Below are 144,179 nucleotides of genomic sequence, written 5' to 3'. Positions count from 1 at the left end.
TCCAATGTAACTGTGAATTATTTGGTGCTCTTTGTTGGGGGTAACAGTGGAATGATGTGGTGTCACATCATAATACCAAGCTAATCGTATAGACATATCTTTATCTTTTAAAACTGCATAAATGGTATAGTTGTCTGATCATTATATTTTATTTTGTTTTCTAGGGAGGTATGCTTATTCTTGATGTATGTGAGCACATTCTGACATCTATATAGGTCATAAGCTAGAATTTTATCAACAGTTTCAATTATTTGTACACTAAAGCACTGCTGGAAGAAAAAGGACAGCAAAATGCTGGCACTGGCCACTGGAATCTATTTATCTGTGATGAAAGCAAGAAAAGAAAATATATTGTTCACATTGAATACAGCATACTAGCGTCTACAAATAAAAAAGCATAATTGATCAATTAAATGAAATCATCTCTGCTATAGAAAATTGCAAATGGTGGATGCTTTACTTTCATTCAGTTCAAACAACGTCAGGAATAAAAATTGGCTTTTTCCCACTAAAAGTATCCATTTGTTCACCCTTATAATAATATTAGAATGCATGAAAGTAACATTCATGACAAATACTGAATGTGATGCATAAATCAGCATCTTGTTTATAAATGAACACTTCAAGATGGAGCTAATCTGTTCCTGACAACCCCTTTCTTAAGCAAATTTTAATAACAAGAACATGTAATTACGATTAATTTAAATAAAAAAACATTTTACAAATTCACTGCCTCCAAAAATGACCCTCATTTTTGTTCAAATAACACTGAAATACATGAAAATTTACAGAATTAATTTAATAAAAGCATGAGCCATCAAAACAATCCCGAATAAGGGATTGACCTTAATGAAACAGTGTTTAATGAAGCTCTTTATCAAGACTTTTTATCACTTCTAGTTTCTAGTCTAAAGGAATGGCTTTTCAGTGTTTCTTGGGCTTTTCCAACTAATTCATGATCTGTTTCAGAGCCGTGAGGTCAATTGCAACGTACCTTAGACAGTACTGTACAAGCTGCGGAATAAGCCCAGACTATGCAGTACGGAACTAAGAAGAGGCAACCCTCAGATCGAAGTGCTGTCTCGGTGAACAGCAGAACAAGATCAATACCAAGTTTAACTAATACACAACCAATCTTGTTGCTATTTTGTGTTTTTCCAAGGTTTGCTCAGCTGGTCATCTGATTGCCCATTAACTGTAGTGCTTCTGCACTTAGCATCTCACCATCTTTCAATTAATGACACAGCACAGGAAAAAACCCCAGTTGTCATGTAAACTTGTTAAAAAATAATTGCTCTTCTAACCTAAGGTCACTTCCTTGAAAATTGTCTCATAAAATCAGGGATGCAATTGACTGGGTTGTCGTGTGGTTAAGACCACCAGTGACTACAATGACTGAGAACTGCAAAGAAGCTGTGTGTTAAAAATTAAGCAGTGCTGCCATCTGGAAGTTGATGAGCTCAATGTAATAATGCAGTAAAAAATTAGTTTTGGCTTTAAAAAAAGGGAAGTGTCTTCTATTAAAAGTAGATGGCAGCATTTAGAAGAACATTCTTCATACAGTTTAAAAGATCTACAGGAAATTTAAATTCATATTTTAAAATATGTTCCCAATATGCTGTAACAGGTACATAGGTAGTGGTCCTGCAGATGTACTCATAAATGAATGAAAACCAAAGAAGCACAACTTTTATAATACAAAGGTGACTCCGTAAGTTCTGTGAAGACACAAATATGAAACAAAAAACTTTAAAGTTTGACTGGGAATTGTAAAGAATTAATTTTAGTCATTAATGTGTGTGCACGACATCAGTATGCAGCTCTAATAGAAAATTAAATTCTGTTTTTCTACAAAATGAGAAATTTAAACAAAATCGTGAGAAATACCACTGCAATCGTAATAACTTATATCTCCAATTATTTCCAGGTGCCCTAACCACTGCCGGGATGTAAATTAATTGTAATAAAAGAAAGCATATGACAGGGTGCCTCGAGAGGAGTTGTGGTATTGTATGAGGAAGTCGGGAGTGGCAGAGAAGTACGTAAGAGTTGTACAGGATAAGAACGAGGGAAGTGTGACCATGGTGAGGTCTGCGGTAGGAGTGACGGATGCATTCAAGGTGGAGGTGGGATTACATCAGGGATCGGCTCTGAGTCCTTTCTTATTAGCAATAGTGATGGACAGGTTGACAGACAAGATTAGACAGGAGTCCCCGTGGACTATGATGTTTGCTGATGACATTGTGATCTGTAGCGATAGTATGGAGCAGGTCGAGGAGACCCTGGAGAGGTGGAGATATGGTCTAGAGAGGAGAGGAATGAAGGTCAGTAGGAACAAGGCAGAATACATGTGTGTAAATGAGAGGGAGGTCAGTGGAATGGTGAGGATGCAAGGAGTAGAGCTGGTGAAGGTGGATGAGTTTAAATATTTGGGATCAACAGTACAGAGTAAAGGGGATTGTGGAAGAGAGGTGAAAAAGAGAGTGCAGGCAGGGTGGAATGGGTGGAGAAGAGTGTCAGGAGTGATTTGTGACAGACGGGTATCAGCAAGAGTGAAAGGCAAGGTCTACAGGACGGTAGTGAGACCAGCTATGTTATATGGGTTGGAGACGGTGGCACTGACTAGAAAGCAGGAGACAGAGCTGGAGGTGTCAGTGTTAAAGATGCTAAGATTGTCATTGGGTGTGACGAGGATGGACAGGATTAGAAATGAGGACATTAGAGGGTCAGCTCAAGGTGGACAGTTGGAAGACAAAGTCAGAGAGGCGAGATTGCATTGGTTTGGACATGTGCAGAGGAGAGATGCTGGGTATATTTTGAGAGGGATGCTAAGGATAGAGCTGCCAGGAAAGAGGAAATGAGGAAGGCCTAAGAGAAGGTTTATGGATGTGGTAAGAGAGAACATGCAGGTGATGGGTGTAACAGAACAATATACAGAGGACAAAAACATATGTAATAAGATGATCCGCTGTGGCGACCCCTAAAAGAAACAGCCAAAAAAAAAAAAAAGAAAAAGAAAAGAAAAATGAGCAAACTTCCAAGTATGCAATGACACAAAACAACACATTGTTCAATCAAAAACCCTAAATAGTTCACAGCTCTCCAAAAATCAACAAGATCAAACTCAAAAGATTCAGATTTCATTAGGTGGCTTGAAATATATGATTTGTAGTAGGCACACTTTTCATTCATGAAAAGCTAAAGTGCTTCAAATGCTTTTAGTCACTCCAGCATGGGGTTCTTTTCTTTGGATAACAGATGCTACAACAGCACTCCCTAAAGGTCACACACAAGAGTTGAAGGTCTAAATAATGTATATAGTTTTTCACTCTTCTCACTTTCACTAGGTACCTTGGTTTCCTCTCAAAGTTCTTAGAGTTAAGTTCTTATTCTAACTTTTTTGGTTTTGAATGGTATATCCTGTGACAGAACTGGTACTGTGCCCAAAGATGTTTTCTTTATTGCATCCAGAGTTGCTAGGATACGCTCCAGCTCATCAAGATACTGCTCTAATATCTCCTATGACTTTCTATGGAGAACTTCTCTTCTGGTATTTTTACTAATATATATATAATCAATCTGTTAAAGAATATAATCAGTAAGCTGGATAAGTATGCAGATTATACCAAACTACATAAAAGGGCAGATAATGTAGATGTAGATAAATTGTTACAGAGGCACTTGGTCATCATACAGGCTCGGGAAGATTTGTGGAACATGCAATTTTATTATCAGTAAATGTAAAGTATTACATGTAGAAAATAAAAATCTTAGATTTGAATACACAATGGAAGGTCTGAAGCTTGAAAGTACACCTTATGAGAAGGGCCTTTGAGTCATAGTGGACTCATCCAGGCCATGTACAAAAGAGATCAAGAAAGTTAATAAGATGTTAGGTTATATATCAAGATGTGTAGCCTACAAGTCAAAGGAGGTTATTCTGAAGTTATATAACACACAAGTGAGGCCTCATCTGGAGTACTAGGTTCAGTTTTGATCACCATATTGCAAAAAGACATAGCAGCCTTAGAGAATTTTCTGAGCTGAGCAACTAGGATGACAACAGGACTGAGAAGTATGAGCTATGAGGAGAGATTGAAGGAGCTGAACTGTAAGCAAATGGACATTAAGAGAGGACATGAGTAAGGTGTTTAAAATTATGAACACAATTAGTTCAATTTATCCAGTTGTTTCCTTAAAATATACATTTATTCTGCAACAAAAACACGGGGATAGAGTTGGAAACCTGTTAAGGACAGATTTCACCCAAATGTTAGAAATTTTAACTCTGATATAACATGCTGTGAACAAACTTCTGGAGGGATGAGTAAGCCACCTGGGATGGTTGGTGGCACCTTTCCCAGGAGTAATGCCAATACAATGGATGGGATGACTCCTTGTTGGTGTAAGCATTCCACTGGTGCTGCTCCAGTATGGATTCCCACAGGGCAACATAGGAATTGTAGTTGGAACAGGCAGCCCTGTCGGGAACCAAGGTTTAATAGTGATGTACCAGAAATATTTTTAGGTCCTCAGCCATTGAGGTCAGAGTCAGGAGCAGAGTGACATGAAGCTCAACTGGACTGGAGGCAAAGAAAAGAGAAGGAAAAGAAAAGAAAAGGGGAAATGGATGATATGCATATTGTTATACTTTAGTAAAGAAGTCTGGAGAAAGAAATAATACAAAGAATAAAAGGCATATTTGAACCAGAGACTGTGTACAGTGTAGTTGTGTCTGGATTTTGGGGTTATGTAATGCCTTCTAATGGCCACACTTGGCATCAAACATGCCTTCAAATGATTCATGTGCATTGGCACCACTACAACATGAGGCTTCTGCAGAAGCTGAAATAGTGACAAGAATGCAAATAACACACACAAATACAAAGAAATAAAATAGTCAAGTACAACATCAATAACATGTATTTATATAGCGGCTTTCATACAAACAATGTACCTATAAGTGCTGTACTAAAAGAAGTTAATATAAAACATAAACAAACAAGATTAGGCAATAATATTATATAGTATGTAACAAAGAAATAGGAAAGGTCAGGTTCCAGGAGAACAAAACAAAAACTCCATTTAAGCTGGAGAAAAAAACAAAATGTGCAGGGGTTCCAAGGCCAAAAGACAGCCCAGCCCCTACTGGGCATTCTACCTAACAAAGAAGTTCTAAATCGGTCCTCATGGTTTTCAGGCTTCACATGGAAGAATTTGATGATGATGGTCATGTGGACACCTGCCATTCAATCATAAACATGCGGGCAGCACGGTACCTTGATCAGTTGGGAGAACCAGAAAATACAGTAGGGAATAGTACAGATAAGTAGGGAATTGCAGAACCCAGAGGAAAATGATAATTCAGTGCCCACATACAACCCCAATTCCAATGAAGATGGGACGTTGTGTAAAACGTAAATAAAAACAGAATACAATCCTTTGCAGATCCTTTTTAACCTATATTATGTACAGTATATTGAATATACTATGAAAAGAAGATATTTAATGTTCATACTGATAAACTTTATTGTTGTTTTGCAAATCTTCACTCATTTTGAATTTGATGCCTGCAACACATTCCAAAAAAGCTGGGACAGGGGCAGCAAAAGACTGGGAAAGTTGAGGAATGTTAAAAAAACACCTGTTTTGAACATTCCACAGGTGAACAGGTTAATTGGAAACAGGTGTTTGTCGTGATTGGGTATAAAAGGAGCATCCCCAAAAGGCTCAGTTGTTCACAAGCAAGGATGGGGCGAGGTTCACCACTTTGTGAACAACTGCGTGGGCAAATAGTCCAGCAGTTTAAGAACAACGTTTCTCAATGTACAGTTACAAGTAATCTAGGGATTTCATCATCTACTGTCCATAATATCATCAAAAGATTCAGAGAATCTGGAGAAATTTCTGCACGTAAGTGGCAAGGCCGAACCAACACTGGATGCCCATGACCTTCGATCTCTCAGGCGGCACTGCACTAAAAACCGACATCATTCTGTAAAGGATATTACCAAGTGGGCTCAGGAATACTTCAGAAAACCATTGTCAGTTAACAAAGTTTGCTGCTACATCTACAAGTGCAAGTTAAAACTCTACCATGAAAAGCGAAAGCCAAACAACACCCAGAAATGCCGCCGGCTTCTCTGGGCCCGAGCTCATCTGAGATAGACTGAGGCAAAGTAGAAAAGTCTGCTGTGGTCTGACGAGTCCACATTTCAAATTGTTTTTGGAAATCATGGACGTTGTGTTCTCCGGGCCGAAGAGTTAAAGGACCATCCGGATTGTTATCAGCGCAAAGTTCAAAAGCCAGCATCTGTGATGGTATGGGGGTGTGTTAGTGCCAATGGCATGGGTCACTTGCACATCTGTGAAGGCACCATTAATGCTGAAAGGTACATACAGGTTTCAGAGCAACATATGCTGCCATCCAAGCTCCGTCTTTTTTCCGAGACATCCCTGCTTATTTCAGCAGGACAATGCAAAGCCACATTCTGCATGTGTTACAACAGCATGGCTTCGTAGTAAAAGAGTGTGGGTACTCGACTGGCCTGCCTGCAGTCCAGACCTGTCTCCCATTGAAAATGTGTGGCGCATTATGAAGCGCAAAATATGACAACGGAGACCCCGGACTGTTGAGCAACTGAAGTTGTACATCAAGCAAGAATGGGAAAGAATTCCACCTACACAGCTTCAACAATTAGTGTCCTCAGTTCCCAAACGCTTATTGAGTGTTGTTAAAAGAAAAGGTGATATAACACAGTGGTAAACATGCCCCAGTCCCAGCTTTTTTGGAACGTGTTGCAGGCATCAAATTCAAAATGAGTGAAGATTTGCAAAACAACAATAAAGTTTATCAGTTTGAACATTCGATATCTTGTCTTTGTAGTGTATATAGGTTGAAAAGAATTTGCAAATCATTGTATTCTGTTTTTATTTACGTTTTACACAACGTCCCAACTTCATTAGAACTGGGGTTGTAGACTAATCGGATGTCACACACGTGTGATTGGGAGGCAGCTAGAGGGCCTGAATAATAGTAGTACCCACCAGACCAGGGGGTGGTGAACTGCACTAACTCTCTCTCTCAATCCTCTACAGACCATCCACGGAAAATCCTGTTAGGTTCCGGTGCCATTGATGATGTCACTTCCGGTACTGGTACCATTGATGACATCACTTCTGGTACTGGTGCCATTAAAGACATCACTTCCGGTCCCAAAGATGCCACTTCCAGGTCCGAAACTATTGAGGAACTCACTTCTGGTCCTGATGACATCACTTCTGGTTCTGGTCCCGATGACGTCACTTCCTGTACTGGCCTTTAAAGCCACCATGTTCTCACTATCAAATCAGCTCTGTTTTAGACGTTGTACCATTCACAACTCATCAAATTAACCATTTTGCAGCCAGAGGTATTATACGGGTGGCTGCCTCAAACCTTTGATGTTTCCTGTGTCTTATTGTGACACAGGATACAACTAAATTGTAGTTACGAATAAAGCATTATAAAATAATGGGTTTTACAGTTTTTTAAATTGTCCTAGAGTATTAGCCTGGTGAATTTCTATTGGTAAAGTGTTCTAAACTTTAGGTGCATAACAGGAAAAGGCCACCTCACCACTTCTTTTCAGGTTGACTCTTAGAATTATAAGCAGAACTTAATTTGAAGATCTGAGGTTACGACTTGGAGTGTAAGGTGAGAGGCATTCCAAAATATAGGATGATGTGAGATTATTTAAGGCTTTGTAAATCATTACAAGTATTTTAAATTCAATTCTAAGTGACATGGGTAACGAATGTAATGATGCTAAAACCGGCGACGTGCTCAGATTTTCTTTTTCTAATTAAGAATCTGGCTGCTGCATTCTGTACTAACTGTAACTGATTAATGTCTTTCTTAGGTTGTCCTGTAAGTGCATTACAGTAATCTAGTCAACTGAAAGCAAAAGCATGAACTAATTTTTCAGCATCTTGTAAAGTTATCAGAGGTCTAAATTTAGCTGCATTGCTTAAGTGAAAAATGCAGTCCTAGTAATCTGGTTAACATGTGATTTCAAATTTAGGTCTGAGTCAATGATTACCTCTAAATTCTTTACCTCCGACTTCACTTTTAAGCCTAAGGGATCAAGTTTATTTCTAATACCCTCGTTATATTCATTTTTGTCAATAACAAAGATTTCTGTTTTTTCCTTATTTAGTTTGAGAAAGTTACTGCTCATCCATTCAGAAAGTAAAAGGAAACACTCCAGAAAGTTTCAAAATGACCAAAGTTCAAGACAGTGAAAAAGCCACCTGGTGACTCCATTTCTGTAATTGTTAGGTCTATTAGTTTAGCTGGGATTTTGCTTTTCTGATTTTCATTGTACTGCTGTTCTTTCCTTAAATATGCTGACTGTTGTGAAGAAATGGATACTTCTGCTCAAAAAAGCAAAAGACCTTTCCCTTGATGGACATATTTTATGAGTGGCAGTGGCAGAAATGAAATACAGGATTAAGTCTTAGTTGAAGAGTGGCAAAGTCAGTCGGAAACAGTCATTAAGGCACCAAGAATTTAAGAGCAAGGCAAAGTGCAAAGAGAGGAGCGAGCGATAGCTTCCTTTCATTTTTAAATTTGTTTGGAATTCTGATTTGATTACTCCTCAAGGACACTTTCCTTTTTACTAATTATGCTGAGCAACGAAAGCAACCATCCTCCCTTCTGATTATATTTTGACAGTGACTGGCTTCACAGTCACATATCAGCCATGAGCCTGACAGGCAGCATAAGAGCAACATTGTATCTGATATAATTAGGATAAAGTCCAAAGGCCAAAAAAAATTTCAAAATAAACTGAAACAGAAACAACCAAACTACAGAAAAAAATATTATTGAATAACATAAACATCTCCAAAATTGGACATTTGTACTGTTGGTGTTATGTTTTTAAATATATTACAGAACCCATAGCTCACACAAAGTAGGGCTTATGATAAGCACATTAAGAACGTTAATTTTGAATTGAAGCTAGAACACAAAGTCAAGATATATGCAGTAATAGTCAATACCAAGAATGCAGAATTACAAAATCTGTACAAAAGTGCTGTTTTTAACATTTAGGACAAATACACATTTTCAATTGATTTTCCCCTCTGCTCCACAGTTTAAAATTACAAGTCAAACAAGTGAGATGTGACTGAAGTGCACATTGCAGACTTTCATTTAAGTGTATTTACATTCATTTCAGTCACAGCATACAGTAATCACAACACTTTTTTTACATGATGCCCCCATTTCAGGACGCCATAATGTTGGAAACAATTGTCGTCACAGGTGTTTGTGATTCCTCAGGTGTGTTTCATTGCTTCATGAGATACCTCAGCTTACTTTAGAGTCTGTAGTTGTCATTGTTTAACATGAGAACAAGAGTTGTGCTAATAAAAGTCAAAGAAGCCTTTCTGTTTGGGTGAAAAACAAGAATAAACCCCATTAGAGACATCAATAAAACCTTAGGATGACCTAAATCAACTGTCTGGAATATCAGAAGAAAGAACGCACTGGTGAGCTCAGTAATCACAGAAAGACTGGTAGGCCTAGGAAGACCTCAACTGATGAATCCTCAGTATGGAAAAGAAAAAGCCCCAAACACCTGCCCTACAGATCAGAAACAGGCATCAGGAGGTAGACATTGGACATGTCAGAGAAGAATCCACAGAAAACTTCAAGAACAGAAACACAGAGGCCACACTGCAAGATGCAAACCACTAGTTTGATACCAAAACAGGATGGACAGATTGCAGTTTGAAAAAAGTATTAAAAGAACCTGTAGAATTCTAGGACTTTGGACAGACAAGACAAAGATGAACCTAAGTGATGGCAAGAGAAAAGCGTGGAGACGAAATGAAACTGCCCAAAATACAAATCACAGCACCACACCCTATGGAAAATGGCATTGTGAGTTTTGAAGTCAGCAATTCAATGGTCAGATTCTTGCTGTAAATTCCCCAGTGGCCTTAACATACACTTGGAGGAACTTTTTTCAACTATGAACTTCAATAATTCAAAATATAAATCCAGACTATCTAATGGCCATGTCCAGGACCTTCTCAGGGTGTCCACTTCCCACAAAAAAAAAAACGCTACTCATCTCACTCAGCAGAAGCACTGCCAGGTTTCTGGTAACAAGCAAAAAACAAAAACCGACCTGGTCACCAGGATGTCCTGTACCTAGTTAATGACTGTTGTAACAAAATACACAAAAACAAAGTCAAAGGTTCAGGGACCGTCCCTGTACAGCTGAGAAAATCCATTGAGGTGCAACAATGATGTCTTTACAGACTTGGGTCCAGAATAGAACTGACATGATACAAAATGTCTGACACATATATAATGAAACAGCAGGAAGTGATGTAAAGAGCAAATGGCATTCTGGGACTGGCAATTACATCATCTGGAGGTGGGGTCTTGAAAGTTGGAACCAGAAGTAACATCATGAGTTGTTCTTTAGGTCCGGAAGTGATTATTCTGATGATGACTCTTCAGTTGCCCTGCAGGGAATAGGAGAAAGAATTAGAGTATAGCACCAACTCCCTGGTCTGGCGGGAGCATACAATTATATGAGACTGTAAACTGTCTCCCAATCACACATGTGTGACATATATTTAAAATGAAATATATTGTATATATTTACAATTTCAAGTTGAAAAAAATAGAAACTTTTCTTTTGTTCTGCGATTTTTAAAGTGGCCCCTTTCGGAAAACATCACATTACCAGTGGCCCCCCGATTATTTAAGTTTAAAACCCTTGCTGAAAACACACAAGCACAAGTTGCTTTTCCATAACTTTATGCCAACCAGGATACCGCCATCTAAAATTTTATATTCAGGATTACGTCTTGCTTGTTAAAGTGTTTCAGCATCTTGTCTTTTTATTCTTTCTCGTTATACTGTATGTTACTTAATTGCCTCCTGCGATTTGCTTGATATTCTGAGATTTCGCTGCTCTTGTTTGCTGTAATAAACACAGGACAGCATGTCACTATGCTGAAGTTGCTGCTACCTAAAATCTTTTGAATTTTCAGAACATATCAGGTTATAAGATTTAGATTAAGACCAAAATCAAATTCTAGCTCCATTAGTTGGTGAGTAATCACTTGACGTATGCAATATATTTTATATGTTTATTTATCACTCTTATATATATATTTTTTTTATTAATTTTATTACAATCCATACAAAGCAATCAAGTTTTTACAAAAAGAAAAATTGAATTAAGAACACTCTTATATTATATATTTTATTGCATTTTATGAAGTATTCGTTTATATCAGCAATTGCTCTTCAACAGGACTGTATCATTACATCAACTCTTCCACATGTGCGTGGACATCCACATTCCACTTGCACACTCTCCCCATGTTTACATGCATTTCTCTCCTAACCTTTATCACCAGCAACCCAATGACATGTAGGTTATGACACGTAGACTTTAACCTGGCATTGCTGGTGTGGAAATGAGTGGAACCTCTCCTGAAATAGTGGCCTGTTGAGATTTGGGTCCCCAAATAATGCCAGAACAGGCAAGCGTTTAGTTTAAATAGGTTTGAGAAATTGATATTACCTACGTCTGATGAAAATATCATACATCTATTATCTCGTGGTTCTGCTTCTTTCAATTTGTCATGAATTCATATAAAAATCTCAGGATTAGTTATTATTATTTTACTGATAATGGTTTTGGTTCTATATTTATTTTTGGATGATGTTATTTTTTGTTTATTTTGATTGTTATTTCTTGATGTCACCATTTTTCTCAGAGGTGTAGTCATTTTCTGCTTTACTTTTCATGGCAGTGTCCATATCATTGTTAGCAACAGTGTCGCTCACAGTACTGTCTGGTATCATAACATGTGATGTCACCACACCGTAATAATAAAACACTGAGTTTTAGGGAGTTTAGCAAGGGAAAGAATTACCACTAGGAGTAGAACCTTTGGCTTTGGGCTTAGGGTTTTGTTTAGAATAGAGGGCTTCATTTAAATGGAAACCTGACTTTTACTAGCAGGACTAAATTTGAGGGTTGTGAGAGTGCTTGGGGGCAGTTAGACTTAATTTATGTGGTCAGGGGTTGGCTATCACATAAATATATTCTTGAAAAGTAAATAAACTATCATCTATATTCAAATCAATACTGCATCACTGTAAAAGAGCTTTCAGTCAAGCAAGAAGAAAAATATAGTGTGTGCAAGACTGTAACAGAGTAGTGTCTCTTCTTTTTTTAAATGTATACTGTATATATATGCTGTAATTCTCAAAAAAAAAAAAATATATATATATATATACAAAAGGTAGGAGATAGAGAGATTTTAGGTAGAAGACACAGGACAGGTTCTCCCTCTTCTCAGTTCCTGGGAGATAGCACAAATATGCAACTAGCCAGTTTACATTTTCTAGTCAATGTAATGTGTATGCTTTTAGGGATGTATAAGTTAAACCTCTGTACCAGAGAAAAATTCACACTGTAACAAAAAGTGAAAAATAATTATGTGTTATTGTGATTCGTGACCATGTTCTTTTGTTACTTATATTTAGCATACATGCAGTTTATTTTTAAGCTGACGCAACAACAGTTCTTTCAGGTAGGGACCTTAAGTAATAAGCTGAGACCTGAGAGAAGATTCATTGTTCACATATAATGAAAGAATGTGCTGTATTGGGGTCTTAGATCTACTATATACATACAATATTAAAATAGTTCAATTGGGTGTTACCCATACCTGGAATTGTTCACAAATAGCTCACTGGATATGTTAAAAGTGTGGGTATTTAAGGCTTGTCAGGATATTTCAAAGCTAGAAGCCCATCGGCACAGTTATGACGTCGACTTTATGCCAAGAACCATGCCTCAGCTCTCCTACTGAAAAATGGAATTGCAATCATCAAAGACCCCCATTGAAGAAATAAATGACGATTGCACTGTTTCAGCGGCTTCTCTTCAGCTGTCTTTGTATGTAAAAATGATTATACTACAATGTACATTAAGAGTGAAAGCTGAATTTTAAAGTATGTTAAATATGTTGTTTTCTTTTGCACCATATTTCTCTTGTCTTAATATTTCCACCATGGTTACTGAAGAGGTGTATATACAGGTTTAAACTATGAGCCACATTTCTAAAAGGAATTCATTCCCAGGAAGTTTGCACCCCCTGCTGGAAACACACACACACACACACCCAAACACACACACACACACACACACACACACAGGCAGCACATGTAAGGCTCTGACCATGGTAGGTGTTGAATGTTTATGGATTTACTATGTGGTTTTGCTAATCTGAGTATAAGTGTACCTTGGAATGAGCTGGTAGCCCATTCAAGACTAGCTGAGACTAGCTTTGCATCTGATGCCAATAGGACAGGTACTGGTCCCCCTCAACACTCTATATTAGATTAGGCAGTTTGAGAATGAATTAGTAGATGGATGTATTTTGAAAAATACTACATTATAGCAAGTTGTTTGCATCTGTAACTTCTGGGTTGTTAGTTTTATCTTGATTTTTAAAGAATATCAAGTCAAAGAAGGCTTCCCCTATTGCTTTTTGGACATACTGGCCTAAAAAAAAAATATATTTTTTTTTTTTTGTGAATTCATTTTCTTGTGCGTCACATATTTTTGCATTTGCATAATTTATATAAGGTCACACACTACCATGGCAACACTTTGTAAACTGAGCTTTCTGATATTACTATAAAAATGCTGTTTCTTCTCACTATTCTATGTCATAATTACTGTCATATTTTCATTCTGTACATCAAATTTATCAATGCTATATCAACACTGTAAATATTATAAAAGGATGAAAAAGGCACAGGGCAGGAAATAATCCCAATGGGATTCTCTGGAAGAGACAGCTGCAAGCTGGTCACGAGAGAGCACCTCTACACAGCAACAAGGGAACACAATGGCTACCAAGAAGATGGCCTCCCTTTTTACTAATATGACAAATATTGCATATATAAACAAACAGAATGTGGTTCTCATATATATATATATATATATATATATATATATATATATATATATATATATATATATATATATATATATATATATATATACAGTATATATATATACTAGGGGGCTCTGCCCTCTGCTTGCTTCACTTCCCCACCCCTGGGTTTGGTTTACCGGATATACAATTTAAAGAGATTGTTGTTTTCATGAGAATTGTTACATATGCATTATTTTCACTTCAACTTCAAAAACTTTTACAAAAACAATGCTTGTCCTTTATTTACGGCTACAGGCGTGGTTACATCTCCTTCTCGCAGGACGTATAACGCTGCTTGTGTTGTGAAGGGGGCGGCTGAACACACGCTAAGGAAATGCCGTCGGACCATCTACTGTCTTTCTGCTGCTGGTGAGTTGCCTGTTCTGCTTGTCTCATGTCGTTGTTTTAAGAGCTGGGAGCACATGATGCGTGTCTGCTAAAAGCAATCCAACAACTGCTAGGTTAGTAAATGATGGCTCACTGCCTTGTCTCACGTGATGTTGTAAAAACAATACTTGTCCTTTATTTCCGGCCCCAAGCGTGGTTAAATGTCTTTCTTGCAGGACGTATAACACTGCTCGCGTTGTGGGGGGGGTGTGGGGGTTATGGCAGCGTTGATCATTTTAAAGCCTGTACTGCCGCTGTCCTTTTTGCCACTTCATGTCTCTGCTGCTCGCGTTGTGATCGCTTCTCCGTGATCATAAATATACACCTGACCGAATTGTGTTTTCTATGAAGTTAAACTTGTCATTGCTTTATCTGTTGTGGGACCACAGATTCTCATAGCAGATGGTCCATTATTGTGTAAATCTAGGTTCTGTGCATTGAATGATGCGAAGGCGAAAAGACTTTGTTTTCTGCTCTTTGCCTTTTATTTCTGACCTCGCTTTGTCCTGCTATTTTTTCAATTACACCTGGTCCTGATGATTAATTTCCTTTTGTTTGCGCTAATGCGATCTTTACTCTCTTTTTTTTGATACTGTAGCGACTAATGTAATAAAGTGTCACAAAAGTTTTACGTGAACAATCGCTGACCTTGTAACCCCAAACACAACTTTCTAGCAGCTTCTCCAACCCCTCATTCCCTGTGCCTTGCCCCCCACCCCACTGCATCAATCAATGCCCTGCTATCAGTCTTCCGTGCTTTACTCCTCCCTCCCTCAATCGAATCTAACAGTCACTTAAAACAAAAAAGGCTTTAACCTGGCTGGGATGCTACAATACTTTCGAATTTTACTGCTTTCATATTCTTTACCGTTCTCTGCATGTGTATTGCGCCATCGTTTGTTTAAACCTTTCGAATTCCACTGCTTTCATAATCTCTTATCTGCCTTTTTCTCTCTCCAACACTTTTGGGTCTCTTTTCTCCATGCTGCTCTTTCTTCTTTGCTTAGTCGTTGACGTTTCATTTAGAACGTATTGTCCTTACACGCTTTATATGTGCTGAGAGCACAGGATCTGTGTGTGCTACGTGCCTCTATATGACTGAGTGTTTGCTGGCTGTGCTCTCTTATTTGATACTGTTTGCATCTCGCAGGTCCTTTAAGCATCTTCCAAGAAAATCACGTCTCGTTGCCCTGCTTTTCCTTTCCAGGATTTTTTTTTATAATAGAGATATAGAGTAAAAGACGTCCAGGACCCAGCCAGGACGCCTTTGCAATGGAAGGATGAGGGAAGGCAGCTTTACAAGGACACTGCCTCCCCCAAAACGCTAGATAGCAGCTCCCTTGGACTGCAGTGGTGCCCCGGATTCTCGCAGTGCACTATGAGACATGAAGTGTAATACCACAGCCCTGCTTGGTACTGTGGGTGCCACCAGGGGATGCTGCAAGAGGACTGTAGGTGTTGTATTTCATCCATAGCCCTGAAGTACTCCCAAGTCATGAGGATGGAAGCTCCGAAGTGCTTCCAGGCTGAAGCAAACTCAAGTCCTCCATCTGACCCGGAAGTGCTGGCAAGTCACGTGGGAGGATGAACAAAAGCACTTCTGGGTCAAGGACTATATAAAGGACTGCTGTGAACCCAGTAAGCAAGCCGAAGTCAGGAGGTGGACAGAGCATGCTGGGAGGTGTGGAGGAGAGAATTGGAATTATTGGAGAGAATTCTGATTAATTATTTGCCTGTTAACTATGGATGTGGCACTTGAGGGCACTGTTACAGGAAGAAAAGAATGAAAATATAATCTTGTTGTTTTTATCCTGTGTCCTGCATTTCTGTCTGTTGGGTTGAAGGGGCAACAGTTCCATCTAGCATCCTCTCTCTCTCTCTCTCTCTCTCTCTATATATATATATATATATATATATATATATATATATATATATATATATAGTCACACGTGTGCATATGAGGCAGCTGAAGGGCTTGAATAAGGGCAGTTCCGAGTCATACCAGGATGTAGCAGAGTGCACTGACTCTTTTTCTCCCTTTCCTGCAGACCATACACGGGAGATCCCACCTGGCCCTCTTGACGTCACTTTAGGGTCCGAGCCTATGGAAGAAGACCTTGCCGGCTCCGGCCCCTGTGATGTCACGTCCGGGCTCGAACCGATAGTTGAAGACCCCTATGAGCCGGACCCCTTTGACCTCACTTCCTGTCTTCCCCTTTAAAAGCCACCACCTTTTACCTGTTCCCTCAGTTCTGTTTTGGACTCGATTTTGTGCACATCAGTGCTGTTTACATTTTTGCAACTTTGCAGCCAGGGTACTAAACATACAGGTGGCTGCCCCAAATCTTGCTATGACTCAGAGTGGAGTTTGTGACAATATACATACTCTTGAAGTGAGGCCAACATGCAGGAACACTGGTACCACTAGGGGGAGTTCTGCTCATATGATATCGGAGACTGTCAACCAGGACCACAAAAGTATTTATGGCAAGGTACCCGGAAGGAGTTTGTTTTACAATGTAAAAGGGCCTTGATTCCTTTTTTGTCTATTATTTTATGGGTTGTGATATTTTTAATTCAATTTTGTTCATCTATTGGCTTGATCTTATACTCATTTTGTGGGTATCATTCAGCATATCTCTGCCTGCTCACTTCAAAATCCAATCCGCTTTTCCTGTGTTTCAGGTGCAGCTGGTTCATTGCAGCTCAGATTAAGCTCCCAGTTCCCCACTCTTAGCAATATCAGTGGATTGGTCAAAGGAATATTAAGCCCAGTACGCAGTGATTTCAAAAAACTGTGGCTCATCAGTGGAGTATTTGTTTCATTGGAAGAGCTATAGACCTGACAATCATTTTTGGGTCCAGTTTGATGCCTTTCATGCTTCCACTAATTGACTCACTTTCATAATAAATTCCTGATAAAACCAGATGGATGCAGCCTAAGGTTGCATCCTTGACAGGGGGTCATGTTATGTTATGGATTCTATTATTAATTTTTTTATTCAATATTCAATGATCTTATACTCATTTGGGTCTTCTGAGATAAAGAATTCATTTCTGGAATTTATTTTTGGATACTCCAAATAGTTAAGGCATGTCACACATACATGTCAGAGGACATACTCACAGGCTCAGTCGAGGTATGTAATAATCTGCCGAGGCGAGAGGGGGTGCTGTTGCTAATGCTGTCTTCTCCTTCTTTCCCCATAATAACAAGAAGCTTCCTGGTGAAGGCATTTAGCCCCTCCCCTTTCTGGTCCCATCTCCATAATACCCAGGGTGCCACAGAAGGAGGCGTCACTTTTGGACAGAGCAACCTGCAAGATGGCACTCCGCTAAGAAAGACGAAACCTCATCCTTTTTTCTTTTGATTTCCTGTTGAAAGGACATACAGCAACAAGTGCTGTTTCCTTGCTATTCATTTGTTTTCTTTTGTCTTTGAATGAATAAAAGGGACAACCCGGTTGGCTCCCCAAAATTTATTTTCACAATCCTGAACTGTCATTCCCGCACCTGGCCACAGGAGTTATGTAATTTTGTCATTTATTTTGGTTGCCATTTTTATTTCCGATGGTCACCACCATTGTTTCTAACCTATCACTAGGTCTACATCCTATGCTGTCACACACGTGACTTATTGGTAATTGGCACAATAGGTTAAGAACTTAGCTGTAGGCACAATTCCTTATCCAATATGTTGATTCAAAACCTTAACAAACCTTTTGATAAATTCCTTCTCATTAATTCTTTTTCAGTACTGACATTTTGCTTCACCTTTTGACCTCGATTTTGCCTCACGTTCTGGCTTAGTTATATATAGTCCATTTGATCTCCTAGCTTTTAAACTTTTCTTTTTGACCAAACTTTTCTTTGTTTCTCATTAAAAATACCATGAGCAGTGTGCTGATAGTAAATGGTTGAGAGAGCTTATTGTTGGGAGGCAGATGTCGACGAGGGCTCAGTTACCCAATGGGAGGATGGATAGCGAAAATATTAGAAGGTGGGAAGGAAGAAGAAGCATCCAGGGGTTACTACTATTTAGATGTTAACAGAGGGCAGAGGTGTTTTCTATTTTCTGTATTGTTGTACTTTACTGTTCCCTTGTATTGTATATTCAGTCTTTCATTAATAAAGACATTTTGTACGTTTTGGAAAGCTTGTGCTGGTGCTTGTTGTTTCCTGTTTGGCTCAGGAGACCCCTACTGTCCACAATGCAAAGAATTTATTAGGGTTCAAAGTGTTGGCTCAGGTCACATCTGAAAGTAAGGAAGCTAAGTATTATGGCATTAGTTTCGATTCAATCCTAAATGTAAGTTAAACAGATCAGTTGTGAATCATTATTTGTTATGTGTGAAAAGAGGGTAAAGGAACTCCTTGTTTGTTCCCATTGAATAGCATTATGCAGAATATCTTTTCTGACACACTAGCATCTACAATTTACAAACAGTGAATAATTGAAACATCTTGTAGAGCTCAATTATATAGCAATATTAACAATTTCAGTGTGATATATTCTATAATCCAAGTCAGCTTTATGTGAGTCAACAAACAGGAAGCATGGGCTCCATGTGCTTCTCTTGGACTTTAATTTATTAGGGACTCATTTATAAACAGTATGTATGCTCAAAAATTTGTGTTTGCCACAAAGATTAGAATATATAAAAAATACACTTGACAGGAAAGTCTGTGTATTTCTACAGAAATGTTAACCCATAATTTGAATTATGTAGATAGGCTACAAAATTAAAAATCGGGAGTGGTCTCCCCTAGACTTTCTCGTATACTCAGATATGGGGATGGCTATTTGAGGAGTAAACCACAAGATAATGATTATAATTTTATATTATGTACATTAAAGAACCACCAAAAACAAATCAAATCAAATTAATAATATATTGAACAATTATTATAAAAGTAAAGTTGAATAAATAGAACTGGGCAGCTGCATGAATAAAAGGTAAAGTACTACTTCTGGTTAACGGAAATAGCCCAAAAGTTGATAGAAATTTATGTTTTGTACCTAATACTTATATGTAAAATTTGGTTGACCTACATGAAAAGCATACTCAAGTTATTGTGTTTACATACACACAAACAGACATAATTCCATAAATTGCATTTTCGGAATCGGGTAGGTCTAAAATGTCGAGATTCATCAAAATCTTGAAATGGAATTTTTGGAGGATTCCAATACTTTCCCTATACTTCATACACAAGAAAGTCAGGGAGGTGTAAAACGTCGAGATTCATCAAAATCTTGACATTGAATTTTTGGACGATTACAATACTTTCCCTATACTTCCAATACAAGAAAGTAAAAATGGAAAAGCCAATGACCACAGGATGAAAATGAAGAAAATGTTACCCTGATATAGGTAGACTGCCAAATGTATTTAACTACATATTGAAGTTTTAACAAAGTCTTTCAGATGTAAGGATACATTTCTCATGAAAAGTATTCACTCCCTTGAATGTTTTTACATTTTATTGTTAAACTAGCAAAATACCCGCGCTTTGCTGTGGCGAAGTACTGCCTTAAAATTTTTATTAAGAAGAAAATTAAACCTTTTTAAACTGAGGGAAAACATACCAATAATTATTTGTTAAGGATCTCCTTGTAAACCACATTGTCAGTTCAGCCCTCCGGTTGTAATATGATCAAGCTGTGCGCTGAGCTTACTCTTGAGCATGCAATGTACAGTTGGCCATATGAACAGCAATCTTGTCTCAAATCTCACAGCTTGGATTGCTGCTATCATAATCAGTTTGAGTTTCATGGTTTGTTTCAATTACGACAGTATTTGCAGGACTTGTGTTGAAGTGACATTCGGCATCTGTCAAGCGTTGTAAGCATACAACCGGTTTTATTGTCAACTTCACATCCAGCAATTGAGAGTTTAAACATTCATAAACATCAAAGTGTCCACTACTGAAATCGTCACCTGTCAATCTAAGATGTTTAAGAGGCATTGGCAGTTGTCGAAAGGTGTAAAATATTTGACCATTTCGGTACACTTGAAAACAACAACTGAACAATTTAGCGGCAGCCATCAACTCACATGCAGATGCATAGGTGAAGGGCTTAAGCATTTCACTCTTCTAGTGCTCCTGTGTAGTATAAGTATCTCCTGTACTGTCATTAGTGCACACCTTGAACCTGTCCCAGTCATTCAATACATAAGACACAATGTTCCTCCGGATATCAAGAGTGAGCCTGATATGGCCGTGTAATATGTAACAAAGAGAATGGAAAAGGTAGGTGCCATCTCCGGGCATGGAAACCACTCGGTAAGTGACAGTTCTTTGATCGATGGTGATCACCTTGATAGACATGCTAATGAGGGTACAGTTGGAACGATACAGGAAATGGGTACCTGAACAATGTAAAGTAAGTCTAAAATACCTACACAATAACTATAATCTTAATAAACAAACAATAAAACAGCGGAGAAGCCATGGATTAAATAAAAGAGCTGTAATTATCAGCAGGGAGACGTAAATCCCATTGCAAAGCAAGGAAGGGAATGTAGTAACCGGAGCGACGGACGGCCTTATATAGGCAGGTAGCCAACAACGTGGGAGACGTTGGGATGGGGGACCCAACGCTGCCTCACACGGTGACCGAGATGCAGGCTATGGACGTATATATGGACGTAAGTAGGATTCAGTTAGCATTGGGAACCCGCATACCAAATTTCTTGAAGATGGGCCCATAAGTAACAAAGTTACTTAAAGTTCAATATGGCGGCCAACAGTGGCATCATACTACCGAAATAAGTATGTACATTGGTTTCGGTTTGCGCAGGAAGCTGCCTACCAAATTTCGTGAAGATGGGGCCATAAATAAGAAAGTTCAACATGGCGAACGTTGTCGACCGTTATGACCGTTACGCGTAGAATTTCGAAATGAAACCTGATTAACTTTTGTAATTTAGCTGTAAGGAATGAGCCTGCCAAATTTCAGCCTTCTACCTACACGGGAAGTTGGAGAATTAGTGATGTTGGAAAGTTCAATATGGCGGCCGACAGTGGCGTCATACCATCGAAATAAGTACGTACATCAATTTCGGTTAGCGCAGGGAAGCCGTCTACCAAATTTCGTGAAGATGGGGTCAGCCTTCCACCTACATGGGAAGTTGGAGAATTAGTGACGTTGGAAAGTTCAATAAGGCAGCCGACAGTGGTGTCATACCACCGAAATAAGTACTGTATGTGCATTGGTTTTTGGTTAACGCAGGGAAGCCGCCTACCAAAAAATCTCGCCTAAAAACGCACTTCTTCACATTGGCTTTTAATTCTTAACCTGTTTCATTTTCCACTTGTCTTTTGCTATTTTCTCTATTTTATTTGGTCCCTTGACCTGTTTTTAGTATCTCTGTTTTAATTCTCTCTTAATGTTTATTTTTAATATTTTGCTTTTAGTCCTGCTTGTTGTAACTGTACAGCGCTTTGGTCAGTTGTAATGCTGTGTTTTTAAGCGCTCAACAAATAAATATGGTATGGTATGGTATGGTACCAACTTTCGTGAAGATGGGTCCATAAATAAGAAAGTTCAACATAGCAGACGTTGTTTACCGTTATGACCGTTACGTGTAGAATTTCGAAATGAAACCTGCTTAACTTTTGTAAGTAAGCTTTAAGGAATAAGCCTGCCAAATTTCAGCCTTCTACCTACACGGGAAGTTGGAGAATTAGTGATGAGTGAGTGAGTGAGTGAGTGAGTGAGTGAGTGAGTGAGTGAGTGAGTGAGTGAGTGAGTCAGTCAGTCAGTCAGTCAGTGTGAGCTTTGCCTTTTATTAGTATAGACAACAACTTTGAATCATATAATTAGTTGGGTTTTTTTGGCGTTAATCAGCAGAAAATCTCCTCAAAGTGATATAAATGAATTGAAAATATAAAACAAACTAGTTGATCACATAAGTGTTCACCCCCTTCAAGTAAATATTTAGTAGATGTGCCCTTGTCAGCCCGACAGCCTTGAGTCTGTGTTGTACTGGTCTCTGTTAGCTTTGTACATCTGGACATTTATTAGTTATTTATCAAGCATTTCAGAGTAGTAAAAGGTCCTAAGTCAACTCAAGTTGGGGAGCATGCACAGGTACAACACATTGCCGCACCCAATACATGACGAAACAACTCAGGATCCCAGTTTGCAACCCCCCAGGCAGACACGCGGTCCAGTCCAACCCTCCGGAAATGACCCTCTATCTGCCACTCAGGAACCGACAATTAGGATCTTACGAGCCGGGTCACCCTCAGGGAGATGCGCCACATGGACGTAGTGCTGTAACTGACGATGCCACACAATGCAGGTAATGTGCCTCATTCGGGACTCCACGAGCAACAGCTCATTTAACACAAAGTCAAACCAACGGTACCCAAGGATTTTCCGAAGAGACACAGTAACCAAAGGAGTCCAGTCTTCATCGCAGGTCACTGGATAGCATCCATGTCTTGCAACCATATAGCAAGACAGGATGCACCAGGACTCTAAAGACTTGCATCTTCTTCCTTTTGTATAGATATCGGGAGCACCACACATCCCTTTCCAGTGACCTCATGATCCCTCATGCTCTCCTAGTCCATCTACTGACTTCATAGGAAGAGTCACCAGAGACATGAATGTCACTGCCAAGGTAAGTAAACCTCTTGACAAGGTCAACACTTTCTCCGCAAACAGACACACTGCTAGTGGCGGTGCCCAAGAGGTCATTAAAAACTGGTTTAAAAATCTCTGAGTGATGCAAATTTGGTCCTACTCGTAGGAGTATGGTCCTGAGTATGACATTAATCTGCATCCGTCCCTGCATGTAGGCCCTCCAACCTGCCGGGAAAAACTTGGGGGTTGGTGGCAGAATTGGCACTCCAGCCACCATAATAAAAACTCACACTGTTCCGCTCCATCTGAACTAGTGTGGTACTGAGGTATCACCCATTGCATGGCTGCACTCGGGTTCTAATCTGGATCCTGAGTTGGTTTGTCGTGTGGTGGGTGCGGCAATGCACTATATGCACTGTATCAGTGCGTGCCCTTAACCTCTTAGGATTAGGAGTAATGGCACTGTGTCAATTTTCCTAATTTAGGAAACTACTAGTAACCTGAACAGATTTAGGATAGCTCATAAACTGTCCTAACCCACCAGGAGCTGCCAGAAGATGCAGTTCAGGCAGAGAATGACATACACATCCCAGGAAAGGTGGAATGTTTTAGAATTGCTTGACAACAATGAACTCATAAAAATATATGAATTAGGCAGAGATGGAATGATATTCGTAACAAATCTTGTACAGTACGTCGAGTGATTGCTGCATCTACCTGATGAAACCATGAGCTGTCAGCTGAAATGGAACTGTTCATAACTTAATGTATTTTGACCATGGGGAAAAATGCAGCTGTGCACTAGCAATGACTTAGGTATGTCACAACCAATCATTAATTGAATTTTGCACCAAACGTTGAACGCCCTTACAATGTGTGAGCTAATACACAAGTTTATTTCCCCACCACTCCACATTAAATAATGTTTAAGCAAGCTGCATCTATGCAATTTACTGGTTTTCCAGGAGTTGTTGGTATGACAGATGGCACATACATAAAGATTATTGACCCAAGTGTGGATGAGCATACTTTTGTGAATCTCAAGTGATATCAAAGCATCAAAACACAGGAAGTCACGGATGCAAACTACATTGTAGTAGCCAGCATAAAGATAGGCAAGGTAGTATAGGTGACTGACAGTGTAATGTAACAGAGGTACACTGAACTCCTGTAACATTTATGTTACACTTTACAAGCCCAATAAGGTTTAAGAAACCAGGGAGCAACTCCTGAGGCATTGGATTTTGCTTTGCACCCTTCACCACCATAAAATCTATGGAGTAGGAGTGAAACAATTAGATTCGTCAAAAAGGATATCGATGTGTTGCAGTCCATGATACCGAAAATATCAATATCTCGATGATGGGTGTGTGTCTGTTTGTCGTAGTTTCTTGAGGATGGTGTAGAGCTAAAACGGCTGGACAGAAAAATACCAAACTCAAAAGGTAAGCCTGTTATGAGATGACAATGTGCAGATTAGTTTTTGAGCCAAATGGTGCAAGAGAAAGGAGCACTCTAGAGGAACCCTCAAATACCATAATTCTGCACTTAAATATGAATTCTTCTCATCAATTACTTTCATATTAACCTATTTTATGATCAGAAAGATCAGTATCAGAGTGGTAAATAATTACTGAAATGTTATATGAATAGATCAGGTAACTTGGTTCGTAGGGCTCAAAACTTACTGACGCTCACATCCCAATTTTTTTTTTTTTTGCTTGTTTTTAACTTCACCGCTACTTTTGCAGTTTTTTTCTGGTGTCCCAGTTTTGTTAACATTTTTCTGGTTTTTAAACTTACAGCCTCCTAATAACAAACTTGCCCTTTTCTTTACATTTCATTCCATCTCTTAATTTTTTGCTAGCACTCAAAATAAAATTTTGAACATCTGGGGGGAATTCCACAAAACGCATTTAGGGAGTAAACCTTGCTTAATCTAAAATGCCAGGCTTATTTAAGCCAGTTATAGTTCCATCAAAGAGGATTAAGGTAAGTCTCGCTTAGTAACTGAGGCAACTAAATGTCATTTATTAGCCTGCTCCATAGCAGGCTAAAGATGAACCTTAATGCAGGGTTGTGGATAGAGAGTTCATGAAATTCTCACTTGATGAGAAACAAAATCTCAGAGAAAGGTTCCAAGGAATCTATTGGTTATATCTACTTTTAACTTTAAAGTGTTTATAACAGTGCTGAAAATGGATAAAATTCTCCCTAGGCATTTTCCATAGTTTTCCTTTAGGCGTCCCCATTTTTGCTGGCAGTTGCTATGCATTTACCAGGCAAGTCAATCAGGAGTGTATAATGTGTGATGTCATCAATGTAACTGTATAAAAGCCAGTGTGTGAATTCACTGATCATCTGACATTTCGGATTCAAAACACCTTTAGTGGTCATTCTTATTAGTATATTGCGATTATAAATTCCTCTGTTCTTTGACTTTGTTAAACGTCTGTTTTGTTTGACTCTGATCACATGTCACCAATTATTACAGAATGTCATTCTGACTCATATCTACTATTCAAGTCCTGAGCTTTGTTTATTTATTTCATGTCTTCAAGGTTTCAGCCTTTGGCTTGTTGTTTTAACTTTGCGATTTCTCCTAATTCCCTTTCTTTAAAAACTGCTCCTACTCAGTGTAGGCAGTAAACTTTCACATTTTTTCTTTTGTGTAGCATCATGTCCTTCAGCTATTTAAAACTACTGGAGGGTGGGATGATTGTGCCAAGTGTATTGTATTTATACTAAATGGCACTTGTGATGTTTGAAATGGTATGTGTGTGAATATGCACAGTAATAAATTGTGACAACATAAAGTATGTGGAGAAAATTTACACCAAGCCTAGAAACAAACAACAGGGTGTTAACATGTACTCTTAATTTTTCGTGCCAAAATTTAAATTCAGTTATACATTTTGTATTAATATTATTGGGAGTTGTAGAGCCATGAACTTAATCAAGCAGATAATTAGTTGTATAGCTATTTTTATCTAAACCATAATATTCTGTTCATAAAATAAGAAACCCATTTATTTTTTGTGAAAAATATATACCTACATTTTTTTTCAAAGGTAGATGATCTTATTATCCATTTAGTGTTTTCAGGGAAGAATCAAAGTCTTTATCAGTAAAATCAAAATGACAAAACTGAAACATCCCTGGCTGAGAGTATCGTTAGTTGGTTACTTGTACTTTGCTGTCATTTCTAGAAGCTACAATGTTATTTGTTTTTATTTATTAAATACATTAATTAATTAATCAATTATTTAATTAATTAATTTGTTTCTGTTTTGTCTTTTTGCATTTCCTTGGCAACGTTATGCTATGTTTTCACATTGCATTTCTCATCCAGGGACATTTCTGTGTTGTAGTATATCGCTTATAACAACTGATGATGTTTCAGATGTGTTTTAGTTTAGAATTGGGTTGGCAGCACAAACTTTGTCTTTACTGATATATTTCAAATATTTTTTTAGATGTTCATTATTTGACTATTATGTATCTATTCTGTTAATTTTTGTGTTTAGTTATGCGCCGTGTTCCCTTTATGTAGAGATTTCCTCTAAAATTCAGACAGAGGGTCAGATTTTCCATATTGTCATGGGAAGTTGTTTTGTAAACCTGTTTTTAAATATATACTTTCTTGGTGTATTTTCTGTTTCTATTGATTCAGTTGTTAGTTTTGGGTTGCCTTTTGGTAAAACGATTTTGATTTTGCTTTAATGTTTTTATTTATAATTGTTCTTCTCATATATTAAAAAGGGGCAACATTTGTAGGTTTTGTTTTACTGAAGATAAAGGATTGTTTTTGGTACTAGGCCTTCCCTTTTGTGTGCCAGTGTAAGCCAATGCCCACTTAAAGTTAGGGGAGAAGTAATTTAGGAGTCTGCATCTCGGTAAGCCTTTGGTGAGATTTGGGAAGCTAGTCCTCATTTTTGTGGTGTTTTGCAATAGAAAAACTTAACACCTTGAAACTGAGGATTGAAAAAGGATCAAGCAAGACCACTGTCTTTGTTATATTTTTGCCAGGGTTTCTCCAACGAATGGGGTCAAAACTCTTGTTTACTGTATGTTTATTTTTTATATGTTATCTTTGTTGATAGTTTCTGTATGTGAAAGCATCTTTTACTATGTGCCATGTGTTTTGTGGGGAATCCACTAAGAGGCTGAGGATAACCCACAGTCCCTTGCAGTTCATTATGAATGCCCTCATGGAGTTGATAAGTTTCCACTGTGGTTTACTGGATTGTTTTACCAATGTGCTCCGTTTTTGGACTATTCATTTGGATTTCTGTTTTAGGACACTGTTTGTCTTACGCTGCCTTTGCCGTGCAAGCAATTCTTTTTGCTTTTGCATCCTTTGGGACTTTTGAATATTACAGAGCATTTTTGTAAATGAAATCATTTCATTTATAAAGATTCTTTGTTGCCCTTTTTGTAACTAGCCAGGGTTGAAGGATCCCCTGTAATGGAAATTTAGAGTATTTGTTGGGACCTATGTGCTTGACAACTCTCCATTTCTTAACAGTGTTTAAAAAGAATAAGTTCAAAACTAAACAAACTAAAAGTCAGATCTAAAACACTAAATCAGAAACCATAAATCGGTCTGATTTAACATCTCCTAAGTACCACTAAGCTTTTTTGTCGGTTTAATATTTAATCCTTTGTAATGATGAAGTAATGCTGTGTGCTGCCATCTTATGAGGGATGACAAGATAGGATTACAAACTACATCTGTGTGACATCATGCATCACACCCATGAATAACGTGCCCACAGCGAAATCACAAAATGATAAATAAACAATTAAAAAAACACATAAATAATTTAAAATAAAATAAATAGCACTATATGCTATAACAAGGATTAATTAGTTGATAGACTTTTAGCTGTTCAAAGTCTGCACTCTTACCTTTGTCATCCACGAATGAAAAGAAATGAAAACCAGTTACAATGCTGTTTTTTTTTTAAATAGAAACACACTTTTGTTAAATAATGTATAGTGACCAGGTACGCAGAAGTTTTAGCAATTAAAAAAACTGCATTTTTGAATAAAGTGAGACAGATATGTGATGAAGATAATGAGGTCATAAAGAGAGTTTTCTACTTTTCCAGATACTGATTGGAAGCTATTATTTGGGATTAATAAAGTATCTAACTATCTATTATTAAAATTAAATACAATTTTTTATTTTCCTTATGGTGACTGATAGTAATGAACAAATTCAAGTTCGGCTCAAGTTCAGTAAAAATGCGGAAATGTTCATGATTTCAGAAAACTCAACGAAATGCAATTAAGTCACTTGAGAATGTGAAACTGAATTAGTTTTGAATGGAATATATTGCCACAATCATCTTCAATTTAGCATACGCTAACTAGAGCTGCTGATTAACTGTTGTGAGGGACGGTCGGCAGCTTAACCCAGCCGGGATGCCCAAAGGATGGAAGAATGGGGGAAGGCAGCTTTTTCAGGACACTGCCTCCCCCAAAACGCTAGATGGCAGCTCCCCTGGAGTATAGCGGTGCCTCGGATTCCCGCAGGGCATCCTGGGACTTGGAGTCTGGTTTCTCAGCCTTGTTGGGTGCCACCAGGAGGAGCTGTGAAAGAACTTGGGGAGTCATGCTTCCCTTGCAGCCTGAAAGGACTAGGAAGTCATGAAGATGGAAGCCCCAAAGTACTTCCAGACTGATTAAAGAATTGTGATTCTCCATCTGACCTGGAAGTGCTGGCAAGTCACGTGGGAGGAAGAACAGAAGCACTTCCAGGTCAAGGAGACCCAGCAAATGAGCCAGAGCTTGCTGGGAGGTATGGAGGACAAATTAGGAATTAGTATTACTTTATTGTTATGTTTATTGTGGCTCTGGTTCTTTGGAGGCACTTTTTCAGAAGAAGAAAAGATTAAAAGTCTTCCTAGTGCTTTTACCATGTCTACGTCTGTCTGTTGGGATTAACGGGGCAACAGCGCCCCCCAAGCATTTGACACTGTGCATACTACATCTCCGTTGTTAGTCATGAGTACTAAAATATAGTAAATACAATATTTATAAACTGTTACTAACCCTTCCCTATTCTGTTTCTCTTCTTGGTACCTCATGTGGCACTTGGTGCCATTACTCTACTGCTAAGTTGTTTTGCCTGCCTATATAAAAGTCATCTGGTAGTGAGTTGGTATAATCTATTCTTGCATTTTCCCTTGAGAGTTGTTGCGTCTCTCTATGCCTGCATTTGGTGAAGAGCACTGTGCAAGAACAAAGGATTTTGTACTCTTTTAATGTATTTCTGAGGTGGCAATGACAGATTAGCCAAGTAAATTTAAAAAATGAGATTACTTGTGTTCTGATTTAGGTGTTGTATTTACCCCGTTTTTTGACACCCATTGCATGCCCAACCTACCTAGAAGTGGGTCTTTCTCTGAATTACCCTTCCTAAGATTTCTTCCATTTATTTTCCCTTTTTAAGGGAGTTGTTTTATTGTCTTCTTAGGTAGTCAAGAATGAAAGAATATGGACTGTTAAAGAGGCATTCCTTGGGTGATTTTGGGCTCTACATGAAATAAATTATTGTTTTTATTTGCTTATTGTTTCTGTAGTCCAATACAAACTGCCTCCTGTGTAGACTTTTTTGTCTGAAATAACGGACACAGAGTAACAGAAACAGATATGTTTGATCTTCTAAGCAAAAGTCATTACACCATGGCTCAGTAGATTTAAAATAGGGTTTGAAAATAAACATATTCTAATGACAAACATACATAAAGTGTGAGAAAATAACTTTTTGTGAATAAAAAAATAAAGAAAAGAAAACAAAAAAAGCCTTTTGTGGTGTAAATAATAGATGGTGTCATTTCAAAGACATCTTGATTCATTACCAAAATGATAAAATTGCAAAACCAAACAAAAATGAAAGAGCATAAGAAATACCCTAGATACATTTATAAAGACACAATTAAAAAAAAAAAAAAACAGCTTTAAAAAGGACCATAAAATGAGAAACTGCAAAGAATAAAGGAAACTGTGCCTAGGGATCTCCGGTTGAGGACAGTGCTGTAGGACCACCTGCCCTACCTACCAGAGCTGACTGTGAAAGCAAAACTTGGGATCATACAATCCTTGATGTTATTGAATACTCACATAAGAGAGACGGACACTGCATAATTTTTGTGTTTTGACACTAATCAACAATATCAAACTTTGAAATTCAGAAAAGAAAGCAGTTTTTTTTGTGAGCACATACTGTATTCTTTGAATCAATAAACAAAGAATGGTTTAAAAATGAATGCAGAGAAAAAACAATCTACAGTATATATATATAATTCACTAAGGCAAGACAACCATGGAAAGCACGCCGGAAGGGGTGTGGATTCACTAAGCCGCCGACAAGTAAGACACCTATGGCCCATGCAGGAAGGAGCCACGCCCACTAACTCCAAGACCATTGGATACAACAACAACTCGCAGAGCCACTCCCACCAACTCAGATGCGACGACACAGAAAAAACGGCGTCGTTTATATTTGTCTGTCGTAGAGGCAACATGCAAATCCACGTTTACTGTTCATAGAGGCATGTTTCTCGCGGAGGTGAATCGCCATATGCAGCGTGTAAAACGGTTTGCGAGGGGTATCCCATGGGATCCTTCAAACAATTCTTTACAACTGAGGTTAAAACACAATGAAGTAAGCAGTCTTTAAAAACCGAGTTTTCGGTTACTACGCACGACCGCGTACACCATAGCAAACTGTTTTACACGCTACATACAGCAATTCGCGCTACTACCGTGGTCGGGTGTCTTGGTGGATTATACAGTACTAAATATTTAGCCCGTTACAATAACGGGCACTAGAAGAGTAGTGCATGAACATTAGTAGGAACAGTCTATATTAAATGGCATGGGACCATGACCTCATCCTGTTTCTTGTCTTATTTTTTTTTTGTCAAAAATATTTTTGCAAGAAGCCTAAAGTAAAATAATAATAAAAATAAAATTGAAACGTATATGACAATACAGTAAGTATAATTAATATTGCCTTAGTGTAAAACTTTGTAACAATCTGTAAGACACAATATCTGAAGAAGATATTTAGGTAAAAGTTTCTATTTTTTTACCTCATGAAATTTTTCTATACAATTTCATTATAGACATTTCTTGTAAATATCCTGTCTGAGTTTGGGAACAGTTTGCCTTGTTCAGGAATCTCTACAACCTTGACAACAACATCTGGAAAACGTCTAACTCTTGATAATGCAACATATAACTGACTGTGGCTGAATACTGGTTCTGGCAAGTAAATGCCAACTTTTTCTAAGGTTTGCTCTTCTGAGTCTTTCTCTTTTAGCGTTTTTCTGACGCTCATTTTCTTTTTCTTCAATCGATCTATTTGCTCGTATTTTTCTTTGTCTTTCAGCCTTTCTTTTGATGATGTTTACTTGTTGAGCTGACCGTTCTTGCAGGAGATGTTGCTTATATAGGATTTGATGGTCTGTGTCTTTTGTCCTACTTGACGTGTCCTGTTTTTTTGGTGGCATGTTATTAGTAGATACGTCCGTGATATTTTCTCTTACAGTAATACTGGCTTGTACGTGGCTGTAATATGCATCACTGTATTGTGTGTCATTAATTTTCTCTCGCAGTAATACTGGTTTGTATTTCCGTAAAATTCCTGTAGTTTTCTCTGATGGTAATACTGGCTCTGATGTCCGTAATATGACTTTAATTTTCTGTCACAACAGTGGGCAATCAGCAGATTGCCCCCAGCATCTGATGTAATGTGTTTTGTGTAGCTGATAATCGTGCCCATGGCGTCTCCCCAGCAAGTACTGTTTAGTTCCCCTGCAAGTATTTTAATCTGTGCTGGCGTGCAGCTGATTATTGTATGTGTGGCGTCTCCCCAGCAACGGATTTTATGTGCGCGTCCGCGACTACCCAATCAGCACTCTCCCCAGCAATGGTGTCCTTTATTTCTTATCATACGCGGCCGTGGCAAGGCCATTCACTGTGTGCCCAGCTTCCAGTGTGTGTGCTTTATTTGCTTATCTTGCGTGGCAGTGGCTAGGCCATTCACTGTGTGCCCGGCTTCCAATGTGTGTGCGTCCACGGAGCCATGCACATGGGCGGGGCATGGTGCAATGCGCTGCGCGGCCCGCACATGCGCACTTCACCAGAAGACACACACACACGGACACCTGGACGCACACAGGGGTTTTATTAAAGAGGATATAGAAAAGCAGCCAAAACCGCACAGAGCAATAAAAAGTCTACGTGAGTCATATTTGCATGTGGACTGTGCAAAGACGACAACGACTCAAGTGACGAGTTGGAGGTGGGCATATGAGCAGGCAGGGTGCGATGGCGGTCCGCCAATTTTCAGTCAAGGACGATTGTGTGTTGGTTCGTTCCGTGCATTATTACAATGTTGCTTTTCTTGCTGATTTATTACATTACCAATTTTTCAAATGTTAATTTTCTCCCTGTGCTTAACAATCATTAAAAAACCGACCTGATTATGCGGCGTATGGTACGCTGTGGGTTGGCTAGTAACATTATAATTTTTGTGTCCTCTAAGTGGCTCAGAAGAACACTAAGTTGTGGATCAAAGGAATAATAATAATAATGAGAAGATCTTTAAAGGTTTCACCTTTCTAAAGAAGGATTAATCAGCACAACTGTGTTATAACACAGGTCTACATAGGTCTAGGTCAAGGAAACTAAGATGATGATGATGAATCTTATGTACATACTATACATTCAAATAGCCAAATTCATAACATATTTTAAAGTAAGAGAGAGTAGTTTTTAAGGCTGCTAAATGAAAACACCAAACTACAGACTACTAAATATCAGGTAGCATCCTTGGTCATTTTCTATAATGCGTTATAAAAAGGGACAAGACAAAAAAAGAACGGTTGGGATTTTGTTGGAACACCCCATTTAATGCCCTAGATTTAGAAACAGAAAAAAAAGTCAAGAATTAAAAATCACAAATCATTACTCCAAAGAGCTTTTGAAAAGTATGTCTTTATTGTCAGAGCTAAACCATTTGTAAACAAGATCCAGCAATGAATGATAATTTTTGGTGGTGCAGACTGGAAGGGGAGGAGCTTACTGCACTTCCATCAGAAGTAAGTTCTGGAAGAGTCTTATCAATTCTGGAGGAAACAGAAATCGTGTTGACAATGGTGTTACACACTTCCTTGCTCATGTGAGAATCTGGGCCCAAACCCTTGAGACACTACACTGGCTTGTGTGTATGACAGCATACAGACTTTTGCATGGGTACTTAAACTCAACCACAATCCCACCTGTTCCCACTGCTATTTGTACCCAAACCTTTTTTTTTGTTCTCAATTCAATGGGATTACCAATGTGGAGCCTCAAGTGTTGAACCATTGTTGCTCTCTAAATGTTCTGCTTATTAAAAAAAAGCAAAGTCACATATAAAAATAATGACATGTTCTATGTTTCAAAGAATCTTAATTTACTAACCAAATAAAACTGTCCAGAAAGGCATCCATAAAATATGACCCATCTCTAGTTCATTCTGACACAGCATTGTAAATTCAGTTAATATAACTCTCCAGTCTTTTAAATATAACTAATTATTTGTTTATTATATTAAAAATTGTTAAGTTGTATTATACTTCCATTACATTTAGTGTTAATTTAAAAATGTCACCAAGACTGTTTCTCTTAAACCCGGAAGTACTCCAAAGTCATGCGGACGAAAGGGCAGAAGTACTTCTGGGCTGAAGAAAAATAAGAGTTTTTATCTGACATGGAAGTGCTATGGAAATCACATGGACAGAAGGACAGAAGCACTTCCGGGTCGAGCACTATTTAAAGGACTTTGGGAAATCCAGCAGACTGAGCCAGAGTTGGGAGGGAGTGTGACGGAGCTGCTGGGTGGAAAGGAGGATTGATTTATTGTTGATTAATATTTATTATTGATTTATTATTGTATATTGTGGAGGTGGAGGTGGAGGTGCTTTGTGCACATTATAGAAGAAATTAAAAATATTTCTGGGACTTTTACCTGGTGTCTAGATGCGTGTTGTCTACGGGTTTGGAGGAGCGACAGTGACCCCTAATGTCACACTATCTATCTATTGTAAGAAACAAGGCAAAGATTACATAAAGAGTTAGGGCACCCAAAGGCAAACCCCCATATAATTGATGAGAAAAACAAAATGCGTTTGATAGAGTTGAGAATGTCTTTTCATATGGGAGACTAAATGTCAACTTTATAAGATGGCAGATCTTCTGATCTTCTAGTTTTAGGCACGTCCATTAGGAAGAGACAGGCCAAGTTGGACAGACACTAGAAGTGATATCAGTGGTGTTAAAGATGTCACTCTTCCGTTCTGCAGAGGGAGGAATACAAAAGGTATTAAGACAAAGCACCAGCCTCTGGGGCAGCGGGATTCATATTACCTTCACCAAAGTGCTTAAGCTGTTCCCCTTGCACATGTGAGTGAAACTATTCAAGCCTATTCTGTTGGACGTATTCAGTGCTATGATGGATTATCTATTGAAATGTTTTTTCAAAGCATGTAATAATAAATTGTTTTACATTCTAACAGATGGCACATTGCAATTTTTAGCTCTACTGGTTAGAATTCTAAACCAAATGCTATTTAATTCAGGCTACAGACAAAATGACACTATAACTTATTAAAGGAAAATTTAAATAGAAAGAATATAAGAAGAAAAAGAGGATGATAAAGAGAATACTAATCACTTTAGAGTCCATTATACATTCTGGTGAATTGCCTTCATTAAAATTGCACAAAAAAAAAAAGAGCAGGAATAAATCACATAAATAAATAACAAATTCTATTAACAGATATAAAGAGGGCACACTGGCCTCACAGAATCCTAGTTTGTGACCACCAGGGTGAGACCATCAGCTGTTTCTCTGTGCAATAGTCAATGAGCTCCAAAGGGATTAGTATTTCCTCTATCAACTTTTCATTTGCTATCATTATTTTTCTGTTTAAAATTCGATTATTAGATTATTATGTTGGTTGTATATACTATCTGTTGGAATGAAAAATGCAATGCACTTTATTAGTGCATCGATAAATACCTTGGGGTAGGTGTGTTGAGAATGACATCCTCGAGTGAACTTGTCACAAGTGACATTCTAAGTATTGTAGAGAATACAGCAATTACACTTTGCTGAATTCTGAAGAAACATTAACTTGTAGTTTAACATGGATTGGGTCACATAGTTTGTTAATAATTTAAATTTTGGACTGGGATTTTGTAAAGTGTGGTCCAGCCCCACATGGGGAGGCAAAATAGGAGGGCAGGAGGACTAGGTGGGGAGAGAAAGAGAGCAACCTATCTCTAATCTATCCTTTTAATCCTTATAAGTGCCAACGTAACAATAGCCTTAATGGCAATAACTTCTGGGGAAACTGGAAATTAAGGTCAAAGCTGTCTTATCTTAAGTTAAGACTACAAAATGACAACAAAAGTTCAGAAGCAATGTCTCCATGACCGAACAGTTAACTTTGTGAACTGGAATGTTAAAGGTCTGAATCACAAATTAAAGAGAAAGAGAGTATTCTCTCACCTAACAGGTTTAAATACTAAAATATTATTTTCACATGACACCCACTTATTAAGCAAGGATCGGTTTCAGCTGCACAGAGACTGAACTGGCCGAATATTCCATTCCAGCTATATAAAGAAAAGTAGAGGTGTGGGAATTCTTACACAAAGAACAATCTCATTTGTAGTATCAGATGTAGTATCTGATCCTGAAGGGGGATATGTGATTGTCATGGTTAATTTATTTAACTGTAAAGTGATTTTGATAAATATCTATGCATCCAATGTGGATGATAGGGACTTCATCCAAAACATATTTGCATCCATTCCCAATGTGAATACTCATAAAATTATAATGGCTGGGGACTTTAATTGTGTTTTAAATCCAGACCTAGACCTAGTCTCCTGCCATGGGGCGATGACATCTAACACTGTAAAGACAATTACACAGTCTGTAACTGATCACAACTTATCAGGCCCGTGGAGATTTTTAAACCCAAACTCAAGAGCATATTCCTTCTACTCACCAGTATATTACTGCTATTCAAGAATTGATTTCTTCTTTGTAGATAATGATTTCTTGCCTACGATTAAATCTTGTAAGTACAACACTATTGTTATCCCCAACCTTGCCCCTTTAATATGGAGCTAAAATCATTATGGCCCACATACTCATCTCACAGCTGGCATCTTAACCCACTTTTATTAGCAGACGAGAACTGTACAGAATGTACTGTACATCCCTGCAAATCGATTTTTTAAGAGACATATACATCCTCAGACGTTTTGCATGAATACTCTGGGAAACCCTGAAGGCTTTCTTAAAAGGCCAGATTATCTCATATATTTCCCACAGAAGTAAATTGGAAACCAAGAAGGTATCAGAGCTAACATGCCAAGTGTCCAAATGAGGCACTTCATATGAAAAGACAGGCTCTGCATTCAGAACTCAACCTCTTGACAACTAAAGGAATGTTTTGTTAACATTTCCTTGATAGTCACAAAGTTACTAACATTATAGAGAAGGATTTAGAAGTCATAGTAGATTCTACACTATTAACCTCCTGAGAGTGTTCAGAAAACAATAAAGAAGGCAAACAGAATATGAGGTTATATAGCACCTTGATGTGTAGAGTACAATTCCAAGAAGGAGGTTATATTCAAGCTTTATAATGAATTGGTAAGGCCTCATCTGGAGTACTGGGTGCAGTTTTGTTCTCCGGGCTACAACAAGGACATTCAGGGCTAAAGGGGATGAATTATGAACAAAAATTAAAAGAGCTGAGCCTTTTCAGCTTAAGCAAAAGAAGATTAAGAGGCGACATGATTAAAGTATTTAAAATTGTGAAGGGAATTAGTACAGTGGATCGAGACTGTTATTTTAAAACAAGTTCATCAAGAACACAGCAAAACATTTGGAAACTTGTGAAGGGTAAATTTCACACACGCATTAACCAGTTTTTCTTCACACAGAGAAACATAGACACTTGAAATATGCTACCAAGTAGATTGGTAGACAGTAAACAGACAAGCCTTGATCCATTGAGCTTAGCCACTGATCTCTTTCTCGATTATATACATGATCAATAGTGGTAGGCCCCTGATCTTTTTGTCCATCATATGTAATATGATCCCTAATCAGTGTTACATCACTATAGTATATGAATATGTGTGAAAGACCAAAAGGATCTGCACCCAGTCTTTGACTGTATATGTAAGGCCGTGCATGACAATCACAGAGGGAGTTAAGTCCCTGACACCTACAAGCCCTAAACATGCCCCTGGACTGACAGAGGTATGCATAAACTTAATAGGCCCCGTACAAGCTACTCTATTGCAATATACATTTGACTCTGTGGACATTGAAAGTGGACCCCCACCACTGACCTCTGAAATGATTTCCATTTACATGGACATCTGCTTACTTTGTGTGGGGATACCCCACTACCCTGCTCTACAAAATTCTTTGCAAATACATTCACATCTATCTGCAGACTTCAAAGGAGGACCATATGCAACTGATGAAAACCATGAAAAGAAATACTTGACTGAACAATGTAAACAAATAAAAATCACAAACATCTAATTATAATAATATATACTCACATTTCACATTATTTATACTGACTACCAATTTCAATTCAAAAGAATATATTTTCCTATAAAACTGTGAACTTCAACAAAAGCCAATTGATTTAATGTGGGAATGTTTTACTCTTGGACAGTTTTGTAAAGTATGTTCTAGAGTAAGTAGCTCCAGTGAACTAATAATACTATTTATTATTATCTATTATTTGACTGACACATTTATTCACAGCAATTTGCAAGTTAAGAAATACAATTGCTTACATTTCTTTTGTTCTTCCAATTGGAGTGCAAGTAACTTGCTCATTGTCACACAGTGTTACTATCAGGATTTGAACCCGTAACCCACAACCCCCTGCGTCTTAAGTCTTAATCACTGCAACACACTCCCTATCAAAAATATTAGCTCTTAGTAATAAAAATTTTAAAAAACCCTACAAATATTATACACAAAAAAGTAATTATTAGCTACATAGTACTTCTGATACACCCGATTAACCGATGCTGCTATAACTGAGGCTCATTATCTTATGCAATTTCCTGGGAGAAGCCAAGTAACACAGCTAGTGAATTTTTATGTGCATAAATGAATTTGTAGCTACAGCTTTTTGCTATTTGACCATAATTTAATTGATTACAAATTAATATCAGCAATCAAGTACGCAAAATGAAATATTTATTTTTAAATATTTTTTAGCAAAGTTTGATTGTAACACAAAGCAATTCTTATTAGTAGATAGATATAGATAAAATTGATTTGTCCCCAAAGCAAATTAACCTTGAAAGTGTGCATAAATTTAAAATGGTTTACTTATACAAAGATTTGTTTTTCATGCTAATGTTGTAAATATTCACACAACTGCATCTGACTTTACAATATTACTGTTTTATAATATGCTTTGATAAATATATAGACTGATGCATGGGTGTTTTTTTTAATTATCACCTGTTGCAAAGGCAGGAATGGTGGATTTGTGGCCAAAGCACATGTCTTCAATCAAAAAGTTACTCACTATCTGACTGTGTGACTCTGTGTAGACAATCGTGCTAAAGAATGGTACTTTAAAAGCACCTTAGCATAGTGTTCACTATAAAAATGGGAGACAAAGTCAGAGAGGTGAGATTGCGCTGGTTTGGACTTGTGCAGAGGAGAGATGCTGGGTATATTGGGAGAAGGAAGTTAAAGACTGAGCTGCCAGGAAAAAGGAAAAGAGGAAGGCATAAGAGGAGGTTTATGGATGTGCTGAGAGAGGACATGCAGGTAATCGTTGTGACAGAACAAGATGATGAGGACAGGAAGAGATGGAACAAGATGATCTGCTGTGGCAACCCCTAACAGGAGCAGTTGAAGCAAGAAGAAGAAGATCTAAAATAAAAGATGCTATTTAAAAGAAGAGTTGCTGTTGAAAAACAATGCAGCATATTGTACATTTATTTTACTAGATTCACAACCTTGTATATATCGTGTGTATATTTTTCATTAATGTGTGTGTGTCTTTTGTTGGCACTGTATTACTCTCAAATGATAGGCAAGTAAGAATTTCATTGTACTCAGTACATATAACACTAAACTTATTATAACACTCGACTTATTTATAGAAATACAGGAAAGGGTCAAAATGGATCATCATTTTTGTTTGTGCCCATTGTTGTATGAGGTAAGCTCCCGCATCGTCCATTCAGGTATGTGACATGGGGATAGATGGATTATTATGATTCATGTGGCAACAATGTTGGAAATCATTGAGAAAGTGAATAGAAATAGAACCAATTCAATTAAGGATAAATCAGATACTTTTTATTATAATAATAATAATAATAATAATAATGTTGTTTAGAAAAAAATAATTAGAATATGTGATTGTCATGCCTCATTATAGCAAGACCCATAAAGTGCCTTTAAAGAATCATTATTTTTAAGAGCGTTGTTTGGTTCCAGCATGGTGCAAAATGGTGCCAAGTGTATATTTTCTGCCTCCCTATGACCCTGTAATTGAAAAGGTACTTTCAGAATTGAGTGATGGATTATAAAATAGATATATTTTTCCTTAAAAAAAAAAAAAACATTATACAGTACAGTGAAACCTAAGTATGGCATGTAGTGGGAATCGGAATAGAATAGTATAGTTTTCAGTTATTCCCTTTAAAGTTTTGAACAGGTTTGGCGCGGCAGTCAAATTGGTATATTGAAATTGCTACCCTCTTTCATCTGCCGACTGCATGTGAAAAATATTCTAGATGTATATGCACAGTTGCTGAAAACCCGCCTGAGTACACATGCTCTGGGACATGTGCAGCCAGCCTACATGTGCCGATTCACGTGAGACGAAGAGCGCAGGATCGTGGACGTCAACATGCAGTGGTTCTCTCTCAAGGGGGCGATCCATTATTATTTTATATAGACGGTGGCGGTGTCCAGCTCAAACATCACGATAAGTTGATGATTTAAGGGTACCAAAGGTAGAAGATGCGTAAAGTATTTCGAAGACATAAAAAAAAAATCCTTGGACCGCTTCTTACCAACCAAATAAGTTACAATGATTTTGTCGAAGCACGTATCATATACACACTCTTTACGAAATAAAAACCAATCACGAATTCACTTTTACTTTTCAAAGTGATAGTAATTATAATAAATTTATGTTTACTGTCTTAACCTGCTTTCTTCCTTCAGTAGAGCTCAAATACAATTTCTATAGGTTGGAGTTGCATTTTATAAATAGCAGGGGAGGTTAAAGATACATATATTTAAAAAAAACAAATAAATACACAAACGTTCGTCATAATTTATTTTCTCTGAAATAGTACATACATTTTATACACGTACTTTGAAAGAAAATCTACAATATAGCTTGCGGTTCTTAGAGTTTTATTTATTCTGTTAAATAAAAACTCCCCCTCTTTTACGTATGGTAGAAGCTCTGTAGTCCCACCCCTTTCATTCAATGGTCAGGACGATCGTGTTTATCTTGTTTAAACTACAGAGGGGGTCGAGGTCTGTAAGGATGTCCGTTTGGCATGGCGAACAACTTCGGCAAAGTCTTTACAACTTAACTCCTAGATGGTATCGCGTGTGACACGCCAACCAAACAGCGCATAAAGTGATGAGGAAAGAAACACCTAATGATTTGAAACGTTCACGTTTAACGAACGGAAAGCAATGGATACGGGTGACGGGGAGAGGAGACGGACAAAAAGCCTCCGCGCCTACCGAAGAAATGGAGTCCAAAATGCGAAGATGAAAAGCGAAGTGGAGGAAAAAGTTTTGAAAACGGTGGCCACGGAGGATATGAAGGTTTCGGTGCAGAAAAGCTGCTTTCCCGACGGTGTAACAAAGACCGGTACAGCTGGGCGGAGGCTGGGCCCACGCTATAGTCTGCTGCGGGAGGTGGGAAGGGGTAGCTATGGCGTGGTATATGAGGCCGTAGCCCGCAAGTCCGGAGCCAAGGTAGCAGTAAAGAAAATCCGCTGTGACGCCCCCGAAAACGTGGAACTAGCACTGGCAGAATTTTGGGCCCTGGCGAGTCTAGAACGGCGACACGAGAACGTGGTGCAGCTAGAGGAGTGCGTTCTGCAGAAAAACGGAATGGCCCAGAAAATGAGCCACGGCAATAAGCAGTCGGAGCAGTATCTGCGGCTTGTGGAGACGTCTCTCAAAGGTAACGTTAAGGGCGACGATGGCCTACATCCGAGTTGCCTTACCGGTGTGAACCAACGTGACCAGTTAATAGATTAACTTTTAAACTTTTCCACCATGTTTAGTTAACAAGTTGTTACATGATCGTATTCGTTTCCAGCTTCGACGCCATTGGAGGACGTATTTTTTTTGTTTGTTTAATTAGTCGTTATCTGGGGAGGTATGGTGTTAATAAAGGCCTACGATTAGAGTCTGGCCTAGGGAAGAGGAGTGTAGCGTCGTCGGCGTCATTTTAAATTAAAAAATTTTCGACGCTTAATTAATTTCAAGGCTTGCAGAGTGGTAATAGGATTCCTTCAACACAACTTATTTTACATATTTTTAAAAAAGCTTAATAGAAGTGTGCCTGGGGAAGGGGGGTCACTAGAATTCTAAAAGGGCCTCAGAGTAAAACGCGAAACGTTGTTTGCCTTGAAGTGTCAAATGTTTACTAATCGACAGTATCTCGGAAAAGCAGTGTTATTGGATATTTGTACCAACTCCTCCTTTTCACTTTACTCGATAAACTTATTTATTGATTGCTTTCACGCATGCGTGCCTGCAGCTGTGTGTTTTAGCACGTTAGTTGTGCGACAACATCTTCCCTCAGTGGGAGGTCACGGTGGACTGCGTCTCCATGCGTTAATGGTTTGATTCCAGTCATTTTGACAGAAAAAGTAGTGCCTCCCCGGAAGTACAGTTCAGGTTTAGTTAACGTTCAAGTGTATCGTTGATATTCGAGCCATTGTGTACGCAAATCCCGTGGTGCCTTTTATGTATGTATTTGAACTGTTCCTACAAGTCTTTACTGGTTAGGTAAGGATCAAGTTGGGGTAATCATCTGAATACCAATGTCAGTGTTTCACTGATGTACAGTATTGTCAGGGTGTCTTATAAATTACATCCAAACATTTACATTAACTGTCGGTCTTCGAAAACTAAATACATTTATTCTATACAAGTCGAGTTCATGGAGCTGCCACAGCGCATGTCATCAGTTGCCCGGGGGAGCAGTTTGGAATGTTTTCCTCATCGTCTTGCCCGAAGAATTGGGTTGAGAGCCTTTCCTGTCTGGAAGACACTAGAATAATTATTTATATAGATGCACCGCTTCAGGTGTGTGCGCGTGGGTAGATGTGGGACTGTCTTCATTACCTAGCGCTCCTAGCCCACAGTGGCAAGGGAAGTCACAGTGAAGCAAAAGAAGATAGTTACTGTGGAAACGAGAACTACTGAGTGGGCCATAAAATCCCCGCGGGAGTGTTCCAGTCCCTGATGCGACTATCCCAGTCAATTAAGTGAACCTGCCTTTTCTCTCTGTAGGAAATTAAGATGATTTTTTAATGGGGGTTGTGTGTATTGTTAGCTGCAGGCAATTACTACCACTCCTTTGTGCATTGTGCTATATTTGTTAGGAAAGTGCAAATTTAACCTTTTGGAACAGGTTTTTTTCTTAAGGTAACTATTGTAAGGTCAGCTTGCAAGTACCTGTTTGCAAATATTGTTAATTGGTGGATGCATGTACCCATGTTCCTTTCTGAAATGTATCTGCACGTCTGCTGATTCTGGTTAAAATTCAGTGTTCAAATTGAATCCAACTGTTTTTAGAAACTGATCATCTCACTCGATCAATTTCAGAATCCTGTTTTGGTAGCAGCAGATGCACGGAACTAAAGGACCCAGGACTTGGTACTAGTTCATCACAGAACACACTTTATCATTCATGTTTGATTCAGAGGTGTTGGTCCCCCTCACCTCTTTATAACTGCACAGACATTGAAGGAACACAAACATTCAATGCAAGCAGGGACCAGTTTGGGTATTGCATAAACTGTTTTTAGAACCTGATCATCTCACTCGATCAATTGCAGAATCCTGTTTTGGTAGCAGCAGATGCACGGAACTAAAGGACCCAGGACTTGGTACTAGTTCATCACAGAACACACTTTATCATTCATGTTTGATTCAGAGGTGTTGGTCCCCCTCACCTCTTTAAAACTGCACAGACATTGAAGGAACACAAACATTCAGTGCAAGCAGGGACCAGTTTGGGTATTGCATAGTATTTATGCCTGTGAAAAAATTCAGTGGCTTTTCAGTATCAGTAATTCCCTTGCTTTGCTTTGTTTATTTCATTTTTTAAGTTGGCCCAAGGGTGGGTGGGGGTGTGTGTATATGTCATTGCCCTCTGGTAGACTAGTCTCTTCTCCAGGGATTGTTTCTGTCTTGCGCCTGATGCTTGATGGGATAGGCTTCAGTTCCGGCAAGACCCTGCTCAGGATAAAGTGGTTTTAGATAACTGAGAGATTGATGGTATTCACTCATGTCATAATTTAATACTGTTTCACTGTTGAAAATATGCACATTAAAGCGTTATGAATGCTTTCATTTATTTGCCAGCATAATATCTTGTGACATGGCCTTGCTTCATTAGACCATTTTATTGTCTTGATAAACATGATTATTTCTGTATTGGTCTTTATTTTAATAGTGTCAGTGATTGTTTTGTAAAGTTCCTTTATAATATTCAAATAAGTTTCCAGTGTATTGTATACAGAAAATATTTGCCCAGTGATATCTGATCAAGTGTTATACCCATAAATAAACTATACAATGCTAGCAAATACCATTTCAAAAAAGAAAATCAAATTGTGAGCAAATGTATGATTGTGAAGTGGTTAGTGATGTTGCTTCCTGGGTCCTGTGTTTGAAACCCACTGGGAATTCTTGACTGAATGGAGTTTGCCCATTCTTCCTTTGTCTGATTGGATTGTTCTTTGGGTCCTCTGGTTATCCTTCCACTTGTTAATTCCTGGTTTGGTTCTTTGTTGGAGTGGCAACCTGCCCAGGGCTCTTCCTGTCTCGTATTCAGTGCTGCTGAGAGATGTTCTACCCAGACCCCTTGAACTGGATTATTAAGCAGGTTTTAAACTTTAACGATATCTTTATTTAGGCATGTACATTTAAAGTTTACCAATATAGGATATGTAAAGTTTACCTAAAGTAAAATGTAAGATGCTGTGACATTAGTGTATATAAACTTGTTGGTGCTTGGTGACAATCTTCTAGTGCAGCCTCTAATGTTCGGACAGATTTCATTAAATGTAGTCTGATCACATTACTTGCCCGATTGCATTTTGCCTTCATAAGCAATTTCTTTTTCAATTTTATTGCTTTTAATAGATTTTAAGTTTGTAAATTGTTTTGGCCTTCTTGACCTGTTAGGAGTCTAGTTATAAAGTGTTTGAAGGAACCTTCTTGACCTGTTAGGAGTCTAGTTATAAAGTGTTTGAAGGAATAGTTAATTTGTCATTCACATGCTTTGAAGCCCAGTTGCTAAAGTATTAAACAGTAAATCACAAGGGAGACTGACTGTTCAGTCCTTTCCCAAGGTTCATTGTGTAACTATGAGCAAGTTTCTCATGTGAGTGTGCTCCACTTGATGATTTGTTCTGTGGACCATCTCTGTTTAAATGATTGTTTTCAAGTTTATGTGGTCCTGATCATGACGTGTACACAGTAGGGTGAATTTGTATGTGGTAATCAACATGCAACTTTTCACCACTCTCCAGTGTCCTATTTAGCAGCAACTATACCTTGAAACAAATTAATCTTTTTATTACCAGAAAAATCTCATAACATACTACTTATACCATTACATTCCAAATTACTTCTGTATTCTCTTGAACACAGTAGTATGTACTAAATCAGTTATATAATGTAAAGAAAAAAGCAAGATGTATTCTTAAGTAAAATGTAATTGAACTTTGAAGGTGATGCACTAATAAAACAAGCAGTGAAGAATTAACTAGGTACAGAACAAGTCAGAAGATGGCACATTAGATAGTGTCATGTAGTTTTTCTTTGATTGTTGTGCAAACCAAGTCATTTTTAACTTTTGTTCCTTGAAGAGAGTCAGTCAGACTGGCATATATTCATAACACTTAAATGTGTAGTACTGACGAAGCACCATTCTGCTTGGCGTGCGCATGTTACATACCAAAGGGTTTAAATTATTTTGTCTGTTTATAATTTTCAAATAGATATGGCCATGTGTAATGTTGCTTTAACTTAAAATTAATTTTACATTAAACTTATTCTACTCTTGTTTCTCCCTTCATTTTAGGGGAACGAGTTTTGGGCTACCCAGAAGAACCGTGTTACCTGTGGTTTGTCATGGAGTTCTGCGAAGGAGGGGATCTAAATCAGTTTATTTTATCTAGGAGACCAGATCCAGTGACCAACACTAGTTTCATGTTACAGCTCACAAGTGCTGTTGCTTTCCTGCACAAGAACAATATTGTTCACAGAGACCTGAAACCAGACAATATTCTTATCTCTGAGAAGTCAGGGTTTCCTGTTCTTAAAGTTGCAGACTTTGGACTTAGTAAAGTTTGTGCAGGGTTTGGTGGTAGAGGCAAAGAAGGTGAAAATGGTAACAAAAATGTTAATGTGAACAAATTTTGGTTGTCATCAGCTTGTGGCTCTGATTTTTATATGGCTCCAGAAGTGTGGGAAGGCCACTACACTGCTAAAGCGGACATCTTTGCTCTTGGCATTATAATATGGGCCATGATCGAAAGAATAACTTTCATTGATGCTGAGTCAAAAAGGGAGCTCCTTGGCACATACATTAGACAAGGTACAGAGATTGTGCCAGTTGGAGAAGCGCTGCTAGAAAACCCAAAGATGGTACTGCACATCCCTCAGAAACGGAGGACTTCCATGTCAGATGGGATTAAACAGCTACTGAAGGACATGTTGGCTGTCAATCCTCAAGATCGACCAGATGCCTTTGAGCTGGAGACGCGAATGGACCAGATTACGTGTGCTGCTTGAATTCAGATGCTGAATGAGAAGACTTTAAACTTAATTCAGGTAGTCATTTATTGTGTTTACACAAGTCCTTTTTCATTTTAAACTAAAGGCCCTATTTTTCCAAACAACACTGCACATACACTAAGCAGAAAGATAATGATTAATTTCTGTGTTCCTATACTTGTTTTGTTCTTTGTAACATTTTTATAAGGAATATTGAAATTGAGCTATATAAATAAAATTAATGTTTGTTTAAAGTTTTCCCAATGTGTTTTTTAGCTCAATGATTTATTAACTGCGTGACTTGCAAGCATAGCAAGTCTTAATTGCCAGAGTTAGTATCTTGTTTTAATTGTATTTTTGAAAAGTAAGATTATTGTGAAATATTCAGAATCATTATATAGAACCAGAATCTAGCATAGATGTGTAAAAACAATTTACTGCATTTATTGTGGTAAAGACCAATTTTGGTAAGTTTTAAATGTTAAATTAATATAACAGAAGAACAGAATAATATATACAGAACACCTAATTAAATAGATAATGGAAGGTTGTACTTCATCCTCAAAACTCTATCGTTGAAAGGCGCTACTCTGTCTGTCTTAGTTCTGCCTTGCAGTTGGCCAGCAATTTGTACAGACAGTTTCAAACCATAACCTTTCTTTTGGTTTGGTTGTACGTGTGACCTACCTTGCCAACTTAGCTGTTTGAATTTGGGAAACCTGAAGAGATGTGGCTAACGATGTGTTTTAGTATTTGAAGGTTTTTTTTTTAACTGCAGGTTCTTATGGATAATCCCGTATATGTCAAGGACTGTCCAAGTTTTACATTAATTTGAATGCCACAGTATTCATATTCATCTTTTAAATAACAATGCATAAATCTTAAAAGATTTAATGGGCCGCAGACACACTGTAAGGAAAACCATTAAAATAAACATCACAAGCAAGTGCAAATGCGTACAGAACATCCAGAAGTTTTCATCTTTTAATATTTGGCCATTAGATTTTTGCTAGTTTGATGAGTATTCATAGGGAGAATTATCAATTCAATCAGACAGGGATATGTTTTTGATGAATGTTGTAATTCACTATGCCACTGGTACAAAAACATTTCTGTAATAGGTTTAAGCAAGTTTGGCCCAGGAAATTTGACACATTTGAAGAGAACAGTACTGTTGTACATGTAGTATTTTGGGAATGAAAAGTAAACATGACAATTTTGTACCAGTCTATTTTATGCACTTTTATGAAGAATGAGTTTTACAACAGAATTACAAAGGCTGATTTACACAAACCGATTGCCATATTTGAAGACCTCCAACTTAATTTTATGATTCACCGTCCACTTAATGAGAATTGACCGCATGCGCGTACGTCACTGCTTTCCTTTGCAGATTGTCTAGTATGCCGCTGGACCCAGCTGTTATAAATATAAATAGGAAAGCAGTTTCTACATTTATTTAACCTATAAAGTCTCTCCACTATTCAAAGTGGTAGATACCACATGGTAGGACTAATTTTTAATATGCCAGTCTCTAGTTAATGTCTTGAAGTGTAGCAATATATTGTATTGATTTCCTATTGATGGTCTGTGATGGATAACGGCTTGTGAAAAAAGTAATTTGGATTTCTGGAAACTTTTAAAGGGGAGATGTAACTTTTTTAAATTTTATTTCTAAGCAATGATTGTGCTTTGGGAAGATTAATGCCGCCAAAGCAAAACTGTAATTTTAAGCCTTTCAGAAAGTTTCCATCAGCAAATTTGTGAACTTGTGAAGTTTCTTTCTTTGTATGCAGAGAAAAATCCTTGTTCTGCTTAATTTGTCACCCTGTTTTATATGCATGGCCATCCTTTACACTGATCTCCTACTTTATCTGTCTTCAAGTTTCACATTTCAGTTTGATTAAAAACACAAGTATAATTGTAAGGATTAACTTTATATTAAAGAATATCCATCCATTATCCAACCCGCTATATCCTAACTACAGGGTCACGGGGGTTCTGCTGGAGTCAGTCCCAGCCAACACAGGGCGCAAGTCAGGAAACAAACCCCAGGCAGGGCGCCAGCCCACCACAGATATTAAAGAAAACTGTTTTTTTATTTAAAAGAAATGAAGAGGGTAGTATGGTCATCTTTGCTTCAGATAGTGCTGTTAAGTTTTCTGCTTAATGTGTGATTATTATTAGCAGTGTTGGTTTTATTGCTTTTAACAGGGACTTTGTGGTAGGCAAATTGTCAGAAATAAGTATAATTTAAAAAAAAAAATGCATTGATGAAGGCAGTTCTTTTACTTACCAGTGTCACTCCATCGTGAACAGAACCACACTTAGTTTTAACTGGATCAGCATTTGTTTCAGCCTAAACTGTTTAAAATCCCCCGATCAACCGAGGAACGTTTCTGATGTGGTATACATGTGCCTCATGTTCACTGCTGAAAATCATGGGCAGAGATGCCAATTACAGATCTAATTGGTAGATTATCGTCAATTGTGTCTGAAAAGGTCCGTCAAACCCTATGCTGTTCGCTTTCTAGGCATTTCAAAGTCTTGTAGATGGTGCTGTGTGGCAGTTCTGAATTGGCTGATAATGAGTAAATGCATGTGTATATCCTTGTGTGTGCCCTGTGATGAAGTGGTGCAGAAATACAGGGTTGTTTTCTGGACGACTTGTATGTTGTCCCTAAATTACATTTAAGATTTTTGGTAAATCACTGCTGAATTATTGGAAGCCATACATGACTGGATTTTCCTAGATGAAAGGCCTACATTTTACTCATGATTTTTAAGGTTATATGATTTTTAGTATATTAATACTACTTCAGTGTCTCCCCTCACTCCCCCAAGCTGTCGAAAGTATGATCTTAGTTCGACCTTTTGTTTTTTTTTTTTTGTTTTTTTTTTGCCTTCTAGATTAGAAACAAGTTTTGATACTTGTGTGCACTTACACTTATAGCATAATTTGGCATGAGTGATTATAGTTGTTCACATTGAATTTTTTTAATTTTTAAATTACAACATTTGTGTAGATTTTATTCTTGAAATGGCCCACTACATTGTAGATACAGTGACTGTTGCATTAGATATCCCTTTCTAGTTGAGTTGGGAAGTGTATTGTTATAGGCTTACGTCTAGATGAGTTACCATTCTCTAGGATGTTTAGAGGCATGCTCTTAATATAGATAGCTGAACCGCGATAGAGCAGGGGATCACTATCGCGCCCCTGCTACATCGCACATTTATTATTATTATTATTATTGCTAGGGCATTTGGTTTACTGAATAAACAATTTAAAGACAATATTTTCATGGGAATAGTTACATATGCATTATTTTCATGCCCTTTATTTCCTGCCCTGGGCGTGGTTAAATCTCTTGGGTTTGAATGCACGCTAAAGAGATGAGATCGGTTTAGCTGATGTCTTGCTGCTGCTGCTGCTGGCCAGCAGTGTGTCGTGCTTGTCGCGTTTTGTGTCAGTCTCTTAAAAGCCTGTACAGCAGCTGTACTTTTGCCATTTCGCGTCTCTGCCGCCAGTGTTCTGGGTCGGTTGGGATGAGGGCTGAACGCACGCAAAGGAGAAGTGCTCAGATCATCTGCTTGCTGCTACTGGCAAGCTGCACGTTCTGCTTGTCATTGTTTTAAGAGCTGGAGGCACCTGAAGTTTCTCTGCCAAAAGCATTCCAACAACTGCTAGGTTTGATGTCGGTGAACTTGTTTTACATTGTTTGTAAGTAGTCTTACGGGTTTTGCTTCCTAAGGTTGTAATGTCTAGTAGTCTCTCTCCGAGATGATCTGGTCTCAATTTTGCTCAAATCAAAGCCCAAAAAACCGAAGGCGCGCAATGCTCCTGCCACTTCGCGTCTCTCCCGCTTGTGTTGTGAAGGGAGAGGGAGCTGAATGCACGCTAAGCAGAATTGAATGGATCAGCTACTGCCTGTTGTGCTGGTCGCTCTGTGCGTCGATCTTTAAAACCCTGTACAGCAGCTGACCTGTCTCGCTGCCTTGTCTTGCGTAACGTTAAAATGTTTTATAATAGAGAGATGTTACTCATATCCTTAGCCCGACATCCACATATGTGTTTGCAAAGTGTGTTTTAATACATTTACATGTATTTAATGTGTGTGGGGAGGGGTATTTTAAGGCTTAAACTATATTTAAAAAAAAAAAAATTATATGGTCTTTCTATATTGCAGATTTTCACCTATCGCTGGTGGGTCTGGAATGTAACTTCAGCAATAGGTGGGGGATCTCTGTATTCTTTTGTATGTTTTTATCTGGGCTCAAGTGGTTCCACTCTTTTTCCGATTCTGGGGTTAGTTATGTTACATCTCACAGCACTGAACACTTTATTGCATGGGTCCCTTTTCAGCTTTACATCACTAAAATATGCAGGACATTTCTGGTGCTCTGGCCACATTTGTGGGAATTAACCCTAACCTTGAGCTTGGAGGAACACTATATAAACCAGGCTTCATTAATTCTAATATGGTTGTATTGTTTAATTGTGTGATGTTGTTTGTTTTGCCATTTTGTACAGTTTCCAGATCTCATTATTGTGTTGAATTGCTGTTTGTTGTAGTGGCCTAATCTGTGGGTGTAGGGTAGAGTGTTTGTTTTCTCCCAACCTCCCCCACTACTGAAGTGGAAACAATTGAGTACACGTTCAATTTGAACAAAAGCATAAAGGTGCATTATTCATACTTGGCATTTTCCTTTGGTATAGACTGTTCTGGATATATACAGTTAATTTTGAAAATGTTTATAGCCAGGACATCTTTTTTTCACATGGGAAGTTAGGACACAAACAAAATGGTATGAGTGCTTGGACATTTTAACCTGTCATTCATAAATGAGAAGTTAAATTTTCAAAAATGAATGGTTTACTTTTTCTAAATGTTCATTTTGTAGTACTTGATAAAACAATTTTTGGTAGTCTTTCTGTTTATCTGTATTAAAAATAAATAAGGGCAGGCTTGTGCTCGGATGTTTCTGTCCTGGCCTCATTTTTGTAGCAGAATGCCATAGATTAGTTATGTAACAGCTCCCAGCCCTGCAGGGAAATCAATCATCTGTCAAGCACAGGAGATTATTAAGGGTCAGATGGATGCACACTGGAACAGCAGTGCCCTAAAGGGCTTTTTCTTTCAGTATATGTATACATAACTAAGTAGTTTTATTCATATTTTTTTTGCCTGTGCACATAAACAAGCAGATTATGTACTTGAAGGACTGTGAAAGTGAATGGAATATTTTAAGCATCCTTTTATGACTTCTATTATATCTGAGTAATTGTTTGTTTTGTATTAGTCTAGGAAAATTACCTTCTCACAGCTCAACGAAGTACTACATATGTTAACATGCTACCCATTTAATAAGATATTGGGGAAAATCTGTTCCTGCCTTGCACCCTAGGCTTGCTGGGGGTAGCCTTCAGCTTCCCTGTGACCCTGCTCAGGATATGTGGGTTGGAAGATAGCTGCTCGGCTCTAAGGAATGATTTGTTCAAGCATCCATGTTCTTTTTGTTATTTTCCAGTAAGACAGATGATGGGAATGTGCAACCATCCCAGCCACACCCCTCACCCAAAATTCCTTCTCTTTAAAATGAGCTTTGGCAGCATTTAACGTGAGGTAATGTGCACCCTGCTAGGAAGCCACTTTTTTTTTTTTTTTAAAATGACGACATAAATCTATTGAGCTTCTTATGTAAAAGGCTTAACGGTGTGCATTGTAAGCTTAAACTACATTTTATTTTATCCCCTGTGTTTGCTTTGCCTTTTTCTTTTTCTTCTTCTTAGAATAATTTTCTGCCCCTAAACTTCCTTTCCAATTCATAAATGTCACATTTTTTATTTTATTGCATTTGAATAATGTTTCAGTTAGTGTTAAAATTGGAATCCGACTCTGGGGGTGTTGCTGTGTCAGGTTTTTGTTTCTCTTCCTATTTTAATTCCTTTAAAATAGCTGGTGAAGCTGTGACAGACTAATTGAATTAGTACCACATATCTTTGGAAAGATCTTAAGACACACTGTATGCTGTTAGTTACTTTCTAATTAAACAGTTTTGACAAGAACAGACCATTTATTCCAAGAAGGTCATTATCGTACTCTTTATTTCTCCAAAATGACAGTTTTTACTATCTGTCTAAGCTTTTTTTTTTATATAACTTTTATACAAAATTTACCCTTCCTCATAGCTCACAGACCTTAAAGCACTTCCCTGTTCACTTCACTGTGTACCTTTTTCCAGTGCTATGATGTCTGTTTTTGAGATATGAAGACCAAAAATGTACACATTACTCCAGGTGAGTTCTCAATTTTACATTTTATAGCTGAAGCATAACTTCCCTTGATCGGTTATACAATCTGATGTGTGCAGTACATAACACATTACTTTTCATAATCACTTACACTGTCTTGATCTGGGCATTCAAAAATTTACTGACTGGGTTTTTCTCATAGGGTGTCAAGTTTCAAACATTCCATTTAGTTATTTTACTTCCAATATGTACCAATATGTAATATTATACATTTATTTAAAGTGTTTACACACATGAGCTTCTTGACATTTTCTGTAATACTTATATTACAGAATAATATTAATATACTATATTAATAATTCAGTAGGAAATAATTATCTGGCCTGTATAATGGGGAGCTACACTTAAAGATAAATATTTCAAAGGCTGATCCACAGGAACAAAAACACCCAGTCCCCATTTATGAAATGTTTGTTCAATATTGGAAGGAAATGATAAATTGGCATACAGAAAAAAACTGCAGAGATACAACTAAGGGAACCACTATAAAACGAAAGCTGTAAAATCAAACCTGTGAAAGAAAATGACTCGCATAATTTGCTTTTCTTGTATCATGACCCAAACCTTGCACGCCAATGCCTTTAAGTAAGTAGAATAGAGAAGTTTTGAATGCAGTCAAATTAAGTGTAGATTCACATTGCTCTATACAAGAAAAATGCAAGTGGTTGAAAAACACGCAGCAGTTCAGTTGCAACCCGAGAAGTGCAGCACTATAACAGCTTGGTCAGGAGCAAAGAGCGTGGAGACCTATAATGGCACAAGCGCTTTGATTTAAGAGTAAATGGCAGATCAACACAATGCCGTTTGCTACAACAACCTACCTGTGTGCAGATGAAGCAGACCAGCTGCAAGCCAAGTTATCGGTGATTATTAAAGCTGCAAGAGCACACTGACATTGACAACAGCTATATGTTATGGTAAATATGGTATGTTGTACTCCCACAATTGTTCTAAATTTAAGAAAGCTCTGACACTTAAATGCTGGACTGTAGCTTGGGCACATCACAAAAATAAGTCTCTTTTGTTTGCTGGCAGCCTGGTTATAACCTTGCCATTGCTCTTTATGACTGTGTTGTAAGAGGTGCTGATGCAGGAACACTTAATGAATTTAGAAGTTCCCATCGTGTGTATCAGGCCCCTTCTTCAGGCAAGATATTGAAGGGGCCCAAGTTGCCTCAAAAGCTTGCATATTGTAATCTTTTTAGTTAGCCAATAAAAGGTGTCATTTTGCATGGCCTTTCTCTACATTCATAATGGCTAACACGGTACAACACCCTAGTACTGCATCATGTGTATGAAATGATCAGGAATGGTATGGAAAGGGTCTGCAACCCACTTTTCCTGGTCAGGTACAGGTTGCTTTGCAATTTATAATAATTCATTTGTGCAGTTTTGAATTGTATCATTTACGGTTTGCATTTTCACAAGGAGGCTATATTGAAATTGTTTTTTGCTGTGAAAAGCGTTGTGGTTCTGAGTATGAGTATTGATACTAACCGTTTCTTTAAATTACCTAAAAGATTTTCTTCAGATTGGCTAAACAATTAAGTGATTTAGATAGATTTGATTAATCTGACATGATTAAATTTATTGCATGCATTGGAAACCTACAGTGCTTTTAAATGATGGGTGTTAGTGTTTATAATTGGACCAATGAAAGGATTACCAAGAGAGAGAGAAACCAGGAGCATTGTTTGAAAGGCGGGATGCAACCCCAAGAGAGATTTCTGTTAATCACATTGGAAACCTAACTCATATAAAGTTGATAGAGACTTGAATCTTTGTGTGTGGATATAGATGGCATGCTAACTCCAAAGGTGAGGTCTAGTCCACAGTCTGAATCAGTTTTTGTAGCTATAAGACAGTAGAACAATTGTCATCATGCCCGACTATTCATCTATTACATTAAATGATTGACATTTAAGAGCAGACTTGATGATGATATTAGTTTAGATGGGTAAATTGGTATCCTCACATACTGTCCAGCTCTCTAGAGGCAGTAGTGTTAAGGAGTTGAACAGGGGACCTCGTGTTCTGTTCTAGTAGGTTCAGGTGTTTGATCAGCACCATTTTTTTAAAGTTCACTTCTGATAACAGGAACGTATTTAAATAAAAATGTTTTCATTCTTTCTGGGAAAATTATATATGATTTCTGGACTAAAGCAGCTGGGAAATCTGGTTTCTTAATTTGCTTATGAGAAAGCAAAAGAACAAACAGTGAATGCCACTGTTTCAAGCTAAATTTGTTAAACAGCCCTAATATAAGAGAGTTAACTAAAATGAAGCAAAAAAAGTATGTTTGAGCAGTTTTCTTCTGTAGCAATATTTGGCTTCTAATCAAGAAATTGGGTTGAAAAAAAGCCCTCCAGCCATAGCAGCTTTTCAGGACCCAACTTGATGGCCCCTGGAGTAGAGAAAGATGTCAAGTCAGTTTGGCTCTTATAATTTGAAATTGTTTTGTTGGTTGATGCACAGGTTAAAGGCAGAATGTTTTAGCAATAATATTATTAGAAAGCTTTTGCTATTGTGTCAGCAATACTCCTAGTAGAAAAGTGACATGTGTAACATATGAATAAATTTTGTGACTTGTCTGGGCTCAACAGCCAGAAAACTAACATACTCCGCAAATGTCTCTTAATCAGAAAAGGGAAAACTGATATCCGGCAACTCCATCAAACTTGTTCAAGTAGTTTTTCAGGCTTTGATATAGTCAGTTACAGTAGAAAAATAACCAGCTAGAGTTGGTGTTTGAAGAAGTTGGTACCTATGTTTTCTCTATGCATAACCACATATCTGTAATTGTTTTGGCCATGTTTAATTGTAAACTTCTTACATTGGCCGTTTTGTTGTTTTCACAAAGATTGTAGTTAGGATATAGCGGGTGGGAGGATGGATGGATGGTTTTAGTAATGACAATTTTTAATGTTAAGAATATTCAAAAAAATCATGTGCAGAATCTACAGGGACACAAGTTGGGAATTGCTGGTAACCATAAGCTTTACAGTATATGCAGCACTTCAGATCCACTGTGCAGACTCTTAAACTGTAATTGTTACATTGTATGGTCCCTACTAAATAATAAATTATGTGGAGGTGCCTACTCATTATGTCTGTTGTTGCACTGAAAGAGCTTCACAGGGGTCTGTCAGTCCTACTGCTGCGGATGCTGGATGTGGTAACAGTCACACTGGTGCTGACTGATTAAATATGTAAATTCCGCCATTTATTAACGCGATAACTTAAGTTGTAACAACACTCTTATTAAAAATAAGGCTAGGTAAAGACAATTGTACCAGCAATTTGAAATTGTACTTAACATTCTGTAAATGGGCTGATCTTGTATATAGCTGTTTAGCCTCATATTTCATAGGTTGCATGAGCAAAGAGATCCTGATTGAGAAAGCAAGCTAAGCAACACAGTGTTTAAACACTAAATGAATCCAGTGCACTTTTTAAAAATTTGAAAGCTAGTTATTTATTGTCTGATGTCTGGAACTTTATTAAATTTTCCTTTTAGCGCACTGAGAACATTTTTGAAAGTGTGCACCTTTGACTACGGAGTGCCTTTTAATGTGCAATTGGTGTATTGCTAATATAAATGGATAGCTTACTAAAGTAGTTTGGTAAATAGTTGACTAAAAATGCAGCTGAAAGGTGAGCAGCAGGCTTGTGAGGCATCTATAGGGACAGGGTGGTTTCCTCCAATGTAACAACAAATTGGGTCTATTTTATTGGTTGGGGGTGTTGATCAGATACAGTCGACCCTTGATATACGACCGGCCTAACATGCGAATAACTTGATTTACGACCAAAATTTTTGTTTTGATTTACGACCAGCATCTTGCGTTACGACCTGAACGTGGTCACGTGTATCCGCTTGTGCGATTGTAAACAAACAGCCAAGAGCGTTCGTAAGCGTCAGTCGGAGCCCAGATACAGTGGCTTGCAAAAGTATTCGGCGCCCTTGAACTTTTCCACATTTTGTCACATTACAGCCACAAACATGAATTGATTTTATTGGAATTCCACGTGAAAGACCAATACAAAGTGGTGTACACGTGAGAAGTGGAACGAAAATCATACATGATTCCAAACATTTTTTACAAATAACTGAAAAGTCGGGTGTGTGTAATTATTCAGTCCCCTGAGTCAATACTTTGTAGAACCACCTTTTGCTGCAATTACAGCTGCCAGTCTTTTAGGGTATGTCTCTACCAGCTTTGCACATCTAGAGACTGAAATTCTTGCCCATTCTTCTTTGCAAAACAGCTCCAGCTCAGTCAGATTAGATGGACAGCGTTTGTGAACAGCAGTTTCCAGATCTTGCCACAGATTCTCGATTGGATTTAGATCTGGACTTTGACTGGGCCATTCTAACACATGGATATGTTTTGTTTTAAACCATTCCATTGTTGCTCTTGCTTTATGTTTATGGTCGTTGTCCTGCTGGAAGGTGAACCTCCGCCCCAGTCAAGTCTTTTGCAGACTCCAAGAGGTTTTCTTCCAAGATTGCCCTGTATTTGGCTCCATCCATCTTCCCATCAACTCTGACCAGCTTCCCTGTCCCTGCTGAAGAGAAGCACCCCCAGTGCATGATGCTGCCACCACCATATTTGACAGTGGGGATGGTGTGTTCAGAGTGATGTGCAGTGTTAGTTTTCCGCCACACATAATGTTTTGCATTTTGGCCCAAATGTTCCATTTTGGTCTCATCTGACCAGAGCACCTTCTTCCACATGTTTGCTGTGTCCCCCACATGGCTTGTGGCAAACTGCAAACGGGACTTCTTATGGTTTTTCTTGCCACTCTTCCATAAAGGCCAACTTTGTGCAGTGCACGACTAATAGTTGTCCTATGGACAGATTCCCCTACCTGAGCTGTAGATCTCTGCAGCTCGTCCAGAGTCACCATGGGCCTCTCCTTGTTCGGCCTGTGAGTTTAGGTGGACGGCCTTGTCTTGGTAGGTTTACAGTTGTGCCATACTCCCATTTCTGAATGATCGCTTGAACAGTGCTCCGTGGGATGTTCAAGGCTTTGGAAATCTTTTTGTAGCCTAAGCCTGCTTTAAATTTCTCAATAACTTCATCCCTGACCTGTCTGGTGTGTTCTTTGGACTTCATGATGATGTTGCTCTCAATATTCTCTTAGACAACCTCTGAGGCCGTCACAGAGCAGCTGTATTTGTACTGACATTAGATTACACACAGGTGCACTCTATTTAGTCATTAGCACTCATCAGGCAATGTCTATGCGCAACTGACTGCACTCAGACCAAAGGGGGCTGAATAATTACGCACACCCCACTTTGCAGTTATTTGTAAAAAATGTTTGGAATCATGTATGATTTTCGTTCCACTTCTCAAGTGTACACCACTTTGTATTGGTCTTTCACGTGGAATTCCAATGAAATTGATTCATGTTTGTGGCTGTAATGTGACAAATGTGGAAAAGTTCAAGGGTGCCGAATACTTTTGCAAGCCACTGTACATGTGTTTGTGGATGTAATTTTGTTCGGTGCAGTGATTTATGTATATATATATAATTCACTAAGACCATGGCAAGCAAGACGCATAATTGCTAAGGAAGGAAGAGAAGGTAACGAATGTAAAGAAAGCAATTGTTCAGGGATGTTAGCTAGCGTGCTGGCGTGACACATGATGATGTCATCAGGCTGAGTCTGCACCGCCTTGTTTTGGAGTGTATTATTACAGCAGTTCACAACGCGACCAGCTTTGAACTGAATGCTTGACTACTACTTGAGAAACCGCGATCACAATCGAAACGAAGGAAATTATGCGGAAATATGAGAGTGGTGTTAATGTGACCGATCTCGCTAATATGTACAGCATGTCGAAATCCACCATCTCGACAATTTTACAAAGAAAAGATTTGCATAAGGAGGCTCCTTCTAAACAATAACCACCTTCTGTTTCATTCTCCTCCTCCTCCTCCCTTCCTGCAGCCCAAAGATGTCAAATTAAATGGCGAGTACGGTATGAAATTGTTGTTTCTGGTACGCGAGGCACTTTTTATAACTTTTTGATTAGTACATTAGAAAAATTATTGGTGTTTTGGTAAATTATGCACATTATTCAACCCTTTTTTATTATGAAAAGGTTAAGTGTTGCTGTGGGAGGTTCTGAGCGCATTATGGGTATTTCCATTATTTCTTCTGGGAAAAATGGTCTTGACTTAAAACCAACTTGAGTTACAACCAGCCCTCGCGAAAAAATTGAGTTTGTAAGTCAAGGGTCCACTCTATATCCATTTATGTGCATAAACCAAATATATTCATTAAAAATATTCTTCAAGTATCTGAGAAATATTAGAACTGAGGGTATCATATTTGCTCCCATACCATTGCAATAAGTGTTCTATGTGCTTTTACTATCTTTGTCAGTTACTAATAAATATTACTTAGGTTTCAAAAACCCAACTTTTAATAAGAGGTTGAAATATATACAGTGGGTACAGAAAGTATTCAGACCCCCTTCAATTTTTCACTCTTTGTTATATTGAAGCCATTTGCTAAAATCATTTAAATTATTTTTTTTCCTCATTAATGTACACACAGCACCCCATATTGACAGACAAAAGAATTTTTGAAATTGTTGCAGATTTATTAAAAAAACAAACTGAAATATCACATGATCCTAAGTATTCAGACCCTTTGCTCAGTATCTAGTAGAAGCACCCTTTTGAGCTAATGCAGCCATGAGTCGTCTTGGGAAAGATGCAACAAGTTTTTCACACCTGGATTTGGAGATCCTCTCCAGTTCTGTCAGGTTGGATGGTAAATGTTGGTGGACAGCCATTTTTAGGTCTCTCCAGAGATGCTCAATTGGGTTTAAGTCAGGGCTCTGACTGGGCCATTCAAGAACAGTCACAGAGTCGTTGTGAAGGCACTCCTTTGTTATTTTAGCTGTGTGCTTAGGGTCATTGTCTTGTTTGAAGGTAAACCTTCGGCCCAGTCTGAGGTCCTTAGCACTCTGGAGAAGGTTTTTGTCCAGGATATCTCTGTACTTGGCCGCATTCATCTTTCCCTCGATTGCAACCAGTCGTCCTGTCCCTGCAGCTGAAAAACACCCCCACAGCATGATGCTGCCACCGCCATGCTTCACTGTGGGGACTGTATTGGACAAGTGATGAGCAGTGCCTGGTTGGCTCCACACATACCGCTTAGAATTAAGGCCAAAAAGTTCTATCTTGGTCTCATCAGACCAGAGAATCGTATTTCTCACCATCTAAGTCCTTCATGTGTCTTTTAGCAAACTCCATGCAGGCTGTCGTGTGTGTGTGTGTGTGTGTGTGTGTGTGTGTGTGTGTGTGTCAGTGGCTTCCGACAGGCCACTCTGCCATAAAGCCCTGACTGGTGGATGGTTGACTTTCTACAACTTTCTCCCATCTACTGACTGCATCTCTGGAGCTCCGCCAAAGTGATCTTTGTGTTCTTCATTACCTCTCTCACAAAGGCTCTTCTCCCCCGGTAGCTCAGCTTGGCCAGACGGCCAGCTCTAGGAAGGGTTTTGGTCGTCCCAAACGTCTTCCATTTAAGGATTATGAAGGCCACTGTGCTCTTGGGAACCTTAAGTGCAGAAGAAATTTTTTTGTAACCTTGGCCAGATCTGTGCCTTCCCACAATTCTGTCTCTGAGCTCTTCTGGCAGTTCGTTTGACCTCATGATTCTCATTTGCTCTGACATGCATTGTGAGCTGTAAGGTCTTATATAGACAGGTGTGTGGCTTTCCTAATCAAGTCCAATCAGTATAATCAAACACAGCTGGACTCGAATGAAGGTGATCTCAAGGATGATCAGAAGAAATGGAAAGCACATGAGTTAAATATGAGTGTCACAGCAAAGGGTCTGAATACTTGGGACCATGTGATATTTCAGTTTTTCTTTCTTAATAAATCTGCAACAATTTCAACAATTCTTTTTTTTTGGTCTGTCAATATGGGGTGCTGTGTGTACATTGAGGAAAAAATTTGGTGCTGATTGGTTACATCATGCTCTCAAAGAATGCCATGAATCAAGTATTTATAAACCAATTCTGTTTTGGAATTAAAATAACAAAAAAGCCCTTTTTCCTCAAACGTTACAGTGGCATTTTTCTTCTTTCATTAAGCTAATTTATAATTAAGTAATTGATGTGATTGAAGCTGTGGCGCATTAGTCCATTTATGCAGTGTGTGTTAGGCTAATCATTCAGAGAACAGCAAGTTAACTGTATTGAATTATTTAACATAGAAAAGATACTAGGCCCAAGTTTCTAAAGAGTTATTTTTTTGCAAGGAATTCAAAAGTGGTATTAAACTTGATGACTCCAGCAGTTTCGTGTTATTTTGTGGGAACCACAGTTCTGAGTATCCTTTGTGATAATGTACATTTTGATTGGAGGAGAGGATTGCAGGAAAAATAAGTGGCTAAGTCAATTGGGTAAATAGTGTGTTTTCATGCGCACACAAAACCTGGGTAAGGTAAGTAACTTGTTTAAGGCAGAAACTTTGTTTCTTAAAAGCTGTTTTACATTTGAGAGTCCACTTATGGAGTTCTCTATTGTCAAAATAAACTACATCAAAAATCTGAAAACAAGCATGCAGCCTGTGATGATTTTCTTGTGTTTTATAAATACTTCAGCCATTCAGGTGCTGCGAAGTAAATGACATCCATCCACTCATGACACTGTCCTAAGCCATTGAAAATTTGCAGTATCAGCACTGACACCTGATCACACTACTTCTCTACATCTATAGCAAATAGTTGGATGAAAATTAAAATGATACCGTGTTTCTAAAGTTTGATAGTACACTGCACACTCACTACTTTGATGTGCAATTGAGCCCTGCAAAATAACACCATACAGATACATCTGCTTCTTCCCTTACAACCAGTGCTTCTGTGATAAATAACACAGGTGTTTTTACTTCAATAAATTGTTAGGTTACTTTTTAAAAAGTAATCTGAGCAATGCATAGCTGCATTTTCAATTACTGATATGTTTTTACCCCCCTCTTCCTTAAAGCTCCTGCATTACCAGATGTGGAAAAGCCTCCTGGGTTAACTGTGGTATTTTTATTGTTTAACTATAGAGCATAAGTGTTAATTGTTCATTTTTTTTTTTTTTAATTGTACAGAATTTTATTTTGCTATTGCTCAGTGATGATTAATTTTTTTTTCCCTAAACGCATAGTTTAAGTAATAAAATATTACACACAGTGGTACCTCGATATACGTCCACTTTAGAATAAGTCCAACGTGGTATGCGTCCTGTGTGGATGGAAAAAATTTTGCTTGGAAAACGACTCACATGCTAGAACACCGTGCGCTACCCTTGTTTACCTCTCTTGAGACAAAGCCATGACTGCCCACGAGTGTCAGTATGCCAGTTGCTAACATTCAGTGAACAACATGCTTTATAGCTCTGTGAACATCTGATTGTGTGTTCTTTCGCGTAAATTTCAATTAATTGTTGAAAACTATGAAGGTGGCATGTGTGTCCAGGACTTGGCTGCTGCATACCATATACCGAGAACGACGGTATCTACGATTGTGAAAAACAAAGATGATGTTAAAAAGTGAGGTTACATTTTGATTTATTTAATCTAATTGCTTTTGTATTTATGTATTTTAGTATTAAGCAGTTGTTTCCTGAAGAGGCATTATCTCTCTTGGAAATGTGTTCTTTTGAAATTGTGGCATATTAAATAACTAAACAATATCCTAATATACCAGAAAAGGTGATATCCCTCCCATTATGATTACGGCGGTACAAGAATCACATGAGAAAATTATCTTTTAGCTTACATTTACTGACGGTTAACGCGGTTACAGACAGGAGGCAAATGTACAGACTTTTTATCCAGGTGGGAATCTGGATCAACACAGCCTGCCATTTCTCGTCCCCACGCTGGGAGGTTTTTCGAACTTTGTCGACACAGCCTCGAAGGGTCTGGCTGCTGTCCAAGCCTTTATACTGTTCTTCTTCAACTTGCTGGTCTTCTCTGTCTCCAAACAAGGGCTGAATTCCTCCTCCACAAAATACAGAAAGATCATAGTGCTTACATGCCAGTTCTCATTCTCCCAATAAGGAAAATAATAATAAATAATAATACATTTTATTTATACAAGGCGCCTTTCAGAGAACTCAAGGACACCGAACAAACAATAAATAAAAAAATAAATACAAAACACAATTATAAACAACTTAAAACATCAAGAAAATCTAAAAATTAAAACCAAACAAAACCACTATAATTAGGAAGAAGAAAAAGCCATTTTAAACAAATGTGTTTTAAGTTTACATTTGAAAGATGAATATGATTTGATATTTCGGAGATCCGCAGGTAATGAGTTCCAGTGCTTGGGAGCAGAACGGCTGAAAGCTCTGCTCCCCATGGTGGTTAGACAGGCGGGAGGAACGGTCAGATGGGTGGAGGAAGAGGATCTAAGGTTACGGGATGGAATGGCAACATGTAGAAGGTCAGACAGATATGGAGGTGCGAGGTTATGGATGGCCTTAAAAGTTAGTAGCAGAATCTTAAAATCAATACGAAACTTGATGGAGAGCCAATGAAGCTGCTGCAAGACCGGAGTAATATGGTGAAAAGATGGGATTCCAGTGATGATACGTGCTGCAGAATTCTGGACTAACTGAAGCTTGTGAAGAGATTTATTAGGGAGACCAAAGAGGAGTGAATTGCAGTAGTCCAGCCGAGAAGTGACAAGACTATGAACAAGAATGGCAGTAGTATGAGGAGTGAGGGAGGGACGAATGCGATTAATATTACGTAAGTGAAAGTAAGCAGACCGGGTGATGTTATTAATGTGACATTGAAAAGATAGAGTACTGTCGAGGATGACACCCAGACTCTTGACCTGAGATGATGGGGAAACAACAGAGTTATCAATAATAAAAGAAAGATTATTGGTTTTGGATAATGATGATTTTGAACCAATGAGGAGAACCTCAGTTTTGTCACTGTTTAATTTAAGAAAATTTGAAGAGAACCAGGATTTAATTTCAGAAATGCAATCAATAAGTGAGGGTGGTGGAAAAGAGGAGGTGGGTTTACCAGCAAGGTAGAGCTGGGTGTCATCAGCATAACAGTGAAAATTAATGTTATATTTGAAAAATATTGCCAAGGGAAGAAGGTAAATAATAAAAAGAAGAGGCCCCAGGACAGAGCCTTGGGGCACACCAGAAGTAACAGCGGTGGGTTGGGATGTGAAAGTTTTAAGCTGTATGAACTGAGTGCGGCCTGAAAGGTAAGATCTAAACCAATCAAGTGGAGTGTGAGTAATGCCAATCAAAGATAATCTATTAAGGAGAGTGGTATGACAAATAGTATCAAAGGCCGCACTCAGATCAAGAAGGATGAGAATAGTGATTAGACCAGAATCAGCAGCCATAAGGAGGTCATTGGTAATTTTAACAAGTGCTGTTTCTGTACTATGAAGGGGCAAAAACCAGACTGGAACTTCTCATATAGATTATTGTGAGACAAGTGGGTGTGAAGTTGGATAGCTACTATTTTTTCAAGAATTTTGGAGATAAAGGGCAAGTTAGAAATGGGGAAAATTATTGAAATTAGTAGGATCACAACCAGGTTTTTTTAATATTGGGGTTATAGCAGCAGTTTTGAAAGATGAGGGAATAATACCAGTAGTAAGAGAAGAGTGAATGATGGCAGAAATAAGAGGGACTAGAGAGGGGAGGCAGGCTTTAACCAAAACTGTAGGCAGGGGGTCCAGCTGACAAGTAGATGACTTGGATTTGCAGATGAGATCTGAGATTTCAGAGGAAGTGGGAAGCTGGAAAGAAGAGAAAGAGTGAAGAGGTGAGTGTAGTTCAGAAGAAATACAGAAAGGATCTGGACCAAGGTGCTGATGTATCTTTTGGATTTTCTCATTGAAAAAAGACATAAGAGAATTACAGAAGGCAGTTGAGTGAAGGTGGGATGGTAAAGAGTCTGGAGGTTGTGTAACATTATTAAGTAAAGAAAACAAAGACTTGGTGTTACCTGTATTACTAGTAATTAACTGAGTGTAATAATTAGATTTGGTTTGAGCTATACAATCCTTGTAGTAGAGTAGATGATTTTTATACATCTTTGTGGACAAAGAGTCTGGTTTTTTTAAACAACCTTTCAAGTTGCCTGCCTTTAGCTTTCAGAAGCCGAAGTTCAGGCGTAAACCAGGGGGCAGAAAAGGAAAAAGAAAGAAAGAAGATTTTGTGTTGACAGAGGACAGAAATACACTATACTGTGTTTAAGCAGACTATACAAGCCTCCAGTTGTCTTTGGCTATCTAATCCAATGCTTGGCTAGCAATTCTAACTGCTGAGCCCCTGTGTGCCAAATTTAACATGCACATGTGAATAAAACTCATAACAGTATTGTCCAGATATAATGACATAAAGAAAAATGTAGTATAACAGCAGTGTTTCAATTATTTTATACAACCCCATCAATGTATAATATGCCAATAACAATAGGATTTTTTTTCATGGGAGCGGATTAATCATTTTCCCTTTATTTCTTATGGGAAAAATCTGTTTGGTATACGTCCAAGGATCTGGAACGAATTAAGGATGTATACCGAGGTACCACTGTATATATATTTATAATAAATTATTTAAAGCCTGTAACATTCATACAATCAAGTCAAATTTAACAAACCTAAATTCAATTCAACCCCCACTCATGAGAAAGAGAGGAAGGCCAACAGCCAGAGTAAAAGTTTTCAGAGTAGTAAAGAGAGAGAAGAGTTTTTCTCCACAATATAAGTGCTTATTTGCCATACGTTGTCTTTGTTGTTTTAAGGCACGGGTGTCAGACTCCAGCCCTGGAGGGCGCAGTGGTGCCTGCTTTCTTTCTAACCCTTTTCCTAATCAGTTTCCAGTTTTCACTGCTAATTAACTTCTTTTACCTTTATTTTAGTAACCCTATTTTTAAGAATTAAGTATTCTGAATTGATTCTTTTCTTCATAAAATGACAACCAAACAGAAATGAGACATGAATCGAGCCAACAGATGACCAGCTAAATTGGGGCTTCAAACTCCAACCAGTTCCTTAATGAGAAGCTGATTCTTGCTGTTAATTAAACCCGTTATTCAATTCCATGGCTTGTTGCTGCTGTCTTTTTGCCACAGCACATATTTCAACATTTTCTGTTGGTCACAGCTAGGCTTTATGTGCCTTTTTATTTTATTGGGAGGCTTATGTTGAAGTGAAGGAAAAAGATGTAAAATGGCAGTATAATGCAGTTTCGGTCATTAATAAAGCATGCACAGAATAAACAGCCAAATACCTCAGTCGATAATTGGTCACATCGAAGAATTGAAGGTAAGCCCTAAGACCAGAATCCTGCCAGAAACACGGATTCCTTGCAGTTCTTGTGGAGGGATATAGTATTTGTGGCAACCATTGTTTATATCGAGCACGGATGGACACAAGCAAAGTAATACAAAGTTATACATGCTCTTATGGGTTTTAATCATTTTTAATCAATTCACCACAATTGTTTTTGCTGTTATAATACACATTTTTATTCACTCTAGTATGTCAGCTAGACATTGTTAATTCTTGATGTATGAATATGGATTACCAATTTAATTGTATGGTACTTGTTCCTTACCAATGCTTACACAGTATAGAACACACATAAAATAAGCACAGTACAAGGTCATTAGGTATTTATTAATGCAAGGCTAACATGCCAAACAAATTAAGTATTATAGATGCATTTTGCTGTTAAGATAAAAAGCCTATAATTTTGTAAGCAGCAATCTCATTCTTTCTCATAGAAAATTTGAGCTTGCTCTTCATAAGCTCATTTACTGTACAAACAAGCGCCATTCATTTTAATTAAAGGACAAAATAAAATGGTCTGAGTGAAAGTAGCTTTTCTTTGTCTGATTGCACAGGATGACTTCAGATTTTTTTCTCTTCTTATTACTCCTTTTTCTTTAATGTAAAAGCTAATATTCCAATCTTCTCTCTCTGGCAAATTCTGTTTATAGGAAGTTCACAGTGAAAAAATGTGTGCCGTCTCAGTTACTGTGATGCGTTGCACAAAAGAGCACACAAGTAAATTGCCGTAAAGCTTAGAAAAGCAGATGCTGAAAAAAGTTTTATTGACTGGCTAATTTACTGCTCACCTATTAAGTCTTTTGTAGTAAAAATCTGCCGATTTAGATTGATGGATGGATAAGTCTGTACATCACAAATAACGCACGTTACTTTTAAACAGGATTCCTCCAACATTGCTCCTGAGATTGTGCTGCTGAGCTTAGCACTGTACATTTAGCAAAGCAATAGATATTTAGAAATTTGTGTAATGTTGACACAATTTATTGCCACCAAGAGAATTAATAATGTGGTCATCTGAGCATTTGCCTCAGAAAATTAATTTGTAAACACTTCTACCATTATCTACATATAGCTGCTGAAAGCAAATGCTTGTGTGAGCTGACAGAGTGAAATAGACGACACATAGAATAAAAACTCATTAACTGTTACCAGGTTAAGGGTTTACATGGCAATGTACTGTAACTAACTGGGTTACTCGTGGAGAAATCTACATGTGATGAACTGGTTTCCCTAACCAGTATAAGGGTTAACATGGTATTTTAGAAAACATGTTTCTGTGAATAACCCGGTTATTCAAAACGCATATAGATGCACTGATTGTGTATGTCAAGCTGCTAGTTATTGTACTTCAACCACCCCCACCCCATTCCCCATATAAAAGTAGCCTGCCAATTCCAGAGCAGTAGCCAGCAGGTGAATCTTGTGGAGCTCCCATAATGTCATTACTAAATACAGTTATATTTGTGAATGAGTGTTGCTGATCTTGTCTGAAATTAATGTTGAGCAGAGAGAAGACAGTTTTACACACATTACTCTTCTTGTTAAACATTTAATTTGTTCTGTTTTATAAATTATTTTTATTTAAACAAGCAAAGAGTACCATACAAATGTCCGTCAGCTTCTTTATTACAACACATAATTGCCTTTTATGTCAAAAAGAACTTTAATGTAAAGAAAGATAGTGTGTGTATTTTATTTATACATGTGCCTCCAGTTTAAAAGCTGAATTGATGTATTTGTTGGAAGCCTCAGAGTCATTGTTTTTGCCATTTATGGAATGCCATGCAGTCTTGTAATACTATTTTGCTTTCAAAATGGCCAGTCAAACTTAAATTGTAAACATGGCCTTAAACATAGTGCTTACCATGCAAGTATCTACTGTAAAGTGTATGGTTTTCAACAACTAGCCATGACTGCCGCCTAAAACTCGAGACCTATCATTTTTTGGATTTCTAGGGTTTAGAGAGAGGATACAAGCAGAAGGCAGATGTCTTTATAAAGGTTGTGTTCATTTTATAATTAAGGGGATTAATGATTTCTCCCACACTAACAAATAGAGGGAAATAAGGTTAGAGACCTTGTTTTGACTTTATGGCTATGCAGACAAAACATTGTGTGTCTAACCACCTTCTTTTTTTATCTGTTTTTATTTGTTGCTTATACTTGACCTTTAAATGGGAAAAGTCTTAAGACTGCAGTACTTTGTTATTAAGCAGTGTCATTATTATTTGTGTTATTTTATTTCATTGCATTATAGGTGCACATTTTCTTTCACCTTTTTTGCCTGAATGGAGTAGTATTGCATACTGAAATTAGTTTGTAAATGTTAGGTTCTAGTGACATGCCTAAACCAAATTTTTCAGTCCAAACTCACTACCAAAGTTCTGAAAACTTGATGCGCTTCAATAACACGATCGTTGGACTTCTGATGGCACGTTAATTTGTTTGACAATCATGTGCAAAATGTAATATGGAAGTGCTCAGAGTGTTGATGATACAGCACTGCATCAACACAGGTTGGGGTGGGGTGGGGAAGTGAAAATCATTTTGAGGCAGGAGAAGTTTGGAGTGAGTTTACAAGAGTCATACTTTTAAAGAAATAAATAGCAAAGATTGTCACCTTTATCCCATTACAGAGTTGTGGAGATAAATGGGGCTGATGGTGATTGAAGAAGAGGATGAGTCCTGAATAAGAGAAAAGGGGCTGGTACTGTGTTTATATACTGTAAAAATAAATAAATAAATAATAATAAGTTGATGTAGATAAATAATAAAATGTCATTAGCAAATACACTAACTCTTGGATTTGAGGCAGGTGTGAACAGACCATAGGTGCTGCTTTCAAACCTCAAACATGTTACCGGCAGTTATTTTCTTCTACTTCAAGCTATAGGGGAAAACAGTCCCAAAGTTATAAATGTTCCATTCACTGCATGGGCCTCCTGACTGTGCAGCCTGTAAACATAGTTGTTTTTTGTAATAAGTAAAAATAAAACATGATTCAGTGTTAGAACTCTGTCAGGCAATGGTTATTGCAAAAAAAAAAAAGAAATAGAGACTTGAACATGCAGCTCATGTAGCATTTGTATTAGTGTTTTTGTGAAAAACATAAATGTAAATTCCAAAGAATAGTTTCCCATAATTTTTTTTCTGATCGTGAATTTAAAAAAAAAAAAAAAGCTAAATCCAGTCAGTAGTGAAAGCAGAAATTAATCTACAGTGAAACACAGCTTCAGTGACCCAATAATTTTAGCTCCTGGTAAAATATATATGTATATGTAATGAATAACTAATGGCACTATAACCGAGGACCACTGTCTTAGAAAGTTTCCTGGGTGAATCAGGGTAATACAGCTAGTAATTCATTACATATGTTTTTCCATCCATCCATCCATTTTCTAACCCACTGAATCCAAATACAGGGTCACGGGGGTCTGCTGGAGCCAATCCCAACCAACACAGGGCACAAGGCAGGAACCAATCCTGGGCAGGGTGCCAACCCACCACAGGACACACACAAACACACCCACACACCAAGCACACACTAGGGCCAATTTAGAATCGCCAATCCACCTAATCTGCATGTCTTTGGATTGTGGGAGGAAACCGGAGTGCCCGGAGGAAACCCACGCAGACACGGGGAGAACATGCAAACTCCACGCAGGGAGGACCCGGGAAGCGAACCCGGGCCTCCTAACTGCGAGGCAGCAGCGCTACCACTGCGCCACCGTGCCGCCCACATATGTTTTTTTTTTTTTTTTTTTTATATATATAGCTGCAGTGACTTAATAAAGTTATGTGTTGCATTGATAATTCTGCCATCTTTCTGGACGTCAAAATATTTACATCAACTATAACTGATGAAGAAGTAGTAAAGTGAACAGAAGTACTGCTACCACTAACTCGCATTGACTGTTCCATTTAAACTACGTGTCCTCGCATATTTGCATGTTGCGTTTTACCAGCCAATTCATAGCTGCATGACAGCAATTACTTAATATAAATTAGTTGCTTAAACTGAGAACAGTCCAGCTTTTATTTTAAACTGTCAATATTTAAGAAAAATCATTCTACAAAAGCCATGTGGTGATGTTCAACACTTTTATTTGATTATCCACAAATTCTTCTGTGTGAAGTAAAATCTGCTAAAATCTTTAGCACTCTAAGCATGACTAAGTTCACTGTGCATATTTCTTTAGTAGTGGAGAGTGAGAGAAAAAAATCTGAAGAGGAAGAGTTTAGAACAGGTAGAGTTAGCCCTGCTGTTTGCAGATTGCTCAGCTTTACCCATTCAAGTAGTACATGTGTATGAAGAGGGTATCCACGTATATGTGGCACCTACGACGAGCCATTCTGCCTCGCAAGCAAAATGGGTCTCGGCCTAAGCAAAGTTCTATAAAATGTTTGCTCTTCCATTGACAATCACATGAGCGAACAATCAGCAGGTGGAAGGAGATAGCGTCTGCATTGATTTACTGTGTTGTAAAACACAATTTTATGTATTCAGTCAGTGGTCAGATGACTACATTATCCAGTAATTCACATCAAACTGGAAGTTCTACATCCATGCAGCGTAACCCATCATTCATCCATTTCACATCACACCCCCTACTGAAATGTTACAGGCAATAGAAATAAAAACAGCAGCCTTCCTAATTTTCTTTTGTATGAATTATTCAGTGTTTGTGTATCAGTTATGGGGTGAAACTGCAATACTTCCCATTTTATTTATATTCTGAGTTTGGATTTTTATTTAGCTGGTGAGGTGTGTTTCTGAATTAGTTATGGATATTTAATATATATTACATTTCTTTTTGCATTAACATTTATTAATACATTGTTGTGGTAACTTTTGAATCTAATATATAACCATATTGTGCAATCATTCCTACCTCTTCCCCTAGTGCATTGGTCAAGAGTCCTGTCTCAAATTTAGCACACCTCATCTTACATCTGTATATTCCTGTTACCATGTTGTTTAGGTCATCCTTTGAACTGCAGAGTTTTTCACTGCCTAGTGGACACTGCTACAGTTGAGTTTGCTGCTTTACTTATTTTCATCCCTTTAGTGCTTATGCAGCCACCTCTTAAAAAAATCGGGTGTGGTCTCTCCTAGACTTTCTCGTATACTCGGGTATGGGGATGGATATTTGAGGAGTAAACTGCAAGACAATGATTATATTTTTATATTATGTACATTAAAGAACCATCAACACCAAATCAAATTAATAATATATTGCACAGTTATCTTATAAAGGTAAAGTTGAATAAATCAGACTCTGTAGCTGGCTGCATGAATACAAGGTAAAGTACCACTTCTGGTTAATGGAAGGTAGAAATCTACGTTTTGTACCTAATACTTGTATGCAAAATTTGGTTGATCTAAGTGAAAAAACATACTCAAGTTATTGTGTTTACATAGATACACACAGACATAATTCCAAAAATGGCCTCCGGGAGGTCGAAAACGTTGAGATGCATCAAAATCTCGAAATTGATATTTTGGAGGATTCCAATACTTTCCCTATACTTCATATACAAGAAAGATTTAAAAATAAAAAAATCTTACAGCTCTGCCCTCCTGTTTTCTCGTAATTTACATTGTTACTCCATTTGTTCTCCTTATTCAGAAACATTTTTATTATGCTAGTTCCAGATATTCTTAATCCATTTGCAATCATGATGATCCATTTCATATTTTTCAAGTAATTCACACCTACAACACCCTTTTACTACATACTTTGTAGTCATTTCTCTTTGCTTCCTCATTCTGCAAGATTGTCCTCTTACCACCTTTTTTTTTTTTGTAGACTTCATCACATCGCTCTTGTTAACAATATTTTTCAGCAAATGTATTTCTCATACTGTCCACTTTCAGCTTCTAGTCTGTTGTTCTTGCTACATATTTGATTTTCTTTATTCCTGTAAGTACATAAATTGCCTGCAACCTTGCAATGCTGTGAATCACATTGTTCTCCAAAGATTACTTTCAGATTTGATTGCGTGTTCTTTCTAATAAATAAGTCTGTTGTATTTCTTAAACCACCAGATTCATGTGGCTTCAGCTTGTTTTCCTCTTTCTTAACAACATGTGTTTATACAACCATTTCCATCACGTCTCCAGATCTCATAATTCTGTCACCCTAAACATGCTGAAGCTAAGTCTCTCTGGACTCTCCCCTAACCATCAAAGCTTGCTTCAACATGCCCATTCCTATTGCCAACTGTTAAAATCGCTTTCCTCTGGGGTACTCCAGGTGTCACCTTCATCAGCCTGTCTCATAGCTCCTCTTTCTTTCCACTTTCATTTCCAGTTTTTGAGACATGCCGAGACTGTATTAATCAGCAGTCATCTTAACTACTACAATACGTCACCCTTTTTACCTTCACTACTTTGCCTACCTCATTTTTTTGCCACAAGTACGCTGCACCAACACTGTTTTCCTGCCAGAAAATTACTATTTTATCTTCCACTATTCCCACTAAGATCTTCAACCAATATCTTAGTTTTTATCTTTTTTTTCAGTTTGTAAACAGCAATTCAATGTGAGATTACTGCTGGAAAGCATCCCTATTTTTAAACTGTAGCTGGAGGGATTTGTTAATTCAATAGCATTTCTTTTACATTTAACTATTACAATGCTTTCTGTAATGCATAACCTTGGTGCCGCCTCTTGTTACATTTTAATAATTCACCAAGATTTTCCCAAGATATTTAGTTAACAGCCACAAATTTTGAACATAACCTACTCAATTGTATAATCCAACTTGGGTTTCTGGATCTTACTCTTTGTGGCAGCAGTCAGTCTACAGACATACAGTGTCTGTGATGGGCCAGTTTAGACTCATAACTAATCACTAAACTTTTGATTTAGTACAGTTGTTTGTGAAGTGCTACTTTATTAGTAAACACATTAAACTAGTCTAATTTTGATAAGGTGTGTATTTCTATTAATTGTTGACATAGTTAAGAAATGACTCATTTCATCTAAATAAGAAATGGGAGAAGGGATATGCCAATTAATTGAATGCTTAGATTTTATATCTAAATTCTGATTTGCATTAGGTGCTCCAGTATTGATTAGAAAATAAATCTCCACTTGAGTGAAGGTTATGTTCTTGGGCACAATAGTGAATAATCCCAAATATGTGCTCAGCAATATTGCGTTGAGATGGACCTGGACCGTGCAAAAGGCAACATGCCATGTTGTACAAGTCTAGTGCAGCTGGATTTGTGACTCAGTACGGTTTCTAAAAAATCAGCATTTGAAGTCTGCACAAGAAGATGCACACAGTTGGCGTGAGAGATTGAATGTTAGCACAAGAAGTGCACACCTCATTCTTTCTTGCATCACAGTCCATGTTGGTAGCTGTGAATGCGGTTATTTGAGGAGAGTAGCTTGTTTTTTGTGGTAAGGTGTGTTCAAGAAGCAGTTCATTCAAGATCAAATGTAGGAGCTTCATATTATACTGTAAAAGGAAAGAAGTGATGTGCATGGTTTCAGGTTTTTGAAACGTTTTCCTTGTTTTCCACAACAGGTCTGTATACAAACGAATTTGGGCAAGTTTATTTTGACATTCAGCTTCCTGCTGTATATGAGTAAATTGTAGGGGCCGCTTTATAGTAACATGCCTGATTTACTGGAGTCTAAATAGATTTCCATTGCAGACCATGTGTCTATTAAGAATTTTTTTCCTCAACTTGTCTGAATGCCAGTCCTTTTCTCCAGTCAAAAGCAAATTGTCATACAGAGTTGTTAAAAAAGAATCTTTAAATACATAGTAATCATTTAGAATTTTTAACTGTGATCTAGCAAAAGTCTCTAAAGTTGATTTTTTTTTTTACCCTCCTTTTTCTATCTCCTTACTAAATTTATACGGGTATCAATGGTGCTGTTTCTGAAAAAAATCACTTGACAATACTACATTAACATTTTGATTTCTGTGCAGCTGCACAAATAAAATTCATAGTCAAGCTAGCATTAGTCTAGTATTGCCAGATGCTGCTTTTGTCCCTTTAGAGTGTCTGAAGTATTTGCTATGAGTTGATATGACAGATCCAATAAGTTTTTGACATGTTCGTTCGTGTGTGTGCGTGTGTGTGTATGTATATATGTGTGTATATATATACACCCGTGCTTCGCAGCGGAGAAGTAGTGTGTTAAAGAAGTAATGAAAAAGAAAAGGAAACATTTTGAAAATAACGTAACATGATTGTCAATGTAATTGTTTTGTCACTGTTGTGAGTGATGAGCGTTGCTGTCATATATATAATGTGTGTGTATCTATCTATCTCTCTATCTCTATCTCTCTATCTACTAATAAAAGGCAAAGCCTTCACTGACTCACTCATCACTAATTCTCCAACTTCTGTAGGTAGAAGGCTGAAATTCGGCAGGCTCATTCCTTACAGCTTACTTACAAAAGTTGGATAGGTGTCATTTCAAAATTCTACGCGTAATGGTCATAACTGGAACGTATTTTCGTCCATAAACACTGTAATAGAATGCAGCTCGATAGCCGTGGGAGGCGGAGTTTCGTATTAAAATATTTAACCAATCACATTTCAAACCTCATTTGTTGCCAGGCAATCTGTTGTGAAGGCACTCTAACACAGAATAAATGTTGATTAACCTGTTGCTTCAACCAATCAGATTTTGAGTTGGTGTCAGTAGGGCCCTTTAGCAGGCGTACGGCAACTTCACCGTATTCAGACCCATTGATTGGATAGAAGCCGATCTGAGGAACTCTACAACGCCATTGAACGCACCACAACCGCTCCGAGCGAAAGATCGTTGTGTGCACTACGGCCAACTCCATGGCAGGATTCTGGACAATAGTATTTGCCAGACACAGACCAGATTTCAAGACCATGAACACCTGATGTTTGTCACGCTCCTCGAGCCCCAAAAGTTTCAGGAATACAAGAAAAATTTCACGCATGCAGCCTTCTCCACTGTAACACAAGAGCCACGGAGTGTTTTTGATCTGTCTCGGCTAAAAACAGAACTGACTATAATGTATGTCATGGATGATTTTGCAGGAGAATCTCCCACTGATCTCCTTGACTTCCTTCATCAGAAAAATCTGAATGAGAGCATGGGGCGGCTGTTCACATTGGTATATTTGGCGGTGATCATTCCTGTGTACGCTGCTTCTGTCGAGCGGACATTTTCAGCCCTAAAGCAAAATATATATATAGATATAGATATCTATATATATATATATAGATATCTATATATATATATATATATATATAGATATATATATATATATAGATATATATATATATATATATAGATATATATATATATATATATATATAGATAGATAGATAGATAGATATAGATATGTGTATATGTAGATATAAACATATATACTTATACATATATACATATTAACATCGTCTATATACTGTAATAGACTGCAGGTCGATGGCCGTGGGAAGCGGAGTTACTTGTCGCATCATCACGCCTCCTACATAAGTACGTAGAGAACAAGGAAGAGCTCCAAAGAGCGCTAAACAAAAAACGCATTTCACAATTGAGAAGTTAGCAAACGATTATGAAGCGAGTGACGCATACAAGCATATTTATAAGTGCAGCTACTGCGGAAACAAAGCACGGTGTAAACTGTAAGTTTAAATTAAGTTTATAGACACACTCCCGCTGCCGTTTGTCATGCCTACGACAAATATGGTATTTGCGAGATACAAGTTTAATGAGAAGACACAAGGTATAAACGAGACTTTAGATCACTTTGTAACGGAGTTAAAATTGCTGTAACAAGAAACTTTTAAGTGCCGGGTCTTAGCTAACATTAAATAAAGCCGTGGACATCACGAGATAGCATGAGCACAGCTGAGAAGCTTCGATGCATGTACTCTGAGCGGCTCACGTCAACTGACTTTGCAGGACTGGAAAAGATTAAATTAAGTTCATACATACGCTCCCGGTAAATATTCGCAGGCAAATCCACAAATTAATACCGGGAATGCCTGTTGAACATCTTACATTCACGAGTACCGATTTGGGTGGTGAACACTTCGATGAATGAAACCTGTTATCTTTACAACGGTTCACGAACACGGAATATAACACAACACATCCTCCAAATACGAACATGATTGAAAGAAATAATGATAATCAAATCCTTGATGACAGCAACACTCATAACGGTCACAAAACTATTACAGTGACAATCATGTTACACTATTTTTAAAATGTTTCCTTGTCTTACAACAAGCACAGCTGAGAAGCTTTGATGCCTTGTACTCCATAACACGTTAAAAAAATAACTCATTTAATCACACTTTGCATTCCAAGCAAAGGGGAACTTTTGTCAATGCATGATTTCCTGGTATATCGATTACATTGATGCACACATCAGAGCTACAAAAATGTAAGAGTCGGAAGAAAGCACGTTGCTAGGACTGATTGGAGGCAAATTTAATTTCAAAAGACTACCCGACGGAAGCCTTGATAAAAGCATGGTTTTGTGCAAACTGTGCAAAAAGGAGTTTGCATACCACCGAAGCACTTCAACCTTACGGTACCATCTAAATGCAAAATATGTTACAGCGAGCACAGAAACTGTGTATGCTATTAGCACTAGCAGTACGAGTTCGAGTACCAACAAAAGGTGTCGGCAGCCCAAACCTGATGAAATGACTGGTTTCAGGACCAAAATGAGTAAGTCAACATCGGTCAAACTTACAAATTCTCTCGCAAAATGGATTGCTTTGGATTGTAGACCACTAACAGTGGTGGAAGATAGGGGGCTAGAAAATGTGCTACAGTTAGCGTCTGGTGATCCAACTATCCAACTGCCGCGCCGAAAGACTATTTCAAGTAAAATTCAACAGCTTTATGACACTAAAAAACAAGCAAAATTAGCCACTTTGTGGCTGTTTCCTTTTCTTTTTCATTACTTCTTTAACTCACTACTTCTCTGCTGCAAAGCGCGGGTATTTTGCTAGTGTATGTATATATATGTGTGTGTGTATATATATATATATATATATATATATATATATATATATATATATATATATATATATATATATAAATAAAATTAGCCTCTCATACTTGGAGAACTTGGGAGGAGGCAGCATATTGTTTTCTGTTGAACTTTAAGATAAGGAGCTGACAGAGTACAAACTGACAGGACTTATTTTGCATTTCTAGTATTTTAGAATGCAAGCAAAATCAACTAAAATACTTTCTTTGTAATTTACTGCAAGGCCACTGATCATCTTTTAGCCAGTTCCAATGCCCCTTCAAATGTGTTTTTCTTTTTATCAAGTTGGTAATTTCATTGCACTATAGTGTCCTATTGTAAATCATGAGTTTGGAGTAAGTATGGAGTAGTTCTTTGTGTATCCATTTTCTTAGACTGTACTTTACCTTCTGTCATAAATATTGGTGAGTTACCTTAGAGTGGCAAAAACCTAGAAATGTGCATGACTGTTTGCAGTATAATGTTATTTTATCCAGTAGATTGCAGCAGCATACCATCCCGAGAGGAGTTATTCTGGTTTAACACGGTTAAAGTGGGTCATTACCGTCACCCCAAGTTTGACTCGAGAATAACTGCAATTACTTACATTTCTGACCCTGAGTAACACTAAAGCTGTTAAAGGAAGTTTTCATTTTACCTTCAAATACCACATATGTGTTGTCAAGTACCATCTTAATATAAAATGTCCAAATTATAGCTAGTCAGTTTGCATGATGCTTTTTTCCCCACCATTTACAGCATCTGTTTTCTAAGCTTTGCATAAATATGCACTACATTATCTTAACGTATAAAGGGAGGAAGAAATTTGTAGATATGGGATGAATGTTCAGATTTAGCATTAAGTGTTCACATGGCATGAATGTAGAGATTTTCTCATCATTTTGCATCACAGGTTTACATTGTTTATCCATTACTTATATAATCAGTAAGAAACCATCAGTTTTATTTTTCATTTTCCGAAAGTGATAAAAAAATGAGTCGTCTTGAGGCTAACAAGATTAGTGACCAAAAAAATTAATGGCATTCTGCTTGAAATTGTGCGACCAGTGAAGCTTTTATTTGAAAAACTTGGAAGGTTTCAAATTTTAAAACAAGAGAAATAGAAGAAATTTGCAAATTGTGAAAATGTTTTGTGTAATCTAAATAGCCTACTGTATTTAAGTCTACACTGAGTTAGTTCTTTGAGACACCTAAGTGAATTGGTCCCCTGTTTGCTCTAACGAGACTCTATACTTGTTAGATAATTAACTCTGATCAAAGTTTTAAGTGTGGCACAGAGGTGCAAGCCCATGTTAACTGCACTGTGGCTGAGAGTTTAGCTGATGAGTCTATAGCCCAGGTAACTCCTGTAAACTGAGATATCAAAAGTCACTAGTCCACTGCATATCTGGTAGAATTTGGTGTTGTCCTTCTGCCATTTCTGGAGCTTCCTAACCTTGTGGAATGGAACAGGATACTACTGATGACTATTTTTCATCTAAAGATGATATCAAGATAAAAAGATTGCACTGGATCAGCGTTGAGGATTAGAGATCCTGTAACATTAAAATGTTGCCCCAGTCATGTAACAGGGTACCGTTTGAATTACTTGAAAATACACATCACACTATGTATGGTATTGCCTGATGAGCTTCTGATTCCTGATACAAAGTGTCCATAGAAATCTTGGGGCATTTTCAGAACATACCAGGGGTGCGGAAATCCAACGCCCGACTCGTCTGACATGGGTAAATTGACCATTGGACAAGCGTGTTTTCTGGTTTCAGTTGTCCGCAGACAAGTGCAATTTTCTGGATAAAAAAGAATTAAATGTGCAGTGCAGGGCACATTTTTACCACTACTTTCAAATTTTAAACATTTTGGTACGTACTTCATGCGGAAACAGTCTACTTAGGCATGTTCTTCATGTCTCAAATTGGTATTAATTATTGTTTACAAAATGATGGCTGATTTTTCAAAGGGGTAGCACTCTTGTAGTCTTACATAAGTATTTTACCCTACTATTTACATGCTTGGAGATGCGGTCATTTTTTTCATACCGACATTACGATGTTATTTGATGATTTTTCATTATAATCGAATAACTTTTATATATTATTGATAAAATTATTTTTTTCTACATAAAAATGCGATCATTTCACCTACAATGCAATTGTTTTCGCCACCTAAAGCTTGTTAGGCATTTGATCTTTTCTGATTTCGCGTAGGTTGTGATATATGGAGGAGTTAAGAAATTTATTGCGTGACATCAATTTTGATGAGCTGTCTATAGACCATTTTTGATTAGAGAATTTTTCATATAAAACAAGTTGGTTTCGCGCTGTCAGTTTATTAAAAATAAACAAAACATTCTAACGGTTTCCAAATGTTATGAAATATCAATAAAAATCTTCACTTAGACGCAGTTATTTTTTTTCCCAACAACATCGGTAATATTTACTTCTTTGGAAATGTACCATCTTGCTGAATTTCGAATATGTCATTAGGAATTACCTGCGTAACCCATACTGCACTGCGGTAAGCACGTTCTCACTGTATGTGTGTTGTTGAAACTGAAGCAAGTAGCATCGCGGTTGAGAAATGGATCATTTCTTGATTAAAACTGGCACAACAGGCCTTGAAAAACCTAAGGAAGCATAGTAAGGCCACTATGAAAAAAATACAGGCACAGTGAAGACAAAAAAATGTAAATGTCGAGATTAAAGTCGACATGTTGACTTTATTCTCGTTGTTTATTTTGTCAGTAGAATGTCGCAAAATAAACTTCATCTAAAAATGAATGTTTCATTTACTAGATTTTCCCAAACCCCGTCATAAATTAATGTAGCACATTAACTGCTTTATATTAAGTGTTCCCCGACCCTGTTCTTAATCTCTACGCGCTTCTTAAACTGACTTCCTCTTACACTGAGAGGCACCGGGCAGTGATCGCCGCATGTTGACTTCATGATATTCTTGCTTTATGAACATTCAGAATACTAAGATAAATACTTGATATCTTTTTCACGATGAAATGCATTCAACCATGTATTAGACATGGGTGGCGGGGGGCACAGTGGCGTGACTGTAGTCCTGCTCCCTTGCATTAAGGGTTCTCATGTCTACGTTCAGTGTAGAGAAGTTTATGGCAGGTGTGACAAGGCTCCAAAAAACTGGATATTTGAATGGGTATTGCACAGGTTTAACTGAAATATTGTGTAAATGTTGGGTTCATGATCTGGAGGTCGGAGATACGAACGCAGAATTCAATAGATGTTTTTCTGAGCAGGCTTTCTTTATTGCATGTTTGCTGTGTCTATCGTATGTACTAAACCCCCTGTTCCTAGCCTTTGTCTTTCTCCATATAACCAATCACCACACGATAAACGTCTTTGTGAAATTAAAACTAGTTATAAACCTAGACCTTAGTTTTCAGAACTTTAAAAACAATTTTCGTTGTACATGTTTAATTATGCCATCCATTCAGAGGTCTAAGCTTATAACTAGTTTTAATTTCACAAATACGTTTATCGTGTGGTGATTGGATACAGTGGAGGAAATAATTATTTGACCCCTCACTGATTTTGTAAGTTTGTCCAATGACAAAGAAATGAAAAGTCTCAGAACAGTATCATTTCAATGGTAGGTTTATTTCAACAGTGGCAGATTGCACATCAAAAGGAAAATCGAAAAAATAACTTTAAATAAAAGATAGAAATTGATTTGCATTTCATTGAGGGAAATAAGTTTTTGAACCCTCTAACAAAAAAAGACTTAATACTAAGTGGAAAAACCCTTGTTTGCAAGCACAGAGGTCAAACGCGTTTCTTGTAATTGATGACCAAGTTTGCACATTTTAGGAGGAATGTTGGTCCACTCCTCTTTGCAGATCATCTCTAAATCCCTAAGGTTTCGAGGCTGTCTCTGTGCTACTCTGAGCTTGAGCTCCCTCCATAGGTTTTCTATTGGATTAAGGTCCGGAGACTGACTAGGCCACTCCATGACCTTAATGTGCTTCTTCTTGAGCCACTCCTTTGTTGCCTTTGCTGTATGTTTTGGGTCATTGTCGTGCTGGAACACCCATCCACGACCCATTTTCAGTTTCCTGGCAGAGGGAAGGAGATTGTCGCTCAGGATTTCACGATACATGGCTCCGTCCATTTTCCCGTTAATGCGATTAAGTTGTCCTGTGCCCTTAGCAGAAAAACACCCCCAAAGCAAAATGTTTCCACCCCCATGCTTGACGGTGGGGACGGTGTTTTGGGGTCATAGGCAGCATTTTTCTTCCTCCAAACACAGCGAGTTGAGTTAATGCCAAAGAGCTCTATTTTGGTCTCATCAGACCACAGCACCTTCTCCCAGTCACTCTCTGAATCATTCAGGTGTTCATTGGCAAACTTCAGACGGGCCTGCACATGTGCCTTCTTGAGCAGGGGACCTTGAGCCCTGCAGGATTTTAATCCATTGCGTGTAATGTATTTCCAATGGTTTTCTTGGTGACTGTGGTCCCTGCTAATTTGAGGTCATTAACTAACTCCTCCCGTGTAGTTCTAGGATTCTTTTCACCTTTCTCAGAACCATTGACACCCCACGAGGTGAGATCTTGCGTGGAGCCCCAGAGCGAGGTCGATTGATGGTCATTTTGTGCTCCTTCCATTTTTGAACAATCGCACCAACAGTTGTCACCTTCTCTCCCAGCTTCTTGCTAATGGTTTTGTAGCCCATTCCAGCCTTGTGCAGGTCTACAATTTTGTCTCTGACATCCTTGGACAGCTCTTTGGTCTTTCCCATGTTGTAGAGTGTGGAGTCTGCTTGATTGATTGATTCTGTGGACAGGTGTCTTTTATACAGGTGACTAGTTAAGACAGGTGTCCTTAATGAGGGTGACTAATTGAGTAGAAGTGTCTAACCACTCTGTGGGAGCCAGAACTCTTAATGGTTGGTAGGGGTTCAAAAACTTATTTCCCTCAATGAAATGCAAATCAATTTCTATTTTTTATTTAAAGTTATTTTTTCGATTTTCCTTTTGATGTGCAATCTGCCACTGTTGAAATAAACCTACCATTGAAATGATACTGTTCTGAGACTTTTCATTTCTTTGTCATTGGACAAACTTACAAAATCAGTGAGGGGTCAAATAATTATTTCCTCCACTGTATGTGCAGAAAGAAAAGGGATAGGAACTGGGGGTTTAGTACGTCAGATAGAGACTTGAGTCTAAAAGTAAGAAAAAAGTTGGTTCAATTGAAAAAGCGTTTTCTAAAGCTGATTGCTCGAAAGATTGAGCGTTATGCTAGGCTGTTCAATACTGCTTCTTTAGAAGAGTTTGACCCACGACCAGCTATGGAATTTCTGGCTGTCACCTGGCAACAGGCACATCACTCATAAAAAACCTGAAAAGTCATCAGCATCCACTTCTGCAAGACCATCAGTCCAGGAACATTGCAGTTCAGCTCAAGCAGAAATGAACAGCATTCAGCCCATGCTGTCTGAGATGGTAAAGATTCTTGGGGGAGAAGATGTTGCAAGACAAAAGCTGAAGAACATGGCAGAAAATGAATCAGGACAGTGTTCTGTTATGTAACTGTAATATATGAAATAGAACTAGTGTAGCTATAATGAAGGCATTGTTTATTAGCCAGTTAAAATAAGGGAATCGTTTATATAATATTCTAGAGCAAGGTGGCAAAATACTATACTCCCTGAAAGAACTTTTTTCAGTTTTAAAATGGAATGCAGTTTGGGTATCAATAAAAGAGATCAGAAAAAATAAACTATTTTTCACTTTTGTTATTTGTTTATGGGCAAGTGAATTTAACTGGCGGACAAGTGGATTTTCTAAGTTTTAAACAAATTTGATTTCCACACCCCTGCATATAGCACTTGTCTCTCCACCTTTGTAAATTAATAGGAGTCTGGATTAATTAAACCAGGCAACAGTTTACCACTTGGCCAGGGTTTATATTTTTTAATTCACTAAATAAACCTGTGTTGCTCTGTGTCAGAAGGTAGATTCCAGTGTTACTTTTCCACAGTAGCTGCCACCAAATCAGAGGTTGATTGTTGTGAGATGTCTGTTTTTAGCACTAGTGTTGTACTCTGCTTTTTTAATTGAGTCATCATTGCCAGTCTACTACTTTATTCTTATTTGCTTGCCACTGCAGTGCAGCTTTTATCTAGAACTTTATTTGGTTATTCTTTACACTGAAAACTTCCATGGTTGCTTGTAGTGCTGGACTTTTTTCCCTTTTTTATGTAATTCATTTTATATCATTGCTAAGTCATTATGTAACATTAATTTCAGCTACAATTTATAGCATCTTTCCTGAAGCCACACTCTTCGTAAAGCAGCAGTGGGAAATGGTTGAAGCCTTCTAAAAGACTGTGTGGACAGTGGTATGCCACAGAACTGTAATTAGTACAGCTGTACTGCCTTATTTATGTGTGTACAGTAGAAAACAGTCTTTCTTTATTTACTGTATATGTTTTATAATGTACTCTTTTCTACTCATACTGATGCTTATAATATAGACATTATTTCAGGATATTTGCAATTTTGCATGCTCCGTCATTTCTTCAGTGACACATCTTGTAATGCATCTTAACATTACTATGTTTTTACAAGTGTTTTAATGGTGATATTTGTGGAAGGTCTTACGTAAAGTCTGAATAACTGGCTGTTTAAAATTGGGTGCTATAAACCAAACAACACTAACTATGCCTATTGCTCACAAGTAGCTAACAGACTCAAAATCAGAAGTTATTTTTATTTAAGGTACTGTAATTCTGTCATGAATACATGTGATCCTGAGAGTTTTCATTTCTGCATTCAATTTAAGTGGAAAACTGTGTTGTTTTTTTTTTTTTTTTTGTTCTACTGTATGTCTGAAATATTTAAATTTACAATTGACATTTATGCATTTGTTTTTTTTTTGGTTTATAGAAATGTTTACCATGGACCCAAGATTCCAAGAGATTTGAAGGCGAAGAAAAGGGATATACTGTAAATGTGTGATCCACTGAAATTCAATTTAATGTCTATCATGTTTTTGTTATGAGGGGATCGGGAGGGATAGTTACTTTGGTGTCTTTGAAAACAAGCTTAACATCCCCTATGCAAGAAAGAGGCCCTGCACAGAGAAAGCTAGAATTTGACATGGTTTGGACATTGTCTTATACTATGCCATTTAGTGCACAGAATTGATGTGGTTGCTTTTTATCAAAAAGTGTTTACAAAACAGAAACCAGTAAGAAATTTTCAGTTGGTAATATTGAAGCATTTTCCACTGGCAAAAACTGTGTGGCCTTTCAAATTGGATTTGCATTTCTGCCTCTTGTCCTACCTGTCACATTTTTGTATTGTTTAAATTATTACCTTCTGCATTCCTTGAAGAGCTGCTGCTGTTGTTCTTTCTTTCTAAACTTTGCTGATTGTTTTATTCAGGCTGTGTTTTGTTTAATTTGTGAACACAGTAAAAAGGCTCAAGAATTAAGAAAACCTATGTTGCATTACAGTCTTTCTGTATTTACGAATTTCAGCACATCTGATGATAATGCACTGTTTTTAAGATTTCAGGCTATTTTTTTTTCCTCAAATGTATACTTGCAAAGGATATGAACTTTAGCTTCAAAGCAGATTCAAATTTCTGTAGCATTGTTTTATAAAGTGGAGATTTATGAAGGCAACACCTAACAGTTCAGGAGTTTAAAGCCCTGTTGACATCATGTACTTAAGCTTCTCTGCGACAGAAGATAACTCTCTAATACGTAGTCACTCCAAAAACGACCCGCTGTCCTTGCCACAGTACCAACTATGGCTAATATTCTCTGCAATTAACATAAAATATATGACAGTTTTTTGAAAAAGTTTAATATGTAAGCAGCCTTAGTAAAACTAACAGCAAATTGTGTGAATTTTTGTAGTGCCTTACATATTTATTTAAATGCTGCTTTGTTGTAAAACAGATAATATCCCTTTGAGATTAAAGTTCTTGTTTTTTGTAAACATTACTAGTTCAAGAGAAAAATCCAGTGTCCTCTTGTTCTTTGAAAGTAGATTGTTTTGGGTTTTTAGTTATATGTACATTTATACACACCCATCTGTGCACATTACATATGTATGTATATGGTATATACACACAGTATAATAATGTCTGGTTGTGTGAATAAATATATATAATATTTACACACATGCGTGCATGGATGTGTGTTCATATATATGTATGGTAAATGCAAATATGAAGTTCATTCATATCACATGTGCATATTAGTACTCAGTTAGGAAAAAGTCATGTTTTAAGTAGAACTTTAAAAACTTCAATTAACTGCTGGTTTTGGAAATACAAGGGACAAAATAACTTCTGTCATTTGTGCAAAGTAAAAAAAAATGCATTTACTTATAGCAGCAGTTTTAGATCTGTGCACAATAAGTTGATTCTTTGATATTTAACTTCATATTAAACCACATTGTTTGCTAAACCTTTATCTTTGGGGGATGTAACCTGGAAGAGAAAAGAGAAATGAGTTCATGTGATGTAAAGTGTGCTTGAAACTTTTTGGACCATAGTACAAATTTTTGAAAGAGATAGCATTCCACAATTTTGGGTTAGTCAGTTGAGAGCCTCAGAGGCATTCTTGTTATTTATTTTTTTTTCTTTTTGTTACTTTTGCTCAAATATCTTGTTATATCTTTTGCCTATTTTTTCTTAGGTTAGCCCTTGCATTGATTTTATGTTGCCGATTGTTAGAACTGATTGTGAGTAAAATTAAAGAGGGCAGAAAACTGAGAAACTTTCCACCTGTCTTAAAATTCGACAGTCTATTTTTTAATACTGAGAAATGAACTGCACCTGCTCTTTTATCTTCAGCATTCACATACATAGGTAGCTTTAAGGTATTACCAAAAAACACTGGACTTCCTAAAACTGCATTTAGCAACAGATGTTATAGATAATGATAAAAAAAGAAATATGTATATACACACAAGAGTGACAGAGAATTAAGACTCTTCAAGACAAAATGCTGAAATTTTATATGGAATAGAAGCTGCAGGAACACACCTCCAGATCTCTCCATATTTGTGCCCACATGAACAGTCCGCTACCTCCTTCTCCCCCATAGTTATTATTTTTCATTTTCTTCACTTCTTGGGTTTTACTTTTTCCATGTTGGATACGCACTTTATTGTAAATATTGTTCCTTAGCTGTTAATATGCTTTTTTTTTTTTTTTTTAAATTTTAGGAGACTTTTTAACTTCGGTTGTCTTTTAAACATAAAACAACCCACTGCCCTAGTTTTTCCTGTTTGGTCTTTTGTTTTTTGTTTTTTTTTTCTCAGTTTTGGTAAAGTTTTAACCAAAGATCTGGTGTACTTTTGAAAAACCTTCCGTTCTTTGCCACCCAGCCAAAAACTAACACACCATCTTTGCTACAACTGATATATAAAAAGCTATAAAGTGCACATACTGCACACATCTTGGGGCATTTACAGTAGAAATTGTAATTTTATTTTTTCTGTTATCTACATGTCAAAGTTTGTGATTCTATGAACAATTTCCATTGCTATGAAAAAAACAGGCCAACCTCCTTGTTTTCCTTTTTATTTTAAATGCAACAAGAGAATATCACTGCCTCTTTTTTAAAGCTCCACTTCCTGGGTACAGTTATCAGCAGTTCTTTTATTTTTTTTTTATATTGGCAAATACTACAATATTTCCCATACTTAGTAAATCCACCAAACAGGTTGCTACAATTTGCCTCGGTGATGATATTTTTTTGCCTCACAGGAATATTAGTTATTACACGTTGCAGTTACTGCTTCAGTGGATACAGTTTGATTTAACAAATGTCTTCTCCACAAGACTCACATTTAGTATTATCAGTAATATAGACCCAATGAATATTCTGTTCCCTTATTTTTCTTATTTTTTATTTTTTTTTTTATTTGTTTGAATCAATGAGAAGTGTCCATAGAGAGCAATGGGCAGGCTGGGTCCCCTCCTCTATGTTCTGCCGGCCTCTTTCAGTAAAACCAAACTCATTAAACCAACCAAACAAAAGCTGATTGCAATCATTATGTGCAGGAATTAACGCAATAGCTGAAGCAGCAAGATTTTTCAGCATTACTGGTAATCTGTCTTTTTAGGCCTGTTGGAGAAATACAAAAACGCTACAGTAGGACAAGATTTTCACTTTTGCTGATTGGCACTGCAGTGTTTGTCAAAAGCTGAGAACCTGAGATATTGATGCATTAATGTTTGTGGACAACACAATAGTGGAAAAAATTATTTTTCATTGCAATTCTTTACTCGTAGCTACCTCGTGATTAGGGAGATTTCTTGATAATCATCTTATAGAGCATCAATTTCTTTTCCTGGCATTTATATTTAGTTTTTAGTGGGGATGCCCAAAAACAACATTGTAATTAATTAGAACAGCACTTAGGACTTAAGTCCAAACATGTTCATTTAAAGAATGTAATAAATCAAAGTCTGCACTGTGCATGGGTCACTCAGCCTGCGGCTTCATTGTATGCCTTGGCTTGAAAGGTCTTGCCTCTTCTATAAAAGGATCAAGGTGGCATTGTATTGGAATCTTAAATTCTCTTTTAAGTACAAGGACGGATTTTCTTGCAAGAGCTTTATTTATCTTGCGTTTTGTAGTTTTTCAATTTCTGTGTTTGTCTTGTTCATGTTTAGTTATAACGTTTGCAGTTTTGATTATAAAAATGGGCTATTTGAAATTATTTAAGTGGTAGGTAGCACTGATACTCATTTTGAAATGCTTTGAAGGTGTAAGTGTACGTTCCATTTTGTGGTCCTTTTTTTACACTCAGTAATCCCTAATCTTGCCAGGCTTGGGCCATTCGGATTTTGAACGTGAATGCCAATATACTCACCGTACCATCAAAATATATTGGCATTTCTTGAAATCTGGATTGCCTGGAGACTGGTTTAGTCATAACAGATGTCTTTTGATAATATATTAGAATTAACCGCCTGTCATTCTTTAAAATTGTGCCATACCTATCGGACTACTAATGGAAGGACCTTTCACACATGGCTTTTAAAACCTGTATTTGGCAAGGACTGTAAACATGAACCCTATCAAGAAAGCCATTGCTGTTATATACACCATTGTGAGCTGACGCTGTGTCCTTTGAATGCTCCGTTCACCTCCGAGTGAGGTAGTTGAACGCCTTTCAGTTTAGAATTAGGCCGCACCACGGTGTTGTGATTCTTTGATTTGCTTGATTTCAAAAATGTGGAATTGTACTACAGTAAGTGAAAGAGGCCTGTTGGTTTTGTCAAAAAGGTGCAAATAAATGTGATTATTTTTCAAAACCATTATTCTGTTGAAGTTTAGTACTAAAGATTTCATATTTCAATATTAGTTTGTTTGGACACAATTTGCCTCAACAGAATTTTAATTACTATTTCATATCTAGAATCTGGAAATCTGCAGTAGTAGGTTGGTAGCATGTAGGGTTGTCCATTTTGCTTCCGTGTTCTCGAACCCTCTTGCATTTCCCTTTCTTCTTCCAGCAGCTGTGCCTTCCTTTGTTATTTCGACACGTGTATCTTCTGTTGTGTGCAATTAACTCCTTTTGCTGCTGTTTTCAATGTTTTCATGAGCGATTTAATGAGGCTACTTCCTTTTGTGTGCAGCAGGGTCACCGTACACCTCGCCGATTTACAAGCAACACTGTTTTATAGTGTGTGAAAGTATTTTGTACTTTCTGATATTTCACTGTATTCTTCACAGACTTTGTTCTATGCAAGATAATCTATCACAACTGAAGACACTGTTAAAGTGAAGAGATATTTATTCTGTTACTTATATGACTTGAACTAGATCAGCCCAGTATTTTTTCAGTTTATCTTCTTTCTCTCTCTGTATTTAATAACCTGATACAGCAAACTGGAGCAAACTACCGGTGTACTTTAGCAGTGGAGGAAACTACCGGTTTATTTTTGTTGTTTATGTTAGAAATTGTTTCTGGTTTTCTTGCAATAAATGATCTAAAGTTTACATGAACCTAATGTTCTCTTTTTCTATGTTGAACTAATGGTTTTGAACAAATTCTACTGACTCTGTGAACGGTTTGGGGGTTGGGGCTGGGATTAACCATAACTTCCAAACTGGGTGGCACAGTGTTTACTGCTGCTCCCTCACAATTCAGCATCCTGGTTTCAAATCGTAATGCCTGTGCAACTGTGAGAGTTGTTCCTATGAGGTATTGTGGAATTTCTCCCACGTTCACAAAGATAAGCAGGTTAGTGCATTTCGATATTTGAAATAATCCCCTCTGTGTGTGTGAGAGAGGGAGAGAGTGAAAGAGTGGGCTGGCATTACTTCAACAGCTTCAACGTACTTGGCACCAAATGGAGCAACAAAATGGCCCTCCACGACCCTCAATTGAATTAAGCAGGGTTGTGTGAGTTCTTAGGCAGTACATCACAAAGATTGTGAAATCTGAATTAACAGGAAAATTCAACAGATTTTTGAAGTCTTCATAGAATGGAATGAACATTTTTGTAGGGTACAAAAAGACACTTGAAGGTGTAAAACATTCAGCATAAAAAAGGTAAACTAACCGCAAAACATTACAGGTTGCACCTTACAGGCTACTGTGTATGTACAGTTGTGCTTGAATTTTTCTATATTTCTGCATAAATATGACCTACAACATCACCAGATTTTCACTCAAGTCCTAAAAGTAGATAGAGAAACCAGTTAAAGAAATGAGACTAAAATATTATACTTGGTCATTTATTTATTAAGAAAAATGATCAAATATTACATATTTGTGAGTAGCAAAAGTATGTGAACCTTTGCTTTCAGTATCTGGTGTGACCCCCCTTTGCAGCAATAACTGCAACTAAACGTTTCCGGTAACTTCTGATCATTCCTGCACACCGGCTTGGAGGAATTTTAGCCCATTCCTCCGTACAGAACAGCTTCAACTCTGGGATATTGGTGGGTTCCTCAAATTAACTGCCCGCTTCAGGTCCTTCCACAACATTTCGATTGGATTAAAGTCAGGACTTTGACTTGGCCATTCCAAAATATTAACTTTATTCTTCTTTAACCATTCTTTAGCAGAACGACTTGTGTGCTTAGGGTCGTTGTCTTGCTGCATGACCCAACTTCTTTTGAGATTCAGTTCATGGACAGATGTCCTTACGTTTTATTTTAGAATTCTCTGATATAATTCAGAATTCATTGTTCCATCAATGACGGCAAGCCGTCCTGGCCCAGATGCAGCAAAACAGGCCCAAACCATAATATTACCACCACCATGTTTCACAGATGGGATAAGGTTCTTATGCTGGAATGCAGTGTTTTCCTTTCTCCAAACTAACGCTTTTCATTTAAATCAAAACGTTCTATTTTGGTCTCATCCGGCCTCAAAACATTCTTCCAATAGCCTTCTGGTTTGTCCACATGATCTTTAGCAAACTGCAGACAAGCAGCAATGTTTTTTTTGGAGAGCAGTGGCTTTCTCCTTGCAACCCTGCCATGCACACCATTGTTGTTCAGTGTTCTCCTGATGGTAGACTCATGAACATGAACATTAGCCGATGTGAGAGAGGCCTTCAGTTGCTTAGAAGTTACCCTGGTGTCCTTTGTGACCTTGCCGACTATTACACGCCTTGGTCTTGGAGTGATCTTTGTTGGTCGACAACTCCTGGGGACGGTAACAATGGTCTTGAATTTCCTCCATTTGTACACAATCTGTCTGACTGTGGATTGGTGGAGTCCAAACTCTTTAGAGATGGTTTTGTAAACTTTTCCAGCTTGATGAGCATCAACAACTCTTTTTCCGAGGATGTGCCATGATACACTTCCACAAGCATGTGTTGTGAAGAGCAGACTTTGATAGATCCTGTTCTTTAAATAACACAGGGTGCCCACTCACACCTGATTGGCATCCCATTGATTTGAAAACACCTGACTTGAATTTCACCTTCAAACTAACTGCTAATCCTAGAGGTTCACATACTTTTGCCACTCACAAATATGTAATATTTGATCATTTTCCTCAATAAATAAATGACCAAGTATAATATTTTTGTCTCATTTGTTAAACTGGTTTCTCTTTATCTACTTTTAGGACTTGAGTGAAAATCTGATGATGTTTTAGGTCATATTTTTGCAGAAATGTAGAAAAATTCAAGTACAACTGTACATACACTGTAGCCTGTAAGGGTTCACAAACTTTCAAGCACAACTGTATGTAGGTGACTAACAGCATTTTGTGGCAAGTATTTTGTTATCACCATCAGTGTCAGTATTGGAGAAGAGCTGCAGCAGTCATTTCTCTAAATGCAATGATAGATACAGGAATGTTGAATAAAGTGTGTTACGAGATGTATTGCGATGGGTGGGACCGAAACGAAATATGACGAAGCTAGACATTGCATAAAACCAGCTTTTCATTGCATGACGTCTAGTCAAAGGAGATCTCAGAGTTGACAACTGCAGTTGCTAATCTCATCACCCTGAGAATGTCCGATTATACAGTCGTGGACAAAAGTTTTGAGAATGTCACAAGTATCCATTTTCACAAAGTCTGTTGCTTCAGTGTTAAAGATCTTTTTGTCAGATGTTTCTATGGTATACTGAAGTAGAATTACAAGTGTTTCATACGTTTCAAAGTCTTTTATTGACAATTACATTAAGTTTATGCAAAGAGTCGATATTTGCAGTGTTGGCCCTTCTTTCTTTTTCAAGACCTTTGCAATTCACCCTGGCAGGCTGTCAATCAACTTCTGGGCCAAATCCTGACTGATGGCAGCTCAATCTTGCATAATCAATGGTTGGAGTTTGTCAGAATTTTTGGGTTTTTGTTTGTCCACCCGCCTCTTGAGGATTGACCACAAGTTCTCGATGGGATTAAATTCTGGGGAGTTTCCTGGCCATGGATCCAAAATTTCAATCTTTTGTTCCCTGTGCCACATAGTTATCACTTTTTCCTTATGGCCTGGTGCTCCATCATGCTGGATTGTTCATTGTTGATCATCAGAATGTTCTTGGATGGATGGAGAAGTCTCGGAGGATGTTCTCTTTATGTTTTTAGGCAAAATTGTTAGTGAGCCCTGTACTCTCTGGGCTGAGAAGCAACCCCATGTGACATGAATGGTTTGAGGATGCTTTACTGTTGGCATGACACAGGACTGATGGTAGCGCTGCTCACCTTTTCTCAGTCCTTAGCAGTCCAATCCCTGTACCTTTTGCAGAATATCCGTCTATCCCTGATGTTTTTCTTAGCTTCTTTGCTGCCCTTCTTGACACCAGGCCATCCTCCAAAAGTCTTCACCTCCCTCACTGTGCGTGCAGATGCACTCCTACCTGCCTGCTGCCATTCCTGAGCCCACTCTGCACTGGTGGTGCTGGGAGCTGAATAAGGCGCTTGCTGGGCTCCCTGAAGCCGTCTTCACCTCCCTGTTCTAACTCAGTCAGCATGACAGAGTGATGTCCAGCCTTTTCCTTGTCGACAAGAGGATCACTGAAGTGATGTCAGCAGGGCTGAAGTGCAATGGAAATGGCAAAGGGACTTTGCAATTGGTTGCAGCTCTGTTCACTTTTCATAACATTCTGGAGCAAATTGCCATCATAAAAGCTGAGGCAGCAAACTTTGTGAAAATTATTTGTGTCATTCTCAAAACTTTTGGCCACGACTGTACAGTTAGAAATTGCAGGGCCTGACAATTTATATGACTGAATGGTAACTTTTCAATGCAGTTTCACATTTCCAAAAGTATGTTGAGCTCGCACCTTTTTGTGATTGCCATTAATGTATGTGGTACCTGGCAGATCTGGAGTTTTTTGAATGATGTCCAGGTATGGCAGATTCATCCACAATCTTAAACCCCTCTTTATGACTGCGTTATATGCATTGTACAGGTGAGCACTCAGTGGGTTGTCCGCTCTCTCTCTCTCTTACACACACACACACACACACACACACTGGAATTGCCCCTACAGGTTAAGACCGATGTCACAGACTGGTTGGACCGAGTCCCTGGGGGTGACTGACTGCACAACTGCAAGTCACAGAAGAATGCCTCCTAAAACTCACTAAGACTCAGTTCAGCCAACAGATTAAAACTGCACAAAAAATAGTGCATTGTGATGGGACATCAAGTTAAGAATAAAGTGTACAATGATTTCCAAGATGAAATAAGCATTTATAGAGAGTAAAACGGCTTGTGCTGGTATTCGGAAAAATGAAAGAAGACTCGGGTGTTGATTTTTGGTAAGTAAGCTTATTGTGTACAATGGCAAAGCTGTTTACATCTTATTTATTGGGTGCCTTTCTAAACACTCAAGGTCATGGGGTCCAGTGGCTGTGGGGCATCTGTTGGTGAAGATGACTTTACTGGCGATGCTGAGATCTTCACGGAGTCAATGGAGGCTCTGATTGGGGCTGTCAAGAGACTAAGAGAGGAGGCTGAATGTCTGGGCTTGAGAGTGTCCTGTATAAAAACCAAGAGCCAGGCCTTTAATGACCTCTTAGGCACAGGCATTAGAGAGTGTCAACCTTGTCGAGAGGTTTACTTACATCAGCAGTGACATTCATGTCTCTGGTGACTCTTCCTATGACATCGTTAGATGGATTGGGAGAGCATGGGGGTTCATGAAGTAGCTGGAAAGGGGTGTGTGGCGCTCCCGATATCTATGCAAAAGGACGAAGGACCAAGTCTTTAGAGTCCTGGTGCTTCCTGTCTTACTATATGGTTGTGAGACATGGACACTATCCAGTGACCTGAGATGAAGGCTGGACTCCTTTGGTACTGTGTCTCTTTGGAGAATCCTTAGGTACCGTTGGTTTGACTTTGTGTTGAATGAGGCACATTACCTACATTGTAAGGGAGCACCAGTTACCTGAGGGTAATTCAATTTGTGGGACATGGACGCAATCCAGTGGCATCAAACGAATTCTGCACTCCTTTGGTACAGTGTCTCTTTGGGTACTGCTGGTTTGACTTTGTGTTGCTCATGGAGTCCAGAATAAGGCACATCACCTGAATTGTGAGGGAGCGTCAGTTACAGCACTACGGCCATGTGGTGTGATTCCCAGAGGGTGATCCGGCTTGCAAGATCCTCATTGTTGATGACCCGAGTGGCTGGACCAGGCCAAGGGGGGACGCCCACGTAACACCTGGCTGTAGCAGATAGAGAAGGTGGGACTGGACCGTGTGTCTACCTGGGGCCTTGCCAACCGAGATCCCGTGTGGTGGGTGCAGCAACACGCTGTATCAGTGCGTGCCACCTGACCTGACCTGACCTGCAAGTCACCCTACAAAGAGTTAACAAATAAAGTATAAATAGGAACAAATAAAAAAATAAAATTCAGCAAGAGAGTAACAAATGATAATTTTTCTAAGCACTTTATTGATTTTATTAAAATCCAATAACATTCCATACAAGCAAGTCAAGTTTAACAAAACTAGGTTCAAAACACATCAGCCTCCCACCCATGAGAAAGAGAGCTCAGGCCAGCAGAGTAAAACTTTAATGACAGTAAAAATATGTAAATAAATAAATGAATCGGAATAAAAAATAGGGGAGAGAATCTGCTTCCTCAGTTTAAATGCTTGTTCTAAAATGTTACTGATTAGATCCTGCCAGGTTTTGTAAACATCCTGTAAGTGCGAATTTGATTTTTTCCAATTTCAAATGGTATATAACATCTATATAATTCCCTAAGGGCAAGCAAGACAGAGAGCCATGCCCACCAATTCTAAGTCCATGGGATACGCTCGACAGAGCCCCACCCACCAACTCTAACCCTCCTACTGCGTCATGGGATACGCACGACAGAGCCCCGCCCGCCAACTCTAACCGTCCTCCCGCGTCCAGCGTTGCTCTCGAGGCATGTGCACTTTCTGCTCATGTGCCCGCACACAACAACTCACCAAACACAGCCTCAGCTGCTTTCGTCTGTGCAAAAGTCCACATGCACCTCTGAGCCACGTTGACTTTTCACCGCATGCAAGACAGAGAGCCATGACCGCCAACTCACAGAGCCCTGCCCATGGGTTACGCACAAAAGAGCCACGAACGCCCAGTCTAACCCTCCTCCCTTTCAAAGAAGCTTGCCAACAATTAGGTCTTCTTAAAGACGACTAGACAAAATGATACGACAGGTTAATCCCTTCGCTAAGTCTTACATGCAAATGCATGACATTATCACTCACAGTAACCCTGTTGCTGCTGTACGAATGTTATTTATGGAAAATCCAAAAATGGATATGAGAAGGTATAACCCCCCGTCCTGTCAAACTGATGTCGCTGCTATCTTTGTAGGTGAAGACGGGGAACGTCCTGCACAGCGCGACATTTGCATATACCCAAGGGGAGATGCTTGCCCCATCAGATTCTAATTTGCCTTTTACTTTTACACGCAGACAATTTCCTGCTAGATTGGCGTTTGCAATGACTATTAATAAGGCACAAGGACAAACTTTCAAAAAAATATGCCTGTATCTGCCAAAACCTGTTTTCACTCACGAACAATTGTATGTTGCTCTCTTCAGAGTTCCATCTTTTCATTCACTGACAGTTGTATCCTCAAACCCTCCCCATTTGGACAACTGTGTCTTTCAGGAAGTGTTCATTCATCAATAAATAATTATTTGCGGCGGGTTGGCTAGTCTTGCTTAAAAGAGGTGGGCTAGGATTCTTCCAGTTGAGCAAGATAAGTCTACGTGCCAGTAAAATCTTATTTGATATGCCAATTTCAAGAGGGGTCTTGTAAATGTTGTTATTGAGAAAGCTTTGGCTCCCATAGAAGAAAGTTTAAGATGTGGCACAGAAAGTAAAGATGCAGATGAGGATCTGAGAGGCCTGGAAGGCCTAGAAGCCTGCAGAATATCACCAAGATTGTGAGGAGCTTTATTTTTGGATTTTATTAAAATCAAGTAACATTCCATACAAATAAGGAGCTTTAAATGTTGAGAGCAGTATTTTGTATTGTATACGGTAGCAGACAGGGAGCCAATGAAGTTGGAAAAGAATCAGTGTGATAACAGAACAGCACTACAACGGACAGATTATGTTACTTCTGAAGTCAAGGTGGACGTGCTGTATGAACAAGAGATTATAGGGGTGTAGATCAGCCATACCACTAGGTGGAGGAAGCAGAGAGCAGGGGGAGCTGGGAGCATGTGCAGCCCCCACACAACAAAACAAACCACCTGGATTGGCACCTGAGTGCAGCAGAGAAAAGAGACTTTGATATTAATAAAGATGAGGATGTTGCTGCATGGACAGGCTCACCATTAAGTGTTGGTTCCTAACTTGTACTTAGTAGTTTTCCCCCACTAGTAAAACTGAGCTGAATGGATTCATTTAACTGATGGGTTCTTGCTGCCCCCATATATTATGGTGGCACTGTAGTCATCAGTTCCTGGGGGACTGCCCAACTGTTGTCCCAGCAGGAACATTTCACTTAACCATCTTATTTTGGGAGCGGTGCTGGACAGCCAACAAAAGTATGAAATAATTGAGCCAGCCGCCGTCATTTCCTGGAGATCTGGGAGGCAAACCTGTGTTCCAAATGAATGAAGTCCTGTTTCACATCTGTTAGCCAGTGGGTAACGTCAGCGGTTGGCAGTAGAGTGAGACAGAATGTCACCTCACACTTTGCGCCAGAGAGTTAAGCGGGGCCTGAAATAGCAGCGCCGGAGCCTCCTTTAGGGCTTGCTTTGGAGTGCTGTGACGTGCGAGTGAGGTCTGTGAGAAGACATGGAGATATGCAAGTGCCAGCGTTCATATGCTAAAAGAGCTCTGTTGAGTAAACCTCTGTATTCTAAAAGAAGCAAACTCTAAAGAAGCCCAATGTAGCTTCCCCCATACTGTCTGTAAAACGTTGTGGAAGCCGTCACTCATGCGGAAGTGGCAACATCTTGCACAAGTGGGCCTTAGCAGTTGAATGCAAACTTACTGCACTGACATCAACATCTCCTTGGATGGCCTCGGCAATGAAAAATCTGAAAGTACCAATAAAGGGCAGCTATAGTGGTGTGCCGTACGCGGTGTCCACTTACACTCTGAGGTGGATGCGCCTCATGTCTTGCTTTGCCTGTTGCCATCCACCGGGTTAGTACTGCGGAAGTAAAAGACGTTGTCGTCCCGTGAGAAGTGTAAATGTCAACAAGTACATTTTGATAACTCTGCAAACCTAATGTCATTCCCTCAATCTCCCATTAAATCTGTGGAAGACAAAATGAGACTCTGTACACGTAATCATTTAGGATAGTGTTTTGATATGCTTTCCATATTCAAATATCACATTTATCTTAAAGAAATAGCATAAAGGGTTAATAAATGTCATCAACCTGTTCAGGCAAATTGGGAAACCAGATCAAGGTCAAGGGAACAACAAAATGTACTGAAAGATGACTAAGAGGTCAGCAGATGTCCTGTGAACAACCAGATGGGACAGTTGTTACATACACAGAGGGTGGTGGCTCAGCCCAAAAGGGTATAAGAAGAACCAGAATAGATTATAATAATAGACTTTTATTTTATACTAGCTGTGTGAGCCCATGCTGTAAAAAGCCCGGGGTCCTAGAAACTATTGAAATCGTCAGAAAAAAAAATTGAAAGGAACTACTCTGGGTGTCTCTCTCCTTGGAGGATTCGTTTAACCGATATGCTCGCATCACTTGTGCATTAGCGGGAGGAAAAGTAAAAGGGATACCGTTTTGCCGATGTGCTCACCTCGCTTCTGTATTAACGGCTAAGCGACTTTGTCTTTCTTCTGAGGTTTCATTTTCCCGACGTGCTGGCCTCGCTTGTGTATCCTCAGAGGTGGAGCCCTTACCCCAACTCCACCTCTCACTTCTGGGCCAAACAGACAGACACACTTCCACGCGTAGACATTTATATACAAGGCAAGTCATTTGGGTGTAAATCGATAAACCAACCAGAGTTTGCATTGACTGACTTCTTCTTTCAGTTGCTTCCATTAGGGGTCACCACAGCAGATCATCTTCTTCCATATCTTTCTGTCCTCTGCATCTTGTTCTATTACGCCTATCACCTGCATGTCCTCTCTCACCACATTCCTAAACCTTCTCTTGGGCCTTTCTAATTTTCTCTTGCCTGCCAATATACCCAGCATCTCTCCTCTGCACATGTCCAAAACAACACAATCTCGCCTCTCTGACTTTGTCTCCCAACCATCCAATGTGAGCTGACCTTCTAATGTACTCCTCCATCCTCGTGACACCCAATGCAAATCTTACCATCTTTAACTCTGCTACCACAATGTCATCAGCAAACATCATAGTCCACGAGGACTCCTGTCTAATCTCTTCTGTCAACCTGTCCATCACCATTGCAAATAAGAAAGGACTCAGAGCCAAACCCTGATGTAATCCCACCTTCACCTTGAATGCATCTGTCACTCCTATTGCAGACCTCACCAGAGTCACACTTCCCTCGTACATATCCTGTACAACTCTTACATACTTCTCTACCACTCCCGACTCCCTCATACAATACCACAGATCCTCTCGAGGCACCCTGTCATATGCTTTCTCCAGGTCCACAAACACACAATGCAACTCCTTCTAACCTTCTCTATTCTTATCCATTAACACCGTCAGAGCAAACATCTCATCTGTGGTGCTCTTTCTTGGCATGAAACCATCCTGCTGATCACTAATCATCACCTCACTTCTTAACCAAGCTTCCACTACTTTTTCCCATAACTTCATGCTGTTTGCATTGACTGACACTGTATGAATATTCAGTAGTTTATAAAATGAACCTCTATCTTCTGTTTCTCTGCAACAGAGTGAACATTAATACAATTTAGACAAGAACAGGTCATTCAGCCCAACAAAGCTCATCAGTCCTATTCACTTATATCTTCCAAAAAAACATCAAGTCGAGTTTTGAAAGTCCCTAAAGTCTTACTGACAACCACACTACTTGGTTTGCACCTAGAAGTGCCCCAGGTGTCCCATGATGTCCTTCCGGGCGTACTTCCGGTTGTGGCAGCATTCCAGTTGAGGAGGGCTCAACCATTCCCCCATGTGCCCCCCGGCAGAGGCCACAGACCCCAGCAGTGGTGAGCTTCCACCAAAGTGAGTCAGGGGAGCTGCCTTCTGTTGTCCCAGGAGAGGTTTTGCCCTGTGTGAACTCCTTAACCCTGTCCTTCCCTTAAGAAGGCGTCTCGGCTGTCCATCATAATAGCTAGATAGATATGAATGGCACTATAAAACAGATAGATAGATAGGTAGGTAAATAGATTTGTAAGGCACTATATAATAATAGATAAATATGAAAGGCACTATAAGATAAATATGAAAGGCACTATATAACAGATAGGTAGATAGATATGAAAAGCACTATGTAATAGAGAAATAGCTAGATAGATATTAAAGGCACTATATGACAGATAGATAGATAGATAGATAGATAGATAGATAGATAGATAGATAGATAGATAGATAGATATTACTTTTAGTATAGTAGGCAGGATAAGTAGATAGATAGCAGACAAGCCTTTACAGATAACTGCCTGCTTTCCACCCCTCCCACCACCAGGCCATACTGCTTAGGCTAGAATTATGCTTCTACCCCTTCAAGGAAACTGCAGACACCTGAGCATCGATTCTCTCTCAGATTTGACCCTTGAACCTTATACTTCCTTCATCTCAGGACCCTCATCAATGAGGGCAACAGACAGTTCTATGAATATCTATACACATGCAATACATAATGCAAAGTTCACTGACTCACTCACTCACACATTAATCAACACAGATGTTACCTTTTAGTTAAAGAGCTGAAATTTGTCAGGATGGTACATCTAGGGAAGTAGGTATCTGCTAAGAAAGGACATTTCAATATATCAATATTTAGAGGTAAAAACTAAAGTAACTTAGAAGAACTAAATACCACAAGATCTCAATTCTGATTTGATTGAAATTTTGGTGACATTACAGAAAAAGGGAAATTAGCCTATCCTTCCTTTTTTACTTGCCGATAGTTTTTTTTTATTTGTTGATATCCCTACATACTGTACTGTATATAAAGCGATAAGATGTTTGTCCATCCGGTGCCCGTGCCTCTGCCCTGGTATAATGTTGTCTGGTGTCCACAAGAGAGCAGGAATGTCCAATAAACAAAGGGAAGTGACTGGTGTTTCCGTGTGTACAGAACTGGAATGTCTGACAAAGAAAGATGGGCATGAGGCATATAGTGGTTCATAAATTCACAACGTGATAAAAACATATGAACTTAATGTTTCATCATAAAGCCCCCACTATGTTGGTTTATTAATATTATGCTAACCTACCTGCTCTGTGCTGCATTGAGAGCATATTTTATGTAAATGACGCACAGAGCAGAAGCGATGGCCAAACAGCACTATAACTAATACGCTCACAGACGCAGTCCCTGGCAACGGCACTCAAGGCTTGAAGTGCGCTTTCGAACTTCGTAAACTTTATGTCTCCCTCGAGCTTCACCAAACCTTCCCCTTCCATTAAAGTAAAGAAAGATAAATCTGGACGATTGGTGTCTCTAAATGGGCCTAATGTGGCATGACCATGCCTTGCAATGTCCCTTGGATTAGGCTTGTTTCAAGACTGCTTTTCCATGGTGAATATTCTAAATAAAAGAGGGTTGTATGCTCCTTTACAAACAGAGGAGGCTGCACGCAAATGTACTCCCTTACACGCAACTGTATGGTTACATAAGACACAAACAGTTCCTCCTTGAAAAACAAATGACGCCTCTGTGAGGAGACCATTAAAACCAGGTGTTTCCCATTTTTATTGTATTTTTTTTTGTACCTCATACGTGAGAGCCAAGCAAGGAGGGAAGGAGTCAATTCAGCCAACACCTTTATGTACAGTGGATTCAGAAAGACCCCCTTCCCTTTCTACCACCACCGTATTTCACTGTAGGGATGGCATTAGGCAGGTCATGGATGAACAGCACCTGACTTGGAGTTCTGCACAGAGGGTTCAATTTTTAGCTGTTTAACTCCAAGAAGGTTTGTAATATGTATTTTACTCAACCTTGTAGCGGTCACAAAGACAGTGTCCAAAGGCAGTGATTTGTTTATTTTGTTACTGGGGTCCCAGGATCATACCCAGCCTTAACCTGACACGCAAACTCACTCACACACTGATAAAGAGGCTCAGTGAACCGTTAATTAGGATATTTATAAAGTAAATATTAAACAAATAACAAAGGCAAAAAACAATTATTAAACAAACAACACATCCAGAAAAGCTCTCCACGATTTCCCAGTCGTGATAATTATTTAATAAATACTGAAAAAAGGAAACGGAACAAAACCCTAGGCACTACACAGTAAACAATTAACACTAACAATAGTCTGACACAGTACAGTACAGCCAGTGCAGATTTAGATATTGTCTGGAGTGAAAATCCACTTGAACAGCCCTCGGAATAAAATGTAAAGTTTTGTCCTACCAGGTTCCATTCATAGTGTGGAGATTTGGAGTGCTCCCCAGACAAAGACACATCTAAACAAGACTAAATCAAATTCAACAGAAGCAGGCACAGGACAGCACATACATTCAGGAGAAACTGTAATTCAACTACTGGTAGTTATAGTTGTAATCCAACAATGTGTGATGCATAGACTCAAATAAACATCAGGATAGGTTGGGCGGCATGCACTGGTACAGCGTGTTGCTGCACCCACCACATGATTAAACAGTTTGGGGTCCTGGTTGGCAATCCTCCAGGCAGACATGTGGTCCAGTCCCACCCTCCGGAAATGGCCATCTGTCTGCCGTAGCCAGGGGTTATGTGGGTGTTCCCTTGGCCTGGTCCAGACACTTGGGTTCTCAACAATGGCCGGATCACTCTCAGGTAACTGACCGTAACCTGACGCTCCCTCACAATGCAACCACTCATTCAACACAAAGTCAAACCAGCAGTCCCCAAGAATTGTCCGAAGAGACACAGTACCAAAGGAGTCCAGTCTTCTTCTCAGGTCACTGGATAGCATTCATGTCTCACAACCATGTAGCAAAACAGGAAGCACCAGGACTTTAAGACTTGGACTTTCGTTCTTTTGCAAAGATATCGGGAGCGCTACACACCCCTTTCCAGCGACATCATGACCCCCATTGCTCTCCCAATCCGTCTACTGACTTCATAGGAAGAGTCACCAGAGACATGAATGTCACTGCGGAGGTAAGTAAACCTCTCGATGAGGGTGACATTCTCTCCGCAGACAGACACACTGCTGATGGCTGTGCATTAGAGGTCATTATAGGCTTGAATCTTGGTTTTTATGAGGACACTCGTAAGCCCAGACACTCAGACTCCTCACTCAGTCTCTTGAGAGCCCCGATCAGAGCCTCCATTGACTCTGTGAACATCTCAATATCGACAGTAAATTCAAGATCGGTGAATTTTTCTTCACCAACAGATGCCCCACAGCAGCTGTGCTCCTAAACCTTGCCCTACACCCAGTCCATGCAAGCATTGAACAGAGTAGGAGTAAGAACACACCCGTGATGAATAAACTGTCTTTTTGGCTGCTTTTTTAAAGAGAGTGCTTATTATCTTTCTTCCCAACCCACCTGCTCCTCTCTGAAGCTGCCAAATGGTGTAATACTATACTACCGGGGCTGCTGGGAATTGTAGTCAATTTAAATAGCACAGCTACAGCTTGTGCTGCAGAGATGATCTTCCTTCCAACAGGTCTTCCCATCTCAGCAGATGACTTTTGAAGCACTTTCAAAGTGACAATTGGGGCCTTGGTCAATTCTCCAACCGAGGTCCTTTTTGTGTGGTTACTCAGTTTGGCTGAGCCAACTCTAGGAAGACTCCTGGTGGTTCCAAACGTCTTCCATTTTACAGTAATAGTGGCCACTGTGTTGCTGAGAATACTGAAAGCTGTAAAAATGTGTTTACCCTCTTGCCAGGGCTATGCTCCACCACAGGCCAGGTCAACAGACAGTTCCTTGGTCTTCATGGCTTGGTTTGCAGTGTCAATTGTGGACCGTAAATACACAGGTGTGTGTACGTTCCAATCAATCCTATTTGCCACAGATGGACCACTACTAAGTTCTAGAATCTTCTTGTGGCGATGGCCGGGACCCTTGCCCAGCAAGGATGCCTTCACACTGAAAGGACCAGGGGAGCCAGCCTATCCAGAGCATTAGATGGCAGCCCTCCTGGGTTGTATTGGTGCCTCGAACTTCCGCAGGGTTTCATGGGAGTTGGAGTTTGGTGCAGCCCTGTTGGGATCCGTGGGCGCTGCCAGGGGGTGCTGCAGTTGCTGCTGAGCCCTGGAGAAGAGCTCTTCTGCCACAACCCAGATGTGCTGCCGGAAATAGGTCATCAAGCACCGTGAGCACTTCTGGGCACATTATAAAAGGAGCCAGCAGCCAGCACTCTGAGAGTGACAGTTGGGAGGAGGGACGAAGCTTGACCGGAGGAGTAAAGGAGAGGAAAGAGAGAGAAGAAAAGAAGAGTATTATGTTGTGTGTGCTTTTGGGACTGTGTTATAATTGAGGGGAACGGGAAATGTGTTGCCCTCAAGGGAAGAGAATATAAAAAGTCTAGTTCGCTTTGGAGTTGTGCCTCTGCGTCTGTCTGTGCCAGGTTGGGGCGGCAGTGGCCACCTGTAGAGGTCCACAATCTCAAGGAGAATTAAAGCAAACAGGATGCACTTGACCACAACCTGGACCTCCACAACAAAAGCTCTGAATGCTTACATAAATGAGGCATTTTAGTTTTAGATTTTAAATAAGTTTGCAGACCTTTCTGAGCACATGTTTCTACTTTGTCATTATGTGTTATTGAGTGTAGACTAACGGGGAAAAATGTCAAATACAGTAGTCCCCCGCGAAGACGCAGTTCAGGGTTTTCGGCCTCAGTCGTTCCCAAATTTTTCCTTAGAACCTAACTAATAATTGTTAGCGGAAACCACAAATTTCCTTTGCAATTTTTTATGGCTTTTTTCGTGGCAATACTGCACTGTAGAAAGAATAGGAAGCAACCATAGAGGAAAACGCGGCTTGAGCATTGTACTCTACTAGAATTTGAAACTGTAACTCCCAGCAGTCCCTGCAGTGGCTCTGATTGGTCTTCTGCTGAGGTTACAGGGGTTGTTGGGGTCAAAGGATGTCAGCGTGGCTTTTAAAAACGTGGCCGGTGACCAAAAGAAACAAAATGTTTTTGTAATTTGTGTTTCAAGTTCCTCTCTCTCTGCCTGCCTTCTGTTGGGTTACCTGTACTTATTCGTTTTGTCCTGGATCGTTTCGTGGTTGGGCTGTGGACTGTCTGCCTTTTGCCTGTGTACATGAGGACTGTAAGTGGATTCATGGCCATCTTGCGAAGAAAGGAGCGTCCACCCGTCTTCACCTTTTCAGGAAGGACTATCTTTACATTCCCATTCAACGTGCTGATCTCTGGACTATCTATATTCATCATTACATTTCATCCGTTGCTATTTTTCATGGACTTTACTGTGTGTGTTTTGTTAGTGCTTTGTTGTATTTAATGTATAATCAGTGTAAGGGGAACAGGGGTGGTATCGTTGTTTTCATTTGTTTGCTGTTTGATTACCGGTTTGCTTTGTTTTTGTCTCTGTTTGTGAGGTGCAGGTTGGGTCAAGGCTGGGTGCGTCCCTGGAATCTACACCATAAAAATAAATAAATCGCCGTCTTCTCGAAGGTGTGAATCTTAACGGCACCAGACTGCTACAGCGTTACTCATTTCTCCTTGCTGCTGATTGACAACTGCCCCGTGATGCATCTCCAGCTGAGTGTTCTCGTGTTTTCCATTTTGTTCTTCTTAATCCTTAAACCACCGCAACAGGCTATAGTCGTTTCCCAGTGCCATTTGCCAGCACGTAGGATCCGAGTATATTCGGCGATATGCATTCATTGAACGCCGCAACCGGCTATTGTCGGTTCCCAGTGCAATTTACCAGCACGTCGGAGCTGATCAGTCAGTGCCGTACATTCGTTGAGCAGCCAGCTCATGACAAACTGCTGGCCCCTGCAGCCTCACTGTCTCTGGGATTGAGCCGCTGCACTAGACGAGCCTACCAGCGTCAGCGTTTACCTCTGTGTGCTTGCGTGCAGCCAGTTCAAGCGCAGTGATTTACTGAATTTCATCCATGGCATCAGTTGCACCTTGTAAATATTGTTCCAGTAGTTTTTTAAATAGTTTCTACAGTTCATTAGCAGTGTGTAAAATGATCAGTGTTGCAGTAATTGTGATGCTCATTGCATGAAAAAAAAAATGTGTTCCATTAAAATTTCACTTTTTCTTTGTGAATTGTGACGTTTAGTTAAAAAGTGCTACAAAAAAGTATTTGGCGTCCAGGGATGCATTAACCCTCAAGTATGTGGCAGTTTAAGGGTTAAAGGCCCAAGATGCCGCTGAAACGCCCTGCACCTTCTAAGGCTTCTGGTAATGAAAACATGCTTACATGAATTACAGTACATATAGCGGTAACATCGGTATTTATACATTCTAGCACTGTGGGGGACATAGCAGTACAGTGCTGTACAGTACACGGGTTTACCTTTACATTCTTTTTTTAGGTAATGTATTGAGCTGAGGTTGAAATAAAATTAAAGTGTTTTGGGGTCATATTTAGGGTTTAAACTATAAAAATAGGCACTTTTTTTAACTACATCCATAATTCGCGGGTGCTCTAGGAACGTAACTCCCGCAAATTTTGGGGGTGTACTGTATATCAATTTAAAACTAAATTTACAGCACAATAAAGTGTGCAGAACGTCTGAACACTGCATTCCACAGCCAAACAGACTTTAAAGCAAGCATTGGCCTGACTTTGCTTCCCTAATGTAAAATCAATAATCAGTCAATTTGGTTTTTTATGCTTTCCAGGTTGTTCAATACTACCAATGATCCCTCTAGTGACCTAAGCTGCTAAAGAAACAATAAACTAAAAAGCTGTCGATTTATGAACATTAAAAGCACATCACAAAAAGATGGAGATCTCTCTATTCATTGAGCTCATTTTTGAACATGGCTTGACTTTTTTTTTTTTAACATCTGTCGACAGAGAGCCAGCCAGGACAGTCCGTTCACTCTAAAGAGTTAAGATTTGCGTCATTTGGAAGCGATTTCAGCAGCTGAGTGAACTGCTCCAGGCTTCGTCAGATATAATACGGCTCAGCACAGCAGGAAATTTTATAGGTTATAAATGTGCCACTTTCCGGCACCATAAATCTCTGTTATGTAACCGGCGCTATTACCCTCCTGCATCTCGGCTGTCACACATGGCAGCAGACTGGCTGTGCTTTCTGCGTGAGAGGACAGTGACTTCCAAACATATTGCGTGCAGCATGACAAGTGCACACACATTATGACACACATCAGGAGGAGTCTGCACCTTCTTAATAAAAGCAATCAGAATGGCAGCCCAGCTAATCCAGAGTACTCACTCGGCTCCAATCACTACTTCAATTTGCTGTGTCACATTCAAAATAGCTTTTTAGTGCCATTAGTGAAACATGCTTTATGTCTTGATATACCGTATTCACTTTTTATATGTAAAAAAAATATTCCTTAGGCATATAAAATTTGTCAGCTGCCCCATTTAAACAGAATTTTATTTGTCCCCCGGGGGGACATTTGGCTTTTTACAGAAGCTCAGAATGAATGGATAAATAGATAGATAGATACATAGAGTATATATACACACACACAATGGTCTGAACACACACCAGAATGACTAAAAAGAAAGTCAATTTTAAAAGCAAGAAAACTTCTGACTTAGTGGCCCGCAGTGCCAGGGAGGTATTATGTAGGTGTTGTCACACATGGGCGTTGGAGACTGCTCCGAGGGCAGGGGAAAGGTATGTAATAACCTGCCGAGACAAGGGTGGGGGGGGCTATTGCTTACTTTATCTTGTTTCTCTTCTTCCCTCACAGCTCCAACAGACCGCCCAGTGAGGGTACTTAGCCCCGCCCCTTCCTGGCATTTTGCAATTAAAAGACGCGCAGCCTAAAGAGTGGCATCTTTTGCTGGAAGACCCGAGTAAGCCACGAAATTAAACTCCAGAGAAGGAGGAACCCTAGAGTGGGGAGCAGCGCATTGGTTCATTTTCACTTTATCATATACAAAGTGAAGGAAAAGTATTGTAATCATGATTTAAACAATCAGGAGGGAACAAAAGAAGGGGAGAGAGATGGAGATTTCATTTTACAACTACGAACCAAGTTTACTTGCTGTTTTTCCACATCCAGTTTGTTTTCATTCCACCGGACTTACTTTAATTCCCTCATTGCCAGAGACCCCGGGGTTGGATTACATCATCCACCACAAGCCAAGGATTCACGGTGAGGTTGTTCCATTTGTTCCGGGAAATACAAATGCATCACATATCTGTTGACCAGTCGTCCGCATACAGGACAGTAATATACTCGGACTCAAGTTCACGATCATTCATTCCGAAGTTCATTCATTATTGTTATTCATTGTTGTTTGTTATATGTTACAGGGACAAGGGAGGGTTTGTTGTGTAAATATATGGTGGTGTCACGTTGTTGCTTTGGTGGAGGGATATACATATTGTGATTTGTGGCCGGCCGTTTATCCCGGTCAATACCCCCAAGTCGCCAGGTGGAGCCCTCCTTGCAGTATGGAGGTCCCCAGAAGACCAGCAGGGCATCATGGACATTGTAGTTTTTATACGCAGCCCTGCTGGATGCCATGGGGACCACTAGGGGACGCTGCAGGGAGGAACAACGGATATTTTCCCTACGCCCCGGAAGCACACATGGACAAGGGGAATGACGTGCTTCCGGGGTGAAGAAAAGGACTTTTTACCTGACCAGGAAGTGATTGAGAGTCACATGGACTGGGGATTAGAATGCTTCCGGGTCAGGGTATTTAAAAGGATTGTGGGAGCTCCCAGACGTTGAGCTGAGCTGGGTGGAAGGGTGGCAACGCGTCTGGGAGTTGGAGGATTGTTTGTATTATTGTTATTGTGGATTGAATGAGTATAGTGGAGGAGAGGGTGTTTTGTGCACTGTGGCATTTGAATAAAGTCAATTTGTGGACTTTTACCTGGTGTCTGGAGTCATGGACAGGGGTTCAAGGGAGCGAGAGCACCCCCATCTGTCACAGTGGCGTAGTCGGCAGGATTCTCCAGCATCTATTGCAGAGGACCGGTATAAAAATTTCTGTAGGCAGAGAACCCCGAAAAGACAACAGCGTCAGGACTCACCACAACAGCGCCGGAACCCACTTTCAACAAGTCTGGTATGGGAAAGAAGAAGGGCAAGCAGAGTGACAACGCCAGCGGGAGAAAATTAGGTGCAATGGCCGACGCTCGGGAGGAGTCACGGAGCTGCCTTGCAAGTCCAGAGAAACCTCCAGGAAGCAACGATCACTCTGAGGTGCGTGCCGGTAACGTCATCAACAACCCGTTTGTCATATCTCACTTTGTTCTGTGCATGTACCTCGGAGATTATCATTTGGAGACCCCCAGGGAAAAAGGAAACTGCCCCAAGGACGACGGCATGCTCCTGTCGAAGCCGAGCACCTGGGAGACGACTTCCGCATGACGGTAGCCAACGAGGGACACGGCAACAAACCCGGTGCTTGCTGGGAAGGAGGAGGTCCGCGTCCCGCTGTTTGCGCCTTCGGGCCCGAAGTAGAGGACTTGGACTTTCCGAAGGGGAAGGGGGAGGCGAGCGAGGCACCACTCACCCCACAAAAAGTTAAGGAGGGTCGGGAAATGGCTAGTCGAGGGTGTTACAAAATTAAATAAGACAGACCGCAGCCTGCCGAAAGAGGCAACCCGACTCTCTAGAAACTCCAAATTCCAGAAGCCTCTGCGAGACACTCCAGGGCACATGCCAGAAGCGGGCGTGCTCATTGGCTCCCAGCCGGCAGGTAAGACGAACAGGGAAGTGAGTCTTCTGCCAGCCGAAGTAAATAATATTGTTGACTTGTGGGAACTTGAAAGGATAATCGAGCCCGTAATCAGTTTCTTGCAGGTCCTGAAGACCATCGAAAAAATCATTGAGGAATTGGGAGCAGCAGCCTGAAAGTCGTTGGAAAAGGTGAGGGCCTACCTGCGGCGATTTGGTGGGGAGCCTCCCAAGATGACGAATGTGGCAGTACAGGTGAGCCAAGCCGCTACCGTAAAACAAGTAATAGGGACGCAGTGTAATCTGGGCCCGCTTTTAATGAGTAGCGGGTGCCAATACACAGCGTACCCTACAAAGGAGGTCAGTACGATGACAGACCGGTCGGAGGAAGGATCGATCGAGTCGGGGCAGCTGGATAGTGCTGGCTCCCAGAGCGAGGCAGTCCTAAAGACGCCGCCTCCGGTCTTTTGTAAGTCTAAAGGGGTGCAGACAGTAAAGGGTCTCTTTTTATTAAATAAAGAGACTCAGACTGTGGAAAACCCCCAAAGCAAACAGGAGATCCCAAAAATAAAACAGGGGTCTCCTGACAAGAAAGGAAAAGGAGAGAGAGCACCGTTAGAGGCGGCAGGGGGTTTCTTTCCCAGCAAGAAAAGGGGCGTACCTAACATTTCCCAATTGTTTTCAGTCCTGCAGGGGGAGAATACCAGGAGGTCAGAGGCAGTGCTACGGATGTCGAAGGTTGGGTCACATTTGGCGAAACTGTCCTTGGAGAGAGTGGGACAAGCTGTCAAATTGGACTAATATTCCCCCTAGATTGTCCAGGGAACAAGATATATAGATCAGTCAAGGCTCGACCGGAACGTCCTCTTGGAGGAAGACTTCCCTCTCGGGGCAAGGAGGGGAATACTGTGATGTGTGGCCGGCCATTTATCCCGGTCAATACCCCCAAGCTACCAGGTGGAGCCCTCCTTGCAGTATGGAGGTCCCCAGAAGACCAGCAGGGCATCATGGACATTGTAGTTTTTATACGCAGCCCTGCTGGATGCCATGGGGGCCACTAGGGGATGCTGCAGGGAGGAACAACGGATATTTTCCCTATGCCCCGGAAGTACACATGGACAAGGGGAATGACGTGCTTCCAGGGTGAAGAAAAGGACTTTTTACCTGACCCGGAAGTGATTGAGAGTCACATGGACTGGGGATTAGAACGCTTCCGGGTCAGGGTATTTAAAAGGATTGTGGGAGCTCCCAGACAGAGAGCTGAGCTGGATGGAAGGGTGGCAACGCGTCTGCGAGTTGGAGGATTGTTTGTATTATTGTTATTGTGGATTGAATGAGTATAGTGGAGGAGAGGGTGTTTTGTGCACTGTGGCATTTGAATTAAGTCAATTTGTGGACTTTTACCTGGTGTCTGGAGTCGTGGACAGGGGTTCAAGGGAGCGAGAGCGCCCCCTATCTGTCACAATATATATATTTTTTTTACATGTGAAAGTTGTATTTTTTGTTATTTCATTCAATATAATTAATTACTTAATTTTACATATCTGCTTTTGTGGGCCTATATTTAATCCGTCGATTGTGGGGAAAATTGAATTTGTTAGAGGTACGGCTTGATATATAAGATTCAATCTCAGTAATTTATCCAGGCCACAGGTCTTGGAGGTGTAGCTGCCGGCTGGGTAAGGGGTCGGCCGTTACAATGTAATGAGAGGAGTGACATGTGCCCTCCTAGTTGGTTGAAGAGCCGCATTTTGAGTCATCTGCAGTGACAAGCCAGCGCCCCTGCCAGCAGAGATGTGATAACTGGCTCTTGGATGAAGTAACTAAAAAATGTGAAATGCTCTAACCTTCATGTCAGTTAACTTAACCCAAACGCACCTGAATGTTACGCCATGCCTGCATTTTCTAACTTGTTTAGTCTGGTTGTCCCTGCTCAGTTTCGTTCCTTGAACACAGCTGTTTCTGTCTTAGTTCTTCACTTTGGCTCAACCTACACATGACGTCATCAATCATCAGCACCTTAATCAAGCACTGGGCTTTATGTCGAACAGGATCTCGAGTTTTTTTAAGTGGTAAGTGCTCTATTACTTTGTTAGTTTCTTTCTTTCTTTGAGGGCATTCAGATATCTTACCGTATTGCTTCACTTTTTGCAAAAGGAATGTTTGGAACTCAAAATTCACTGTTTACTATTGAGACGCTAATCTAAGAGACATTAAGTAACTGAGTGAAATATTTTGTGAACCGTTGGAAGTGCCAAAGACTTTGGAAAGTGGCAGACCTGCAGTGAAACGTAATTAGCATTAAACTTTGAATCACAATCCTGAGAAGGGGGGGGTTCTTGTGCATTCAGATGTTACAACCGAAGTCACACCACACATGCAGGAAGAGGGTTCAAGAGAGGCAGCTGAAAGGCTTTTGAGCTTGAATACGTCCAGGTATGTGAATGTTTTTAGTGTAACCAAGGTACACATAGGACAAGAAATGCGGGCAGACTGTTAAACATCAAGAACCAAAGTGACTCCCAGTTTCACAAGAAACATTAAACGTGAGGACGGTAACAAATGAAATAAAGATATGAATTGAAAAATTACTTCAGGTTAGTCAAATCCATGTAATCCTGCTTATTTCACTATAAAACCTCCATGTTGATCGATGCATTTTTACCCCTTGGAGGTCCACTTGTGGCTGAACTCCACTCAGGCCCTCAATAAATGGTGACACACTACTGCCTCATTTTTTTGGCCGCTGCATCATGAAGCTTTTTGTTAATTATTTGCATTTATTCATTTAGCAGACTTTTTTCATCCATAGCGACTTCCAAATGAGGTCAGAATGATCAAGTTCACTTTATTTAAGGGGTCTGTTTTGAAACAAGACTGTGCTACAAGAATTCACCCAAACAAGTACTCTAAACCTTAAAAGTCAGCAATCATTTAACCATATAAAGAACAAGATTAATTGACCTTGGCTAATCAACAAAAAGAACCAAGCATCAACAATATTTAGTGATTTCAGTAAAGTATTCACAGACCCTGAGAGTCTTCAAATGCTTCTTAAACACACTGAGGGAGTTGGCAGTTTGGATCGAGGTGGGCAGCCTGTTCCAACAGTTAGGAGCTACACACGTGCACAGAGTCAGGATCGAATGGTGGTATCACTAGATGCCATTCATTGGCAATGGTGGGTGGGAACAAGCATAGGAGCTCTTGAAGGACTCCAGATAAGTAGCTGTTGCACCACCGACTGCCCCGTAGGTAACCATCAAAGGTATCAGCTTGATGTGTTCTGCTACAAGGGGGCAGTGTAGTGACCTGAAAAGCAGAGTGACCAGGCACCCATCTTGGCTACTTGTGAGAAATGATATTTGCTCAAACTCTCATAGTGGTCAGATGAGACAGAAGATAGCTCGCTCCACCAAACTTCTAAGTATCTTCTCTATATAACTTTCTCACAAATACATTATAGTGGCATTTAGCAAAACTGTGAGAATTTTCAGCTATACTATGATATGGATTTTAGGCCAAACTACCCACTCTTCCCTACAACACTAACCTACCATGCCATTGAAAAGTACTGTGACATCTTCATGGTTCTAATTTTTTGTTTTGTTGCATCCATATGCTTAAATCAATTAAATTATTTTTTCCCTCATCAAGCCACACTCAATATCGCAGAATCAAAAAGTAAAAATGAGTTTAGAAAATTTTCCGAATTTGTTAAAAATAAAAAAGTAAAATATCACATTGACATAATGTCAGATGCTTTACTCTGCACTTGGTTGAATCGCTTTTGGCAGCGATTACAGCCTGGAGTCTTCTAGGATTTGATGTGACAAACTTCGACACTCCTCGATTTGCGATTTTCTGTCATTCTTCTCTGCAAATCCTCTGAAGTTCTGTCAGGTGGGCTAGAGACCGTTAGTGGACAGCTATTTACAGGTTCAGTTGGGTTCAAGCCCAGTTGTTTGTGAGCCACTCGCTGTGCCATCTTTGCTTTGTATTTAGGGTCATTGTCATGTCAGAAGGTCCATTCTGAGTTCCAGTGCACTCTGGAGTAGGTTTTCATTAAGGACATTTCTGTACTTTGCTTGGTTCAGCTTTTCTTCAGCCCTGTCTAATTTCCCAGTCCCCGACTGCTGAAAAACAACCTTGCCACCACCATGCTTCCCAGTTTTAATGGTATTATATAGGTGAGGAACAGTGTCTCATTTCCTCCAGACATGATGTTTAGAATTGACACCAGAAAGCTTAATCCTGGTTTCATCAGACCAGAGACTCTTGCTTCTCATAGTCGGAGTGCCCCTTAGGTGCCTTTTTGCAAGCTCCAAGTGGGCTGTGATGTCTTGTCTGGCCGTTCTTCCTTAAAGCTCAGGTTGGTGGAGTGTTGCAGTGGTGGTTGTCCTTCTGGAGGTTTATCCCATCTCCATACAGGGTTCTCTGAAGTTCATCCATAGTGATCATTGGGTTCTTGGTCACCTCTCTTACTAAGCCCATTCTCCCAACTTTGTTGAGTTTGGCCGGCCAACCAATCCTAGGAAGACCTGAGGTTGTTCCAAACTTAGTCCCTTTAAGAATTATGGAGGCCACTGCTCTCTTGGGAATCCCTCAGTGCTGCAGGAATTTTTGCTAGCCTTCCCCAGATGAGTACCTCAACACAATCTTGTCTCTATTGTCTGCAGACCTCATGGTTTTTGGCTTGTGCTCAACTGTGGGACCTTCTACAGGCAGGTGTGTGCCTTTCCTAATCAGTCCGATTAACTGAATCGACTACAGGTTGACTGTAAACAAGGTGTTGAAGTTGGATGCACCTTTGCCAATTTCCAAGTGTCTGAGTACTTGTGTCAGTGGGATATTTCAGTTTTTTTAATTTTTAATAAATTTGTTAACATTTCTAAAATCTTTTTTTCGCTTTGTCTTTCTGGGGTATCGAGGGTTGTTTAATGAGGGAAAAATTAATTGATGTGATTTTAGCACAAGACAACAATAGAGAAAAATGTGAAAAAGCGAGGGGGTCTCAATACTTTCTGAAGGTGCTGTATGTCACTATGCCACCCATATATGTTTGTTGCACTGATACAATTAAGTGTTTAATCATTTTAATGGTGTCCTATAAATAAGGTATATTATAATAAGTCAGGAAGGCAGACCTGATCCCAGCAGAATTGGGCAAAAAAGGGATACCAACTGTGGCCTTCACAACCTGACTTTTGGTTTGTACGGAATTTTTATTTATTGATAGCATAAAGTTGTGGGATTTGATTGACATCTTCTTCTGATATACTCCATTTAATTTTCTAATTCTAAATCTTATCATATAAGATATATTTGACTTAGAGCCTACTCTAATCTTGTAAGACTAAGATATTCATCATCTAATGGTGTAGGTCTACTTTATGTGTGCATATAAAGCATATATAATGCATAGATAATTCTTTTTGTTTTTTCTTTTATTCTCTGTTACTTTAGTGACACATTATAAATGATCGGATTTTTGTTGCAGAAACTCTAAATGTATTTTTTTAAGCATTTATGCAAATATCCTGATTACTTATGTACAACACAGGAAGATGCAAATGTCATTGCTGTTCTTTTGACAATGGAAAGGAAATACCAGAAGCACCCAATAAATTGAAACCTCACAAATTTAATCAATTTGCATTGATTTCTTTTGTTTTTGAAGGTACGTCAAAACTGGTGAGTGCCTTTGAAAATAAACTGCCAGCCCAGAGCCTGACTTTCATACTGTTAGCGTCCCTAAATACACAGGCCATTTGTTCTGTTAGAAAGCAAAAGGCTGAAGATAAAGCTTTCAGAAATGGCAGCCAAAAACCCTGAGGGTTCAATTCGGTCAGAACGTGAACCCAAACATAAACCCAAAATTCTCTGCTACAAAAAAAATTGACAAAACAAGATCGGGAGGAATGGGATCAAAAGATACAAGCAAAGATGAAAATCAGGGGAGCAAAACTTGGGCATCAACACCATAAAGTCAACACTAAATCAAAGTGAAAGTCTATAAAGTCTATTAAAAGATGATACAAAACAAAGATACAATACAAAGAGTCTGAGTAGGACAGCGAGAAGAGATAGTACATGTTAGAACAGTGGAACAATCTAGAGGAGAACAGGCCATTCAATCCAACAAGTTGGCCATTCCTAACCACTTAATAAAATGACATTGTCTAGTTTTGAATCTCCTAAAGTCCAACTGTCTACCACACAACTTGGTCTGTGGTTTCTGTGTGAAGAAAAATTTGCTAAGGTATGCACAATTTGTCCTTAAAGAGTTTCCGGCTGTGCCCCTATGTTCTTGATGAATTCATTTTAACATAACCGTCTCGTTCCACTGTACTAATTCCCTTCATAATTTTAAACACTTCAGTCAGTTCTCCTCTTAATCTTCTTTTGCTTAAACTGTAAAGTCTCAGCTCTCTCCAATTCTAATGAGGTTCCTCACACTGCAACCCTCTACTTTCTGTGTCTGAGCCAATTCTGCACCCATCTACAAACATCACCTTGAAATCCCACTTCGTTTAGATGAGATGAGGCCTCACCAGTGCGTTATAAAGCTTGAGTATAAAGAAAGAAAGAAGAAAAGATCAGGAAAGACAAAAGAAAGAAAAAGAGAAAGAGGAGAGAAAATAACGTTGGAAAGTTTGCAGACAACTAATTAAGAGAGTGAGCCGGTGTAGTGGACTGGAAGCAAGGTAGTTTGAAGGCCCCACGGTGAGTGAGAGGAATGACACTCCAGGGGCAGGTCACTCCTGTTGAGCGTTGAGGGAGCGACCAATGGCTTCATGGACCACCTGGCATGATGGTGGATTGATGAACCCAGGGTTTGGGTATCCCAGAGGTGACCAGCTGAGGCAGCTGGGGCGAAAGCCACTTAATGGTTGACTGCATTTGCCAGTGTCTCAGGACCACTGAGAATCCTCAGTGAGTGAGTGGGGGAGATGAGAGAGAGGGCTTGTAGGAATAGATAGAAAGAAGGAAGAACTCAACTTTAACTTTACATTTTTGTTCCGGGGTTTTGATGTCTTTTTTGGGTAGTCCTGAGAAGAGCGCGTTGCACTAATCTAGTCGACTGAAAAGAAAGGTATGAATTCATTTTTCAGCATCTTGCACAGTTATAAGGGGTCTAATTTTTTGCTATATTTCTTAAGTGAAAAAATGCTGTCCTAGTAATCTGATTAATATTGTCAGGGATGCCAGGGGCCATGACCCGGCCGGGACGCCAGGAGGGACCGGAAGAGGGTCAGAGCCCTGCCTGGATCACGTGGGGTTTGCCTTCCGGGTTGCTTTGGGGGCCACGGGTCAAGGGCATGGAAGCCTTTCCCTGTATGGGCCCGTGGTCACCGCCAGGAGGCACCCCAGTGCCTTGGGGACCTGTTAACCCAGCACTTCCGCCACACCAGGAAGTGCTGGGGGGAAGATTTATGACGGCGCCCGGAGAGCAGCCGGGAGGTCAGCCGGCACTTCCGCCACACTGGGGTGTGGCCAGAAGAAGATTGCCGGGAACACCTGGGGCTCATCCGGGTCCTCTATAAAAGGGGCCGTCTCCATTCATTCGAGGCTAGAGTCGGGTGGAAGAAGGATGAGGCAGGAGAGAGTGGAGGCGGCACGAAGAAAGGCATTTGTGGCCAGGACTTTGTGTGTGATTTGGGGTTTTGTGCACGTGATTAAGGTCTGTGTGACCACTGGACTGGGTCTTTGTGACCTTTATTGTAAATAATTGTGGAAAATAAACGTGTGGTGGTTTTAAGACAACATGTCCGCCTGTCTGTGTCCGGGTCAAGTTCACAATATGAGATTTAAAATTTAGGTCAGAGTCAATTATTATCCCTAAATTCTTTACCTCTGTCTTGACTTTTAAGCCTAATGGATCAAGTTAATTTCTAATACCCTCATTATATCCATTTTTGTCAATCACTAAGGCAGGAAGACATTTGATGACATTCAGGACATCAAGCGTAATAGGACGACAGCTCTGGTGTCCATTCCAGAAGAAGAGTTTCCAAAATTGCTTTTAAGGGTGGACTAGGCGCTGGCGTCAATGCTTAGCTTCCCAACGGGAGTAATTCGAAGGTGACCGTAGTGATATTCGGCAATGAAGTATGGAGCACTTTTTCTAGGATCAGTTCACAAACTTCATTGTCAAACCTCTTACACAAAAAATATTTTTTTTAGGATGGCAAGAAGCTTTTGGGGAAAAAATCCAAAGTAGTGGACAGATAGGCTGGGTCTGTAAATAAGTAAAGTACAAACGCAGCCAAAGTACAAAGTCGAGTCAGTAGTCAAGGAGACGCAGAAACCTAATAGCCAAAAAAAGTATTTTTCTTGATGAACAAAGTGCAGATTCTAGACAATCGAGGTTTTGTACAAAAAATTGTGCGAAAAGGTAAGGGAATCTTTCAAATAGTAAAAAATAAATAAAAAGGAGCATTTATTACGGCCTACTCGATCGGCGTATTGATGTTCTCCAAGTCAGTAAGTAACGGTGTTTGGTCAATGTCGCATAGCAAATATCGTAACAGCAGAGGATCTGAGACACTGCTAATGGAAGAAGAGTTGTGCCGACTATTATTGACTTTAAGAGGTGGAGTGTTAGACCCCTTGACCTAAAGTTGTGAAGGAAGGCCTCGTGAGTTGGGTGACCTACAAGATGAGCATATGCATTTCAAATGATTTTGCATGTCTTCCATGCATTTTGACGACCCGTTGCATTATATTCAGCCCATTGTTTATCATGCTGGCACCCACATAGCAGGCCTCTCATTGAAATTCACCATTCACTTGTCCACAAAGTCAGGAAGAATTGCATGCTCAGCACACAGTGAAAAACCCCATGCATGGATTCGTGTCTCCATTTCCTTCTTGGACATTTTTGTTTTGCTCTGATTTAATTGCCCATTGACATATTGTTTACAACACCACCTGTGACCATCTTCATGACTCTGTGTAACATGACAATGCATTCACTAGTTAAAAATTGAGGTGCAGTGTGCTAGCTTTGGGAGAAATTCTAAAAGCAAACTTGCAGGGAATTCTGGAATTACTTTTGGTTAAGGCTTTTGAATTCCTGGTATGGAAGAAAGATTAGACTGAGGGGTCATAAAGTCGATTAGGATAACGCATTTTAATATGCGTTCCTTATTAAAATATAGCATTCAGAGGATGAAAAATGGAAAGGCCGTTGGTCCAGATGACATACCTGTGGAAACATGGAGGTGTTTAGGAGAGATGGCAGTGGAGTTTTTAACCAGGTTGTTTAATAGAATCTTGGAAAGTGAGAGGATGCCTGAGGAGTGGAGAAGAAGTGTACTTGTGCCGATATTTAAGAATAAGGGGGATGTGCAGGACTGCAGTAACTACAGGGGAATAAAATTGATGAGCCACAGCATGAAGTTATGGGAAAGAATAGTGGAAGCTCAGTTAAGAAGTGAGGTGATGATTAATTAGCAGCTGTTTGGTTTCATGCCAAGAAAAAGCACCACAGATGTGATGTTTGCTCTGAGGATGTTGATGGAGAAGCTTAGAGAAGGCCAGAAGGAGTTGCATTGCATCTTTGTGGAGCTGGAGAAACCATATGGTATTGTATGAAGAAGTCAAGAGTGGCAGAGAAGTATGTAAGAGTTGTACAGGATATGTACGAGGGAAGTGTGACCGTGGTGAGGTCTGCAGTAGGAGTGACGGATGCATTCAAGATGGAGGTGGGATTATATCAGGGATCGGCTCTGAGCCCTTTCTTATTTGCAATGGCGATGGACAGGTGTCCCCCCTGGACTATGATGTTTGCTGATGACATTGTGATCTGTAGCGATAGAATGGAGCAGGTTGAGGAGACCCTGGAGAGGTGGAGATATGCTCTAGAGAGGAGAGGAATGAAGGTCAGTAGGAACAAGACAGAATACATGTGTGTGAATGAGAGGGAGGTCAGGGGAATGGTGAGGATTAAGGAGTAGAGTTGGCGAAGGTTGATGAGTTTAAATACTTGGGATCAACAGTACAGAGTAATGGGGATTGTGGAAGAGAGGTGAAAAAAAGAGTGCAGGCAGGTTGGAGAAGGTGGAGAAGAGTGTCAGGAGTGATTTGTGACAGACGGGTATCAGCAAGAGTGAAAGGCAAGGTCTACAGGACGGTAGTGAGACCAGCTATGTTATATGGGCTGGAGACGGTGGCACTGACTAGAAAGCAGGAGACAGAGCTGGAGGTGGCAGAGTTAAAGATGCTAAGATTTGCATTGGGTGTGATGAGGATGGACAGGATTAGAAATGAGGACATTAGAGGGTCAGCTCAAGTTAAACGGTTGGGAGGCAAAGTCAGAGAGGCGAGACTGTGTTGGTTTGGACATGTGCAGAGGAGAGATGTCGAGTATATTGGGAGAAGGATGCTAAGGACAGAACTGCCAGGCAAGAGGAAGGCCTAAGTGAAGGTCTATGGATGTGGTGAGAGAGGACATGCAGGTGATGGGTGTGACAGAACAAGATGCAGAGGACAGAAAGATATGGAAGAAGATGATCCGCTATGGCAACCCCTAACGGAAGAAAAAGATTAAAATATAGCATGAACAATAAAGAGATGGCATAAAGGTTTAATAGATGTCAGGAACCTGTTCAGGAATATCAGGAAACCAGACAAAGGTCAAATGAACACACACAGTGTACTGAGAGATGACTAAGATGTCAGCAGATGTCTTCTTAACAGCAAGAATGGACAGTTGTCACATACACAGGAATTTCAAGGGTAGCCCTAATGATACAGGAAGAACAGCAGTATAACAAAAGTAGACTTTTATTTTCTAAGCTATCTGATGTGTAAACCAATGAACCAACCCGAGTAAAACATATCACTGACACTGTATGTCAATTTAAAAATTTGTAAACTGAACCACTATCCTCTGTTTCTCTGACCATTCTCATTATGCTGTAACAGACTGCTGTGAGCGCAGCTCCCTCCTCTCCTTGGTGCTGCAGGTGACAATAAATGACGCAGATGGACCAGCTTCTCTCCTGTCTGATTACTGACTCAGTTTTTTATGTTAGAGGATAAGTTTCTTTATTTAAGATGTTAAATTTCTCTCTCACTGGTTATGGGGAAAACTCATTTCATAGTGTATTTCTAGTATTTATTTTTATCATTGTGATCAGTGCTTGAAGTGGCACGCCTCAGTGTTTAGCAGATGTGCACCAGCAGTGTACACGAGCACACATCATGCATATCTAATCTCGTCAACTGCATGTTAGTGTATTGCACCGCTCAAAACTCTTAAGGACGTGCTCCCCACTCATCAATTAAATGAGTGTACTGTGGTGCTCAGAACTAAAAATGGGCCACCCGTCTCCACTCGCAAATCTAACATTAGTGTATAGCAATTGTCAAATGAATAGACAGGAGCCATAAAAAGGTTTGGGGTAGCCTCTCATAAACTTGAAGTCCGGCTGCAAATTATGAGAATTTGAAAAGTACAATAGAACACGTTCAAGTCCATAATAGAACTGTCTGGACGAGGCAAAGATGGCGGCTTTAAGGAAGGGAGGAGAAAGTGACATCTTCAGGACTGGAAGTGGCATCCTCAGGGTCGTTATCAGAAGTGACGTCATCAAGGCCAGGTGGGATTTCCCATAAGTGGTCTGCAGTGGAAAGAGAGTAAGGATCAGTGCACCTCGCCCCACCCTGGTCTGGTGTGGAATTACCCTCATTCGAGCCCTTCAGCTGCCTCCCATACGCACACGTCTGACACAATGTTAGTTTATCACAGCTCTTACAGTTCCAAGGGGGACCCCCAACACCCCCCCATTCTTCAATTGTATGTTAATGAGTCACGATACTAGAAACTCCAAGGGGGACACACCCTTTTTGATTGAATCAGTCTGTACTGGTTCTTAAGTATTTCCATTTTAGGCACTGGTTATGATAATCACATCATCTCCAAGCTGTGTTAAAATGGGGCTTCTCTGTGGATATTTCCATTTTGTTGTTTTGATTTTTTGTTTGTTTGTTCTTTGTGTAGGTTAGTCCACCATACTGACTCACCACAAGATGAACCTTCCAAATACGGTCAGGTGCATTTAGACCACAATCAGATGAAACCCTAGACAGGTGGTCCCCATTGAACCATGCCTATGTCTTCTAAAACCAAGGGGTGTCATATTAATGGGGGGTGGCACGGTTGCGTAGTGTTTAGTGCTGCAGCCTTGCAGTTAGAAGACCTGGGTTCCCTTCCTGGGTCCTCCCTGCATGGAGTTTGCATGTTCTCCCCGTGTCTGCGCGGGTGTCCTCCCACAGTCCAAAGACATGCAGGTTAGGTGGATTGGCATTTCTAAACTGTCCCTAGTGTGTGCTTGGTGGGTGTGTGTGTGTGTGCGTGCCCTGCGGTGGGCTGGCGCCCTGCCCAGGGTTTGTTTCCTGCCTTGTGCCCTGTGTTGGCTGGGATTGGCTCAAGCAGACCCCTGTGACCCTGCAGTTAGGATATAGAGGGTTGGATAATGGATGGATGGATGGATATTAAAGGGGGTGAATACCTAGGCAATCAATTTGTTTTATAGTTGTAATTATTTAGAGCACTTTGCAGAGATCTGTTTTTACTTTGACACTGAAGTCTTTTTCTGTTTATCAGTGTCAAAATACATAAATTAAATCCACTGTGATATAATGAAGGCCCTCCAACCTGCAGGGAAACACTTGGGGGTTGGTGGCAGAATTGGCACTCCAGCCACCATAAAAAAAACCTCACACAGTTCCACTCCATCTGAACTAATGTGGTGCTGAGGTATCACCCGTTGTATGGCTGCACTCGGGTCCTAATCTGAGATCCTGAGTTAGTTGGTTTGTCGTGTGGTGGGTGCGGCAATGCACTGTATCAGTGCCTGCTCCTAACCTCTCTCACTCTCTCTCTGTGATACAATATTGTATAAGAATAAAATGTGAAAACTTTAATAGGCACTCTACATGACTGTGATTCATAAGCAAATATAAAACACTACAATAACTTTTGAATTAACCCAAAGTTCAGTGAATGTCAGTTTTAAGACATGTGGCTAAATTGCTCTGAATGTTTTATTAAAACCTATAGATTTACAGCTTCCTGCAGATGTTCAAAGGTATTGTATACAATCACTAACTGGCTATCCTCAAAATGTCTGGATCCTTGATTGGCAGGTATGTTGGTTTGCATCTCAAGTGCAGTGGAAAATTTGGGAGCAGCTATCTATATATATAATTCACTAAGGGCACGCAAGACAGAGAACCCCACCCGCCAACTCACAAAGCCCCACCCGCCAACTCTAAGACCATGGGATATGCTCGATAGAGCCCCGCCCGCCAACTCTAACCCTCTTCCCGCATCATGGGATATGCACGATAGAGCCACGCGTGCCAGCTGTAACCGTCCTCCCGTGTCCAGCGTGCTCAAGTGCCAGCACGCAACAACTCACCAAACACAGCCTCCGTCTCTTTTGTCTGTGCAAAAGTCCACGTGCACCTCTGAGCCACGTTGACTTTTCACTGCACGTAAGACAGAGAGCCACGACCGCCAACTCACCGAGTCCCGCCCATGGGTTACGCATGAAAGAACCACGAACGCCCACTCTAACCCTCCTCCCACATCATGGGGAACACACGACAAGGCCCCGCCCACCAACTCTCACCCTCTGCAGGCTTCCAACATCGCTCTCGAGTTAATTATATGGAGACATCGACTTCTTAACTGTCACTCTGGAACAACTCAGTACGCGAGCTATATTAAGCATCACCAACGAAGACTCACTACACCTTAATGAACAGGTGCTGAAACTTATCCCTTTCACCAGCGTTGACTCCATCGTCACAGACGATCCTGCAGATCAACTTGCATTCCCCGAAGAATTTCTTAATATTCTTACACCCACTTGCATGCCTCCGCATAAACTCAAAATTAAAATTGGTTCAGTCATCATGCTTCTCAGGAACCTCATGCCAGCAAAAGGTCTCTGTAACGGCACTAGACTTTCTGTTACCAGCATTCACTGCAATGTACTGGAGTGTAAGACTATCACATCTGCTACCTCACAAACTGTCCTTATTCCCCAGATTTCCCTGACCCCATCAGATTCTAATTTGCCTTTTACTTTTACACGCAGACAATTTCCTGTTAGATTGGCATTTGCAATGACAATTAATAAGGCACAGGGTCAAACTTTCAAAAAGATATGCCTGTATCTGTCAAAACCAGTTTTCAGTCACGGACAATTGTATGTTGCTCTCTCCAGAGTTCCATCTTTTCATTCACTGACAGTTGTATCGTCAAACCCTCCCTGTTTGGACAACTGTGTCTTTCAGGAAGTGTTCATTCATCAATAAATAATTATATGTGGTGTATGCTACGCCGCAGGTTGGCTAGTTTAATATAAAACACTGTCTAAAGTTACAGCAACTGAGCACAGATTATGCACTGCAATTCAGTTCAAAATATTCTTACATAGTGCAGTTAGACTTTTTGTATACTCTATATAAATAAAATGCTGAGGTCTGTCTTGGTCTTAATCAAAAGCTTATAACCTGATATATTATGGAAAGTCAAATATTTTGAGGTAGGGACAACCTCTGCTTATGTGTTTCTTAGAGCAAATAAATTAAGAAAGTAACATGGCAGAAAGAAAAAGACTAGCAGCAACATCAGCTGATCATCAAGCAAATTGCAGAAGCCGATTACACGATGAAGACCAAGACAGACTAAGCAGAGAAGACAATGACGCACAAAGAGAACCCAAAGGTAATCCTGAGTACATCCTGACATGTTCTGGAAATTTCAAAAAATTTAGGTTGTGAAAACCTGGTGGCCACTTAACTACGAGGCTAAAAATTAATTGTAATAAAAACACGGTCTCCGCAAAGCCAGTTATTGATAATCCCCCAGGACACAGTATATATGTGTTCATAATTCATAATCAAGTGTTAAGTATTGTGTTTATTGATCGTCAAATGAGATGAAGACCTCTGGAATAGAACGTAGGGAAAAAAATAGCAGTGGCATCTGCTGAGCATCAAGCACACCACAGAAGGCATTTAACACAAAGCATTTGAGCAGCAGGCATGCAAAATACAGAATTCATGAATGAGAACGACAACAATTTATTTTTTGTTTAGCCCAAAATCACATAAGGAATGATTGAAATGGGATTTAACAGGCCCTGTTTTTTGGCAGTTCCCCAGGTTTGACTATCTAACGAGACAACGTTATAGGAAAAAATAAGTGGAACAAATTTTGGGAAGGACGATTCAGTGAAAGACCCCCCTCCATGTAGGATAGGCATACCGTGGGTGTCAAAAAATGAGGTAAATACAACACACAAAACAGAACACAAGTAATCCTCATGGTACCAGACGTGATATACATCATTGCCCCCTCAGAAATACAATCCAACAGTACAAACGACTTTGTTCTTGCACTGAACTCCTCAACAAGTGCAGGCACAGAGCGACACAACAACTCTCATGGCAAAATGCAAAAATCGACTGTAACACTCACTAAATAATCATATGTGAGGACAAAGATTTGTTCAACTACAATAAAAACAAAGTAGAAACTAATTAACATAAATAAAACACTACACTATCTCTCCATCATCTAGTTGCAGAACCATGGCCAGCTTGTAGAAAAGGAGTCAGACAAGCTAAACACAGGCAGAGTCCTGGAGACCTCGGCCAACAAGATGCCTCCCCTCTACTAGCCGTTCTACAGCCGAGTCAGTGCTGGGCCGGGACAGTCAGATGAAAGGACCCTTCTACCTGATGATTCCAGGGCTCTTTAATTTGAGATGACTTTTCTATTGGCAGGCAAGCAACTCAGCAGTAGAGCAGTCTCACCAAGTGCCACATGTGAGTGCCGAGAAGAGAAACAGAATAAGGGTGGTTTAATAATAGTCTATAAATATCATATTACTTATATTTTAGTACTCATTACTAACAGAGATGCATTCTGCACAGCTAATCCGTAGCTCTAGTCAGGGTATGCTAAACTGAAGTCGTGAGTCTTCAGCCTGGATTTAAAAGCTGTGACTGAAAGGACACCTTTTATATAATCAAGCAGATGATTCCTATGCTTCAGGGCCCTGTAACTAAAAGCTCAACCTACCACTGTTATCTAATTAATCCTGGAAATCTTAACTAGGCTGGCATCTTCAGATCTTGATGTGCGCTCTGGATTCTAAGTAATTATAAGTTCAGAGAAGTAAGCAGGACCTTAGACATTTAAGGCTTTATATGTTAAAAGAAGGATTTTGAAATCTGCCCTAAACTTAACTGGGAGCCAGTGTAAGGATGCTAACTACAAGAGAGAAATACATGGCGACAAAGAGCACACTACATGTAGGAAATTTACATCACCATTTGACCAATCTGTAGCTGTAGTTTCACATGGTGAAATAAAAAGAAAGAAATGAAAAGCTCAGCTTTCTGCATATGAACCATCTTCATTTGAGGACCATACGTCCACTTGTTTCCCAAGGTCTTAACAATTTTCCTAAATTTACATTACAAACAGTAGATAAAAATCAATCCAAGATACAGTCATTACCACTTGCCATTCATTTATGTTTTAAGTGAACGTGAACACCCATCCTCTATCCAAACTGGAGAGCTACTTTATGTGATCACAATATGAAGAAATTCCGCAAAGATATTGAGACATCACAGTTCAATGTGCTTTGCTTGATTGTATTTTAGCACAGCGCCAATCAATATTCAGGGAATACTCCATTACCTACTGATGATTAAAATGTCTTAATTCATTTTTCATTGATATTTCAAAACCAATAAAGGCAACGGTTCACTAACAGGTCAGCGCATAACCAGAAAATTTAACAACGGATTGATTCCATGAGAATAAGGAGTTTGATGTGATGATATAATAGATTTCTAAAATAAAGTCACTGATATCGAGCCTGTAATAGAAATTATTGACAATATTTGACTAAAGAAATCTATTGTCAGCAGTCAAACTGGGCCTCTTGCTTGAAGACCTGCAGGGTTTTCTTCGACTCATTATTTAAATACAATTTTAATTATTTTTACTCGGATACATTATATTTTCCTAATTCATCCTAAATGTTACATTTTTTTTTTGTCTGCCTTTCTTTCAGCCACTTAAAATGAACTTTTCTATGAGATGGTTGTCTAAATCTTTTGTATCCATTCTTCTTTCCATTTAGCTTCATAGCCCACTTATTCAGTTCAAAATTGCAGATTTGTTTACAGTATGTATGGAGATCAACAAAGAGATAACACAGCCCCACAAACGACTCACATCACAACGTGTGTTTTTTGGGTGTCCTTTAACTTTGTACACATCCGCACCCAGTGTCTTGAATGTCTGCTGTTTTAAGTTATGAACACTCATGCAGTCTTTTCCCGTAAATCATTTTAAATCTAACTTCAGGACTGAAGGTCAAACTGTTGGTTATGAACTTTAATTAATAAAAATAATAATAATTCATTTATAACACACCTTCGAAAAGCCAAAGATTCAGTACCAAAAAAGCACAACAAAAATAAATAATAAAAATACGATGGGCTCCTTTGATCCTATCGGTGCTAATTTGGGGCTGTGGCAGATGGGAGACGCACGTTGCTGACTTGCATTGTAGCAGAACGCATATCTGCAGTCGAAGCTTTTGACAAGGAAAGAGAAGTGGCTGAAACGGGAGCTGAGACATGTGGAGGTCACCCGATGTGTTGTGACACGAGCTGGCGCTCAATTCATTGTCAATAATAAGTCAGGTGGCATGGTAGCGCAGTGGGTAGTTCAGCTGCTTCACAGATCCGGTGTCCTTGAGTCGGAATCTTATGCTTCATGAGTGGTCCCTGCTATGGACTGGCACCCTAGTTTTCCTACAGGGTGGCCCATATATATGTAGTAGGGGGCTCGCTTCACTCGCCAACCCCCCAGCCTGCGCTTCTCGCCAGCCACTTTGCATCTTTGCTGCTCGCGTATGTGGATTTCACTTTCACGATCTTTACTATCAGTTTTTTGAGACATTCGAATTTTAGTACTTTCATAATCTCTAATCTGCTCTGCATGTGTATCGTGCCAACCTCTTTAGGATGTTCTACTTTGTCTTCTACTCTTTGTCTTTTATTTCCGACCCCACTTGGAGCTGAGAGCACAGGAACTGTGTCTGACAATAAATGAGAAGTGAGTAGACGCGTCTCTGCCGTTTGTGTATGTGGATTTCATTTTCACCAAACAACAAATCTTTTAATTCTCGTGGATATGCCTCTTCATTGGGAAGAAACACTACTTTTCCCTGATGGCAACACGAATTAGACGATCTACAAGTCTCCAACTTAAAGTTTAAAGCCAAACAATATCTGTATACTTCTGACATATCACCTGTGTCCATATATTCAATCTCTTTTCGCTGTTCCATTATTTGACCGAGTAATAATTTCCATTTGTTAGCGCTAATGCGATCTTTACTATAATTTTTTGAGACTTTCAATTTTTAGTATTTTCTTTAACGATGTTCTACTTTGTCTTCTACTCTTTGTCTTTTCTTCTTCTACTGTTTGTCTTTTATTTCCGCCCCCACTTGGACCTGTTAGGTTTTCACGTCATCTCTTGGCACAAAGTCTCGTCTCGCGGGACTTTAAATTATCTCTCTGAAAATGTCTCATCTCGTCTCTCTGAAAAAGTCTCGTCTCGTCCCATGATTTTTTTTTTATGTAATAGAGAAATATGATTGAAAAGGTGTTATTGTGAGGAAACTACCAATGTTATTATCAAGTAACGTGTTTATTCTTGCGATGGTTAGCACACTAGGGCCACTGCTTCCAAACTCAAGTGACATCCTCCATTTTACCACATCATAGCTGTTAGTTGCGGAGTATAAACGCACACAATGTACGCGTTGCGACACTCGATTTACCACCATTCTGTATTTGAACACAGCAGGGGTTGCCCGGTCCAGCACATCGTTACTCCCATTCTCAGGCTACACAGTGATGCCATTTTCGATACTTTCGTGAAGCAGTTTAAATGCTACAGCCTGTGAAATGTCATATACATAAATAAGGGCCACTGTGTACTTCGCAACTAATGCTGCTAGGATCGACTCCAATTTTTCACGGCCCAAACTACAATGCAAGTGGAACATTTAGAAGGTAAACTCTACACCAGGGGTCTCCATCTCCAGTCCTGGAGCGCTGCAGTGGCTGCAAGTTTTCATTCTAACCCCTTTCTTAATTAGTGACCAGTTTTTGCTGCTAATTAACTATTTCCCTTTATTTTAATTGACTTTTCTTGAGACTCTGACTGCTGAATTGACTCTTTTTTTCCTTAAACGACACCTAAACATAAATTTGATGTGAAGTGAGCCAACAAGATGAGTTGAGCCCTCAAACTCCAATGAACTTCACTTCATTCAGTTTCTTAATTTGAAGCCAATTCTTGTTGCTAATTAAACCCGTTATTTAACTCTTTCAGGGCTAATTATTATTTTTTTATTTTTTCCCAGGTCTGAATATTTTTCCCCAAAAAACTCAGTTTTCTAAAAAGCATACAAAGCAAACACTAAATGCATTTAACATTAGCTTTCTAAGATCGGCTGTCATATGGCTTACATATTTACTACATACCTGTTTGTCTAACCATTTATATTCTGAAAGGCGCTTTCTGGAAAGGAAACAGCTACCTGGCTTTGGATTTTGATTTTGAAATCACTTGCATCTAAATGGGAGTTTGATAAGTCAGTCTGATTCAGCAATAATATGCAAAAAGCAAAAAAAATTAACAATGCCCACATGGTATTTTGCTTTGCACATTCTCTTTGCTCTTTTGCCCGATGTCAATGCCATTCTAGATGTTGTTTACTCTACGCTCCTCACACACACATACACACACACACAGGGATTCGCTGTCAAGTCAATGAGTCTAACAGTCCTCCTAGCAAAGAGGGTCTCCCCGTAATGTGATGGTGAGTTTTGTCGACGTCTACAGCTGATTATTACCCTCTACCCCTGGATGTTAACTAAAGTCAACATCCAACCTCGACCCCTGCTGTCGACAAAAGTCAACATTACCCTGAAAGAGTTAATTCCATGGTGCTCATTCTGCCATGTCAGACATTTCCAAAACTGTTGATTTTCTTTTTTAAGAGCGCTGTCAAAATGCTTTGTGGACCTGAGCAGATCAACATTGCTTTTTTTTTTAATTTTATTGATTTAAATGTAATCATTCCATACAAATAGATCAATTTTTACAAAAAATAGGATTGAAAACAAATCAACCCCCACCCCTGAGAAAGAGAGCATGGCTAACAGAGTAAAACTTAAAGCTTGTAAAAATTGATGTAGTTTAATAGGCGGATAAAGATAAATGGAGAAGTAAAAGAAATGTGAAGAGAATCTACTTCCTCAGTGCTTTAAGAGTTTATTCTAAAATATTATTGATTAGATCCTGCCAGGTTTTGAAAAAGTTCTGTACAGATCCTCTAACTGAGAATTAGATTTTTTCCAATTTCAAATATTATAAAATATCAGATACCCACTGATGTAAACGAGGATTCTTCCAGTTTAGCAAAATAAGTCTGCGTGCCAATAGAGTAGTAAAGACAATCACAGTTTGTTTGTCCTTCTCCATTTTAAGCCCATCTAGAAGAACACCAAACACAGCTGTTAATGGGTTAGGAGGGATTGTGACACCAAGGCTGTCTGAAAGGCACTTAAAAATTTTGGTCCAGAATGATGTTAATTTGGTGCAGGCCGAGAACATGTGACCCAGCGAGGCTGGAGCTCAGTTGCAGCGTTCACAGGTTGGATCTTACCCGGGAAACATTTTGGACAATTTTAAGTAAGACAGATGTGCTCGATATATAATTTTGAGTTGAATAATTGTATGTGGGCTGGCGCCCTGCCCGGGATTTGTTTCCTGCCTTGCGCCCTGTGTTGGCTGGGATTGGCCCCTGCAGACCCCCGTGACCCTGTAGTTAGGATATAGCAGGTTGGATAATGGATGGATGGATAATTGTATGCTTTGTGCATTTGGAGCTCGAGTGGATTCTCTGCATTGCTACCTTCCACTCCTTTTCTGATATGTTTAGTGAGAGATCCTTTTCCCATTGTCCTCTTGGATCTTTGAAAGGGAGGGACTGTAAAATAATTTTCTATATTGCAGAAATGCTGTCTGAGTCCTCCAAACTGAGCAATATTTTTTCCAGCATAGACGAAGGTGTGAGATGAAGAAAATCGGGCAGATTCTGTTTAACAAAGTTCCTAATTTGAAGATAGTGAAAGAAATGTGTTGCTGGAAAGTTAAATTTGGAATGTAATTGTTCATAGGATGCATAGGATGTTGTCTATATAAAGATCTCTAAGCAATTTCATCCCAAATGTTTTCCAGATATTAAAAACTGCATATGTTGGCGAGGGTTGAAAAAGGTGGTTCTCATGCAGAGGTGCCACAGATTAAAATTTCTCCATCTTAAAATGCTTTCTACGTTGGTTCATATTCTGAGTGAGTGAAGCACAATTGGGTTGTTAGTATATTGGCGATAACTTGCATTTATTGGGGCACAAAGCAGGGAATATAGAGAAGTACTGCAGGATTTTACTTTCTATTGCAGACCAAGCCTGTGTATGTTCATCTATTTGTGTCCAGGTTTTTATAGCTTGTATGTTTGCTGCCCAGTAATAAAACTGAAAGTTGGGTAGAGCCATGCCACCTTCTGCCTTAGGTCTTTGTAGGCTCGCTCTTTGGATATGTGGATGTTTTGAGTTCCAAATAAAAGATCAACATTACTGAGGAGGCCTTCACCTTTCTTTATTTTCAGTTATTGTGTGATGGACGCAGGTTGTTGTCTATGTGTTGGTTCATTTTGTGTCTTAATATTGTTTGGTTGCTAATTAAGGAAAAAAACAAATAATTAAGGGGCCGGAGTCTTAAGTTGTGCATCAATTAAAATTAAAGCAAAGAGTTAATTAGCAGCAAAATCTGCTCACTAATTAAGAAAAGGGTTAGAATGAAAACCTGCAGCCACAGAAGCTCTCCGGGACTGGAGTTGCAGACCCCTGCTCTATACTGTAGACGGCTAGAGCAAAAACATCACTGAGTCTTTTTATGAGCATATCTGTATTAATCCATCCATCCATTTTCTAACCCGCTGAATCTGAATACAGGGTCACAGGGGTCTGCTGGAGCCAATCCCAGCCAACACAGGGCACAAGGCAGGAACCAATCCTGGGCAGGGTGCCAACTCACCGCAGGACACACACAAACACACCCACACACCAAGCACACACTAGGGCCAATGTAGAATCGCCAATCCACCTAACCTGCATGTCTTTGGATTGTGGGAGGAAACCGGAGCGCCGGAGGAAACCCACGCAGACACGGGGAGAACATGCAAACTCCACGGAGGGAGGACCCGGGAAGCGAACCCAGGTCTCCTAACTGCGAGGCAGCAGCGCCACCACTGCGCCACCGTGCCGCCCTTCTGTATTAATCCCCAAGGGGAAATTGTCTTTTTGTATAACCTTTGGGGGTCAGCCATTTACTGCATCCCTAGAGCATTTTTCAGCATTAAGGGCCTAGCTCAAGGGCCCAACAGAGTAGGATCCCTTGTGGGGGATTTGAACTGTAATAGATGTAATTAATTGAAATTGAGTTCTAATTTTGATCCGTATCTGTTAAGGTTTCTTACAAACTAATCCTGCACTCATTCTTCTAGCGCAGCGCTGTGCTCACCACTGCTACACGACATTAAACAAGAGACTCGTTTGAGTTTTGAAAAGACTCTCTTTCAGACTAGCATTTCTCCCGAGTTGAACTTATAATATATTAAGAGTCCATTTAGGTCATTCTCACCGTCTGGTGCCACCACATCACGTAATTGTGCCAGTGTTTTACAAGTGGCTTTTGGCAATAACAGAGCTATTTTGTGTCTAAGAACACTTGAAAATTGTCTTTGTGCGTCCAAAAAGTTTCCATTATTTCATAAGAGGTTAAGTACATTAGACTGCAATAAAATGCCTTTTTTTAGCCTGATGACTCACGTCACATTTTAGGTGGTAACCAGTTGTTACGACTTAGTGAATAAATAAATAAATAAATAAATACACAAAGAAATGAGTCCATCAAAATAAAGTTTTTACATTTTATATAAATGTGAATTTCTGCGTGTGCCTTAGTCTCTCAAACTTACGCGTAAAATCATGCCTATTCTGAAAGGAGGCATTTTGATAATAATATAAAGCCATTCACTTGTCCAGTTTCTGCTCTGCTACAGGGTCACAGGGAGCTGCAGCTTCTCCTAGTAGCACAGAGTTCAGGGCAGGAGCCAACCCTAGATAGGACACACTAATGGACACGGCACACAGGGCCGTTTACAGCTACTGATTAACCCAATGTGTATGGCTTTGAGGCTACAAGTTGTGCACTCAAACCATGTTGGGAACAAATCTTTGTATATCAGAATGAATAGCCATGGATCTAAAATCACTCATCAGGATTTAACAGCAATATCTGGAGTAATACCAGACGGGATAACATTGTGCTTTTAATAATAAAATCAGTAATATCCTACACCAAACGACTTGTGTCAAGACTCATTCAACTCAAATGGAAGAATCCCAATCCATCTTTAAAAACTTTGGGAGAATGATGTTCTACTGCAGGCAATGTTATCGCAAGCTGGAAAAATTTGTGTCTTCTTCAGACTTTGGCAATGATTCATAATATAATTGTAGAGTAAGTGGTCTCGTGCTGAACCCTTGTAATTTGATTTGCTGTTTTATTTTATACTAGCAGAAGTGACTGGCATTGTCTGAGTATACTTGTGGAATGGATTAAGGAAAGAAAGCACATTTTTAAAATGCTGAGCCTTTTTTTTCCATCGCTGGCTGTCTCATCTGTCATTTACACTTTCTCTCTGTCAATAAGTCAAGGATTTGTTCTTTTATGTATGCATGGATTCCATAATTGTTGTAGCTCCTTACTGGTTTGGAGCCACGGACACTGCTTCTTCTAGTTTCCTCTTTTACTGTGGTTTCACAAGTAGATGTTTAATCCCACATTAATAAGCTAGGTGGTTCATTGAACAGTAGAATCCAAGGGCCACAGGCCAGCGAGAGGATGGGGTACGCAAACATCGCTGCAGCTCTCTGTATTATACAGGAGACAGCACCAGCGGCGGCATCAATTCAAAGTTGACTCATTCAATGTTGCTATATTTCATCTTTTTTACTGTATAGGCTGTGCTTTATTCCTCTGAAGATCACATTTCCTTTCAAATTGCACAAATACTAATATGATGTAGAAAGCATCCTCACTTGACTTTCCACAAATGTGATAAGAATTTTGAGTTTACACGTAATTCATCATTATACTCTGGAATTTGTTGTGGTTATGATGATCGAACATAGGAATATATCTGCAAAAGTGCATGTTTATGTAATTTCTCTTTTTTCAGTTTTGTAATGGCAGCTTTCCACTTAAAAAGTTAAGAATGAAATTATGTAATGCTGTGCTCGCCTGAAGGTAAGGAGTGCAAACTGGAAAGTCGACAATTTGTGAGTGATGCCTCTGCCTTAGCTGTTGTTTATAGTTTGCTGTTCCAAGTCACTTTCATCACTTTATGGTTTTTAAGTGGAATAGGCCTTATCATTTTTTTCCTTACAGCATTTATGTGATGCACAGTGAGAATGTTAGTCCCCATTCAAAATGTATGCTTAAATGCTTAAAGCAGAGCTGAAATGACCATCTTAATAGATATGAATGAATTCATAGACAGTACATTTCTTCTTTAATGGAAATCCCATCCCTTCACTGCATGAAGTATTGGTCTTTCTGGCGACAGAACTTTCAGACGCTCTGTAGTTTGGTGTTATGTTTTCCTCAGTCATTTCAAGTTGGAAATTTTTTTTAGTCCGGTCTAATTTTTTATTTTTCATTTTGAAACATATTCAGTTTTGCATTCATTTTTTATTTTCTTGTATACGAAGTACAGTGGTACCTTGGTATACGTCCTTAATCCGTTCCAGATCCTTGGACTTATACTAAACAGGACTTATACCAAACAAATTTTTCCCATAAGAAATAATGGGAAAATGATTAATTCGTTCCCATTGAAAAAAAAAATCCTATTGTTATTGGCATATTATACATTGATGGGGTTGTATAAAATAATTTAAACACTGCTTAATACTAAAATGCATAAATACAAAAGCAATTAGATGAAATGAATGAAAATGACTTGTCCGATAACAATGAGTTTAATTTTACTGCACAACAAAGGAGAGCGTTACAGCTCTTCCAAAGGAGCTACTTCAGGCGATTGTGTAGCACCGCCGTTGTTCTTCTTCAATCCAAATCCCTAAAGCAGATTCCATCAAGACTACTGCCTTATTACATCCACTTACAATTTGTTTTGCACCCTGGTTAAAAGGACACTGCGGTCGTAGATCTTATATTCCTTTCCTACTTTTTAAATAAAAAGAATTGTAGCCTTCAACAAATCCAAAACGTTTACCTTTTTGGCAATTATTAACATCTTCCGTTTGCGCTTAGGCACGGCCCCTGAAGCAGTAGCAGATCGTTTTGGAGCCATAATGAAGGGCTTGACTATGCACAAAGTTAAACACAAAAGAGCACAACTCTTTACACAGCGAAACACGTTGATGCTGAATGAGCGAGACGAGACTTCCTGGTTAACACTGCATTCAGCACACAGGAACTTAACTGCGTGCTCTGATTGGTTAGCTTCTCAGTCAGGAGAACTTAACTGCGTGCCCTGATTGGTTAGCTTCTCAGTCATCCTCCAATAGCGTCCCTTGTATGAAATCAACTGGGCAAACCAACTGAGGAAGCATGTACAGGAAATATAAAGACACATTCTCTGCAGAACCCACGAAGCAGCGAAAAATCCGCGTTATATATTTAGTTATGCTTTCATATAAAATCCACGATAGAGTGAAGCTGTGAAAGTCGAAGCGCGATATAGCGAGGGATTACTGTACAGGTTAAAACTTGGCCCTTTTTTTTTGAAGCGCCGGTATACCACACGTGTTGTTCTAGCACATGAGTCGTATTCCAAACAAAGGTCGTATACCAAGCAAAATATTTCGCCTCTAAACAAGACGTATACCAAGTTGGACTTATTCCAAAGCAGGCGTATACCGAGGTACCACTGTATAGGGAAAGTATTGGAGTTGTCCAAAAATTCAATGTTGAGATTTTGGTGAATCTCAACGTTTTAGACCCAGAGTTCAAAAATACCATTTTTGGAATTATGTCTGTCTGTGTGTGTGTGTGTGTGTATGTAAACATGATAACTTGAGTACGCTTACATTTAGGTCAACCAAATTTTGCATATAAGTATTGGGTACAAAACGCAGATTTCTATCAACTTTTTGGCTATTTGGTACTTTGGAACATTACCTTTTATTCATGTAGCTGTAGAGTCTGATTAATTCAACTTTACTTTTATAATAGTTGTTCAATAGATAGATAGATAGATATATTATTAATTTGATTTAATTTGTGGTTGATGGTTTTTTAATGTATATAATATAAAATATAATCATTGTCTTGCGGTTTATTCCTCAATAAAGAAGTATCCGAGTATATGAGAAAGTCTAGAGGAGACCACTTCCGATATTTACATATAAAATCGGGTTAGGGTTAGGGTTTAATTGAAATTTATTTTATTTTTAACATTATGCTTTAGGACAGGGGTCGTCAATCTTTCAGCGGTTTTGTGCCGAACCTTATGTTACAATGTTATTTCGTGTGCTGACATAATTCTACCAATTTTGTTATATATAGTATCAAAAATGGTCTGGTTATAATTGGCTATTGTAGCCGGATCTTATATTATTGGTCATTCAATATTTTTAAATACAAAGGATCATACGTGAAACAAATGTTTTAATGTTATTAAAAATTGTAAATTACAAGTTTTTTCAATACAAAACACATAGTTTGAATAAGATAAAATTATCAAGAATTCTAATATGATTCATCTATCCGTCCATCCATTATCCAACCTGCTATATCCTAACACAGGGTCACGGGGGTCTGCTGGAGCCAATCTCAGCTTTCTTTATTATTAATCAGAGCTATTAATCAATTAATGTGAAGCAATTGTATAACTACATTCGGTGGCTTTATTATTCGTTCTAATTATTTGACTAAAATAAGCAGTTTGTTTCTTAAAGCCAGAAACAGCCCTTTTTATAACTTCATTGTTCTCATCACCGTTTTAAAATGTTTAGTTTGGCAGTGTCTTCGTATACTTGACGTACTACACACGACACTTTCATAGCATAACACAAACACAGCACGGTCCTTTTGTCGTACAAATCCATATTCATTCATCTAACAGTCTTGAAATGAGTGAACATCAAGTTTTTGTCTTTTATGAGTCATTTTAGGGCAGTTTATTACTTAATAATAACTGACAGAGCAAGATGTAGAGGACAGGAAGATACAGAAGATAAGGTAATAATTGGCATATAAAACAAACACCATGAACAACAATCCCACTAGACCATATATATCAGGGGTAGGCAATGTCGGTCCTGGAGGACCACAGTGGCTGCAGGTTTTAGTTCCAACCCGATTGCTCAATTAGTATCTATCTATCTATCTATCTATCTATCTATCTATCTATCTATCTATCTATCTATCTATCTATCTATCTATCTATCTATCTATCTATCTATCTATCTATCTATCTATCTAACTGTATGGCCTGTGTCACACAAATGCGATTAGAGGGCAGCCAATGGGCCCAACAGAGCATGAAAAGACACGGGATTGGAATACAGGACAGCATATTAATACCTTTGTCTCTTCCTTACCAGAAAACGCAAAGACCCAAAGTCCAAAAATGTGTAAATGGACATTCTGGAGATGACCTCTTGACAACAAAGACCAACGCACTTCCACACCAACTAACAGTCCTCCTGTGATAACTTCATTTCTGGTCCCTCGTCGATGTCCTCATTTCCAGCTCCAGACGATGACGTCACCTCCGTCCCACTCCATTTATGTCACCCTCATGTCCTCTATAGCTGTAATCTTTCCGGTTCCGACTCCATAAAAACCTACCTCTGTCAACAATTCACCGTCTTGTGTGTACTTTGTATGCAAACGACTGGTACCTCAGAGCCGTTTTCACTGCCTGAGTGGGTCACAGTATATGGCCACGGTTCCCCAGCCCTTAATCTGTTCTGTCTGTGTTTTTATACTTCACACCTGCTAGCCTGCAATGTTTGATTCTTATATCGTAGATTTTGTTCCTTGGATAATCAATGATATTCATGTCACCTGTCAGTGGTTTTAATGTTGAAGCCAATTGGGGTATAGGAAAATGCTGGTATTGCCCAATAAATGCCACTGACCTACAGAAATTTAAAATAAGATGGACTGATTTGCACCCTTGATAATCACTACCAACAACACCAACAACATTTATTTCCATAGCACATTTTCATACAAACAGTAGCTCAAAGTGCTTTACATAATAAAGAATAGAAAAACAAAAGACACAATAAGAAAACAAAATAAGTCAACATTAATTAACATAGAATAAGTAAGGTCCAATGGCCAGGGGGGACAGAAAAAACAAAAAAAACTCCAGACGGCTGGAGAAAAAAATAAAATCTGTAGGGATTCCAGACCTTTAGACTGCCCAGTCCCCTCTGGGCAAATGGACCATCTTACTTTCAAATTTTCATGTTGTCTTGTTTATGGTTTGATTATGCCTGCTAGTGGATTAATTGGATAAAGTTCTGTGATGCTGGTCCGGTGCATGACCCACATACTTTTTCCAGCAATTAAACCTCTAACATCAAGGAAGTAGATATGTAGTAGGCTGAATGGGGTATTACAGGACAAGTAATTTAATTAGAACACGGCTTGGGACTCCTGCTCTGGTTACTTAAAATTGTTTGTTGATCAGCTTAAGTCATTAGGTAGTCTTTCCAGGCCATACACTCCAGAAAATAAGCAGCACTGAATTAATCATTAAGCTTCAGCTTGCTGTTTTCTTCCAATGTGTTGATGATTAAACTACTCCATTGGTGGTTTATCATGGTAGTCCCAATTAACATCTTTGGTACAGTTGTCATCTTTCATTAGTAAGTTGAAGGCAACATTGAAAGACTTATTATACTTTGTTTCTTGGGCCTTGGCTGTTTAGAAGGGCTCAGGTGACTCAGCAAGCCCATATTGGACAAGTCTCCAAGTCTCCACTAGTGTAAAGTAACAGTAATTTGAATTTCAAGCTGGGACATGCCATGACCCTTAGTAGAATTGAGTTTACAGAATATATGGTTGAAGTGACCATCTAACTGTAAGTTACTGTATGTATGTTGTCACACACGTGCGATTGGGATGAAGGTAGAGGGCCTAAATAATAGTAGTACCACGCCAGACCAGGGGGTGGCAAGTTGCAGTAACTCTGTCTCTACGTCCTCTGCAAACTCTCCATAGGAAATTCCACTAGGTGCTGGCACAATTGATGACATCATGTCTGGTTCCAGCTCTATGGATGATGTCACGTCCGGTCACGACAACATAACTTCCGGTTCAGATGATTTCACTTCCTGTCACGGCCCTTAAAGCTGAAATTTTTTATCAAAATAAAATCTGTTTTGGACTTCAACCTGAACACAACTCACAAAAAAATACCCATTTGCAGCCAGGGCAAACCTTTGACCCTCCCCAACGGGATGACATGCCAAACTCTGATCAAAACGTCTGTCGAGGGCTGCTTGTCTGTCACTGAGGCAACCACAGGTTCACAGCGCCACAGAGGCAACTGCAAGCTCATCGCCTCCTCGTGCAACGTGTCTGTCGGACTGTGGGTGATGCAGGGAACATTGTAACTCGGCCACTGACCTGGGCACGACTCTGCCCATCTGCTGTGTCTGTGTGTAGTCGAGTGGTAGCTCCCTCTGCAATAAATAACCTTGCTGTTCCTTTTTCAAGTTGAATAAAGCTGATTTTCCTGAAATCCTTAGACTCAGCCTCGTCGTTTGGGTACAAGACAGCAACTTATGCATCACAATATATGTGTACGCTACTGGTGAAAAGTTTTAGGACACCTCAGTTGTTTCAGTTTTTATGAAAGTTCATGCAATTTCATGTTTTAATTTTTCATGAAATCAAGCCATAGACCAAATAAACAAAACCGGTCAAGGTATCATTAAGTGCACCAAATTGTATTCAAATTTTTCATTCATCAAAGTAGCCACCTTTTACTGATATAACAGCCAAACTGTGGCAACCCTTTTGATTCAGAATGCCAGTCACTTGGTGAAGGTCACCAACAAAAGAAGCCCAGACCATCACACTTCCTCCTCCATGTTTGACAGTTGGTGTCACACACTGAAGGTCCATCCTTTCACCAACTCGACGGCGTACATCTTGTGTGATGAACCGAAGATTTAAAATGTGGATTCACCGGTCCATAAGACTTTCTTCCAGTCTGCAGTAGTCCACAGCTGGTATTTCAAGGCCCTATCATGTCCTTTAAGGAATGGCTTTCTTACTGCCACTCGCCCTGTCAAGCCTGCAGCACAAAGTCTTCTCTTCACAGTAGGAACTGACACTTGCTTTGTTCGACTCGCACTGTTAAGCTGTGCTTGAAGTTGTTGTGCTATGAGGCACTGGTGACCCTCAGACACTTGTCTCCTATTTGGGTTGTGACTTTGGGTCTGTCAGATCTCTTCCTATCAGAGTTTCTTCTAGTTTCCAATTGCCTTTGGATTGTGTGGGACACCACTGGACTCACTGACACCTTGATTTTTTAATTTATTTTTTTGCTATTTTTCTAAATGAAAAGCCTGCACTTCTAAGGGTAATAATGCTCTGTCGGGTGGCATGGTGGCGCAGTGGTAGCGCTGCTGCGTCGCAGTTAGGGGACCCTGGTTCGCTTCCCTGGTCCTCCCTGTGTGGCGTTTGCATGTTTTCCCCATGTCTGCTTGAGTTTCCTCCGAGTGCTCCGGTTTCCTCCCACAGTCCAAAACACATGCAGATTAGGTGCATTGGCAATTCTAAATTGTGCTTGGTGTGTGTGTGTGTGTGTGTGTGTGCCCTGCCCGGGGTTTGTTTCCTGCCTTGCGCCCTGTGTTGGCTGGGATTGGCTCCAGCATACCCCCATGACCCTGTAGTTAGGATGTAGCGGGTTGGATAATGGATGGATGGAATAAGGCTCTGTCTGATTTCATTTGTTATTTGACATTTTCTTGCCATTATGACTGTAATATTGTCCAAGTAGTACTTCAGATGGTGTAGTAACACAGTCTGTTCCAGCTCTGCTTTAAGACACACAGAGGGGTTTAAGTAATCATCAGAAGTTGGGACACCTGTGCAAATTGTTTGCTTTAAGTTGCAAGGCTTAATTTACTTTAATTGCTGCAGAACATCTGTGGGTTGTAACCTATCTGTTGTCCCCTTATAAAGCTAGTTATTGTAGGCAGGTACTGTTGTGTAGTGCCAGGTTGGAAAAGCAAGCCTTTTTGGGTTTCGGGTATAAGGCCTCCATCATTAGGCACTTTGCTGGGTCAATATCAAGTCCTATTCACTCTTTGCTTTTCTCCATGTTTAAAGGTTAAACTTGTATTTTATCCTATTGTTCTATGCAATTAAACTGTGAAAATAGACTCCCAAAAGATTTTTTCACCACAGTCAGCTCATTTAAGTATTTTGTTGCCACGTCCCTTTTTATGATAATTCCGTCATTCTAAAATTAAATCAAGTGGGTTCAGTAAATGGGTTGTGAACTGCTGTGATGGGTAACAGGCAGTAAGAAAAGTATTTCACTAAACAGACAAAGAAATGAACGTCAAAATCCACACCAATATCCAAACCAAGAATTAGTACAATTTTTCTAAACTCAGAAACCAGACATTGTAGTTGAGCTTTCGTAACACAGAAGACTTTTGCCAAGAATCATAAATTAAACACACATGTTAAAGTTGTTTTGAGAGTTCGATCTGCAGACCTTGGATAACCCAGAATGCACAGCGCTGACCTTCATAGTCACGGTGATGATGTCACGTGCCACACCCTCCAAGAATTTATGAATAGCAAGACCACAGTAACTATACTCTAAAATGGCACCACGGTAACATGTGCAGTATACTTAACCTGTAGAAGAACCCTCAGTAGGTGGAAACAAATGTTAGTTTTGGGCTTTCTGATGTCAAAACCCATAAATAGAAGCCAAACCCACAATAAAAAGGTGGAGAAAAGGCTCGGAAAAAAAATAAAGCAAACCGTTACAGCTGGACGGATAGCTTTTATATATTCACTTGTTATCTTTATTGACAGAGACACAAAGCTTAGAGTGGAAAATCCTTTCAATACCAATTGTAGTCCCCGGCGAATTTCCTTAGCCTCATCCTGAAACGAGTTATCCTTACTGTCGTAAAAGACTTTGGTACTGAACCTTCCATACTGTATGTATCACGTAAATCTGTCACATTGCATTCCAGCCAAGTGTTTGAGCAAACTGGAAAAAAAACAAAAGCAAGGTGGGGGAAAAGCGTGACATATCCTAGTGAGCACAGACAATGAGAGCATCGAAAACGAGATCAGCTAAGTGGGCGCAACTCTAGTATATGTTAATTTGATGTGACGGCCGAATAGCATGAATTCAATCATCCCCGATTAGCTTGAATAAGGTCTGTCAAAACCCGTCTGTGGCTTCCCGTCGACATTCAGAAACTGAATGCAGCCAATGGAGCATCGCATAATAAGGTTGTGTAACTAAAGCTGTTATGAAATAGTGGTGTAAATATTTTGAACAAGGACCTCACTGAGTGGTGGATATTGCTGTGCTCAAGTTGGAAGAGAGATAACTACCATTTCACCCTCTGAAGAAATATGTACTTAATTTTAGCGAAACGCTGAAGTCACATTAAACCCAACCTGAAATTGAATTTAATGGTGGCTACATTACCGTTTTCTTATGCATATAAAAAGTACTGAAACTGACAAAAGCAATAGACTCATTTTGTAAAGAGGACAGCCATAAAGTACTAAGTGGAATAGTTCACTAACAGCTCTGGCAAAAGGAAGCAGCAGAAGTGTTTCTTTAATTTATAACACCGCATATGAAGGATAAGTCTGGACAGCTTCGCCTTTTATAGATAAGCTTTATAAGATAAAGGATCAAGATGTCGCTCCACTTGCAAAGCTCATGTTTTATTTCTGTGCTTGTTTTCGAGGAGAAGGAAATGAGATGTCAATGTGATTGCTTGATAGTTCTTATAAATGTGATAATATAGTGATTTCTAAAGTTGGCAGGCTGGGAAGGTGGGTCTACAAATGGATGAATCGTTTACAGAGCATTCAGAAAGGATTCGGATGCCTTCACTTTCTGCACACTTCCTTGTGTTGTAGATTTCATTTTAAATGGAAACATTGGCCATTTCTGCCCAGCAATCCACACTCCATAATCCATAAAGACAAAATGTAAACACGTTTTCAGAAAGGTGTTTGCTTATTTATTGAAAAACAAAATCTGAAATCTCTCATTTATATAAGTAAATGAATTAACTAGAGACTCAAAATTACAATTCTAACTTCAAGGTAAGTTAGTTATGTCAGATAAAGAAGACGGAAGTTTCGAGTTAAGGTTGTTATACTCTGTGGACGGCCAGTGTCTTCATCTGTCCAGGATGCCTTCATGATGGAAGGATAGTTTAAGACAGCTTATGCAGGGCTTTATCTGGGTGTCATCCTTCTTTTCAGTCCCACATCAATAACATCCTTCGTATTTCCACCTGCGTAACATTAATCGTATTCGCTCCCACTCCCCATACAACTGCTATCCTTGTTCATAGCCTTGTCACTTCTCGTCTGGATTATTGCAATTCCCTTTTCTTTGGTCTTTCCTACATATCTCTTTGTAAGCTTCAACTGGTCCAGAATTCAGCTGCCTGCATCATTACTAGGACCCCCTCTATTCACCATTTCACTCCCGTCTTGCACCAGCTTCACTGGCTTCCAGTTATGATCCGCATTGACTTTAAAATTCTCCTGTCCTCTTAACATTTCAAGCTCTCCACAACCTTGCCCCTCCATATCTGTCTGACCTCCTCCATGTTGCCATTCCCTCCTTTCACCCTTAGATCCTCTTCTTCCATCCACTTGACTGTCCCCTTCTTCCATCTTACCACCTTGGCGAGCAGAGCATTCAGTTGCTGTACTCCCCAGCTCTGAAACTCATTACCATCCGAGCTTAGAAATATTGATTCATTCTCACTTTTCAAATCTAAACCTAAAACTCATTTTGTTTAAGACTGCTTTTTCTCTTTGATTACAATTGCTCTGTCTGATTTTAAATTTTGTATTTTTAGTTTTGTTTATAATGTGTGTTTCATCTATTGTTCGGTGCCCTTGAGTTTTTAGAAAGGTGCTTACGAATAAATAAAATGTATTATTATTATTATCATTATTATTATTATTATTATATCCCTAAGGACACACTACATGGCAGTGAGTCCAGGCTCAGATTCCCACATGAGTGACAGTAGGGCATGCCTGTTATTGTAGTCCCCAGGGGACCACCTTGATGGGTTCCGTGGGGGCTCGCAAGGAGAGCTGCTGGACTGAGGAGTTCCTACATCATGAAGTGCTGACAAACCACATGTGTGGAAGATCGGGAGTACGTCGGGGTGCCTAAAATAAAAAGAGTTGTCTGCCTCACATCGAGGAGGAGGAGGAGGAAGCTTGTGAAAGGAGTGGAGGAAGCAGTGAGAGACAGAGTGAGGAAAAGAACAAGAGTGTGCTGTGTTGCGCTTGGTGTACTTCTGGCTGTGGGAAACCCTTATGAAAGAAGAGTTTTTCCAAAATAAAAGACTCTTTGCTTTGCCTGTGTTGGGTTTTGGGAGCTGAGGCGCCCCCTAATGTCCACAACATACTTATCATGGCACCAGAGAGTGGTTGTATGTTGTATGGCACGAGCAGGTAAGCATTTCACCGTACTCTGTACATGTGACAATACTGACCCTGTATGAAGTGTAACACTTCATGAACAAGCCTGATTGCCCACTGATTAATAATGGCAGTCAGGAGATGTTACAAGGAGAGCAGTAGGATGATGTTTTAATCCCCTTTTTGATGGATTAAAATAAACCTCTCCCATGGTCATCTGGTACCAGGAGGTGTTTAGAAGGACAGGTTCACTATGACGTGGATCATTCCGGAAAGTTGGCCAAGGAGCCGTCACACCTGCACTCCTGCTGAAATAATCAGGTAAAAGAACAGAAGTAACAAAAAAGAGCCTTATTTGTCTAACTATTTAACAACAGTTAAGGCATTTATTATAAAGTTTGGTTTTCTGCAATATACAAAAATAGCAAATATACAAAGCACCAGAAACTTAAACAGCAAAAATGCAGTCACATGTCCCAATACCAGCGTCCTTTCAGTGACCCTCCGACACCATATGTCAAGCCAGCGTGCCCAAATATT

At 39.4% G+C, this 144,179-nt stretch overlaps 1 protein-coding gene across 2 annotated transcripts; it reads left to right on the top strand.

Moving 5' to 3' along the window:
• The first annotated feature begins 40,589 nt into the window (after window positions 1-40,589).
• On the top strand, window positions 40,590-107,316 carry stk35 (serine/threonine kinase 35). Of its 2 annotated transcripts, none has more exons than XM_039734530.1 (3): window positions 40,590-41,313; window positions 45,457-46,208; window positions 106,772-107,316. In XM_039734530.1, exons 1-2 carry the CDS (start codon window positions 40,815-40,817, stop codon window positions 46,167-46,169), a joined length of 1,212 nt encoding a protein of 403 aa, XP_039590464.1. In that variant the 5' UTR covers window positions 40,590-40,814; the 3' UTR covers window positions 46,170-46,208; window positions 106,772-107,316. The 2 variants fall into 2 exon arrangements, with proteins under 2 accessions (XP_039590464.1, XP_039590463.1); XM_039734529.1 differs by lacking the exon at window positions 106,772-107,316 and adding an exon at window positions 83,781-84,864.
• The last annotated feature ends 36,863 nt before the right edge of the window (window positions 107,317-144,179 follow it).

The sequence above is a fragment of the Polypterus senegalus genome, chromosome 14 (genome assembly GCF_016835505.1).
Source record: "Polypterus senegalus isolate Bchr_013 chromosome 14, ASM1683550v1, whole genome shotgun sequence".
NCBI classification, from domain to species: Eukaryota; Metazoa; Chordata; class Cladistia; order Polypteriformes; family Polypteridae; genus Polypterus; species Polypterus senegalus.
The sequence above is the reverse complement of the archived record's forward strand: the minus strand, read 5'-3'. Positions and strand labels throughout refer to the sequence as shown.

Coding starts and splice junctions, on each gene's coding strand:
- stk35 (XM_039734530.1), top strand. CDS start 40,815: ATGGATACGGGTGACGGGGAGAGGAGACGGACAAAAAGCCTCCGCGCC. Junction 41,314..45,456: donor TGTGGAGACGTCTCTCAAAG/GTAACGTTAAGG, acceptor CCTTCATTTTAG/GGGAACGAGTTTTGGGCTAC.